Genomic DNA, 137,728 nt, shown 5'->3' with positions numbered 1-137,728 from the left:
TAGAAATGCATCTGAATACATTTCTTATAAATACCAGTTTCATATAGATACCTATCTAGACATTTGGATGGCTTATATCAATGTACACATTTAAATTGAGATAGATGTATTGATGGTTATTGTGAACTGATGGGGTTTCTTTCTTTCTTTCACCTTTTCTTTTCCTGTTTTTCTTTCTTTCTTTGTCCATGAAAAGGAATTCATTAAAACCCAGTTTGTATTTTCTGGCTGATAATTAGCTTTTCATATATTCTGGGCAAATTTCTTATGTATGTTATTCTGCTCTCAGTGCATTCTCTCATCTTTAAATTATGTATGGCAGAATATTAATGGTCCATTAAAGCGTCTTTTTTAAAAGAAGAGTTTCTTTATCAGTGCTTTAGGATGCTGGGATGACTGCTTGTATTTCAAACATGTCACAGAACTACTGTGTAGTAAATGGTTTGATCAAGCTTTAAGCTGTCAAGCAATTGCTACGGCTGTTGCATTCAAACCTCTGTGTCGTAATGGTTGCTCATCACAGCTGTATATAAAACTTTTTTTCCCACTACCAGTAGAGAAAACAAATCCTAAGCATTTGGAGGTACCAGGTATAATGCCTAGTAGAATCAATCAACAGGGACCTTAATAAATTAATTAAACCAGTAGGCCAGCTGTGCTGCCTTCTGAATAATAATGCGAATAGTTCATTTCATTTATTGTTATGTGCCTTGGTGCAATATTCTTCATTACTGTTTGCATGAGTCATCTAGCTGAGCAGAACATTTGGTTCCTTAAAATCATCTCCCCTGCCTCCACATTTTGAAAGCTGAGACATAAAATTATATGGAAACAGCATGGACAAGTGCAACCTGCATGCCTGGGAAGAAACACGCAGAGGAACTTGATGTGAGTCCATACTACAGATGCTTGGGTTTGATTTAGTTAGTAGAGAAAGATGGAAATTTCATGACACCTGAGTGCTTTAGGGAAGGTCACATATTGGGTCTAGAGGTCAAATGCCTGGGGACCTTATCAGGTCCCAAATGAAACCTGTGCCACCCCACACATACTCCACTTCTGTTCAACAATCTTCAGGACTAGGAAATGATGCCCTTAGCAGGGGCAAAAGGACTAACCTACCAATGAATGCCACCAGCTTCTCCGCCAGTCCATTTAGATTTAGCAGTTCACAGTCACCAAGGAGACTGGAGAAATGTGTAACTAACTATTTTTGCAACATTTGCAACCCGGGATAAAGAGGGTGGAATTGGTGGCAGTGATCAGTGACAAATTAGATGAATTAGATGAGAGGGGTGTTTTGGTTGCTTTGGCATGTGAGCCCATTTTGGAGGTTAAGCTATGGCATATGGGAGGTTTGGGTGGCATGGAACAGTGTGGTGCAGGGCTGGGAGAGGAGTGCTAATCTCTGCAGTTGTGTTGTTGCTGGTGAAAAGATTGGCAGGCAAGATGTGAGAGGGTGCTACAGTGGGACTGTTGGCCACCACTTGTTCTGCTACTGACCACCTTTCCCATCAAAAATGGCTAGTTTGGGGTGTGGCCACTTTTGTTATATTCTCTGATCTCTTCTCTCCTCTGGCTGAGAGGAAGATTCAAAGGGGGAGGAGACATCACTCAGGAAGCCATTGCCCCCCATTCCAGGACCTTACAGAGCAGAGGACATGGTTTTACCTGACTTTTCAGACTCAGCAAACATCTTCCCAATGCAGTCATCACTGGCCCCACACTTTAGGAGGCAGCAGCTGCAAAATCAGACAATGGTCCTTTAAGAAACAACCTTGCACTCTTCAACGAGTTGTCTAAACCCAGGTCCTCCTGACCAGCTGGCCTTCATAAAGTCTCAGCATGCCACTGAGACAACAGTTCTCATTGGGTCAGTTCCAGCCACTACCTGTCATATTAATCTGCCCAAGGCTGTGCCTGCATAGCCTATCTTGACTCTTATCTATTGAACTTGACTTTGCCCTATCAAATACAACTCTGCTCTTCTGGAGGTGATGCTGCCCTTCTTGGAAGTGGCAGGGCTTCAACCCAGCCTCCTTTGTGAGCAGGGATGGGGGAGAAATTTGATTCAATCTGCATTTAAAGCTGAATCTATCAAATCTATTTCTAAAACAATATGAAAACTGAAACTCAGCCATCCTTTGACATTCACAGTTATCCAAATTTTGCAATGCAGTTCTCCTATGAAACATTGTTTACAAAAATGCAAATATTAGGGGGAAATGTGCATAAAAATGAATATATTAGTAAAAATAACACATACTAATGCATTATATCAGGAGAAATTGCTTGCTAAAATGTGTACATTAGCCAAAACTGCAAACAAAAATGTGTTTGTTGGGAGAAATTTGCTCTAAAATGTTGCAGAATTTTCATGAGGATTGTGTTTTTTGAAAAATTCCAAGTTGCTGCAGATATGTAGAGAACTGAATTTAAGATGGGGAAACGAGAAACTGAGAGAACCAAACTAATAGATCCTTCCATCCCTAGTTGTGAGTCTCAAGCCAAGATAGGCCAGAACATCTTGATGCCTATTGGGTGGAGAGCCAGCAGAGCTTGTTCTTTCTGCTTTTGAGTATAGTGAGCAACTGTATACATTTATACAGAACAAGGCTATTAGTGGCTACTAGTCATGGTGGCTGTTATCCATATAGTACCTCATGTTTCAGAGAACATGTTGCTGGAGAACAACAGCAAGAGATGGCTATTGTCCTCATATCGGGCATTTATTTATTTAGTATTACATGTATATCCCACCAAAGAACTCAAGGTGGCATACAAACAGGGTTCTCCTCCTCCCAATTTTGCCCTCACAACAACCCTGTGAGGTAGGTTAGACTGAGAAACAGTGACTGGCCCAAGGTCACCCAGTAAGCTTCATGACTTAGCAGGGGTTTGAACCCTGGTCTTCCAGGTCCTAGTCTGGCATCCCAATCACTACACCACACTGGCTTTCATAAGCATCTGGTTGGCCACTGTGGGGAACTGAATGCTTTGGTATGATCCAACAAGACTCTTCTAATGTTAACTGAAAGCAAATATACTTTCTAAACATATCCAGCACTGTTCTCTTGTATATGTGAACCACAGAGCTTGGAATCACAGAATCTGCCTTTAAATTGCACCCTTAATTTTCAAAGTAATCAGCTCCTCAGCATCTCCAGTAAATTTGAGCTGCCCCCCTCCCTTAAAGTTATTATCTAGATACTGAAATCAACTAGAAATGTACAAAATGATTATTTTGAATTTCTTATCCAATGTTAGTACAGACTTACTGAACTGTTTTTCTGAACATCTGTTGGCTGTTTCACTTGTTCTTCAGTCTCACTTCTTTTAATAAGCTTCCTCAGCCTTCAGAATAAAAGCTTGATGCTTGCAGGGTTTTGTGGATCTCCATGCAACACTGTGGGAAAGCCACTAAGAGGAACATGTATGTGTATGTTTGACCCAGATTGAATACTGCTCCAAGTCAGTCTAAGAGATCCTTAGAGGAGGAAGTGACTTCAGTCTTCAGAATGTCCTAGGATATCATGTTCAAGTTTAGTATATGTTGATCTTTGCTATTATAGATCCATGTTCTTTAGCATTACAACAGTAATACAGTTGTCACTCCTGCTTTCCCTAGCCATGGAAAGTTGAGGGCAATTTTCACAGGTTCCATTTATTTTACAAGAGCAAGAGAGAACCGGAGCCTTATGGCATCTTAGCAACAATCTGCTTGTTTATGGTAATGCAGAAGCAGAAACTCAGGAAGGTGGTGCTTGATTCACAGCAGCATGAGTCCAGGTTGCTGTTTGTTTCACCTGGAAACCTCTTACTCACTGCCAGCTCCCAGCTGCTCCTTTCTCCTTTCCTTGCCTCCCTGCAACTCGGGGCTGGTAAGGGATGTCCCCAGTGGTGGCTGGTGGCTCCATATCAGTGGGGGTCACTTTGCAACTTGGACAGCTCCTTGGAAGCTCAGACTAAAACCTTTGAGCAGATTCCAGTGCCCCAGTGTGGCCTGGCAGGATTTCCAAAGGCCAGCTAGAAAGGCCTGAAGGGCTGCATTTGGCTCCTGGACCTGAGATTTCCTATCCCTGGTTTAGCTAAAAAGCAGTGTATAATGGTGGGAATGTAAACAAGTGCAACTGTTCTGGGCCTGCATCGTGGAAGAGATTATAAAGATAACTGGCCAAAACCTCAACTTTCTTTACCCCAGAATTGGACTGTTAAATCTATTTCTGAGAGATAATCTAGAGGTTCTGTACAAGAAATGAATAAGCTCCATGCTGATAGCAACTAGAACAGTAATAGCCCACTTTGGGAAAGAACTAAAGGGACTGACAGTGGATTGCTGGTATAAAAAACGATGGGAAATTGCCCTATTAGAGAAACTTACAACTAAACTACGCATGTCTAAAGGAAAGAAGAACAAGGACAATTTCACGGCAGACTGGTGGCCATTTATTTCTTTTACAGCAGGAGGCGGCACGAATTGTCAAGTCCCAAAGCCCGTTAAGGAGTTATAGATTGCCTAAACATTTTTAAAATTTTATTACACTGTCATGAGAATCTAGTGAAAGGATGTTCCAGGGAGAGACGGAGGGTGCCTTTATTTTTATAGATTTGATGTTGTTTCTTTTTTGTTAATAATGTTATGTGAAAAGTTAATAATACCAATAAAAAAGCAGTGTATACCCTTTCAATAATCAAGCCAACCAAACCAAAAGGAAAGACATTGAAAATAATCGCAATTGTCTTAAAAGCCTTAAAAGATGAAATCCCACATGGATAGTTAAACACATGTAGCAAGCCTGTAGTGGAATTTTTATAATGATAAGATGATTTTCCTCCTACTAATACATTTACTTTTGAAAAGGGACTATTACACAGAGGCAAATTTGAAAGGAGAGAACACCTACACAACATGAAGTGCATTTTGTTGGCTACATTCCTGAAAACAGAATAATACCATGGTGAAATCTGGACTTATTCACTATAATTAGATAAGCTGCTTTTTCAGGCAGCCCCTGTGTCTGCAGGGCTCCAAGTAGAAATACATTTGGTTTCTAAGGCGAAAAGCAGCCTCTGTAAAAGAACCAGGTTTTCTTGACACTCCTAGGCATCTCTGCAGTTGCACACAGTTCCCTTTCACAATTTGTCTTCTTGCAAATTATTTGGTGGTATAATTGCTATGGGGCATCTAGCACCAAGCAAACCAGGCTTTAATGTCATGGGTTTGCATCCTTAAGTAGTGATGCTAAAAAGATAAATTCACAGATTGTATTATCAGATAAAACAGACTTTATTACTGCCAATAGTGCTGCCAGGGCAGGACTTTGGGACATGTCCAGGGCCCACTTAGCTGAATTATCAGGAAGACCCCCAAATGCAGCAGCAGGGCAGGGTTCCCACATTTTGAAGTTAAGTATTACACATTACCATCTAAGACTGGAACCCCTGTAAGACCATCAAGTTCAGAGTCTAAGTGTGTCCATGACTCTATGCCATACGTTTCAAGCACATTTCTCATCCACACCCAAAGAATCCTGGGAACTGTAGTTTGTTACAGTCCTGGGAATTGTAGCACTGTGAGATATAAACTACAGTTCCCAGTGTTCTTTGGGACAGAGTTTTAAATATATGGTGTGTATGCAGCATGAAATTACTTAACTATTCCACTGCTCTTTAAGTGGCCTTCTTTGTTTTGTGTTGTTGTGGTTGTTATGTGCCTCCAAGTCTACTACGACTTATGGCGACCCTATGAATCAGTGACCTCCAAGAGCATCTGTCATGAACCACCCTGTTCAGATCTTATTCAGGTCTGTGGCTTCCTTTATGGAATCAATCCATCTCTTGTTTGGCTTTCCTCTTTTTCTACTTCCTTCTGTTTTTCCAAGCATTATTATCTTTTCTAATGAATCATGTCTTCTCATGATGTGTCCAAAGTATGATAACCTCAGTTTCATCATTTTAGCCTCTAGTGATAGTTCTGGTTTAATTTGTTCTAACACCCAATTATTTGTCTTTTTTGCAGTCCATGGTATACGCAAAGCTCTTCTCCAATACCACATTGCAAATGAGTTGATTTTTCTCTTATCCGTTTTTTTCACTGTCCAACTTTCACATCCATACATAGAGATCGGAAATACCATGGTCTGAATGATCCTGACTTTAGTGTTCAGTGATACATCTTTACATTTGAGGACCTTTTCTAGTTCTCTCACAGCTGCCCTCCCCAGTCCTAGCCTTCTTCTGATTTCTTGACTATTGTCTCCATTTTGGTTAATGATTGTGCCAAGGTATTGATAATCCTTGACAAGTTCAATGTCATTGTCAACTGTAAAGTTGCATAAATCTTCTGTTGTAATTACTTTAGTCTTTTTGACGTTCAGCTGTAGTCCTGCTTTAACTTTCATCAGCATTTGTTTCAAATCATGACTGGTTTCTGCTAGTAGTATGGAATCGTCTGCATATCTTAAATTATTTATATTTCTCCCTCCAATTTTCACACCTCCTTCATCTTGGTCCAGTCCTGCTTTCCATATGATACGTTCTGCGTACAGATTAAATAAATAGGGTGATAAAATATACCCCTGTCTCACACCCTTTCCGATTGGGAACCAATCAGTTTCTCCATATTCTGTCTTTACAGTAGCCTCTTGTGCAGAGTATAGGTTGCGCATCAGGACAATCAGATGCCTGGCACCCCCATTTCTTTTAAAGCATTCCATAGTTTTTCATGATCTACACAAAGGCTTTGCTGTAATCTATAAAGCACAGGGTGATTTTCTTCTGAAATTCCTTGCTCCATTCCATTATCCAACGTATGTTTGCGATATAATCTCTGGTACCTCTTCCCTTTCTAAATCCACCTTGGACGTCTGGCATTTCTCGCTCCATATATGGTAAGAGCCTTTGTTGTAGAATCTTGAGCATTACTTTACTTGCATGGGATATTAAGGCAATAGTTCGATAATTACTGCATTCCCTGGGATCCCCTTTCTTTGGAATTGGGATGTATATGGAACACTTCCAGTCTGTGGGCCATTGTTTAGTTTTCCATATTTCTTGACAGATTTTACTCAAAATTTGGACTGATTCAGTCTCAGTAGCTTGTAGCAACTCTATTGGTATGCCATCTATTCCTGGTGATTTGTTTCTTCCAAGTATTTTAAGAGCAGCTTTCACCTCGCATTCTAAAATTCCTGGTTCTTCATCATATGGTTCCTCCGTGAATGAATCCGTCATCCTGGCATTTCTTTGATAGAGTTCTTCATTGTATTGCTTCCATCTTCCTTTTATTTCATCTCGGTCAGTCAGTGTGTTCCCCTGTTGATTATTCAACATCCCTACTCTTGCGTTGTAGCTCCTAATTGCTCTTGCTATATCACTTCTCACTATTAAAGCAACCCCATTTCTTCTTAATTTCTCATTTCCTGCATAAAATTTTTTGTAGTTGCCTGACTGGAAATGTTCCATTCCTGTCCATTTTAGTTCGCTCACACCAAGTATTGTAATGTTCATGCGTTCCATTTCTTGCTTGACAAGTTCTAACTTTCCCTGGTTCATGCTTCTCACATTCCATGTTTCTATTGTGTGAGTCGTACAACTCCGGACTCTCCTTTTGCATCTATGCACATCAGCCTCTGGGCTTCCTTTCGGCTTTGACCCAGCTGCGTCATTAGTCACAGCGCTACTCGTACTCGTCCTTTGTTCTTCCCCAGTAGCTCGGTGAGTGCCTTCTGACCTGAAGGTCTCATCTTCCAGCACTATCTCGTGTCGCATTTTGGATACTCTGTTCATAGGGTTTTCATGGTAAGAGGTATTCAGAGGTGGTTTACCATTGCCTTCCTCTGAATTTGGATGCATCTTAGTCTGGTGTTTCAGCTTTGACCATTCTGCCTTGGGTGCCCCTTCTAGGAGTCTAGCCTCTTGGTCTAGACTCCTGATGGCATTGCTCTCAGCTTCTTCAACACACTCAAACCCCCTCACCACGTTAAGGTGTGCATCCGAAGAGGAGGTTGTTTTGTGTAGCTACGGTATAATGCCAATTTTAGCATTACAGCAGAGAAGATAGTCTTTGTCTGTCTCTTTTACTTTCCATGCTTATTATTCTTAAAGCTGGGGGATGGGGTGGGGAGATTGTGAACAATGGCCAAAAAGGCCATGTAAGAAGTACTGTAGTCCTATGGCATTTCTATGCAAAGCCCAAATGTATGCAAGATATGAGAAGAGTGACTCATTCACAACAGCAGTCCTAGCTGATTACACTATCTAGCTATGTTAATGTTACTTTAATGCTTGTAGTGGGGGGGGAATCCAAATCCAAATGGAATAGATCAAATTTGCTGATGAATTCTAGTTCCAATGTGAGTTAAAATGAAAGCATTCTGCCCTGGCCAGGTCAATTTATTCTCCAAAGCCATTAGTTAATTAGCCAGTTTAGCAACCCAGGTTGAATTTTACTTGGTTTCAGACCTCTTTCAGATCAAGAAAGGAGCCCTAAGGATGGATGACCCTATTTCTACAACAAACATATATTGGCAGACCTTATTGTCAGTCATTTTAATTTAAGAGACAAAATAACCATGAGGTTACAATATTTTCTGGTTGCCGTTTAAATGGTGACCAGCAGAGATGTAGTCCAGGGTCTCAGGGGGTCAGACTCTTTACTTTTTTGGAAGCAGGGTCCCAGTAGGGTCCCTATGTCTAGTATCCTATGAGCCAATCAGCATGTTAGCCACCAAGAAGAATCTTCTAACTTGCTTCCTTGTCCTTTCCTGCTGATTGGAGTCAATCAGAGTGAAAGGAGGTGAATCAGCCATGGAGAAGACTCTTTTCAAAAACTAACAATCTCCTCTTTTGTGCTGATTGGCTCCAATGGACATCTGTCATTGTGGGGGAAGGCATTAAAGGGATCTCATTCTCAATCCAGCAGCCAAATAAAAAAGGGGGGAGGGTGTGGCTGTGACCATCATGAAGGGACCTTGCACTTCTGAATTTGCCACTACATTACTGGCGACCAGTGACTCTACAGGTAAACATTTTGCAGAAATAATTCCCTTAGTTGGAAATGCCTCTTTCCTGTGTTTATACAACAATCAGCACTGTTCAGTTCCATGCTCAAATGTGGACTTTGGGAGTTAACATAATATAAATATTTACTGAGGTCCCCATTCTGCATCAGTTAGGCAGATTGTTATCCCTTTAAGTTTGGACTATGCTAAAATTCAAAGGAAGAAGTGAGCATTATATGCAGGGTCACATCCTGGCACTCTGATGTTGAAACTCCCTGGCCTTTTTCAGACAAATCATCCATTGATACAGTGAGATCATTTGCCTGAGCAAGTTTTATGTAGCACATACAGAAGAAGCTGCTCTTAGTCCTGCAAAACTAATGCATTTGGTTTCTGAATTGGGCATATTTACAGATCATATTACTATTTTTTTTATCTGTAACGCTAGGTCCAGAGTCTGTATAGCAAGCATTGACCAGTCTTTGCTGCATTCCACTTCCATGAATTTTGCATTTGCCCTAAAATCTATACAGCATTCTCTAATACTCCATGTGTAGCAATCTATATCTGCCATTAGGCACAAACTTTGCCCTCCATTCATGAATTGGTACATTCCAGAAAAGCTTTTAGACCATTCTGTTCTCCAGTTAGAGGGTTGTTACATAACCATTTTGGAGATGGTAAACTCATTGCAGAGTGCCATTTCCATCTAATATTCACTTCATGAAGTGATCTGCTGAGTATCCCAGCATACGTTGACATCACACCTCGACACATCTTTTACATGGCATGTTGGAATTTCACCACAATGGAGCAGTAAGATAATCACCTTTCCATATCAAATTGGTGGAGGAAAAATCTACAGGTGCTTAGTTCACCCCACAGGAAGAGGTGTGACATTCAGCCCTAAATTGTTCCAATAGGTGTCAGATTTCAATGGGAATTGGTCAAAATTCTGTTATGCTGTGTGATTATATTGGGGGGGGAACACTGGGGGATTTCCTTGAAGCAATGCTGAATCACAGTTTGGACAAAGTAAAGATAGTGGGGCAGAATTGATAGCTAATTTTTCCTCAATGGCTGAGAAATAGTGGATACTCTCTTGAGCGTCTTGAATGGGAGATGCTATAGAAAGCTGACTTATCACACGCACGCACATAGTTTAGTGTGGGGACCCACCATTAATATCTATAAGAGGCCGGGCCTGGCAACCAAGAGGTCTTCTGTATCTTTAAAAGTTGTGCAGGGGGAAGGGAGAATTCCACCTTGTGGTTTTTCTCATTACAGGGTTGCAAGAACACCTGCACTTGGCTGACTTTCTCTTCTCCTAAAGATACAGGATCAGTCTCAGGCCATGAACCTGGCAACCCTAATTAGCAGCCACCAGAGGCAGGGCCAGTTCTAAAGGGCGACCAGGTGGGGCACTGGCCCAACGGCCCCTGGAGCTACACGGGGGCCCTCAGACGCCCTTCCGCTCCCCTTCCGTGATCTGCTGTCCCCCCATGTCCCCCAATTACCTGTCTGCTGTCTTTTACTGTTGCCCTTAACAAAGATGGTGGGTGCTGTTTCCCTAAGGTACTGAAGCCCCTGCTGCCATCTTAGTTGATGGCAGAGATGCGCGCGTGTAGCATGCACATGTGCCATCAACAAAGATGGTGGCGGAGGCTTCATCCCCTTAGGGAAACCGTGGCCGCCATCTTCGTTAAGGACAATGGTAAAAGACAGCAGACAGGTAGGTGGGGGGCGTGGGGGGCTGCGTGCGTGCATACACACACACACACATATGCCGGGACCCAGGGCAAGCTGATGCCCAAGGGCCCCGGCATTCCTGGAGCTGGCCCTGACCAGAGGCAGGGACTTTTTTGTGGTGGTCTTGGTCTTATATCTGTAGAAATCCATCCCTAGGGGCATAACATTTGACCCCTTCAATGTTGGCTTTTAAACAGGCTTTACAAGCAGCTCAGAATAAATAGGGTTTTAATTAAGATATTGAATGGTCTTGCTGGGGGATGGGGGAGTTAGAGTAGTGTATGACAACCTTGAAGTGTAGTCCAGTATTTGTTGTATAGCATGTTTTTTTTAAAATAATTTTTATTCAAATTTTTCAAAAGACAAACAAAACAAAGTCAAAAAACATAACAATACAACAACAACAACAAAATAAAAATAAAAATAAAATAGTTGACTTCCGATTTGTCGCAGATCAGCTATAAGTATATAATATACATCAAACCTGTCCCTTAATGTATACATAAAGGATCACTTTTCTCCATAGGCTGTCTTAGTTAATCGTCAAATCCCAATATCATTTTATTTTGATCTTTCAACAAAAAGTCTAAGAGAGGCTTCCATTCCTTAAGAAATGTATCTGTCGATTTTTCTCTAAGTAGACATGTCAATTTATCCATTTCTACTAAGTCCATTAATTTCAATAGCCATTCTTCCGTTGTTGGTGTTGATTCCATTTTCCACTTTTGTGCATATAATAATCTTGCTGCCGTAATCATATATAATATTATTCTTCCATATTTCTTTTCTATTTGTTTATCCATAAAACCCAATAAAAAAAATTCTGGTTTTGACTGAATATTTATCTTTAGAATTTTTTGCATCTTCCTACCTATCTGTGCCCAAAATGATTTTGCCTTTTTACACAGCCACCACATATGATAAAATGATCCTTCTTGTTGTTTACATTTCCAACAAACATTAGAAACATTACTATACATTTTTGACAACTTTTCTGGAGTCATGTACCAACGGTACATCATTTTATAGAAATTTTCTTTAAGATTATAGCATAGTGTAAATCTCAAGCCTTTTTTCCACATATTTTCCCATTGATCCATTTGTATGTTATAACCAAAAAATTTTGCCCACTTTACCATACACTCTTTTACTTGGTCTTCCTCCATATCCATTTTCCTCCATATCCATTTTCAGTAAGAGTTGTATAGCATGTTGATTGTTTAGGGAAATATAGTGCAGACAGGTGAACTTGATTGTACCAGCAGTGCAATGAATTAAGGGCTGGAAAGGGGGAAGGGAGGCAGGAAAAGAACTGAGGGTTTCAGTGGTGGGTAGAAAGATGTCTGGATGCTAGAGTCTACTCTATGAGAAACAATGGAAATGCAGACATGGAATACAAGTTTCTCAGAGGCCAGGCCTACCTAGGCCTCACTGTTATTCAGTAATCAGATCTATCTCTGATGTTAGTTACGCTTGTTTGTTTGTTTATTTGGAGTATGTACTTTGCCCCTCCCCCCAAAATTCCTGTTGACACTCATAACCAGCACTTTAAATTGGTCTCAGAAACAGTGCAATGCATATAAAATTAGTGTAATGTAGTTCCAGCTATTTCTCATTGTTTCCTCCATGGATAGAAAGTCTTCCTTTAAATTCAATGTTTAAATTCAGTGTGACTAATTTTAGAAGCCATGTTCATGTCTGCTGTTTGAACGTGGATGAAGAATATGATCAGTAAAAAGGGCATCATAAATTAATGCACTACAGACCTCTCTGACATTTATATGAAACAGAAAAAACTAAAGTCTGAACTTTCATAAACTTAGTTTACACTATCAGTGAACTTCTGAATGCCGTACGGATTAACTGTGATTAAAAACAACAATAACAGTAGATTTGTCCAACAAATGCTTCAAACATGAAATAAAACATTAAAATTACTCTGGAATAGTTTTTCTGGGAACAAATATCAATTTAATTTCACTTCTGTGTACAATCAGTGACCCTTACAATAGCATAGCCAGTGTGATCTGGAATAGTTCCAGTGTTGAGGATTATGTACTAATGGAACTGCATCAGGTTTCAAAGTTACATTTAGCGTTCATGAACTGGGATTGGGTGTCCTGGCTCCTCACTGAATCTCATTTCAACAAACTGTGACAGTTATTAAAGCCTTGGGCATGCCTGCTTTGGCTCCTGCCTGAGGTATGTCAAATGTATATGCTATCCAGCATAGGTGCACCTGTCAAAAGTAGTCAAAATCCAACATAGTTTATAGTATTTTGGTAATACCAAGCAAATAGATGAGTTTCAAATTCCAGTCTGATTTTTGTTTGTTTGTTTGCATTCACTTTTTAACCTTTATTTTCTCCCAAGCTGGTTATTTTTAAGGTTACATAAGATTCCACTGAGTTTGCCCTGCACATGTCACAGTTGTACTTGTGCAAGGATGAAATAGGGAAATTGGACCTAGGAGAAATAAGGGAATGCCATAATGCTGCTATATCAGTGTAACACCTGACAACAGCTGATAGCAGCTTACAAGATCAGCAAATACTGAGTATTCCTCAGTGTAATACAATCCCTTTGGGATTCTCATACACTGTTTCTCATATACCCTAGTTGGACTGACTCAAGCCAGATTCCATTGGATCCCTTTGTTCAGATTTCCAGAGCTTTTGCTATCCTTTCAACATCAATCTTAACATGTAGGTACTAAAATAAAGTGTGGCTGGATAGACAACTCCTATGAATGAAATAGTAAGCTGCACCTTACAGGAGGAGATAAGAGAGGTACAAATCTGGCAATATCCTTGGGTTGACTCTTATGTCAACTTTTGGTAAGCTACTCTCTTTCAACCTCTCCCATATTAATATATTAACTTACTTAACAGGTTTATTATAAAAATAATCAACACAAGGCCAACCTTCTGGAAATTTCTACAAAACAATGTTTGTGAAGTTTTTTAAAATACTGTATAAATGCTAACTATTATTAATATAGCTTATTATATATCAGCTATATAAATATATAGCTTATAGCTATATAGAATATATATTCCTCCTGATGGGAGGAAGGGAGGGATATAATAAATAAATAATAATATTTAATTTTACTATTAATAATTATTTTGCTGCTGTTTTATTGGTTTTTAATGAGTTATTGAATAGCTTTTATTGTAACTTTTTAATTTGATGTTGTGCTTAAAATTCTCTAAATTGCTCAGAGGCTCCTTATATGGCAAGCGACAAACAACAAACAAAATATGACAAAATGAACTGTTTGCATCCTCCTGTCATGCCTGAAAATCTGACCTGGAGGGTTAGTGGATCCTCTGGAACAGTGTGGGTGTGGCGAACTGCAAGGAAACAGAGTAATTGGCAAAAAATAGCTTCCCTCCACCTTTCCTCTGGTAGGAGCCTCTCTTGGATCTCAGTTCTTCATGAATGAAAGGAGTCTTTCCCCTCATGAAAGGGCAAATTTAGATTAAACCAACAGCAACAATTAATAGTGTGTGCCATACAATAATGAAAGGCCAGGATCCCATTACAGGTCAGCATTTTTATCTCTCTGTCATCATAGTGGCTTCCTCCTAGAAAAGGCAAGTAGGAGAAACAAAGGGCAGCACTGGTGCTTTGGGCAATAACATGTCTGCTTGAACCTTGTTAACTAAGAAGCAAATACACTAGACTAGATTTATCAAATGGAAGCAAAGAATCCTGTGGGATTGAAACTAATGATCCACAGGCTTCCTCCCAGCTTTATGATTTTGTAACAACAGCCATGCACAGTGATAATACCATGAAAAGTTTCTCCTGAGGACATTTACAACAAATTATAAATTCCTAGATGGCTTTCTGCTGTATATCTACATCAGTTACCAAGAGTGTCAAGCCTTGATACCAGAAAGAAGAGACACTAGTTCTTTACACTATACACCTTCAGAGTAACTGGCAAGAAGAGGGACCTACAATCATTTGTATCAAGAAACTAGCAGATAACCCACTGTATTAGAAGTCAGGTGAAGCACAGGTTGGAATAGCATGCTATTCACTTTCTGGGGCTTCTCCAGACTGAACACCATGTGAAAACTTGATCTCTAGCTGCTCTGCTGAATTCCCGAAGCTCCTGCTTCAGGGATAGGGAACCTGTGTCCCTCCAGATGTTGCTGAGCTCCAACTCTCATCAGCCCCATCTAACATGGCCAATGACAATGGAGTTGGAGTCCCACAATATCTGGAAGGACACAGGTTTCTCATCCCTTTGCTACATTCTCTCTAAGGCTGCCTTAGTGTGTTTTTTAAACTGACTCTGCTCCTGTGCCTTCAAGACTTGCCCGGCATGCATTATTTAAGCAGATGAAGCTTTCCCCATTGCCATATCTCCATGCCAGGTAAAGGTTTGCCTGATAGTTTTTGTATGTCAGGCTGCTGTTAATGGTACAGAAGCAAGGTCAGTTAAAAAAACTACCATGTGCCAAGATGTACTGGGGTCTGAATCTGAAATAGCTTTCCCCAACAAATAGAAAAATAGATGACATCAATAATAAATTCTAGTTCAGATCTTTAAAAACATATATAGTGTGTGCATACATCACACTGTCAGACTATTTTTTTGCACTTGCCTGTTATTTGTTGTTAATAAGTCTGAACTTTAAAAGGGATGTGAATTAATAGACACATGTTTCCTGTTTACAAATAACATGCAATTGCAACGTGCTTTGGGGTCCATCTGGATGAAAAGTATCTATGTGTTCCAGTACAGGAAACCAAAGCAGTGCACACGATGCAGGAAAAAAGAGGGACAGGTATTGGAGAATTACAGTTTAAGGGGAAGTTCATTAATTGCTCAGGTATGAATCAGAAATATGCATCTTCCTTTTTCTGTTCATCTGGTACAAGAGTCTTGCTGATGAGGTTTGATTTCTTCATTTTGTCTTGTTCATGCAGCCAGACTTGCAGCAATCCTTTCATAATACACTAGTGATTTCCAGTGACAGCAGCACTGATTCTCACTGGACTGGATCCAGAAACCAAGCTTAAGCAACTCCATGTGGCAGCATGTTGATCATCCAAGTATTTAGGGTGTCTGAGATATTTAAAAGTATATATGGGTGTGGGTTTTTTCATGTTCATTTGCTGCAAATCCTCTGGCAGAGCTCAACCTTATATGCACTTTCAGGACAAGGCTCTAAAGCCTGTATGGGCATTAGACTGGCCTTTCAATGACATCTAAGTTTTACTTCAATTTGTGAAGGTCTGATATGACCATAATCAGATATGACCAGATACTGTATGTTCCCCAGCAATTCCAATCATCGCTTCATGGCCTTGTACATTAGGAGTAAAGCGCAATGTTACTTCTTATTAATGCATTTATATTTGAATAAAACCTTGGTTATCACCAACATGGTGCCCATGGGCGCAACTGCAGAGGCCTTCCCTGGCACACACAGGGTCTCCTGCCTCTTTGCCCACTGAAATGAGGCTGAAAAGAAGCCTTCTATTAATATAATAGCTTGTAGTGTGTGTGTGTGTAGTGCCCATGACAGTTTCTCCAATTAAGTGGACTTTTACTACTTCTTGAGTGCTTCTATTGACATATTTTGACAGTCCTGAAGAACTGAGCTATGGTTGTCCAAATATTTTAATTTTTATTGCTTTTATTTTGGTACTGTCATTAACAGGCAAACCATGTGCTTCAGTTACAAACCTTTTATTGTCTCAGTTGAAAAGAGGCACTGAGACTCCCATTCTAAAAATATATGCCAAATCCCATCGTTGTGATTATTCAACATTAATAGGGTTCAGCAGTGCCATCAGGACAGGACCTTGGTGCAGGAGTTAAAAGCAACATAGCAGAATGATCAGGAGTGCCCCAGAACACACCAGAGCTGACTTGCAATGTTTTGAAATATAGCACACATTGCCATCTAAAGGTGATGTGGGGTGGGGGATAAGCCTGGGGATTGTGGATACACTTTGGTTTGACTCACATTACCAAATTCTCACTTCCTCAAACAATACGCAAACTGAAACACATCTACATTCAAAATTCACATTTCTGTGAACTTTATGATGCAGTCCTTTGATCAAACTGCATATATTAGGTGAAATGTGACTAAAATGCAGATATTAGTGGACATTAACATACAAAAATATATTACCTGGGGGAGGAGATTGCTTTCCAAAATGTGTATATTTGGCAAAATTGCATTAAAAATGTGTGCATTAGGAGAAATTCACAATAAAATGCTGATGACCTTTCATGAGACTTTAAACTAACATTCGCAAACTGATGCAGAAATGTGACTAACTGAACTTGAGATCGAAAAAATGAGAAATTGAGAGAAACCAAAATTGACAGATTCATCCATCCCTGCATAAGAGCATTACATCTAGCGAGAGTCTAAAATTATCGAACTCCCCCACTGAAAGGCTTAAAAACATTGAGAACATCAAAAGAGCCCTGCTGAGTCAGACCAAAGACCTATTTAGTCCAGCCTCATGTTTCTCCCAGTGGCCAAACAGATGGTCTGGGAAGCCCAGAAACAGGACAAGAGGGAAATGGCCTTTTCCAGTGCTTGTTCCCCAGCAACTTATATTCAGGAGATTTTTTAGAGGGGGGGCAACAGGAGATAGCTATGCTTGTTCGTACAAGGTTTTATGGCATATCAGGATTCTGATATTTCTTATAATTGCTTTTGGGAGTTGATGTGGGTTGTTTTGCTTATTTCATTAGCATTTTGTCATGCCATTTAATTCTTGTTAGCTGCTTCGGAGGTTTATCCCACACACCATTTCAAAAAAACAAAAATGGCAGGATATAAATTTTTAAAGAAGTTCAGTCTCTTTTTGTCATTTTAAATGCATTCACCATTGTACTGTTCCAAGTTCTTTCTTAGTACTCAAGATAGGAAAGCTTCACAAAAGGAATATGAGTCATTTTTCTCCTTTGCCATATAATAAGCTGCCTTTTCTTTGCTAACTCCTTTAGACCTTCTAGTATTTAGAATGCTTTCAAAGACACAAAAGCAATTTGCTGGGCACAATAAGTGGGAGTACTGACAAATGCTTTAATTGTCTTTGTCTGGGTGTGATTTTTCTCATAGTGCCCTGCCTGGAATCTGTACCAGTTGATCTTCCTGTAATTTGCAAGGCCATTGTGGCCAAGGTCAAAAATCTTTTAAGAGGCTGTAGTTGCTTAGGTTGGGTCTTGAAGCTGGACTTCCACTGAGCAAGTGTAAATTAGGGGAAAGTGTGGCAGACTCTTCTTCTCACGCCAAATGTTACAAGCCTGCTTTTTTGCTTTTTAAATGTATTTATTTAAAACATTTTTATCTTGGTCTTCAGCCAAAAGCAGGCTCGCAGAGTAGTTTCCAAATGTCAGTGCTCAGTGATAAGACAGTCCCTGCCCTCAGGCTTACAATCTAAAAGGCACAATGCCAAAGGAAAAGGGGTTGGGAGGGGGAGGGAAACCTTTTGCACCATTTCTTAGTTTCAGAATTCTTGGACTGACTAGCTAGAATCGGTAGATTTCAAGGAGAGGAGGAGTCAACAGTTGCCTGCCTTTTAGAAGAACTGATGGAGAAGTCCTGCAAGTCCCATCTCTCTGTGATTACAGCTGAGGGAGGAGCCTGATGGAGTGGTCTCTTTCAGCAGAACTGATTGAATATATGGGATTCTGTTGCTAAAATGCAGAGCTTGGAAAAGTTACTTTTTTTGAACTACAACTCCCATCAGCCCAATCCAGTGGCCATGCTGGCTGGGGCTGATAGGAGTTGTAGTTCAAAAAAGTAACTTTTCCAAGCTCCGCTAAAATGACATGGAGAAACTCTGGAAATCCAGAAGAGGACCTGCTTCAAGGCTTGAAGTCTTCCTACACACACTACTTTCCTCCAATCTCCACTTGTGGACAACAAGAGGTATGGAAGGAAGCTCTGATTCTATAAATTGAAGGGAGAAAGGAGAGAAAGGGCTATATTGCGTCCCATGTTCTGGTTGAGGTGATTTAGGGTTTAGTCAAATATTTGTTGACTCACTTGAGGACCTCTGCTGGCCGTATGTGAGCATTTGGTCCTAGCCATTTAGCTTGACATTTCTTATCTACTTCTTCTTCTTGTTCTTTAATACTGCCTGACTGGCTTGTAGCCACACTCCTATAGGGTTGGAGCTTCTTGCCCTGAGTGGGTTAACTCCTTTCTTCCTGGTCTATACATATACTAGGGTAAAGTGTGCATTAAAATGCATATATTAGTGAAAATACATTATATTATGGGGAATTCGTTTGCAAAAATATTAGGCAAAATTTCATAGATAATGTGCCTATTAGGAGAAATTCACATTAAAATGCTGATTAATTTTCATAACTAAATGGCTAATGTGATTCCGTTATGGCTAATAACTATTGATAGATCTGCGCTCTGTGAATCTGGTTAATCTAAGGTTGCAATCCTAACCATGTCTAAACTGATTTCCGTGGGGCTTAGTCCCAGATAAGTGGGGTTAGGATTGCAGCCTAAGCCACCACCATATATTGTGACAGTGAATTCCATAACTTATGGTATGGGTTGCCAACCTTTTTTAACCCTGGGCAAATTTTATATACCAGAGAAACTGCCATGGCCACTCTACCACACTGCATCAAGCACACATTGCAACCTAGTCTTGTTTCAAGCCTAATTTCAGCAGGGGTGGGGTGGGGAGGAGATGCTGCAGGCACCAGGGTATGTATCCATGGGTGCCACCCTGGAATCTCCTGATTATCACCTTGAAGGCACATAACAACAGCAAAATGAAGAAATAGCTTATCTATCCTGACCTTAAAGCCAATTAATTTCAATGGATTACTCAGAGTTCTAGTATGGAGTGAGTGAAACATTTCCTCTGTCTGGGCTCCTTTTGGGAGAAAGGGTGAGATGTACATTTAAATAATAATTTCTACTTTCTCCACACCATTCACAGTTTTATAAGCATCTACTATATCCCCCGCAGTCTGTTGGCTTGTGTGCGTTGTTGTGTGAAACAGCATACATTACGTTGGAGTTAAGTTGAGCAAGAAAACGTCTTCAGAGCATGTTAAGAGTCTTTATTAAGACATTAAGGCCAGAGGCTTAAGAGTAAATACATGTAGAGATTCTTCAGTCACCCCCCCTTCTGGGACATCTCTCTCCATAGATGAACACAAAAGACACAGCCTCTCAGCTCAGAGGCATAATTCAGAAGAACAAAACACATAGACTCTGTTACAACTTTCCCAGCTGTTATCAGATGGCTACCATAGCAACGACCCTGGCAGTCCGTTCCCAGACAGAGCATAGACATAACTCCCCCTTAACCACAGTTACGTCTTCACACTTGCAGGCTTCATGGAAAACTACTAGAGACAGTAATGCCTACTAGTCACCAGCCCAACAGCCTCCCTTTTTTCCATTAAGACTGCAAAATACACATGAAATACATCTCCATAATACATAGTCATACAGTCATACATTTCTACAATACCTCTTGCAATACATTTCAGTACATTGCATTTTCAGTTCAGTTCAAAAGTATATCTCAGTACATAGCAGTACATTTCAGAACCTCTCTGTACATTTAGCTAAAACGTTGTTCAATCAAACTTTGGTTCAACACATGTCAAATAAAGTGTCTCAGGATCCATGTCTACAACTTTATTCATTCCAGGACTTGTTATTAATCCCACAGTAAATCTGTCAGGCGGTATGCCTAAATTCGCTCTCGTGGAGCGTCTTAAAGGAACCAGAGCCTCGGCTCTCTCTGCCCCCCCATTTGTGCTTGTACTTGGCACAACCTGCGCAGGAGCTTCCATTTCCTCAGCTTTTCGTTTCTTTGATCTGCGTTTTCCAGAAATGAGCTCATTCAAAGCATCTCTGAGAGGTATTTGTGTACCTTCCACTTTAATGTCAACATCTGGCTGAAATTTCTGTGATGGTGTTCGTGTTTGTGTTTGTGTGTCATTTGTTCCTGTAAGAAGGACTGTCTCCCTTTGATCCCAAGCTTTTCTGAGACTTTAATGCTTCTGCTCAGAATTAACTGCTGTGTTTGACTTCCGGGAAGGGTGACTTAGCCTGTGCCTGCTTTTGAGACGGGCTCCTGCCTCAAAAGAAGCTTATTCAGATATATCAGTCAGATTTTTTCTTTTTTTGACTGATTAAACTTCTCCCGGGTAGGGAGAAACGAAGAGATTAACCTCAAAGCCTATTTTTGTTGGGACGACCAGATCTCATTAATTTATGGGACGAGGTCCAGCCGACGAAGGTGGGACGGATTTTTAACAACAAGCTCTATCTGGAAAAGCGAACGTTCATCTTATCTTCTAAGAGAGAACGCACTAACAGGCAAGCACCCTTCTTTCTATATTTTTCTTTTACTTGACTTAAATTGTTGCTGTTTAAAAGAGATTTGCCAGATTGATCGGTTTTTGACATCTCACTGGGGAGCCATAACTTCTCTCTGCTACTCACTAATTAATAGCTTATCTCTGTTTTTGTTGCAAAAAGCTGTCCTGGATTTGCATTCTAAAGATATACACAGAAGAGGGATTTCTATTCCAGATTTTTATTTTGAAGAATATTATATTGTCTGAGACTACTCTCTTTTTGGTCTATTTTATTTTGACGAATCTGTTTTCTGACGACCGCCATTAATTGCTTCGATCCTGGGAACTGCATTTTGTTTACTTAAACATGGAGAGATAAGGCTGTCTGCTCTGTTTATACTGTGATGTCACCAAGTTTGGAGTATTAACCCAATTGTTGCTGAAATAAGAAGTGGTTTTCCTATATTTTTCTTTTAAAATGGCAATTAAGAAAGTGGCTGAGAAGCTGGAAATAACTATGTTTCAGAAAATAATGGATGAGATTGAGATAACGAAACAAAACCTGCGACAGGGTTGTAAGGAGCTGAAAATTGAATTGAGTAAAATGAAGCAGGAGATTAAAGATATAGGGGTCCCTGTGAGAGAGGTGACCCTGGAAGGGGTCCCTGTGAGAGAGGAGACCCCGGAGATTGGAACAAACGTGGAACAGGAAAAAGATTTGGAGTCTATGGACTTTAGAAATAAAATTTATTGTTTGGAGACACAGGAGATTAAAGACATAGGGGTCCTTGTGAGAGAGGAGACCCTGGAGACTGGAACAGGGGTCCCTGTGAGAGAGGAGACCCTGGAGACTGGAACAGGGGTCCCTGTGAGAGAGGAGATCCCGGAGATTGGAACAAACGTGGAACAGGAACAAGATTTGGAGTCTATGGACTTTAGAAATAAAATCTATTGTTTGGAACTCAATGTTATCTCTGAAGAAATTAATGAAGATTCTAGAGATAAAGTTATCAATGGCATGGATAATCTTCTGGACTGGAATGATGTGATGGAGCCCAATATAGAGAAAATCTATGGAATTAACTGCAGCCATGTGACAATGGAAAAACTTTCAAGAGATGACCCAGTGTATTTTGAAAAAAAGAACAGAGATATGATTTTACAGCAGTATTTCAGCAACCTATTCAGAATGGATGGCAAGAAAATATTTGGGATAGAGGTAATTCCCATCAGACTCTTACTATATGACTATGGCTTTGACAGCAAGATTATTATGGAATACTGATAATGGAAGATTGGATACTGAAATTACTGGACTTAACAAGACTACTGAAGATGGAAGATGGAAAATGGAACTAATAGGGATAATAGAACAATGGCTACTGAAATTACTGAACCTAACAGATTCTGATGTGATGGATTAATTGAAATGTTTATTTTGACTATGGTTATGACAACAAGATTATCATAATTAGTAATGAGATGGATTAATCGATATGCTTATCTGGAAAAAAAAATTGATAGATATATTTCTTAAAGAATTGAAACCTCTCTTTGACTTTTTGTGGAAAGAATAAAGTAATGTTTATGAGATTTGATGATTAAGTAAGATAACTACTGGAGGAAAGTGATTTTATAATATGACTTAAGAGACAGGATTGTTATATATTATAGACTTATAACTGATTTGATCTTTGACAAATGGGAAGTCAATATTTTACTCTTTATTTTTTATTTTTGTTTTTTTTTTTTCTTTTTTTCTTTTTGTTTAACTATTTTTGATTTTGTTTTTTGTCTTTGAATGTTTTATGATTTTGTCTTGTATGTTTTATGAAAATCTGAATAAAAATTATTGAAAAAAAAAAAAGAATTAACTGCTGTGTTTCTGGACACCAAACTCTGAAATATGCATTCTGAAATCCCAAAACAAAACCTTGCTGTGCTCTGGGCGCAAACTTGCCCCTCCTTTTTCCCTGTGGAATGTGGATCCAGCACCTTGCCCCGAATTTTTGAATGTGTTGTATTCTAGGCTTTCTGCCAGTAAGTTTCTCATAAGGAGACATTCCAATAGCACTATGTAACACCCTGTTGTGAATGTAATTCGCATAAAGAATTGCCTCTGCCCAGAAAGAATTCCCTAAACTGCAATCCAGTAGCATGGCTCTCATTGCTTCCCCAAGCACCCTATTTTTTCTCTCAGCAGTTCCATTGGAAAATGGGCTGTGTGGAGCAGTGAAATTCTGGTTTATTCCCTTACTCTCCAGAAAGTCACTCAATGCTTTACTCGTAAATTCCCCACCTTGGTCCGAGCGTATAGCCCCTACCGTGACCAAGTGTTGAGTTTCGATTCTCTTAATGAACAGTTTCAGCTTCTGCTCAGCTTCACTTTTATGCTTTAACAGAAAAACATGACAAAATCTTGAAAAATCATCTACCAGTACCATGTAGAATTTCACACCTCCTCGTGAAGCATTTATTGGCCCTGCTAAATGTACTAGCTGGTAGGGAGCTGTTGTGGTTCTCTCAGCCTCCTGGTTTATTGGTGCAATAGTCATTTTAGCTTGATTACAAGAATCGCAATCCATTAACTGCCCACAAGCTTTTAAACGCATGTCTTCACTGTGCAAAGGGGTTTTCCTTATTGTATCAAGGTTTGCATGCCCCAGCCTTTGATGCCATTCATGGACGCAGCCCTGATGTACCTGTGCCTCAGCGTTTAACACAGCACACCCTGCTTGACTGCTCTTTATTACAAACTGTGAATCATCATTAAGGCTCCCCTGCATGCACACTTCATCTCCCCTCATTATAAAACATTGGTCTTGGTGGAACAAAACTGAATAATTACAACTCACCAGTTTGCCCACTGATAAAATATTATGAGCCAAGTCCGGAACGAACAAACAGCCTGTCATAATGCCAAGTTTGTCAAATTTAACCAGACCACGTGCTTTTACGGATTTCCGTGATCCATCAGCAAGCAAAACAAAGTCTTGCTCATCTGTAGACGTGTAAAACAGACTCCTGTCTTTAATTAGTATATGGCTTGCTCCGCTGTCGAGCAACCAGTTCACAGGTCGTAAATCTTGAGAGTTCTGTTTACAAACAAAGTTCACACTGCCCTGCTTCAAGCCTCTGTCCCTGGAGTTTCGCTTGACTGGACAATCGCGCTGGAGATGTCGACGATCTCCGCAAACAAAACAAGCCTTCAGCCTCTGTTGCTGCTCCTGTTTATTATCCTTCGGCACGGCATGTTTCACCTCTTGCTTCCTGACAGCTTCCACTGGCTGGGCTCTCTGCGCCTCCTGCCTCCGCTGCCATTCCTGGGACAAATCCTGCAACGTGCCCCACATCTTTTTAGCCGACGGCTCATCTCTCACACACATCAGTTGAGAATCCGATAGAGCCAAGATTATAAATGCCTGCGCCCTCTGGTCTCGACGCTTCCAGGCCGCGGTCAATACCGCCGGGGTTTTTTCCTCAATCACGTCCCATAAATCCTCTGTTATCAGCAAAGCCCTCATCCTCGGCTTCCAGCTGGCAAAATTCTTCTCATTAAGTCGTTCCATCGGCAAGCCTCCCCCAGACAGGTTTACAGCCATGTTGCTCACCTCCGTCTGGTTCAATCAATCAAGCTGCCCTCTCTGGAACTCCGTCTGCCGTTCAGACCAGCAACTTACTCCTGTGTAATGCGCTGTGGAGCGTAACCATCCTCTGCTACCACTGTTGGCTTGTGTGCGTTGTTGTGTGAAACAGCATACATTGCGTTGGAGTTAAGTTGAGCAAGAAAACGTCTTCAGAGCATGTTAAGAGTCTTTATTAAGACATTAAGGCCAGAGGCTTAAGAGTAAATACATGTAGAGATTCTTCAGTCACCCCCCCTTCTGGGACATCTCTCTCCATAGATGAACACAAAAGACACAGCCTCTCAGCTCAGAGGCATAATTCAGAAGAACAAAACACATAGACTCTGTTACAACTTTCCCAGCTGTTATCAGATGGCTACCATAGCAACGACCCTGGCAGTCCGTTCCCAGACAGAGCATAGACATAACTCCCCCTTAACCACAGTTACGTCTTCACACTTGCAGGCTTCATGGAAAACTACTAGAGACAGTAATGCCTACTGGTCACCAGCCCAACACAGTCATCATTCCCCTAAACTAAAAGGTTCCTCTCCTTTTCCTTTCCTTTCCTGTCTTTGCTTTCCACACAGGAAAAATGCCAGCTCCTAGATAATTTTAATTGTACTTTTCTGCCCTTTTCAAGCTCTGAGGAATCCATTCTGAGATGGGGCAACGTATACTGTACACACCATATATTATTATTTTTATTTATTTATTTAGTAACTTAGGGTTGTACTCAGCTAAGTCCTACTCAGAGCGGAACCATGAAAATTAATGAACCTAAGTTAGTCATGTCTGTTAACAGTCTACTCTGAGTAGGATTAGCACAAAATACCACCCTATATTCTGCTTTCATCATAATAACATCATACAATCCAATATAAAATGAGTCCAGCTCCCCCAAATCAAATATCACCACCAAAACAGTATCAAGCATGGAGGTATTGGCACTAAAATAACAAAACCAAATATGGCCACAACATAGATTTATATTTTGATGTTTTGATGTTTGTCATTGTATTTTCTAACTGCTTTCATAATAATCCCCAACACTAAGCTTAACTCTTTTTTTAGTGCTCCTGCTGAGTTGATGTCTTCCAGATTGTAGTCCACAGAATCACAAGATCTCTATCCTGTTGGGGTACCAGTTCCAGGGTCACACCCACACCATATATTTAGAGCACACAGCTCTCCCAAAAGAATCCTTGGAATTGTTGTTTATTTAAGGTGCTGGGAATTATAGCTATGTGAGGGGTAAACTACCATTCCCAGGATTCTTTGGGGAAGCCATGTGCTTTACAAACATGTTGTGAATGTGACCCAACTTTGGAGTGGGGCAGGAGGACACCTTCAGTGAGTTGTCTCCTCTCAATGTGGGCCCCTGTTCTTCAGTGGTCTCACATCCTCACAGTCATGGTAGTTACTTTTTGCTCTTGACCATCCTCCTCATGGTTGCTACCATCTGCTCATAAGCAAGACAGGGAGCTAGTGAGCAAGCAAGCAGTGGCAGCTGCTGGAGGTTCTTCTTTTCACTACTAGTGCTTGCTTGCTCACCTACTCTGGGCTCAATGAGGGAGGGAGGTCCAAGGGGTCCCATGCTGATGGACCTTGGCTGGGTCATGGTGTCCAGTCATGCTGAATCCTGATGCTGGCCCTGATTCCTATCTTGTTTGCATGACCTGATACAACAGCAGGCAGGACTTCTGGAGGAACCACTGCACTAAGTCTCTTTTAAAGTTGCATAGAACAAGACATTCTGGACAAGAAACTCTGATCAATTGAAATAAATAAAGGTACACAACACTGGCTCTCTTTCACCTCTGGTTGGTCTCTATGTCTTATACAGCTTTCAGAGCTTGTCTTTTGGTTGCTATATTAGGGGACTGGAGTAGCCACATGCAAAAAAGGACACGGCTTGTGCACCTTTAAATAGTCATATAGAATTAGGGTTGCCAGGTCCATGGCCTGAGACTGATCCTGTATCTTTAGGAGAAGAGAAAGTCAGCCAAGTGCAGGTGTTCTTGCAACTCTGTAATGGGAAAAACCACAAGGTGGAATTCTCCCTCCCCCCTCCACAACTTTTAAAGATACAGAAGACCTCTTGGAGGCTGGGCCTGGGAATTTCTTCTCAGTGATGTTTGGTGAGCCTGGCCATTTCTTTAAAAACTGCCTAGTTCCTAGGTCTGAGCCAAGCAGAGTGACAAGAGAGGGGAAAGGGCTTTAGCTCAGTGGTAGAGCATCTGCTTTGGCTGCAGAAGGTCCCAGGTTCAGTCCCCGGCATGTTCAGGTAGGACTGGGAATGTCCCGTTTGAAACCCTGGAGAGCTGCTGCCAGTCAGTGTAGACAATAGTGAGCTTGGTGAACCAATGGTCTGACTCAGTATAAGGCAGCCTACTATGCTTCCTGTCTTTCTAGGACTGTCTCCTAGTCATTTGTTCTTAATGCCCAGGGTTAAATGCCTCCAAACTGTTCAGTCTCAATTCAGTGGAGTTCATTGTGCCATTTAAGTTGTCATTTACTCTAAGGAAAGTCATGTTATTTTCAATATGTAGACAAACAGTGTGCACTAGATACTGACTTCAGTTAAGGCTATATAATTTAGTTTCAGTTGGCATCACATATGCCTTAGATAAAATACTGGTGTGCTTTTTCTTCCCATTTTTAACCCATTTAGATAATTTTACTATGTGGGTGTTAAAAATGTCTAAAAGCTAAAACACTTTACTTATGCTGAACATAATGCAGCGTTGAGAAAGTTTTTGAAAGTGAAGAGTTGGACTTCAGGCAGAAATATTCTCATGAATATAGATATACATATATACATGTAATGTTTTACAAGGTCTTTTATTAAAAACATTTGGTAAACAACACTAAATTATCATGTCTGTGATAAGAACTAAGAAGAGTTACAGAAATGGTAGGTAGTATTTTATTGATTTATTTCTATTTATTTATAAAAGTATTTATATACCACCAATTCATACAATATAATATGGCAGTGTACAACAATATCTACAATAAAATATAAAACACCATAAAACTGGTTAAAAAATGAGCATTAAAATGACTGGCTGATCAAAACATTTAACTAGCTACATAGGTCTGTGTACATAAAAAGGTCCAAGAGACTCATGAAAATGAAAATGAGAGTGCCTGCTGTATCTTTGTTGGAAGAGCATTCCACAGCATAGAACCAGTGATACTAATTGCCTGACTTCTAGTGGAAGCCAGTTTTGCATCAAAAAGGGGGACAACTAGCAGTGCTCCTCCAGATGATTTCAGTATATCTCAGCTCAATGATACAAGAGCTCAGACAGTCCTTAAACTATCCTGGATCTAGGGATGGGGGAGAAATTAGATTCAGTTCACATTTAAAGCCAAATTTATCAAATATGTGCTTTCTGAAACAATATGAGAACCAAAACACAGCCATCCTTCAAAATTCACACTTATCTGAATTTTGCACCAATGCAAACATTCTCCAACCAATGTTCACAAAAATGCATAGATCATGGTAAGGTGTGCATAAAAATGAATATATTGGTGAAAAATAGCATAGACATGCATTATATTAGGAGAAAGTGCTTACAAAAATGTGCACATTACTCAAAGCTGCATACCAAACTATGTTTATTAGGAGAAATTTGCACTAAAATGCTGAAATTTTCATGAGGATTTAAAAAAAATGCAAATTGCTGAAGAAATACGGAGAGCCGAATTTAAGACTGGAAAAATGAGAAACTGAGGGAATTGAAATGGACAGATCCTTCCATCCCTACTTGCAACTTTCTGTTATTTATCTGCTCCATATTAACAACGGGCTGGGTGAGCTAGCACAAAGATCCTCCTCTTTGTAAGTATAGCTTTCTTTAGCTGCACGGATCATGCAAATTAGAGTAATAACACTGCTGCGAGTGCAGTTTCTGTGTAGACAGGCAATATCTTATCCTTCAAGAAGTATATTAGCCAAACAAGTACAAGTGGGGGGGTGTCTCCCAAAATAGAACTCTGTGGAGTGTTTTCCTCCCCATAACACAAAAGAAATTTCCATAGCAAGTAAAGAGTCACACTATTCACATATAGAACATAGGAATCTGCCTTATATCATAGCACACTATTTGTATAAGGAGCTCAGTTTTGCCTGTTCTGACAGGCAGCAATGCTCCAGGGTTTCCAGCAGAGGTTTTTCACATAATCTACTATTTGATCAAAGCTGGAGATGCCAGGGATTGAACTCAGGGCTTTCTACCTCCATGGCATTATGATCTACTACTTAGCTTCAGTATTTCTTGATGGAATGAGCCAGTTCAGAATTTGAGCCCAGATTGCCTTGAACCCAAGCAAGAATCATGCCCTTAGTCCAGAAGTGTGGAACCTGTGACTTTCCAGGGCACACCTCCACCTTAGGCAACACCTTCTTTTCCCATGCCACATCCATCAATAGCCCTGCCCCAGCCCCTCTTCAAGTGCTTTCGATTGGCTAGAATGTGTTCCTGAAATGAGATAATGCCTCTTGCTTGCCTGGATGGAGAGGTGTGTCTGTAGAAACCTCTGACTTTTGCACAGCTGAAATATAGCTTGCTCTACAAAGGTAAAGTCACATTCTTTGCTCCACCCAGTCTTTTCCTCTGGTCCCAACCACCATTGCCATGTGGCCCTCAGTCTGGAAAGGTTTCCCCACCCCTGCCCTAAATCAACAAAGCCACTTGTAATCTAGTGAGATTTACAAGAATGGAACTGACTCATATCAAATAACCAACATCTTCAGGGACCATACTTGAACTGATAAATGTCTGCTACCAGCACAGCACACAAGCAGAACAGTGGTCTCTCCTACGCTGCTGGTAGATGTGATCTGCAGTCCGGGCTCTAGAATCTCAGTTGTCCATTAGTGCTAATTAAGCAAGCTCTGTCAAGCTAGAAAAAAGCATAGAGAGATGACCATCTCCTCATTTTGTACAGCCATAACAAAATTTTAACTTAGATGGTGAGCGGGATTCATCTAACATTCATTGTATCAACAAATAACTGCTATATGTGGGCATCCTGCCTGAATCTGCTTGCACCATCTTTCAAGTGGGAAATTCCTTCTGCTTCAAATGAATGTCGCATTGCTACACCATGTCTTTGAAAGTCACTGTGAATATTCAGGCAAGGCATAATTATGATGGCTAAATTTCAGAAGGCTGCAATCCAGAAAATCTCTAACCATGTACATAAGTGATTCCTCAAGGATGACAAAATTAGGGAAACAGCCCTAAAAGTGACAGACATTTTGGGTAGAAATTTCAGGAGCTCATACTGAAACACTTTCTGCCTCTCTAGTCCAGATATATGATGATGATGATGTACTGCCTTCAAGTCGATCCCAACTTATGGCGACCCTATGAATAGGATTTTCATGGTAAGCGGTATTCAGAGGGGGTTTACCATTGCCTTCCTCTGAGGCTGAGAGGCAGTGACTGGCCCAAGGTCACCCAGTGAGCTTCATGGCTGTGTGGGGGTTCGAACCCTGGTCTCCCAGGTCGTATTCCAACACCTTCACCACTACACTACACTGGCTCTCAGTCCAGATATAGCAAGATAGGCTTGCAAAAAAGCACCAGTCCTCAGGATCCCTGACCCATCATCTCCTCCTCTTGAAGAAGAGCATAAGAATCTGAGGAGCACTAAGGTGAATTTTACAGGCAGACAGAAATTGCTCCATTATAGGGCATCATACAAGGAACAGTAACTGACTATCCAGTCCAGGTGAAGAAAAATGTGATAGTTACCTTTTCAGAAGGCACTTCCAGATTGGCACTATTCTTGGTTGGGATTCAATCTCATACCAGCAAATGCAGTTTGCACAATTAAGGGCTGATCTGGAGCTCTTGCACAACAAGCCTGCTTCCATGCAAAAACCAAACTTTTTGCAATAATGAACATGACAAGAAAATGCACTGGAAAGTGTGGGATAATGATTACGTGATGTAACATTGTGCAACCTCCCTGCAAACAAATCAAAATGAATGCTCAATAAGTAGCTGACATTGTCTAACCTCTGCACAAATTTTGTGCAAACGGATCATGATGAATCATCAATAGAAGGTTCTGTGGAAGTAGGGACAAGGAAAACATGATTTGGTTTGCATTTAAAGCTGAATCTATCAAATTTCCACTTTCTGAACCAGCCATCGTTTGAAATTCACACATATAATTTTTGATGCAGTTTTCCAACCAGTGTTTATAAAAATGCATATATTAGGGGAAAGTATACATAAAAATGAATATATTAGTGAAAAATAACGATTGAGGCAGTTCTCCAACCAATGTTGGTAAACTGCATATATTAGGGGAAAGTGTGCATGAAAATGAATATATTAGTGAAAAATAACATACAAAAATGCATTCTATTATTTATTTATTTATTTATTTATTTATTACATTTATACCCCACCTTTCTTTTCATGATATTAGGAGATATTGTTTGCGAAAATGTGCTCATTAGTAAAAAATGCATAAAAATGTGTTTATTAGGAGAAATTTGCACTAAAATACTGAAGACTTTTCATGAGGATTTTTTTTAAAATCACAGATTGCTATAGAACTGAATTTAAGATTGGAAAAATGAGAAACTGAGAGAACTGAAATTGATAGATCCTTCCATCCCTATCTGGACGTGACCAAAGAGTCCCATTGACTGCTGAGCTGCATTGGCTGCTGTGGCAGTGCTGAAAGCCTGGTGGCAGTTAGTGGTGGTGCCAGGTCTGATTGCAATTCTGCATGTATTTTACCATGGCAAAGCAATGATTAGGTAGTGCTAGGAGTCTCTAGTCTGGAAGCACATCTGGAGAATTAGTTTCATGAGCCGAAGAGTAACTGGAAAAATGTTTACTAAGAATTAACTCCCTCAAGATTTAGTGTAACTTACTACAAATCAGTGAACACAGCACTGCAGCATTCAACTTATTTCTCCTCCCACCCCACAACAGAACTATCACCACCACACACTGTGTTTGAAGATGAGGGTGAATTTTAAAAGCAGTTTGTTATATGGCATGGGAGGGGGAAAGAGTTCAGTTATCCAGAGATGGCACAAAAATGGCACTGGGCCAGAATAAAGCCTGCATAAACCTAAGCAGTTTTTTCAATCTGACCACTTGGGGAAATAGTTTTCTTAATCTGCAGGAATATTACAGACATAGAATCATAGAATAGTAGAGTGGGAAGGGACCTATAAGGCTATCGAGTCCAGCCCCCTGATAATGCAGAATCCAATTTAAAGCATACCCGACAGCTGCCTCTTGAATGCATAGAAATATTTTGCATATCACCTGTTCTCCCATCTGTGGACACTCAGGCAAGAAAACATCTGCTGTGTACATATTACAAAATACATGTTATTTCTGCCATGGAAATTAATCACAATAGGAATAATATTCACATATAGTAGAAGTGAAAACAATGGCAATCACGAAAAGAAAAAATATTGTTGAAGAAATGAGTGAGGTGTTTATAGTGAATGAGTAGAGACATTTGTTTTGGGAGTATGGCAAAAAAGTCAGTAGTACCTGTTTAAGAATATCAGTGGTCAATTATACACCTGAACTTGAATCAAAGAGACAAGTTGTGTAATGATGTGTGACTTGCAGAATAATAGTGGCCATTGTAATTTTATGTATTTCAGGAATGAGGAACCTGTGACCTTCCAGACATTGTTGGAATACAACTTCCATCTTCGTTATTCACTGATGTCTTTTTCCTTTTAAAGATAAATGGGGGGTTGGGGGCTGTAGAAGCCATTGCTATTTACAGATACAAATTGTGTTGAAAAAAAGTCTGCACTTTTACACCCCTTCCATTCAAGGCACAATCCTTCTTGCATTTATGCTGGACTGAGGGGAGATGGATGTAGCAAATCTCCAGCTGAGCCAGCTGTATCCCTGCTGAACTGGGCTATGCTGGCGTAGGTCCCTCAGCCAAACTCAGCCAGGGCTCAGCTGGGTCAGTCCAGCTGAGCTGAGACCCAGACAGCTCAGGTAAGACCGGCACTAGTGTAGCTGACATAAGCTGGTATAAGGGGAATATTGTGGGTGTGTCAGGGGAAGGTGCAATGTGTGGGGACATAGGCCATGTCCAACTCATGTTTGGAGCACTCATGGGGTCCCAATCCAGACAAAAGTTACGCTGGGAAAAAGGTTGGTCCAAGAAAATAATTGCAATAGAAGCCAATGGAGAGGGCTTATTCCCTAGTAGGGGTATTTTATTTATTTATTTTTAGATTTATATCCCACCCTTTTTCCCAGTAGGAGTCCAGGGAGGCATTTGGGAGAGCAGGTTTTTATTTTCTGGTCCCTGTGAGCAGTTTCCAGCTGAGCCAGTGTTCAGCCAACCCAGAGACTCCTGAATGACAATTGGACACGGAGGAACTTTACACTAGCGTCTCCTGCTCCAGCACAACTTATTCCAGCTTCCCCTGAGTTGGATTGCTCTGTAAGACAGGAGTGGGAAACCTTTTTGGCTCTACTGTCCAGATCTTTATCATGTTCGGCCTTGCGGGCCAAATTTAACAGGTGGGTGTTGCCAGCCCTATGCTCGGCGCTTTGGGAAGCACCAATCATAAGGCTGGCAAAACCTTTCTCTCCTTCTGGGGATAGGAGTGGGGAGAAAGAAGCCTGCATTTTACAGTCTTTCTTTGGTTGGGAACAGCCAAACCAAGCAGAATTTAAACCCCACTCATCAGCTGAAAACAGGCACACATAGCCAAAGAAAGTCTGCAAAAGACAAAGAGCCTGCAAAAGGGCTTTCAACCAGCCACATGCTGCTGTTGGAACCTCTGGCTTTCAGAGGTTCAAAGAGCAGTGCTGGGCTCTCTGAAAGCCCTTTATTTTAACAAGATTCCATAAGAACATAAGAAGGGCCTCATGGATCAGGCCCATGGCCCATCTGTTCCAGCATCCTGTTCTCACAGTGGCCAACCAGCAACACAGATTTGTAGTGTGGAGGAGGCATGAGGAATAAATAGGGATGCACGTAATGATGGTGCGTATGTATTATTTATTTCTTTATTATGTACACATGTATGTGTCAAATGTAAAGGAAAGCTATTTTGACTTTTTTTTCTACTCAGTGATTTTCTGTTTCCACTAGAAGAAATATATCTGGCTGCTCATTGCGAGTCAAACACATTATTGAGTATGCTCCGTTTTATGTGTATGTGTGCTGTTGGGCCATTTGTCATCATTTGTATTAAGTGTGAATACATAAACCACACTCCGTGGCGCAGAGTGGTAAGTGGCGGTAACGCAGCCAAAGCTCTGCTCAGGGCCGGAGTTCGATTCCAACGGAAGGTGGAAGTCGAATCTCCGGTAAAAGGGGTCGAGGTCCACTCAGCCTTCCATCCATCCGTGGTCAGTAAAATGAGTACCCGGCATACGCTGGGGGGGGGGTAAAGAAAGGCCAGGGAAGGAACTGGTAATCCCACCTCATACATATGGTCTGCCTAGTAAACATCGCAAGACGTCACCCTAAGAGTCGGAAATGACTCACACTATAAGTGCTGGGACACCTTTACTTTTTTTTACATAAACATGTTCTGTGAATTTCTAATTCAGGGTTGCTAAGCTGTGGTCCTCCAAGAGTTACAGGATAACTCCCCCCATAATCCCTGACCACTGGCCATGCTGGCTAGGGCTGATGGGAACTTGAGTCCAACAATTTCTGGAGGGCCACACGTTAGCTACCCTTAATTTTCCACCAAAACCTTAGCAAGGAAATAGAGCAAGAACTGGTTCTCACATGCCAGTATTGTCTGCATATTTTTTCGGTGTGGTCCCTTCCTGTGTATAGGACCACATGGAGAAATCTCATTATGAACTGATCTGTATACTGATACAGTTTTCAGTGACTTGCAAACACTTCTAAAATCACAGGAGCACCTTTTCAAGACACTGGAAATGGCATGGAGAAAAATATTCAAATGTATGAATGTATAATAACACTTAATATAGTAAAACTTTCTCATACATGTGAACCAGCCCCAAGTGAAGCATGCCACATCTCAGACTTGGAAATACCACATAAGAACATTCACTAATAGGCAAAAAACTTTGCGGTTTAAGAATGTACCTATAGCCAACAGATATTTCTATTAAACTTTAAAAAAGAGGGAAATTGGGCAGGACCTGACCTCCTCTTTGAGATATTGTACTGCCCTACACATTTGTAAAAATGCAAACACAATTTGGGTTGGTCTTTCACAGTCCAATCCACTTGCTGTGTAGCTTGGAAGAATTTGGTAACATGCCTCTGAGCATATGGTTCTTACTGAGCGTGCCTGGGCTTATCATTGACTGTAATGCTAAATTTCTTAAATTAATTAAAAATCAGCTAGGCATTTTTTTAACTTTTAAAATTCAGAAGATGAAGGTCAGAGTATGGGGCAAAGTCAGTAATAGGATTACAGGTACTCTGTGAACATGGCTGGTTTTTAATGAATTTCAACAAATTATGAGAACTCTGACAGAAAAAATTCTAAGTGGTCTGATTTTTGTCTCTCTCTTTTTACACTTTGAACTCTCGGTTCTCTCTGTTTTGTGTATCGCCATGAAAATTTAGAGGGTTGTTAAGCAAGCATTGTGAGTTCAGAACTGTAAGTTTTGTAAGGTTCTGTTTTGAAATGAGCTTATGGGAAGCATCAGAATGGCCTGGGGGGTATTTTCAATTTAACATTGTGGAATGTGAAAAATCCACACTGGCTGTAGTATATGACCACTCTCGTTTGGTTGGATCAGAGCCTGTTGGATCAGGCCAATGGCCCATCTAGTTCAGCATCCTGTTCTCACAGTGGCCAACCATTTGCCCTTGGGAAGCCCGCAAACAGCGCCTGAGTGAAAGCACTCTCACCTCCTGCAGTTTCCAGCAACTGATATTCAGAAGCACATGGCCTCCAACCATGTAGAAAAGCATAACCATTACGTCCAGTAGCCATTGCTATCCTTATCCTTTGTATTTGTCTAATCCTCTTTTAAATCCATTCAAGGTGGTGGCCACCACTGCCTCTGATGAATCAGGAAGAGGTTGCATTGAAATCCCCTGCTAAAATAAAGGGGAAAAGGCCTTCTATTTAGAAGGGGTTTGCATAGAATCCTGTTGAACTGAGCAGGATTCTACCCCCCACTCATCAGCTGCTGAGCAGAGGTTAAATCCCACTCCCTTGGCTGCGCATGGAGGTCCCCTGCTAGCCAAATGGTCTTGTGGGCCAAATTGGACTCCCTGGCGGGTTAAGTTTGGCCCACAGGTCGGAAATTCCTACCCCTGCATTAAGAGTTCCATTTTGCCCTATTAAAAGTGTCGTTGTTCATTTGTTGGGCTTGAACAGGCTTTTTTGTAGCTTATATCCTATGTTTCCCTCAACAGAAATGAAAGATATTACCTTACCCAGAGGATGATATGCTGATACTTAAAGCAGAATAAGCACATTCCAGAAACCATAGGTATGATCAAGGTTGTTATATGAGAAGAAAACATTTAAGTGAATTGACTTTTTGCACATCAGATACAAGGCTTTTCAGGTCACCTGAACCAAGGATATGCTTAGATGTTCTTTATATCTACAAATATGTGGTTTTTGTACTCCAGGATTTCAAAGAGATTCAGCCAAGGCAACTTATGTAACTGATGTTTATGTGGCTTGTGATTAAATATAAAATCTTAAGATTAATTCTGAGCAAGGGTGAGTTTCAGGGTTTAGCAAAATATTGTTACATGCAGAGTCTGTGAGCAGTGAGAGGTTTCAGGGTCCCAGTGCATACCTTGAGTTTGGTTTCTTTGGAATGAAGGTCACTTGAGACTGATGACATTTTCTGTGATATAAGGTTTATTTACACAAGCATGAGATGGAAGGTTCATAGCGTTAGAATAAGCAAACTGCATGTTCCCTTTAAGAGATATTTGGGAAATATCCCATGTACCTGTTTACCAGTGATGTAACTCCCTAAAGGGTGGGGTTACCTGGCTTTCTCTTCCTTTTCCATTGTCTGGTAGTTTTTGCATATTCTCCATTAAGCTTGAGGTGAGAGAAGTATTTAAATGCTTCTCTTCCAAGATGACCATTATTATAGACTGAGACTCCTTTTATTTCATCTAAGCTAGAGCCTATGTTTCCTGAACATATGAAAGGTCGTGAGTAAACATTCTTTATCTTTTACTTAAGAAGATTGTGTCTGTAATTATTTGAGTCTGAGGGAAAGGGTGGACTGGTTGATTCTCACCCTGCTGCTTGTGTTTATATCTCTGCTAAGAAATAGGACCATGAAACTATTCCTATTTCACACATATTTTTAAAATACCAAACACATAGCAATAATACTCTAACAAATCCTGGTCCCCATCAGATTTCTAGGTGTGGGGGTAAGCACCAAAGCCATAGTTCTGGATTTTCCCAGATAGCAAATCAGGCTTCTCCATCTCTTTCAGTCCCGGTTCTTAGATTACTCATCTCACAGAGACATCTTGGTGACATCACCTCTAGCAAGGGAGAAAGGTTGAAGACATACCTCTTTGTGCTCATTTTCCTGAAGGATCTTCAGCTTATTTAAAATATTTATGTACTGCCTTTCATTTAAAATCACAAGGCAATATACAGTAAAATATATATATTTACAGTTCAAAGTAAAACAGCAGCTAGCTGGCCAGGGCACATATAAAATTAATAAATACAACCAACTGGTTTCTTTGGCAACTCATTGCTCAAGCTGACATAATAAAACAGATACTTAACAGACCTGGTCAGGATACTCACCTAACAAGGAAACTGGTTTGACCATTTTTGCAGTCTCCTTTTTCCAGTAGAGGCCGATGGGACACTGCCCAACAACCTCAGTCTGCTCTCAGCCAGCCGCTACCTGTCTGCCTTCTTACTTACATCCTGTCAAAGGGGAGGCATTGCTCTGGCTGCACCTGTCAGTGGTGTCACATCCACCCCATACATTTAAAGCACATTTATACCACTTTAATAGTGATGACTTTCCTCAAAGAATCCTGGAGCCGGTTGTTCACCTCACATAGAACTACAATTCCCAGCACCCTTCACAAACAACAGTTCCCAGGATTATTTGGAAGGAAGTCATGAAGTGGTATAAATTAAGGCACAACTGCAAATAATTCCAACAAGGAAAAAAGGTGGAAGCCAGCAGAAGCCAAAAAGCTTGGAGATGACTTGAAAACAGAAAAGGACACATACAGAAAGTGGAAGGAAGACAAGGCTGCAAAGGAAGAGTACAGACAGGTAGCATGGGATGGCGTCAGGAAGGCCTTTAATACACATTGAGGGAGGGTATCTAAAGATAGAAAACTGGCCTGAAGTGGGTAAAGGTGGGGATTTAACAGCATTCCCCACTCCCCCAGAGCCACACAGATGCCAACAACAAGTGCTGAGACCCAGCTGGCAATGCCAAGACCTTGCCGGAGAACAAGGCAGGCAAGAGACCGGGGAGTGCGAGGCCTGCCTAGCCTGCAGGAGCCGCCCCCCTGGCTTGAGAGGTCACTGGAGCGAGCCAGTGAGCGAAGAAAGCAAGGCGGGCAGGCAAGACAGGCTGCTTCTGTACTAACAGGCCTGGGCTCGGCCGGCGGTGCCTGGAGCCTTCTGCCCAAGGAATCCTCCGTGAGGATCATCTACCATCTGGACAACCAGCAGACGCCGTACCTGGTGAAGCTGCTCATCCTGGCCAAGCGGGTGACGCTGGGCGACTTCAAGGCGCTCCTCAACCTGCCCAACTACAAGTTATTCTTCAAGTGTATCGACATAGCAGCATAGAAATAGAATAAATAAATAATAAATAAATAAATTTGAAAATGAACTGGGGTTAGTGAGAGATACCAAAAGCAACAAAAAAAGCTTTCTTCAGGTACATCCATAGTAAAAGACAGAGAAAAGAAATGGTGGTACAGCTACTCAATGAGGATGGCAAAATGATAACAAATGACAAAGAAAAGGCAGAAGTGCTCAGTTCCTATTTTGGGTCAGTTTTCTCCTGAAAGAGGGTCTATGACCCTCCTGGCAAGCCTGAATTTGAAGGGGCAGGATTGCAGCTTGAGACTGATAGAAAAATGGTCAAGGAATACCTAATCACTTTGAACGAGTTCAAATCTCCAGGGCCTGATGAACTGCATTCTAGAGTATTGAAGGAACTGGCTGAAGAACTCTCGGACCACTGTCCACTACCTTTGCAAAATCATGAAGGATGGGTGCAGTGCTAGATGACTGGAGGATAGCTAATGTTGGCCCTATCTTAAAAAAGAGCAAAAAGGAGGAACCAGGGAACTACAGACCAGTCAGCCTGACATTGATCCCTAGGAAAATTCTGGACCAGATTATAAAGCAGTCAGTCTGTAAGCACCTTGAAAACAATGCAGTGATTACTAGAAGCCAACACAGATTTATCAAGAACAAATCCTGCCAGACTAATCTTATCTCATGTTTTGATTGGGTAACCTTTCTCACAGACTGTGGGAATGCTGTGGACATAATATATCTCGACTTCAGCAGAGCTTTTGACAAAGTGCCCCATGATATTCTGATTAGCAAGCTAGCTAAATGTGGGCTGGATGGAACAACTATCAGGTGGATCCACAGTTGGCTCCAGAATCGTACTCAAAGCGTGCTTATCAATGGTTCCTTCTCAAACTGGGTGGAAGTAACAAGTGGGGTACCACAGGGCTCGGTCCTGGGCCCAGTGCATTTCAACATTTTTATTAATGATTTGGATGAAAAGGTGCAGAATGCTTATCAAATTTGCAAATGATACAAAATTGGAATGAATAGCTAATAACCTGGAAGACAGAAACAAAATTCAGAGAGACCTTGATAGGCTGGAGCATTGGGCTGAAAACAACAAAATGAAATTCAACAGGGATAAATGCAAAGTTCTACACCTAGGAAAAAGAAACTAAATGCACAGTTATAAAATGGGGGATACTTGGCTTAGCAATATTACATGTGAGAAGGATCTTGGAATTGTTATTGATCACAAGCTGAATATGAGCCAATAGTGCAATGTGGCTGCAAAAAGGGCAAATGCTATTTTAGACTGCATTAACAGAAGTATAGTTTACAACTCACTTGAAGTATTAGTTCCCCTCTATTAGCCACTAGTTAAGCCTCATCTTGAGTACTGTGTCCAATTCTGGACGCCACACTTTGAGAAGCATGCAGACTAACTAGAACAGGTTCAGTAGATGCCAAGGATGACCAGGGGACTGGAAACAAAACCCTGTAAGGAGAGACTGAAAGAACTGGGCATGTTTAGCCTTGAGAAGACTGAGGGGAGATAAGATGGCACTCTTCAACTACTTGAAAAGTGGTCACACAGAGGAGGGCCAGGATCTCTTCTCAATCATCCCAGAGGGCAGGACATGGAATAATGGGCTCAAGATGCAGGAAGATAGATCTTGACTGAACATCAGGAAAAACCTGCTAACTGTTAGTGCGGTACGACAATGGAACCAATTACCTAGGGAGGTGGTGGGCTCTGGTTCCAGTTGATCTCCCTGCCTTCTGCCCTACAAGTCCAAAAGGGGAATTAACCACCACTATCTTTTTGCCATCTTATAGTTATAAAATCACAGGATTGGAGGGGACCCCAAAACCCCATCTAGTTTAACTCCAATCTCACTACAATATGTTGCTTTAATACGTAGAAATCCTACAGCATAATGCCGGAGCTGAACCATGCTAGAAACTAGGAATGATGTTAAACCCATAATGTACTATCTATGCTTTTTAAGGAATAATGTGTTGCTGATAGTGAGAAGGATTACTCAACACTCTTGAAAAATAAGTCCTTGTGGTAGGAAATAAAATGTCATTAAAGAACACAACCTTATATTCTTCACCTTCAGTACAATGCCGTTGAGGTAAACATGGTTGACTACTCAAATTCAATGAATTCACATAGACTGTAACTTCTGACCACAATCCTAAGCATATTTTTGGAAGAAGAGTCTGCTGAAATAAATGGAACTTGCATATGAGTAAACATAGTTAGGTTTTTAACAGAGCTTGGAAAAGTTACTTTTTTGAACTACAGCTCCCATCAGCCCCAGCCAGCGCCATGCTGGCTGGGGCTGATGGGAGTTGTAGTTCAAAAAAGTAACTTTTCCAAGCTCTGCCTTGGGGTAGCAGAGTTAAGCATGCAGAAAAATATTCCTCCCCAAAGGGCAAGTAGAACTTGACAATTCCATAGCCTAGCCCTTTTTAGAAAGAAAATTCAAAAGTGTGACCAATTTATTTTATATTATTATTTATTAGAGGTGTTAGCCACTTCTTGCCCAAAGGTCTTTAAGCAACTTACAACACTTTAAAAAACATAAACACATTATTATACTATTAACAAATTCATGCAAAACACCTACAATGTACACACATACAAAAACACAGACCTCCAACAGCTACTGACAGCTTTGGCAGTCCACTAACAACAAAACATCAACAATTAAAAGCCTGGAGGAAAAGGTACATTTTTATCTGGTGCCAAAAAGATCTCAGCGAGGGCACTAGGCATACCTTGCTGGGGACACCATTCCCCAGATGGGGAACCACAATTGAGTCACTTTTGTTGCTGAGTCATCCAAAGTGTAGTTTTCCTCCCTAGGAAATCTTTTAAGATGCACATGCCAAAAACAACTTTTTATTTGTTCATTCTAAAAGGTATCTCATGCTTTCAAAGGCCACAAGGCTCTAGTAGGAGGTCTCCAAACTCAATATTCTATCAACAGCTTATGGTTAATTTAATACAATAGGCAGAAATGAATGCACATTATTAATAAGACAGAACCATCAGTGTACATAGTGTTGACCAAGACTAAATTAAAAACACACTTTGAACTTAATATCTAAAAAAGAAATTTTCACCTTTTTAGAAATTATAATACACATTTGATTTCCTTGTACATTGGGTTTAAATTAAAGAAGCATAAATCCACCCCATAACCTCGTAGGTTCCCTCTGTCATGCTTTGAATGAGGTTGTGGGTAGCATAAGAGATATCATTTCATGGCAACACCAGCATACATATTCGCAGAATTTATTATTGAGTTCATGCCAGCTGAATTATGGATGCCGGCCAAGAGACGCTTGAGCACAGAACTCCTGGAATGTCTCCCTTGTGGTGGTTCAGAGGATGTGAGCTGCATTAGGAAATAGCACTGACACCGAGAAAGGCAGCAACTGTTACATTCCTGCATAGTTTGATTTAGTGCGGAATATTTTATAGACAGATTCAGTGGTAACCCTTTGGTTTCCAGTGCGCCACATGGGCTAAAACCCTTTCCATGAACAGGCTTAAACGTTGCTGCAGTGTTTGGAGATATGATGTTGCATATGTTCCCCACTAATTATGAGATACTTCTGTGGCTGCCAAAGATCAATCTTTCAGAAGGTTACCCTTTTCCATTCTTAAAAATGATATGGGGAAAGAACCAAATATAGAATTGGTTTTCCCTGTCCTACATATTTTTAGAAAAACATTTTGAAAGACTTGGTTTCTTAAAAGAGTGTCGTCTATATTCTCAACTGTGTGTATGTGTGTGTGTGTGCGCGCGCCTCAGCCAACATGGCTAACAGTCAGAGATGATGGGAGTTGTAGTCCAACACTATTTGGAGGAAACTAGCACAGTCCTTTTATTGATTGATTGAATGATTGATTAAATAAATAAATAAATTTATATCCTGGCCTTCCTCCCAGTAGGAGCCCAAGGCGGCAAACAAAAACACTAAATGATGTCTAAAACATCATAAAAACAGACTTTAAAATATATTAAAACAAAACATCTTAAAAACATCTTTTTTAAAAAAAGCTTTAAAAACATCTTAAAAGGCAATTCCAACACAGACGCAGACTGGGATAAGGTGTCTACTTAAAAGGCTTGTTGAAAGAGGAAGTAGGCACCGAAAAGGTAACAGAGATGGCGCCTGTCTAATACTTAAGGGGAGGGAATTCCAAAGGGTAGATGCCACTACACTAAAGGTCCGCTTCCATTGTTGTGTGGAACGAACCTCCTGAGAAGATAGTATCTGCAGAAGGCCCTCACCACACAGTAGGCACAGTTATGATGCTTTACTCATGCCCGATCAGCCTCACAGCATGTCTTTCGCCACTTGCGATCTAGCCATTGTCCAGCCTATTTCATTGTCCTTAGTTCCCTGGTGTACCAAGGTGCAAACAGGGCTCCACAATGCCAGAGAGGGCACTCAGGGGCAACTGTGTCAAGAGCCCAACATAGTCATTGTTCCACAGCATGACAAGGGCTTCAAAAGGGTCACCTGGTCTATCTACTGGGAAGTTCCCCAGGGCATTCAGGAATCCTGTGGATTTCATTAACTCTCCAGGGGCGGACCATCTTAATCTGTCCACCACCCCTGCAGGGAAGGATCAGAGCCGTAAGTCTAAACTTCACCAGGAACTGGTTTGACCATGACAATGGGGTGACCATCCTTCCCCATCTCCAGAACACTCCTTCCTCTTTCTGGATGCAAAAACCAAGTCGAGGGTGTGTGCTGCCCTATGCGTTGGGCCAGTGACAACTTGAGACAGCCCCATGGTCGTCATGGAGGCCATGAAGTCCTGAGCTGGAACACTAGAGGCAGCCTCAGCAGAGACATTTAAATCACCCAAGACTATTGGTCTGGGCTTCTCCAATACTACAGCTGAGACGGCCTCTGCCAGCTCAGTCAGAGAAGCTGCTGGACAGCAGGGTGGGCGGTATACCAGCAGCAACCCTAGTTTACTATCTCCTTGGCCCAACACCAGGTGTAGGCCCCCACAGACAGCTCCAAGACAGAGTGGTTTCCTGGTGACAGAGATGGAAGTTCTGTAGATCACAGAGCAATCCCTCCCATGTCCCTGCAGCCTGTGCTGGTGTTGCACTGAGTATCCAGGTGGGCAAAGCTGGGTCAGACCAACTCCTCCCAGCTCACCCAGCCAGGTCTTGGTAATGTACACCAGATCGACACCTTCATCCATGTTCAAATGCATGAGTGTGGTCTTATTGTATACCAATCTGGCATTAAACAACAGCACACGCAGGCCAGTGGGCAAGCAGATGAGCAATGAGAAACCTGTCCATGGGAGGAGTGGCAGTGAGGAACAAGGCGTAGATAGCCTTGCCCTCATCTTCTATGGTAATTCATCACCTACCCATGGCTATATCTCCCCCTACCTATGATCACTAAGATTGGGGTGGAATCACCCATGTCCCTCCCTACCAAGACTCCTCCTAAACTCCTGACATGGACACAACAAGAGTCCACCAACAAAACCTACCTGAACCAGCTATTCCAATAGGCCTCTGAGAGGATTGGGAACAGTCAGACTCACTCAATATCTTTCACACAGGGCACATCTACTCCCCCCCCATCTCACACCCAGGGAGGGCCAGCCTTCTGCCAGTTGCAGACTCACTCTGAAGGCATCTGGAGACTTTCTCCTATCATTCGGTTCACTGCACAGGCTCTCACCCTGCTCAGGAATTACACATACACCATACACCCACTCCACAACCAATCTCCTCAAGATTGGTTTAAAAAAAATAGAAGGGGGTAACACCCTCACCCTCAGGACTCCCTAAGGGCAGCCAGGCTTTATGCCCCCTGACCCAGCCAGGAGCCGATGCAAGAGGCTGCAAGATTGACTGCAGCCTCTCTCTGGAGTGAGGGTCAGGCAGGGGGTCCCAGTCTTTGCAGCACTTACCAGGGACCTCAGGTGTCTTGAGAGACAGCAACCCAGAGAAGCGAGCAAACAAGCACCCAGATACGCAAGTACTCACTCCCAGGGCAGGTCTTTTCCAGTCCCTAGTCCTGCAGCTGTTTTAACATGCAGATTATCTACCCTACAGGCAGGATGCATGGCTGGTTAGGAGGCTACTGAATATGGGTAATTCTTTTGATCATAAGCCAGGGATGAAGAACCTGTGGCCCTCCAGATGTTGGACTTCAGTTCCCATCAGTCCCAGCCAGCACAGCAAATAGTCAAGGATGAAAGGAGTTGCAGTTCCACAATAACAGGAGAGTCAAAGTTTTCCCAACCAGGGCTAGTGCCAGAGGGCAGCCAGGTTGGACCTTGCCGAGGGCCCCTGCAACCCAGAGGGGCCCTGAAGGGGCCCTCCTTAGGATGGGAGGGTGGCACTCCCATTCCATGATCCATGGCAATGTCTGGTTCTGCAACCCAACCCTGCTGTAGATTGCGGACAGGAACCTCCCGGGCACACCCGCCCAATACAGACAGCACAGGCTTCAATAAGCCTGCCTACGTGCTCCACCTACCTGTTCATCAATGTGAATGCTGTGTGCGCTGTGCGCACATGACTGCCATCATCCAAGATGGCAGCAGGAGCTCCCCTAAGGGGCTGGCACCACCCCCACCATCTTGGTTGTGGCAGGCATGTGTGCTACACGTGCACAGCATTCACACAACACAAGAGGTAGGTGAGGCACATGGGTGGGCTTATTAGCCCCGCACTGCCTGTATGGGGGGATTGGGCTAGGGCACCACAGGCCTGGGGCAGCTGGTGCCCAAAGGCCCAGTCATGCTTGGCGCTGGCACCGTTCCCATCCTTACCATAGGCTGTGAATCAGGCAGCCTGAGCCAATGGTCCATCTTTCACCTCAGCAAGCTGTTTCTCAAAAAGAAACGACGCTGCATAATTGCCCCATGGGAATCGTTGTTTAAATGGCTGAAGGCACCAGCGGGTTCCTTATTTTTCGTTGGCCTTTGTCCCACACATAAGGCCGCAGCCACTCCCGAACCCACCCTACCGTTGCCACAGGGACCTCCCAAGTAGGCTGGAGCCGCCCTTCGGCCAATGGGACGGACCGTGGCGGAGAAGCGCTGAGGTTCTTAGTGCCATTTCTTAGAGCCATTTCAGAGACCGGAGCCTCGCTGGGGCTGGGAGGCCAAGGAGGAGAGAAGCCGGGTTTACTTCCTCGCCCCTCCCCTGCAGTCGGGCTCTGGGATGGTTGTGCGTAGGTGACAGTGAAGGGGTCGGGCGGAGGCCATGGAGGAGGGCACTGAGGAGCGACCTCTGCCAAGATTGTCCCTCACCCAAGAGGCAACAAGAGCTGCGAGGTCTCTAGCAAGGGAGGGTGGAGGCTCGTGGAGAGCAGGGGCGTTTCTAGCTCGGCACCTTTCACTGCACCGCTTTGGCTTCATTAGCAGCCTGCTTATCACGGAGAGCAGGCATGGCTGCTGGTTGGTGGCAGGTCCCGCCGACGTCTTGCCCTAAGGGATGCTGTTTTCAGGCTCTCCGCAGTTCCCGCTTCTTTTTACCCCAAACACGAATCTGACTCGGGAGTTACAGCCCCTAACCCAGGGCTTATCCAAACGGAGCGGGATAATCCATGGTTTCCATATTCGGTTTGTCATCTGATAGTCCTCACTTTGCCTTTTAGTTCACTCTTTCCCAATAAAAAAAAAGCTTTTTTGCACCTGCACACGCAGCGGTAAGACCTCTACATTCTTTTTACTTTTTCCAAGCTCCGCCTCTAAAACCTCCCCCTATCAACCAATTGGTCAGCAAAAAGATTACGTATGCTCCTCTCCCGCTTTGCAACGAAGCACAATATGGCTGTAAAGGAGTTCTCGCCTGGGAAGGAAAGGCTGCTGGTCAGTTTCACCCCTGCCTTGTTTGTATTTGCGATATTATGCTTAAATGAATGTATGCTTTTCTGCCTTTATTGACATTTAAGGAGATGCACAGCTGGCAAGGAAGGTGTCACCCCCCCTCCTTCTCCCTTTCCTTCCCAGGAGAATGAAATTGACAAAACTTTCGGGAACAGGCTTGAAACTGACCAGAAACCCTTTTCTAAGTTTGTATTTGCGATATTACACTTAAATGAATATATGTTTTTCTGCCTTTATTGATATTTAAGGAGATACACATGCTGGCAATTGCACTTATTTCTCCAAAAAAGCAAGAAAGTGTCACCCCCCCTCCTTCTCCCTTTCCTTCCCATGGAGAATGAAATTGACAAAGCTTTCCAGAGCAGGCTTGAAACCGACCAGAAGCCCTTTTCTAAGTTTGTATTTGCGATATTAAAGGAATGTATGCTTTTCTGATTTGAAGCAAAACCCCCAGCAAGTACAATGAAATTGACAAAGCTTTCCGGAGGCAGGCTGAAACCGACCACACCCGCTTTCTCGCTTACTGTGCATTGCAGATCTCACCCAGAGCGGCCACCCAGTTTGTAGGCTGGCAAAAAATAAAATGCATCTGCGCAGTAGTTGCAGACCCCCCCCCAACACCCCACCATTGCGATGATTGGTTCAATTTTCCCGGGCTTATTCTTGCACATGCACAAAAATGCAGATACGTGATTGGCTGGAATGAGGAGAAGGGGCAAGGGGAAATGCCCAAGAACCGCCCATCAGCTGTAAAGTCTGCAGTATTGCATTCGAACTCCTGAAGGCACAGCAGATGATTCCCGATTTTAAACAGCAAATCGCATTTTTGCCGGTATTGCAAGGAGCGGATTTAACCCGCGAAAATGCGTAACAGCACGAGATGTAATTTGGACAACCGAAAAATAATGAACACACATAGCGGGCGTGTCACACATTTTGCAGTCGTCTGGATGAGCCCTGTGGATTGTCTCTCTTGTGCATGCTGGTTCTTCCTGTCGTGTATTCTGTTTGGTCTGTTAAATATAAGCTAAATAGTGCCTGGATAGAAATTTCCCCTTCCCCTTAGGGAACATTCAAAGTAAAATTGGGATAGTGACTTGGGTTTTAGTCCTGCGAGTCCTGCCACAGCAAGAAGTAGCTTGTCACACACATCCCGATGATGTGATTGTAGGAATTGTAGAGCGGTCTCTCGAGGATTCAGCTGGTTCGGTTTTCAAAATGCCTTACAGGGCAGTTATTGTAAACTGCCTTCAAAATTATATCTGTGGAAGTGTCACGTGATACCTATAATCTATTGTATCTTTCACGTCCAGGGCAGCTAAAGCTTCTTATTTATTTTGGTTTCTGTACTGCTGTTTTACCCAGAAGGCTCTCCAAGGTGACTTTCATGAAATAATACAATTTAATAACACCGGTGGGGGGCAGTGGCTTCCACCTCCAGTACATGGCATCCTCAGGGGAAACACATACTTCCAATTTACAGAGTAGTGTGTTAATACGAATTTGTATTGTTAACTTTATAGTTAACAGTAACCATGCTGGGCATGATCCAATATTTTTTATCAGTTGCACTCCAATGATTTCACTGATAATGTTATTTTTAAAAGCAAACATTTAACTAATGATGTTCTCTGCAGTCATCACATCACAGAGAATGCGTGACAGAAGATGGACAAGGAAGGCCAAGCTTCTGCTAGTAATATTTTACAAACAGAAAATAGCCCAATAAAAATACAAGAATAATTTGTTTTGTTTCTCTAAATTGTCTCCAGGCAAAGCTGTTTTATGCTGAAACACCACACTTGCAGCAGAATTCCACAGAGTTCAACAGGGCTTATGTTCCTGTCTGCAGCATCCAAAAATAGTACAGGGATGATGACATTGGAAGTCACAATTTTTTAAAATATAAAAAGCTTTCAAATGTATTTTAATTCAATATTATTACATGTAGATCTTAAAATACTGCAGAAATCTCAAGGGATTAATAGTTAATTTATTCATAACATTACACATCAGTAATGAAGTTCAAGCACTGTGATAAATGCACTTTGCATTTAGAGACCAATACCGTATAAAATTAAAGAGTATAAAGAAATTTCTTACTGTGCCTTACTGAGAAAAAAAGATAGCCAACGGTTTATAACTTTGGAAACATACATTAATAGTTGGTATAACAAACACATTATGAGACAGAAAAAACTAAGTGCCTTAGTTCCATATAATTAATTAGTTGAACAATAATTGTGCATATGTAGTACAAGTACTTGTGATGTGAAATCTCAGAGAAGTAATAAACCTGTGTAATCCTGCTAAGATTAGATTAAGTGGTTTGATACATAGGATAGGACAATTTATTTTTCCTCTTTAAAATACATCCATGGCTGGCTAGTGTAGATTTAATAGACATCTAGTGGGCATGGAGAAAATGCATTGTCTTGCTCTAATATCTTAATCTGGATTATGGTCATGAGCTCATTAGAGTTCAGGACTAATATAATATAAAAACATATGGGGGTTGATATTAGTCTTCCATCTGTGATACTGGGTCCTGAGGGATTCCTGGTACAAATTGCAGCAATTATAATAGAAAGCTTTTTAAATTTATTTTGTCTGAATGCTAGCTGGCATTAACTTGTGCCACGGGATTATTCAGGGTCCCTGTTTTGTCTTGATTGCTATTTAAGGCCCAGGTTAAAGACATTTTCCCCATCATTAATTTATTTATTAATAAAATTATCTATCACTTTTTTTTGTCCCTCAAAGGGCCACCAAGACAGTTTACAATAATAAAAATACCTTACAAAAATTGAACAAAGCCAGATAATAAATAGTAGGCAAGAATTTAAAATGGTCCAAGAACTTGGTGGAATATAAACACTGTAACCACTTCCTAAAAATTACCAGTGAGGGGGGCAACTGGGTCTCTCTTAGGATGGAGTTCCAGAGTCAGGGTGCCATAATCAAGAAAACCCTGTCCTACATTCCAGCAAGCCATACCTTTACCAGTGGCGGTACACAGAGGAATGCCTCTGTTAATGAATGCAGTAGGTGGGCACATACATGTGAGAGGAGGCAATTCTTCAAATATCCAGGTCTCAAACCAATGCAGGCTTTGTAGATAATAGCCACTACCTTAAATTGAGGCTGGAAGCCAGTTCAGGTTAAGCAAAACCAGAGTAGGAAATATGAGGATGGGAAGCAATTAGAAGAGCGGATTGGGAGAAGGCATGCTTAATCCACCCTCTGCCTATGATTCTTCCCTGCAAATGCCTCCAGATTCCTTGGGCTGCTAAAAAGCATGGTTAGAAGGCACATGCTATAGCCACATTGCTGAAGGTAAGCAGGTTTAGACCTGGTGAGTGCCTGGATGGGAGACCACACTGGAAGATCATGTACAGTACTTCTCCTTACGTTTCATGATGGAAGAAAGATGGGATAAAATACACTAAATAAATAATTTAGGTGTGGGGAAACAAATCTGAAAACTACTTAGAAGGCATTTATATCAGAAGAAGGGAAAAGTATTAAATGTCTCTTCCTACGGATTCTACTCTGGAAATGAATGCCTACCCTTTCCATTAGCATTACGGGGTAAACTGCATGTCTGGAATCTACCAAGGCAAATTTCCATAAATCTGTCCGCAGAGCGGTGTGCTGAACTGTGGCCACTCAATTCTTGGTTATCATGTGATGCAGATTGGTGTACATGTGCGAGCATATTATATCAATAGAAGTATTCAGAAACGGTCTACGTCAGCTCAAGCTGGGTAACATATGCAAGTCATTTGATATTTTTATGAAGTAGGCTTTAAGATTCTAGTACTGAATGCAAACATGCTGTTATGTTGGGAGTACCATAAGCAATATTTACCCTTGCATATCTAATGGTGCAACTGTTCTGATGGAAAGCACAAGCATATATCAGTTTTTGTAGTTGTCATTAGTGACATATATCTGGAAAGATTTAGACATCGTGAATGGAAGTATAAGTGGCTGTTCCAGTACCATCTCTCTTCTTACCTCTCTTTCTGGAAGCCTTACTGAAAGACAACAGTGATGAAAGATAACAAGCATTGCTGTTGTGTCAGGGAGTGTTACTCATCCATTTGAGAATACTGTATATTTTTACTGCATAATGCCTTGCTGTTCCAGCTATCTAATTGTTGTTTTGGAGCTTTTCAAATTAAATCATGTTGTTGTTGTTTCTCCAAACTTTATTACAGTAAGAGAAGAGTTCTAAAAAATTAAATAAACTTATTTCCCTTCCTCTCAGTGAAGAGTTTGAAACTAGGAATATGAGTGATAATTCTAAATATTATTAAAATATGCATTTAAAATAACACTTGATATGCACTGTATATTTCTGAATATGGGGCAAGGAGGATTATGCACTGAACACACATGCTAGTATCTTTCTATAATATTCAGTTTTAAGTGGCGATATTGCTTCTGAGTGTTTAACAAAGCAAATTTGACACAAAGTGCATGGCCCCATTACATTCAGTTGGACTTACCTTTTCAGTTGAGACTTTAATCCTGTATCTGTACTGAAATTGTCTTTTATTTGTATTTGTTAAATTGCTTTGAAATACAGCAAGTTATTCATAAATGGAATTAAATAAATAATTAATGCTAAAGTGTGTAGAAGATCATAGCCTAAGACTGTAATCTTATACACACCTTCCTCAGAGTAGGAATACTGAAATTTATAGCACAGTGTCTCCCATACCATATTGTACCACATACACACTAGTTTTATTGTAAATACAGGAGAATATGTGGGAATGAATAATTACTTCTGAATAAACATGCATGTGATCATGCTGTATTAACATGGGTCTAAGCATATCTTACTTGGGACTGGCAAAAGGAAGCCTGTTTAGGATCAGGTATAAAATAGATATCAACAATAAAATAAAACAATAAGGGAGAAGAGTATGTTATTGGCTAAGAGGATCTGAGATAGCAATTGGTAAATGATGCTCATACATTTAGACCTGGAGAGAGGGCTGTTGTACAACAGTTTATGAAATATGAGAAGTCTGAAAAGCAGGCGGGGAAAGAGAAGAGTCCTGGTCTGGTTGTTTTGTTTCTGTTTTTGCAAAAATTGATGCTTTCATTGTTTTAGACAGATCTGTTGCATAGAAACTGTGTTTTGTGGAGAACTATATACCAATGTAGCATGCTATATTTCCTAACTTATGTTTAAGACAGATGTTTACTTAAATTTTTGCCCTAACTTAACTGAAAATGCTTTAAGGCACTGTCAGTTTAAATTATGCAGAAAGAGGCCTCAACAAAGTGGTTGCTGTGATCAAAGAGCAAGCTGTGAGGGCTACTATGTAGCACAGAGTTATTTGTACTTAAGCAATTGACTTCATTGTTGGATTGTGTGCAGTGAAATGTAAAGGCCATTTGATTTCATTAAGGACTATTTTGAGTACCATATGCTTATTGAAATGTTTTTAATATTCTCTGTATCAAATATGCCAAATATTTAAATTATTGTAAAATATAAGCAAAAGGAGGGTATTAAGGAGCAGTGGGGATTTGTGGAAATGCATAGGGGAAATCTGAAGGGGATTTGGTTTTTGAATTGTGCTTCCTCCAAGCCCAGTTCTCCTACTCCAAGAAATCCTTGCAGTGGCATAGGGGCAGCCCATTTCACTCACAGAAGAATTCTTTGAGTGGAGTTAGTCTTGGAGGGTGCACATCCACGTTTGCTGCCACAAGGAATCCTGTTGCTCTGATGGTTCTAGGGAACAATAGGAGCCAAGGGAGACTGGTGCTTTATTCTGGGAATCCTTCCCAGCCCCTTCAGAGTTGTCCTAACCACTGGCTCACTGGGTTGGCAAAAGGGAAGTGAGCCCTCTAATCCCAGGGTTTTGGCCTTGCACCATGCCCTCTGTTGCTATCATGCAACATTGTTAGGACTAGAAGGCAGTTTTTAGGGAAAGCAATGGTTCCAACTTCTCAACATTTTTCTGCAACAGTAGTCTATAATGGATGGATATCCATAGCAAGCCTTCAGAACTCTCTTCTTATAAGACCTTAATAGCCATGAATATATATTGATTACAAGTCCACTACTTATTTGCTTGCCTAACTCTAAGTTCCACTAAATCATCTATGGGCTTTCACTGAAAATAATTGTCTCAGAGGTATTCACCCAGGTTATAAAGTTTTCATAGCCTATATTGTACATCTCTTGGTATACATGTTGTTACTAGTAGATGTTCTATCACATAGTTAGATCTTCCAGTAAATCAGATATGAATTAACCCATGCTCCTGGTCCTTTTTTAAAACCTTATTGTACATTATAGCTTTGGCTCACATCACCCAGAACATTAATTGATTTTCTTGTGCAAAGACTGAAATAATTATTGTGTTATTCAGTGTTATATTTATAAGAATAAATATATAGGCAGATCCAACGCACAACAAAATGCACTTGGGTCTTACTGCTTTCAGTGGGTCTGGTACGTTCATAACTTTGTTGAAGTGTTGCCGTTATTATACTGCAGATTGATAAAGTTCGGGCAATCTAATTAGTCTAATTATTATTTATTCTTGACTTGGATATTGTTGTGCCATACTAGATATTTCACTTTTCTAACTCTAGCCTTAAAAACTGAAACAGCTATACAGCCCTAGCTTTCACTGTTCATATGATGCGGAAATTGCTGCAGTAAATAGTATGATGCCAGCAGTTGCTGGTAGGTCATGCTTAATTCATGGCACGATTCAAAATAGTGGTGAATATAAATGTTGTTTTTAGAAATAATTTAATATTATAGAAACAATTTTTAGGAGCTTGATGTGCTGTTCTCAAGTCCTACAGAACTACTATGATTTAATATTGGATTATTTTTTTATTTTAAAAACCAAATTGTATCCACCTTGTTTGCAACCTAAATGGAAGGACGTAATGGTAATAGTGGCAGTGGGGTGAGGGTAGAAGAGGGTTAAGTTGCTGCTGAAGGCAGAAGTACTAGAAGATGAGCTGGCTGAGATTTTGTTGAAAATATAGGTTTTGACTCCTGGCAAAGTTATACTGATCACAGATCTAGGGCTAGTTTTACTAGAAAATCAGTGTTGGACAGTTAGTTGGACAGTAGATTCTAATTCCTGATCAGTTTTTCTAGACTTGAGTTCTCATCTGTGTGACCTTTTTAAAAATTATTTTTTAGAAGGGCTTCAGTCTTAAAATATTTTGGGCTGGCACTCCACAAATGAAAATACTTAAATGTTACACTTATGCTCATAAAGTACAATAATTTTCCCCACTCTGAATGTTATATTCACAGACATCTCTTTGCTTCTGCTTCAGCTCCAGCCATATCCATGGGAATTCTTACTTTAATGAGTTTAATGAGGTATAACGCCGCTGTAAAACCTGTATCATCTTATTCTCTGTGTTTGAATAAATTCATACATTGCTGCCATCATGTTGAGTCTCCATGCCCGACAGTGACCAATCATCATACTGTATGGGTCTGAACTCATGACTTTTCCAGATAATTTGTTTATTCAGCATCCATCCTGATTTGTTTGCACAAAGCTTACACAGAGGCTAAACTATGTCTGGTCTTTTATTGAGCATGTGTTCAGATTTGTTTACGGGGAGGTTATAAGACAACATGTATTCATCTTGATTTGCTTGCTTGGTGTTTAAATGTGTTCCCATCAATCATTTGTTCATGCTACACTTTTAAGTGTATTTCCCTGTCACTTTCCTAACTGCAAAAAGTCTGTTTTCTTTAAATGGTTTTGTTGCACCAAAGCGACAAAAGTGCTTTAATCCACTTTAATTGCACATACCTAAATTTCCATTGTGCTTCAATCCCTCCCACAAAATACTGTAAATCCATAATGGTGATTGCAACAATTCAGGTAAAAGTGGTCCTAAGTGTTCAGGAGAGAAATCACTTGACACAAGTAGATCATTTTCAGCAGCATCCCTGTAGCATGAAAAATGTGTGTACCACTCATTAGACTTCAGCTCTGAGTCACATAATTAGAGCTGGTGAAGATCCAGGTACTTTATCACTAAGACTCCTAAATATAGGATGCTGAATGTTAGACATTTCAAGCAAAACCTAAAGGGAAGCTTCTTTAGTGTATACCATTTATACAAATATAGACAAAAGCTGTGTTCAGTTATGACTGCTGCCATCTTTACAGTGATAGATGTTGCAAGAGATTAAATAAATCAAAATGACATTTGTGCAAAGGGATCGCCCACTTAAATCAATTTGATTTCTGTCATAATGCCCAGTCCATAAACAGTTCAAATTGACAAGAATAAACAGCTGAAAACTATAGCTGGTATATACAGACATACGCTGCTGAGATATAATGGACTTAAAAATACTGGTTTATTTATTTATCATGTTTCATAGTACTTATTATGTTCCACTGAGTTCCTCCTTCATACCACAAGCTTGCAAATAAGATTAAAAATGAGCCATTTTAAAATGAATGCTTGTGTGTGAGGCTATGGCAAAACATTTTAATTAATTTTGCATTAGTCTTGCAGTCAAAGCAATGAAACAAGTGGAAACTCATTCCATTTTTATAAGAATACAGACTCAGTGACTCATCCTCTTTTCAGGCAGCCATTTTACTCCAATTATGTTGTTGTCAGTGTTGTTCTTGATTTGCTCCTACTTTGAAGGTGACATCAGTTAAGTATAGTGGTTGTCCCTTTCCATAAGGATAGCTTTATTTGCCAGTAGCAAATTATAACATTGACACTGTGCCAAAACATGTTCCATCACATTATATGTTATCCATGGTAACAACTTCCAAATAATTGTGTTGGTCTGTTGCAGCAAAAACAAGAAAGAGTCTTGTGACATCTTAAAGATTAACTGATTTATTGTGGCATAAGTAGAAGGCATCTGATTAAGTGGACACTAGCTGCTACAAGACTTTCTTACTAAATGTTATATTTGCCTGGCTGCACATACTATTAACATTCATTCAAGTCATCAACATCAATATATATAACCCGTGGTTGATTTAAAATGTTTTTAGACCACTTTCCAATAAGTAGTTAGCAAACAATAAATTACTAAAAAGGACTAAAATAAACACCTAAATATTTTTAAGCCACACGTAAAATCATCCAAATGTCTGCTGAAAAAGACATTGAGTTTTACACTCAGTCCCCACTCAAGATTTGGAATGGGCAAGAAATTTAGTTCGCATTTCAAGCTGAATCTATCAAATTTGCACTTTCCAAGATAACATGAAAACCAACACAAAGCCATCCTTCAAAATTCACACTTACTTGAATTTTTGTGATGCAGTTTGGCAACCAATGTTTACAAAAATGCATATATTGCTGAAAATGTGCATAAAAATGAATACATGAATGAAAACAACCTGCAAAAAGCTTTATATGATGAGAAATGGTTTGTAAAAATGTGTACATAAGTAAAAACTGCCTACAAAAATATGTTAAGAAATTCACACTAAAATGCTGAAGAATTTTTGTGAAGATCTTTTAAAAATCACAAATTGCTGCAGAAATGTGAAGAACTGAATTTAAGGTTGGAAAATGAGAAACTGAGAGAACCAAAATGGAGAGGTGTTTCCATCCCTACTCAAGATAGGGCTAGCTCCAGGTTTGAGGGCCCCTAATCTGTTGGTGAACTTATCTAGAGACAGCCAATATCCACAGTGCTCTGAGTAGTGCCAGGGGGATGGGTGTAGCCTCCATCTTAATTTCCTACAATGTCCCTGATGTAGGACCAGCTGCCCAGCATTGCTTGGAGTGCCAGGCCAGAAAAATATAGCTTGAGATGGGTCTGTCAGGTATCAGCTGTTAGGCTTTGCTAGGACCCTGGCAATTGCTCAAGGATGCCAAGGGCTGAAACTCTGGTTTAAGATGTACATTTCCTAACATCTTCAGGTGGAAGGCTTCATAGTTTAGGAGCACTGATACTTTACATCTGGCCCTGCTCCCAGCTACAACAATTCTCACCTCCTGCAGTGATGGAACTTGAAGCAGACCCAGCAGGCTCACCCTTAACTGTTGGGTGGGCTTATTGGATAATTTTTAATTGCTTCTGTAAAGGATTACTGCTAACTAAATGCTATGATTAAATGCTTATTAATAGGATAATGTAGTAGTTACCAATCCAAAGATAGTAGTATTGCTTATTCTTCTCTCTGATGGCAAGGCATATCTTGCTTTTACAGTGTCTGTACAAAATAGTGTTGTGAGCATGGGGGTTGGGATGGATGATACCTGTGGGTCCCCTTCCCAGCCTCTGGTTTGGAATCCTATGCCTTGGGGCTGGCTCTGCTGGCCAGATGAACTTCCTTTGTTAAACAAATAGCGTGTCCAGGTAAGATAATGGGCCTATCAGTTGCCCAGCAACAGTGAATGGGCCAGGAAGACCCTTTTGTCATTGAAACTCTTCTGGAGAGCATCCCCCCTTCCTGGAGCCCAGCAGAGGCTTGTAGTTTGGGTGTGTCTAGAGCAAGGCTGGTAATTGCAGGCAGGCAGAGAGGCTGGCTCTCTGCACCATGGCATTTGGGGTGCCGCCTGCATCCCAGATGGAAAAGCTGGATATTGGACTGCTGATGCCTTGAACCCCCTCCATCTTAAGCTCAGGTTGGAATGTGTGTAAATAAACAAACCACATTTCATAAAGACACCGCAGTCTCCACTGACCTTCTTCCCCAAAGGAAACCAAACCCTGGAGGAATGCAGGGACCCCCGAAATCTCACCGCTCGGAGATTGGGGACGCACGCAACAATATTATGGATTCTAACATTTTCAAATAATGTGCTGCCTAGTTATAAATGTGATATGAGGGGAGAATCTGAGCTGCACACATAATATAGAAATTAGGACCTTGCAGGTGGCATTACTGATGCAAAGTTTTATTGTACTGATGTTTGGGACACTGTTTCCTTAGAGAGCAACATGTAATACAATCCTATTCCTTTAGGAGGGTCAAGCTGTTTTCCCTCTGATTCTTCCTTCTCTTAGCTTATAGTATAGATCACTAGGAGCTTCTCAGTCCTTAAGTCCTACAAAACATTAATTCAGAATTACCTTATGCTCACTTGCAGCCTGAAGATTTCTTCTTCTTCTTCTTCTTCTTCTTCTTCTTCTAGAAATGATCTGCCTGGAGACTGCAACTGGAAGAGAGGGTTAACTCTTCCCTTCCCAGCTATGACACCCAGGCTCCTGAAAATGCCATTAGACTTGTGGGGGGGAAGCCTCTATTGGCTCCAGTGAAAGGGTTTTTCAAGCTTAATTGCAGGAAGTGAGGATGAGACACCAGCTGGGAAACCCCATGGCTGCATCCAGCCCTTGGACTGGTAGTTCCCTTCCCTGCTGTAATGTGTGATAACTGAATTACGAGATCATGGTTAGCATTCTATAAAGAAAACAGCAAAACACTTCTTTATTTTGTCCGCAAATACAGAAGCACTCACTCTGCAGAATGCTCTTATATTTACCTTTTAAAAATACTGAAGGTATAGTTTGCAACCATAATCTGGTAAACACTTTCTGAAGCATGGGTAGGTAAGTTATAATCAATACCTTTGCAAATATGATCACTTTATAGTTGTAACACCATTGTTAGAAAACAGCATTTTCTATCATTGTTAGGTCTGAGTTGGCAGCATCAAAACTAAATATCAGAATTAGAAGACTCTAATAAAACAGACTGCAATGTTATATTCTACTTCCTACATATCCTGATTTGAACTATCAATAAGACTAACATCCATTATTTCCAGGAATAGCTTGAAATATGCTTTTGAATGAATACATTCTATTCTTCAAAAGCAGAAATAGCCAATGTGGTACCCTCTGAATGTTGTTGGAATCTAGCTTCCATCAGCCCCAGCTAGCATGGCCAATGATCAGTTTGATAGAGTTGTAGTCCAACAACATCTGGAGGGCACCATGTCAACTGTCATTGCCTTAAAGTGATCAATTTATCCCATGTTAGTATATCATAGAGTTTTTAAAGTTTTATCTTGCCAGGGGGAGGAACTACCAAGTGAGTAGTTCATCATGGAGTTCCCGGTGGTTCCAGCTGAGGTGACACTACTTTCCCCATAGCCATGCCAGGAGGTGTTATGAACCATCTTGAACGAAAAGACTCTCCAGTATGGGATTCCAGAGGGATCAGTTCTGTCCCCCATGCTGTTCAACATCTACGTGAAACTGTTGGGTGCGGTCATCCGGAGCTTTGGAGGGCATTGCCATCAGTATGCTGATGACACGCAGCTCTGTTTCTCCTTTTCATATTCTTCAGGTGAGGCTTTCAATGTGCTGAACCGGTGCCTGGCTGTGACAATGGACTGGATGACGGCTAATAAACTGAGGCTCAATCCAGACAAGACTGAGATGCTGCTAGTGGGTGGTTCTTCTGACTGGATGGTGGATGTCCAACCTGTCCTGGATGGGGTTGCACTCCCCCTGAAGGAGCAGGTTCGTAGCTTGGGGGTTCTCTTAGAACCATCTCTGTCACTTGAGGCTCAGGTAGCCTCGGTGGCACGGAGTGCCTTCTACCAACTTCGGTTGGTGGCCCAGCCAGGGATAACCTGGCTTCAGTTGTCCATGCTCTGGTAACCTCCAGGCTAGATTACTGCAATGCGCTCTATGTGGGGTTGCCTTTGAAAACGGTTCAGAAACTGCAGCTTGTGCAAAATGCAGCGGCCAGATTGGTAACAGGGACCAGTTGGTTCAAACACAAAACCTATTCTGGCCCGCTTGCATTGGCTGCCTGTATGTTTCCGAGCTCGATTCAAGGTGCTGGTTTTAACCTATAAAGCCTTACATGGCTTAGGACCACAATACCTGATGGACTGTTCCGGGTGCCTACTCCAAGGGAAGCTGGGAGTCTGGCAAAAAGGGGGAGGGCGTTCTCAGTGGTGGCCTCCAAATTATGGAATGATCTTGCTGATGAGATGCACCTGGTGCCAACACTGTTATCTTTTGGGGGCCAGGTCAAGTCTTTCCTCTTCTCCCAGGCATTTTAGCATGTGTTTTTAAATTGTTTTAAATTGTTTTTTAAATTGTGTTTTTAAATTGTTTTTTGTGTTCTAAAATTAGTATATTTCTTTTTTTTTGTTTTTAATTGCTGTAAACTGCCCAGAGAGCTTCGGCTATGGGGCGGTATATAAATATAATAAATAAATAAATAAATAAATAACCTCCATTGTAGACTGTGGGAATGCTGTGGACATAATATATCTCGACTTCAGCAAAGCTTTTGACAAAGTGCCCCATGATATTCTGATTAGCAAGCTAGCTAAATGTGGGCTGGATGGAACAACTATCAGGTGGATCCACAGTTGGCTCCAGAATTGTACTCAAAGAGTGCTTATCAATGGTTCCTTCTCAAACTGGCGGAGGTAATAAGTGCGGTACCACAGGGCTCGGTCCTGGGTCCAGTGCTCTTCAACATTTTTATTAACAACTTGAATGAGGAGGTATAAAGCATGCTTATCAAATTTGCCAATGATACAAAATTGGGGGACACAGCTAATACCATGGAAGACAGAAACAAAATTCAAAGGGACCTTGATAGGTTGCAGCATTGGGCTGAAAACAACAGAATGAAATTCAACAGGGATCAATGCAAAGTTCTACACCTGGGAAAAAGAAACCAAATGCACAGTTATAAGATGGGGGATACTTGGCTCAGTAATACAACATGTGAGAAGGATCTTGGAATTGTCTTTGATCACAAGCTGAATATGAGCCAATAGTGCAATGTGGCTGCATAAAAGGCAAATGCTATATTAGGCTGTATTAACAGAAGTATAGTTTCCAAATCGTGTGAAGTATTATTTCTCCTCTATTCAGCACTGGTTAGGCCTCATCTTGAATACTGCATCCAGTCCTGTTCTCCATACTTCAAGAAGGATGCAGACAAACTGGAACAGGTTCAGAGGAGGGCAAAAAGGATGATCAGGGGACTGGAAACAAAGTCCTATGAGGAGAGAAGAGACTGAAAGAACTGGGCATGTTTAGCCTGGAGAAGAGAAGACTGAGGGGAGATATGATAGCACTCTTCAAGTACATGAAAGGTTGTCACACAGAGGAGGGCCAGGATGTCTTCTTGATCTTCCCAGAGTGCAGGACACAGAATAATGGGCTCAAGTTGCAGGAAGCCAGATTTCGACTGGACATCAGGAAAAACTTCCTGTTATAGCCATACGACAATGGAACCAATTACCTAGAGAGGTAGTCAGCTCTCCGACACTGGAGGCATTCAAGAGGCAGTTGGACAGCCATCTGTCGGGAATGCTTTGATTTGGATTCCTGCATTGAGCAGGGGGTATAGGCCACTTCCAACTCTACTATGATTCTATGATTTTGGAAGTTCAGGTCTGTGCCTTTATGGAATCAATCCATCTCTTGTTTGGCCTTCCTCTTTTTCTACTCCCTTCTGGTTTTCCAAGCATTATTGTCTTTTCTAGTGAATCCTGTCTTCTCATTATGTGTCCAAAGTATGATAACCTCAGTTTCATCATTTTAGCTTCTAGTGATAGTTCTGATTTAATTTGTTCTAACACCCAATTATTTGTCTTTTTCGCAGTCCATTGTATGCGCAAAGGTGTCCTCCAACACCACATTTCAAATGAGATGATTTTTCTCTTATCAGCTTTTTCCACTGTCCAACTTTCACATCCATATATAGAGATTGGGAATACCATGGTCTGAATGATCCTGACTTTAGTGTTCAGTGATACATGTTTGCATTTAAGGACCTTTTCTAGTTCTGTCATAGCTGCCCTCCCCAATCCTAGCCTTCTTCTGATTTCTTGAGTATTGACTATGCCAAGGTATTGATAATCCTTGACAAGTTCAATGTCCTCATTGTCAACTTTAAAGTTGCATAAATATTCTGTTGGTTGGTTGGTTGGTTGAATTTATTTATATGCCGGCTTTCTACAGCAAGGTGTGCTCAAAGCGGCTTACAACAAACATTCAAAATATGTTTCATTGGGGTAGGGGAGAGAAATCAGTTTATAAAACATAATAATTTCAAATGGGACAAAAACCAGCAATTTAACAAATATAAGATAAATCCAGTATTACAAAAGAATTAATCTAGATTTAAACACATAAGTAAAAGTTCTGTTGTCATTACTTTAGTCTTCTTGACATTCAGCTGTAGTCCTGCTTTTGTGCGTTCCTCTTTAACTTTCATCAGCATTCATTTCAAATCATTACTGGTTTCTGCTAAGAGTATGGTATCGTCTGCATATCTTAAATTATTGATATTTCTCCCTCCAATTTTCACCCGTCCATCTTGGTCCAATCCCACTTTCCGTATGATATATTCTGCGTACAGATTAAACAAATAGGGTAATAAAATACACCCGTCTCACACCCTTTCCGATGGGGAACCAATCAGTTTCTCCATATTCTGTCTTTACAGTAGCCTCTTGTCCAGAGTATAGGTTGCGCATCAGGACAATCAGATAGTGCAGATGGAGGAAAACTCCCAGTGGATACAACTATGCTTTGGTAAGTGCCACCAATAAGTTGTATACAAAAGCGGTAAGGACAGCAAAGAAGCTCTATTTTGCTGCCTCTATTAGATCATCTTTATGCCGCCCAGCGGAGCTTTTTAAAGTCGTGCGAGGGCTCTTACACTCTGGCCCCCACGATACTATGGAAACATCTGAGACCCGCTGCAACGAAATTGCTGGACACTTTCAAGATAAGATCGCATGTATCCGCAGGGACCTTGACTCTGATGTTGTGACAGATGAATCCATTGAAGTGTCCGGAGCACGGCCTTGTCCTTTTTTATTGGATGAGTTTCAGTTGGTGCAGCTCGAGGAAGTGGACAAGGTGCTTGGAATGGTTCGGACAACCACGTCTGTTCTGGATCCTTGCCCATCTTGGCTAGTGAAAGCTAGCAGGGCTGGGACCACCGGTTGGGCCAAGGAAGTGGTTAACGCCTCCTTGAGGGAGGGAGTAGTCCCTGGTAACCTCAAGGAGGCAGTAGTGAGACCTCTTTTAAAGAAACCCTCCTTGGACCCAGATAATCTGAATAACTATAGACCGGTGGCGAATGTCCCTTTTTTGGGCAAGGTTTTGGAGCGGGTGGTTGTCAGCCAACTCCAGGCACTCTTGGATGAAACCGATTATCTAGATCCGTTTCAATCCGGTTTCAGGCCCGGTTTTGGCACCGAAACAGCCTTGGTCGCCCTGTATGATGACCTTTGTCGGGAGAGGGACAGGGGGAGTGTGACTCTGTTGATTCTCCTTGATCTCTCAGCGGCGTTTGATACCATCGACCATGGTATCCTTCTGGGTAGACTCGCGGAGTTGGGTGTCGGGGGCACTGCTTGGCAGTGGTTCCGCTCCTACTTAGCGGATCGTCACCAGAAGGTAGTGCTTGGTGAACATCACTCGACACCATGGACTCTCCATTGTGGAGTCCCCCAGGGATCGGTCTTGTCCCCCATGCTTTTCAACATCTACATGCAGCCGCTGGGTGCGGTCATCAGGAGTTTTGGAGTGCGTTGCCATCAGTATGCTGATGACACGCAGCTCTATTTCTCCTTTTCATCTTCCTCAGGTGAGTCTGTTGATGTGCTGAACCGTTGCCTGACCGCGATAATGGACTGGATGAGAGCTAATAAACTGAGACTCAATCCAGACAAGACCGAGACATTGTTGGTGAACGCCTTCCCTGCTCAGATGGTGGATGCTTACCCTGTTCTGGATGGGGTTACACTCCCCCTGAAAGAACAGGTACGTAGTTTGGGGGTTCTTCTCGACTCTTCCTTGTCTCTCGAGGCCCAAGTGGCCTCGGTGGCACGGAATGCGTTTTACCATCTTCGTCTGGTAGCCCAACTACGCCCCTATCTGGACAGGGACGACCTCGCCTCCATTGTCCACGCTCTGGTAACTTCAAGATTGGATTACTGTAATGCGCTCTACGTAGGGCTGCCCTTGAAGACAGTTCGGAAGCTTCAGCTGGTGCAGAACGCAGCTGCCAGATTATTGACGAGGACCAGTCGGTCTTCGCATATAACACCTGTCCTGGCGCGTCTGCACTGGCTTCCTATTTGCTTCCGGGCGAGATTCAAGGTGCTGGTTTTGACCTATAAAGCCTTACACGGCGTGGGACCTCAATACCTTGTGGAACGCCTCTCTCGCTATGAACCCACCCGATCACTTCGTTCAGAATCTAAGGCCCTTCTCCGGGTACCAACCCATCGGGAAGCCCGGAGGGTGGTTACGAGATCTAGGGCCTTTTCTGTGGTGGCCCGAGTTGTGGAACAGTCTCCCCGAAGAGGTACGCCTGGCGCCTACACTTCCATCTTTTCGGCGCCAGGTAAAGACCTTTTTATGCTCCCAGGCATTTTAATCTTCTTAACTTTTTAAATCTTTTAATCTGTATTTTAATTTTTGTAGTATTTATTTTGTTTTTGCTGTGCTTTTCGTTGTTTGTTTGTATATGTTTTTGTATTTTTATTATGATATATTGTATTTTATTTTGTTTGTTCACCGCCCTGAGAGCTATTTCGCTAAGGGCGGTATATAAATTGAATAATAAATAAATAAAATAAAATAAATAAAAATACTGTGGCACCCCCATTTTTTCTTTCTTACCTTGTTATATATAGAAACAATGGATCAGATTAGTTTATTATATGCATCTTAATTTAATATTATAGTTAGAAAGAAGTCTGAATGAGGGAGAAATGTAGTGCTTCCAACGTCATGCTCTGTACCAGGTAAGTAACAAAATGGTAACATGTGAACTCTTCTGTACTGACAAATATATTAGGAATTGTTGAGGCATTATGCCTTGTATGTAATTGGACAGTTCAGAGAAACAGGACATATTCAGCCATGCTGCTAAAAACTGATTTGAAAGCCCAGCAGTTAGTTAATAAGTGGAATACAAAGTAGAGTATTTATTAATTTATGTATCTATTTAAAGTATTTAAGCCAAAAAAAGCCTCAGAGCAGTTATAATTTTTAAAAAAACAGAGGACAGTCACTGCCTCAGGCTTACAATCTAAAAGACATGACATAAAAAGGAAGTGGGGCGGGGGAGTAATCACGGCAACCAGCTCAAATTTGGAAACTTCTTTAAGAAGCTGCTGGTATGGAAACAGTTCGGGGAGAGAAGGAGCCCCAAAGCACAGGGATTTCAGCAAAGCTGATGAAGTGGCCGTGCTTCCTCTCTCTCCCTCTGCTGCAACCTGGTGGAATGGCCGCTGCCACTGGAAGAAGAAATAAACACATGTCTGTACCTAGTGTACGATGCACACAATAGGAACATGGAATGTGAGAAGCATGAACCAGGGAAAGTTAGAAATTGTCCAACAAGAAATGGAGCGTATCAACATTACAATACTTGGCGTGAGTGAATTAAAATGGACTGGAATGGGTCATTTTCAATCAGGCAACTACAAAATATTTTATGCAGGAAATGAGAAATCAAGAAGAAATGGGGTTGCTTTAATAGTGAGAAGTGATGTAGCAAAAACAATTAGGAGCTACAACGCAAGGTCTGAGCGAGTGATATCAATGAGATTAAATGGGAAACCTATCAACATAACCATCATCCAAGTCTATGCTCTAACATCAAACGCAGAAGAGGAATTGGAGAGATTTTACGCAGAAGTACAGGAGGAAATTGATCACACACCAAAACGAGATATGATGCTAATTATGGGGGACTGAAATGCAAAAGTAGGGAACAGAGAAGAATTAGGAATTGTGGGGAAATGGGGCTTAGGTGACAGAAATGAAGCAGGAGAATTCTGTGAAGCCAATGATTTGTTTCTTGCCAACACATTTTTTGAGCAACCAAAAAGTCGACTGTATATGTGGACATCACCAGATGGTCAATATAGGAATCAAATTGATTATATAATTGGAAACAAAAGATGGAGAAGTTCCATACTTTCTGCAAAAACAAGACCAGGAGCAGACTGCGGTACAGATCATGAACTGATCGTATTGAAAATCAGAGTAAAGCTAAAGAAGAAGAACAAAGCACTCATAATGCCAAAATACAATTTAAATAACATCCCAGAAGAATATAAAGATCAAATAAGGAACAGGTTTGAGGCTTTAAACTTCGTTGACAGAGAACCAGAAGAACTATGGACTGAAGTCAGGGACGTTATCAGGGAAGAATGCAAAAAGACAATACCTCTTGTTAAAAAGAGAGAAAGACCTCAACGGATGACTGAAGAAACTCTTCAAATGGTTCAAGAGAGAAGGAAAGCAAAAGCAAAAGGAGATAGAAACAAGGTCAGAACCCTAAATGCAACTATACAACGACTAGTACGTAGGGACAAAGAAACCTATTACAATAGTTATTGTATAGAAATGAAAAGGACAACAAAATGGAAAGAACAAGAGCCCTATTCCAAAAGATTAGAGAAATGAAAGGGAAATTTAAACCAAGAGTAGGGATGTTGAATAATCAACAGGGGAACACACTGACTGACCGAGATGAAATAAAAGGAAGATGGAAGCAATACACTGAAGAACTCTATCAAAGAGATGCCAGGATGACAGATTCATTCACGGAGGAACCATATGATGAAGAACCAGAAATTTTAGAATGTGAAGTGAAAGCTGCTCTTAAATTCTTGGAAGAAACAAATCACCAGGAATAGATGGCATACCAATAGAGTTGCTACAAGCTACTGAGGCTGAATCTGTCCAAATTTTGACAAACATTTGTGAAGAAATATGGAAAACGAAACAATGGCCCACAGACTGGAAGCGTTCAATGTATATCCCACTTCCAAAGAAAGGGGATCCCAGAGAATGCAGTAATTACTGAACTATTGCCTTAATATCCCATGCAAGTAAAGTAATGCTCAAGATTCTACAACAAAGGCTCTTACCATATATGGAGCGAGAAATGCCAGTCGTCCAAGGTGGATTTAGAAAGGGAAGAGGCACCAGAGATCATACTGCAAACATACACTGGATAATAGAACGGAGCAAGGAATTTCAGAAGAAAATCACGCTGTGCTTTATAGACTATAGCAAAGTCTTTGACTGTGTAGATCATGAAAAACTATGGAATGCTTTAAAAGAAATGGGGGTGCCACAGCATCTGATTGTCCTGATGCGCAACCTATACTCTGGACAAGAGGCTACTGTAAGGACAGAATATGGAGAAACCGATTGGTTCCCCATTGGAAAGGGTGTGAGACAGGGTTGTATTTCATCACCCTATTTGTTTAATCTGTATGCAGAACATATCATACGGAAAGCGGAACTGGACCAAGATGAAGGAGGTGTGAAAATTGGAGGGAGAAACATCAATAAAAGATATGCAGACGATACCATACTCTTAGCAGAAACCAGTAATGATTTGAAATGAATGCTGATGAAAGTTAAAGAGGAACGCACAAAAGCAGGACTACAGCTGAACGTCAAGAAGACTAAAGTAATGACAAAAGAAGAGTTATGTAACTTTACAGTTGACAATGAGGACATTGAACTTTTCAAGGATTATCAACACCTCGACACAATCATTAACCAAAATGGAGACAATAGTAAAGAAATCAGAAGAAGGCTAGGATTGGGTAGGGCAGCTGTGAGAGAACTAGAAAAGGTCCTCAAATGTAAAGATGTATCACTGAACACTAAAGTCAGGATCATTCAGACCATGGTATTTCCGATCTCTATGTATGGATGTGAAAGTTGGACAGTGAAAAAGGCGGATAAGAGAAAAATCACCTCATTTGAAATGTGGTGTTGAAGGAGAGCTTTGCGCATACCATGGACTGTGAAAAAGAGAAATAATTGAGTGTTAGAAGAAATAAAACCAGAACTGTCACCAGAAGCTAAAACGATGAAACTGAGGTTATCATACTTTGGACACATAATGAGAAGACATGATTCACTAGAAAAGACAATAATGCTGGGAAAAACAGAAGGGAGTAGAAAAAGAGGAAGGCCAAACAAGAGATGGATTGATTCCATAAAGGAAGCCACAGACCTGAACTTACAAGATCTGAACAGGGTGGTTCATGACAGATGCTCTTGGAGGTCGCTGATTCATAGGGTTTCCCATAAGTCGTAATCGACTTGAGGGCACATAACAACAACTGTACCTAGTTTGCCTACATTATCAGAAACAAGTTGCACAATATCTTTTGCTTATTCTCATTAGAAATTAAGGTATTCATAAATAAACGATAACAGCCACTCCAGAATGCTAAAATGATGCTTAGTCTCAGGATATTGTACCCTGTGCTTGTTTGTTTGCAGGGTTTATCTAACCTTCTAGTTATGGTGATTTTCTCTCAGGTCATATTGCCCATCCTTAGAATCAATATTTTTGAATGTCCTTTGTTCTACCAAAGTATTTGAATTTGATATCACTAGTAAATAACTAAGGCTTCAATTTTAACCCCATGTACCTGGGAGTAAGCTCCACTAAATTCCGTAGGGCTTACTTCTGAATAGACATGATTAGGATTGTGTGATAAATTGCTTTAATGCACATTCTCTTACTTTAGAACTCAGGCTGCAATTCATTACGTGTTTACTCAGAAGTAAGCTCCATTGGGTTCAATGGGACTTACTCCCAGGTAAATGTGTATTGGATTGCAGCCTCATTCTGTAATTTCTGAATTAAAGTTCCACAGATATTAGTATCATCCTCCGAGTATTTCACAACTCTGGTAGCAGTTTCCACAGTACGGTAAAAGACAGTATTTTATCACCAGTCTTGTGTATCAGTCTGGGTTTTGCTTTTTTAGTAATACAGAACAAGAACCTAAATTGTACCAAAGATTTCCTCTGAAGAAAATGCTTTTGATTGATCTGTATCTTTATTTAGTTCATCATAATCCTAATATAGTAAAATCTTGCTATAACACGGGTTGGGGGACAAAGGACACACCTGCATTATAGGGCTTTTGCATTATAACGAAAGCTGTGTTCTGTAAACAGTATTTTACTTGGGGACATCATCATACCAGTGGTATATCTGAATCTGTGGTTCAGTGAGCCACATTATAGCGAGGTTCTACTGTACTGATTTTATTAAAGATCTCCCGATATGAACCCACCCGTACACTACTCTGGGTGCCTACTCCAAGGGAAGCTCGGAGGGTGGCAACAAGGGAGAGGGCCTTCTCAGTGGTGGCCCCCAAATTATGGAATGATCTTTCTGACGAGGTGCGCCTGGTGCCAACACAGTTATCTTTTTGGCACCAGGTCAAGACTTTCCTCTTCTCCCAGTCATTTTAGCATGTGTTTTAAATTGTTTTTATATTGTTTTAAATTTTAAAATTGTGTTTTAAATTGTTTTTAAAATATGTGTTTTATATTGTATATTTGTTTTAATGTTTTTGATTGCTGTAAACCGCCCAGAGAGCTTCGGCTATGGGGCGGTATACAAGTGGAATAAATAAATAAATAAATAAATAAAGATCTAATACTTTTCACAGTTTGGGTTGTATCCAACTAATTTATGCTCTGTCCAGAGTCGACCCACTGAAATTCATGTACCTAAGTTATCTCAACTGTATTTTTTATGGCATTTTTGTGTGTGTTTATGCATCTCCTGGGGTGAGGTGCTTTGCCGGTATAGTGGTAGCGTAACTCCAGTCCCAGCATAATGTGAGTTGAGGATTATTCTGCAGTCACTGTAAAGGGGCTGTGCTTGTTAAGATCTTATAACACATATCTATTAGTCCCTCAGATTTTCAATTTTAACAAATCTGACATTTCCCTGTGAACCCAGTGTTTTGCTTCTGATCTTGCTAATGCATCTATTTAAATAATACATTCAAATTGCCAAGTGGAAAATATAAGCTGGACTTCATAACAGTAATCTGCCCTTTCCTCTTTTCAGATGTCATACTGAACACACAGATGTGGGGGTTTATAGCATATAGTGACATGCAGGGCAGGGCCAGCAAGCACAATCCCACCACCTCTCATACATTTGCTCCATTCACAAAAAGAATGGATGAAAGGAGCTTCTATCATCTGCATATACTGGAATTATATGGGTCTGACTATTTACAACCACTCCTGGCATTTGCATAGTCCATCTAATGGAGCATGTTAACGATCCAGTGAGAGCATAGAGTCAAGAAATAGACAACCCTACCTGTTACCCAGCATTATACATTAGAAATTATCCCCACCCCATCTTCTTTAATAATGTTTAAATATAGCCACTTTAGGCAATCAAACATCTAAAGAAACTAGAATAATTGGAATTCTAGGTCTGGTGTATCACTTTCAGCACTCTCCTTGTATTATAATTCATTAGGGTTTCGGTATGAACCTAGATACACTGACACATATATTTTAAAGTCATTTATTCCACAACTGTTTTCTCTCTTTCTCCTGGTTGGAGCATGTGGAATCTGAAGTACTGATGTGTTGTGCACCATCCCAGTCTCCGAGTGGTGAGATTTCCAGGGGTCCCTGTGCTCGTCCATGGTTTGGTTTCCTTGGGAAGAAGGTCAGCAGAGACTGTGGTGTCTTTATGAAATATGGTTTATTTATTTACACACATTCCAACCTGAGCTTAGGATGAAGGAGTTCAAGGCATAAGCAGTCCAATATCCAGCTTTTCCATCAGGGTTACAGGAGGCATCCTAAAGCTATGGTGCAGAGAGCCAGTCTCTCTGCCTGCCTCCTGCTCCCAGCCTTTTGCAGACACAACTCTAAACACAAGCCTCCCTTTGGCCCCAGGACGGGGGGGGAGGCTCTCCTGAAGAGTTTCAATGACAAAAGGGTCTTACTGGCCCATTCACCAGTTGCTGGGCACCTGAGAGACCCATTAACAAACCTGGCCACTCTATTAGCTTAACAAAAGAAACTCATCTGACCAGCAGAGGGAGTTTCTCACCCCAAGGCACAAGATTCCAAATCGGAGGCTCAAAGGGGACTCATAGAAATTATCCATTTTAACCCCCAAACTCACAACAGATGGATATTCAGAATCCTGCATAACCTTGTGCCTTTTTTAGTACTACTACTGACACTTTCGAGAGCCAGTATGGTGTAGTGGTGAAGGTGTTGGAATACGACCTGGGAGACCAGGGTTCAAATCCCCACACAGCCATGAAGCTCACTGGGTGACCTTGGGCCAGTCACTGCCTCTCAGCCTCAGAGGGAGGCAATGGTAAACCCCCTCTGAATACCGCTTATAAATTAAAACCCTAGTCATAGGGTCGCCATAAATTGGAATCGACTTGAAGGCAGTCCATTTCCATTTTTACTGTCACTTTCACTGACTTTATTTTTTGCTATTGTTTCTTGTCAGCTGTGCTTTTGGGGGCAGAATGTGTGTTGCTGTTACACATCTGGTTTCCTGACATTCCTAAATGAAGCATGAGAATAGAAGTGTTAGGTTTTAACAGGCTTACTAAAGATTCACTTGGACTTGGCTATAAACAAATTGACTTATATCTAAGTTCTATTCAAAATTGTCTCTTTGAAATTAATGAACCTAAATTGTCCTGTCTCTTCATTTTAAGGGGTATGCTCCGTGTGGTACTAACTTGGATACAACCCTTCATATCTTAAATCACAAAAATGATTGTCATTTTGCAGCTTTGTGAAATTCCTGAATTAGGGTCTGTTTCTGTTCAACTCCACGCCCCAAAGGAATGAAGTTTGTTGCTATTATATTTGTAAAAACTAAGACAAAAGGCTCCAGGTTGCTTATTATAGAGATGCTATCCTCCCCTTGATTTTTTCAGAGATGAAACATCCTATTGCATCAGGTCTATTGTATGAAATATTTAAATCCAAGTTGGTGCTATCAGCTATAGAGGAAATTTACAGCATAAGTATCTGGGTTCTTTTCTTTTTGGCGGCTAGGGGAAGGGGAATCAATGTTTTACATTCCAATGGCACATAACATTACATTGTTTTTGTTGACCATCTTTTCAAATAAACTTCCCCAATTTCCTTGTGGCCATTTGATACTAGGCTATTTTCTGCCTGCAAAAACCTGCACCGTCAAATACATTTCTTTACCAAAATATATATTTAGTTAAAAACATGTATCTTGTCTCCCCACCACACACAAATGAGGTCGTTTACAACCTAAACAACATACAGTTTGACACCTGTAACAACCCACAAAAAAGCAATGAAAGATCAAATCCTAAAACATCAAAACAAATTTCCTAGAACTATACCAATCCCCCTTTTTTGCTGTTGAAGATCAAGACTCAGCCAAAAATGCCTGTATATAAATGACATTAACAACCATAGAAGTTTAATTGCATTCCAGAGAAGGATTAGTCCATAACATCAGTGAAGGTGTAACAGTGTGATCCTAGACATGTCTACTCAGAAGTAAATTCCATTGCATTCAAGGGGGCTTCCTCCCTAATAAATGTGTTTAGGATAGCAAATGGGACATACTTCTATCTAGAGGAAAGACTTGAGCAAACACAATACTTTTCAGGCTGAATGATGATATACATTTCTCCTTAATCTCTGCCTGAATGGCACTAAGATCAATAGGTTAAGGCTTCAGTTTTATAAGCCCTAAGGAAGGAAAGTTTTATTCAACTAAATATGGCTTACTTCTGAGTAGATACGCATAGATTTGCACAGAATAGATGACAGAAAACGCTGTGCAATAACGTTTTATTTTGGGGTTCTCTGAAGAAACTCTCTCAAGGAGGCAAATCGGTTAGGAATTTCTCAACGTTATGTAAGAGGCGTTGCTTCCTTTGGGCAGGGACATTACTTCGCTTCACGTTCCACTTGGCTTTATAGTTTGCAGCATCTCGATCTATTTAGGCAGCACAAAACCTGATGCTCTCGGCCACCTATGGTCCCATAGACTAGGCGGAACTGTGGCGGACAAATGGGAGGAGGTTAGGCTAGATGGTCTTTAGACTGCCCACTAAAATTATGATTTAAGGGACGTCACCTTCGAGTGCAGGCGCTCCGTTGCCGCCTCTCCCCGTTTTTACCGCTCGGGTAAGGTGGGAAGGTTACCTCAGCGGCGGCCGAGGGGAACAGCAACCCCGCAGGGGTACGAAGGCTCTAGGACCCAGGGGGATGCGGTGCGGCCGGGTTCTCCGAGCCAGATTGCAAATTGTCCTCCGTGACTCAGTCGGCTCTGCGCAGCACACAGTAAGCGGCAGCCGCGGTGGTCGGGGCTCAGAGCAGCGAGCAGCAGGTCCGTGTGATTCGGCCAGAGCGAGGGTGCAAGGGGGGGGATCTGCGTGTGGGTGTAGAACTGGACCGGACCGACTTGGGCACCGCGCTGCATTCCCAGCTCGGGCCTAGCGTCACCGCCACCCCCGTCGCCGCTATTAACGGCGGCCGCCGCCTGTTGTCTTTGCAGAGCGCCAAGATGGAGTATGAGTGGAAACCCGACGAGCAGGGGCTCCAACAAATCCTGCAGCTGCTCAAGGAGTCGCAGTCCCCGGACACCACCACGCAGAGAGCCGTGCAACAAGTATCCTCCCAAGGGGGGGGGCGCGCGACGAGGAACTTAGGCGGGAGGGAGGAAAGGCAGGTAGGCAGGCTGGCAGGCCAGTCGGCCCAACGCCAGTGGGGGACATGGCTGGGCCCAGCAGCTGGGGACGGCTTGCCGCGCAGCCCCCGAGGCCCACCGAGAGAAAGAGAGAGAGAGACAGAGAGAGACGGCCACAGGGGCCCAGAGCAACGCTCAGCTCTGCTTTGTTGTTCCTGGGAGGGAAAGAGAAGGAATAGATTTCGCCGGGAGCGGCGCTCTTGGGGTAGTGGCGGCAACGTCGCTGGGCCGCTTCCCTAAGGTGGCCGGGTGACGAGAGAGCAGAGGCCGGGGGCGTTGTAGGCCCAGCCTCCTCCCGGCCGTGGCGCGGGCTTTGAACCGCACAGTGAGCGGCACAGGAACAGCACCCCTCCCCCAAGCTTCCCGGCCCGCACCTGTTGCGAGCCTGGCGCCAAGACCCGTTTTGCTTTTTAAAGGCTTGGCCCGCGCCCGGCAGCTCCAGTGTCGGTCACTTTTCCGGGCTGCCTTCCCTCCCCCCCTTCCTCCTTTCTCATCGCTGGGCTTGTGTCGCAGCTCTCCTTATCACCTTTTTTTGGGCTATTAATTCGTTTCCAGGGGAGCCCAATTCGGCCCTTGTTCTACCATGGACTGTTCTTTTTGATAAACTGGTAGGCTTTTATTGAGACACGTGCAGATGCAAAATCGAGCCTTTGTACTCCTGGACGCTTCTGCATATTGGGCCACACTAACGTAGGTCTGAATAATAACGTCTAGTGTAGTAAGTGAGTTTGTTGGCCTTTAGTTTAATAGGTACTGCGGCAGGTACTGTTTAAATCGCTATTGTAGATAGACCGTCAATGGTCACCTTCAAAAGAGGCGAAAAAAAATCCTACAAATCGTTAGTTATTAGCTTTGCTTTTGTTGCATTATGAAGACCTATTGTCTCTTGTGGACTCAGTAGAGAGCTGATGAATGGATTGGCTATTGGCTATCTGTATACTAGAAACACTCAAAAGTTTTAGTAAAGTATGATGATCATCAAATCAAAGGTTTCTTGTTTGCTTTTTTGGGCATGCAGTTCTTACATGTGATATTGCTAAGAGCATGGTTGTAGATGTATAGTTAACAGCATTAGGGTCCAAAGTTAAAGTAGGGCCCCGCTTTACAGCGCTTTGCTAATGTGGCGGCTTTCAGTTAGGGAAAGTCCCCGCATTAAGGCGCTTGTTCCGTTTTTATGGCGGTTTTTTCCATCGTGCACCATTTTGATGTCATTTTCGTGCGACACATCCCATTCATCAGTGGGTTTCGCTTTATGGCGATTTCCGCTTTACAGTGGGGGACTGGAACGGAACCCGCCGTATGAGCGGGGCCCTACTGTATTGTGTTTGTTTACTCTTGGAATAGAGATCAGTCTCCAATTTAAAAGGCTGAATCTAAGGGAAAACCACACATCTAGTCACAAACATAAAACACTTCATCTACAAATTAGTAGACTTGGTTGGATTTTTCTTAAAAGCAAGATGTCTTTAATTGAAAGCAACAAGCAACTGATGATTGACATTTCCAAATGTTTGTGTTTTACCCCCACTAAAGGCAAATTTTCAAGTGTCTCCTACTTTAGAATGCAGTATCACTGGGCATGGGGTAGCGAATGGCTTGGAAAAATGCAAAAATATAATTTTGTGCAAAAGGTGGTCATGGTGGGTGATTTTTGCTCACTGTTTGAGCATATCTGGAGTCCTTCCAGTACCTTAACCAGTATTTGTAAAGAACCTTAATTACTTTAAAAATTGCTTAGAAATTAATCTTCCCTTTTTCTAGTAATGTTATGTGACATATTCTCCCCAATTCCAAAAATATGATACTCTTTTACAGATAGGAGGGCAAAGCCACTACCTTTGCCATTACTGTAGCTGGAATATTTGTTCTGTTCCTCCTACTTTGGTCATTAATTGGATGTGAGGACGCCTTTGCTAGCAGCCCATAACCCGATGTAATGTACAATTTTCCTTCCTTTTTCCTGCTGAAAACAGCTGGATGTCAAAACTTCACTGGAGCTGTGTGCACCTGCTCTGATTGCTGGGTTGGTTCCTTTCTGGTTTCTAGCTCCTGATAGATGGCAAAGCCATACCTCCTTACTGTTTGCAGCATATTTTCTTGAAGCAGGTGTGTGTCATCTTTCTACTATCTTCACTCTTCTTTAGAGTGAGGCTCCTGATTTTGATACACCATCATACAATATGCTCAGTTGATGTTCTACAGTGGAAAAATAATTGTGTATGAACTCTTGCTGGAGTGCCAGATACCTGTTGCTAAGGTAGATTCATAGGGTTTTTCAATATTCTGAAAGTGATAAAGCCCTGAAAAACAGCTTTGGAGCAGTCAGACTTTAATAGAATAACATGCAAAACACTCCTTAGTGACACCACATTGTTTTCTGTTGCTTGTACACTTTTCTGACATTATTAGTAAGTGAACTGTACACATATGAGTAATATAAAATATTCATAATGCTATCCTATACGTGCCTATTAAGAAGTTCCATTTAATTCAGTGGGACTTAATCCGAAACAAGTGATTATAGGATTGTAGCCTTCTTGTTTGCAATGACATTTTATTGGCATACTTTATCAAAGTTTATCTATGCGTAAAGCTCCCAACTTTCTACTTGGTTTCAGATTCCAATCCTAGATGTTGGCGCAACCCATTTAAAACTAGCGTTGCTCTGACAATGCAAGTAGCTTTTATTGTAGTCTAAGGCTACAGTCCTATGTACACTTGCTTTCAAGAAAATCCCATCAAACCCAGTGGGGTTTACTTCTGAAAAGTTGTGCATAGGATTAAGCTGTAAAATATACAAGAATGTGTCATGTAAACAGGTAATGCTTAGTTCAAATGAATTATTTAGCCATTCCTTAAGTTTGCCACTGAAATAAGTCTCGTTGCATTACTTTAAATTACTTGTTAAATTACTTTAAAAGGCAGCAAAAATCTAGGTAAGCTGTAAAGATTAGAATTGGGCTTCTGCCGGTGTTCTGGGTGAGAGGTAGCCAATATGGTACTCTGGGTATTGTGCGCTATTAACTCGCATCAACCATGACGATTGGCCAGCTTGAGGCTGATGGGAGTTGTGATCTAAAACATCTGGTGGACATTTTTTTTTTTATTTCTTACATTTATATCCCACTTTTTATCCAAGGAGCTCAAGGTAGTGTACATTGTTCTCCCCTCCCTATTTTATCATCACAAGATAAGCTTCTCCCCCTTTTATTCTCTCAACAACCCTGTGAGGTAGGTTAGACTAGACAGTGACTGGCCCAAGGTCACCAGCTTATTGTCTGACTGGGGATTTGAACCCTGGTCTCCCACCACACTGCCTCTCAAAAATAACCAAGCTCCATTTTTTTTGCTCCATTCCTCAAACCACATTTACTTTTTATCATTTATCATTTTATCCTCACAACTCTGTGAGATAGGTTAGGCTAAAGAGGCAGTGATTGGTCCAAGGTCAAGCAGTGAGCTCCATGGCTGAGTCAGGATTTGAATCCTGGTTTCCCAAGGTCCCAGTCCAACACTAACCACTATACACACTGGCTCATTGCTTCGAATCTGTATTTCAATGTTCATAAATGGACAGGTTGCTTCCTTTCCTCACCCCCAAGATTTTCTTTGCTGGTTGGCTAAGGCTGCTGTCATAACCCCAATTATGTGGAACTAAGTCTCTTTAGATACAGTAGCACTTCTGAGAGATGTGGTTAGAATTTTTGTTTTATTATTACATTTATATTCCACCTTTCCTCCAGGGACCTCAAGGTGGCATACAAACATGCTTCTCCCCCTTTTATCCTCTCAACAACCCTGTGAGGTAGGTTAGGCTGAGAGACAGTGACTGGCCCAAAGTCACCATGGCCCAATTGGAGATTTGAATACTGGCCTCCCTTATCGTAGTTCAACACTCTTAACTGCTACACCACATTGACATCACTGCTGTAGTCTCATAGGTTGAGCCCAGCAGAGAGACTAATTTGCTGCTGGTTGCATTGTATCTGGCAAGGCCCAAGACAAGTGATGGAGATAAATGGTTGCTGTGTATGCTATCTTCTAAGCAGGGAACATGAATGGACTGTATTGCATTTGCATCCAGCAGAGAACTACAGAACAGTGCTGCATGGGTAGCTCTTAACAGCAGAAGGGGGACGTAGCCATGCATGTTTTCCACACTGTGCTGTGTAAAATTTCTAGGGTTTTTTCAATGTGATTGTTGGGAGCAGGGACAGATGCTTCTAGCTATTGACAACCAGGTGACTGGCAAATAAGAAGACTACTACATTTGTGCTTCAGTACCTTGTGTTTGTGGCCCTAATTACATTTGGTCAGTTGTTAGACATTTTTGATGTTCAGCTTTGATCTTTTTAAAAAAATTAGCCAGTCTCAACTGTGTGTTTAAACATGAGAACTTGCAGTTTTTCACAATGTAGAAGAAATGGTCTTTAACAATGCTCTACTTTAGAAACTGGAACAGCTCAATCAGTATCCAGACTTCAACAATTACCTGATATTTGTTCTTACGAAGCTAAAATCTGAAGGTGAGTCACTAGTTCTATATAATTTTTGCTAAGTACTCACAAAAAATAGAAAGAATAGGCAGGGGCTGTTCAGTGTTTGGGCTTTTTATTCACTGAGATTTTGTAGATTAAACCCACCCTGTGTTTGCTTTGTGTGATGAAAGGCAGACTAGGAATTCAGTATATGAATATAGGCCACTAAACTAGTTTATATAGAATTATTCTTTATGCTGTGGTCCCAAGAACAGTTGTTTTGAAATAAGTTCTTTTGAAATAAATGAAATGTGCCTTCAAGTAAATCTGTTTAAGATGGGGCTGCGAGTGGCAGTTTGTAGATAGAGCTTTTCAAGACTGTTCTTTTAAAAAGCAAAAGTGTTCATGTCAGTAAAACTAGCCTGACATGGCTACAATATCTTGCACAGAAGCAACTTTGTTCTAGGACAAGATTTTTTAGATAAACACCTATGAAATGATGGTGATCCTAAACTATACAGAGATTTTAACTACAAATGGAAGAAGCAGAGGACCTCTGCTTAAAAGGTGCGCAAAATCTGATTTTGCTAGCCTCCTTTATTTTGTGCTGCTTTTGTTGTTACTATGTGCATATCAGTACAGCGAATTAATTAAATATTTGTGCCGCTTCAGTAGCTTAAATCAGTATATGTTACATTAACACTGATATAGCATTATAGAGCACACTACATCCTTCCTCAATTTTTACTTTTAAATCCTGCTTTTGATGCATGGATCCCTGCTGAGGTCCTCTAAAGGCCAGATATTTGATCCATAACCATGCACTTCCTACTAAATTATAAAAGCCCCTGGATTCTAACTAAATGTGGCATTTGGATAATCAAAAAGCAGTGGTTTATTTGACAGCTGAATTTGGCCTATGTGGAGGGAGTGTATCTGTAGTTTGGGTTTTGCATTTAGCCATTCTATTTCATCTAACAGTATCCTGTTCATATCTACTTTGAAGTAAGCTTCATTGAGTTCTATGAAATTAAGTCCCAGGCAAGTATATGCAGGACTGCAACCTGTCTGGTTGTTCAGATCTTGATAATTTTCCAGCAGAAGTTTATACTAAGAGTGTTAAAGTTTTATATAACTAAAACAGAAAAGGGTACATTCTCAGGCTTGAATTCCAGCATCTAGCATGGCTCACTGAATCACCCAGCAAGGAATGAGATGCAATTAAAGTATCCTCTGCCAATACTCCCCAAAATAGAGTTAGAAAGATTCTTCTTTGGGATTGCCTGAGTAATTGACTGACTGGCTGATATATATTACACATGTATACTAAAAACCTTTTAGTAAAAATATTAATAAAATTAGTGTCTAAACTTTATTGTGGTTTATATTCCTTGATGGTACCTTAATGTAAACCCACTGCTTTATATTCTTACACAAAGATAATGAAAATTTATTTCAAATGTGTTTTAGTGCATTTTTTTTTTACAAAAACCATTTTCCTCATACATTTTTTATTTATTGGAGGGGGAAATATGGCAGTCCTGTACAATAGTTATAGTTAGAAGATGATTCACATGACAAGACTTTTTAGGATATCTTTTTCCTCAGTGTTAGCTCAGTAAACTTCGTTGCAGGCAAAGGGAAGGTCCCTGTTCTATTGCTCTGTGCAGATTTCCCATTACAAAGCGCTTTGAACACAGTGAGACGTTCTTAAGATGTTACTCTAGTACCATGGCCTCTGTTCTTTAGTGAGAGCCATGAAGTATAGAACAATTTAAATGTTATGCTTGGCATTGTGAGTATGGCTACAAGATGGTTGGTATGTACTGTAAGAAGTTGTGTTTCAAGCTAAAAGAGCATTCAGCTCATACTGTAGAAACAAGTTTTGGGTTTTTTAAAGGCTAATTTTAATGTGGCCCTGATATATTTCTGCCATATGAAATGTTAGTAGTGATTAAAGCTTCTGTAGAGTTTTACAAGTTGTTATACTAAAATATTTAAATACCTTTTTAAAAACTCTTATTATAGATGAACCTACGCGGTCGCTGAGTGGTCTCATTTTGAAGAATAATGTGAAAGCTCATTTTCACAATTTTCCTAATGGAGTAACTGATTTCATTAAAAGCGAGTGTTTAAACAATATTGGAGACTCTTCCCCATTAATCAGAGCTACTGTAGGTGAGTTGCAGGCATTTAAAAGTATTACAGTGCAGTTCTTGGCAACTTTTTCAGTGTTATGCCGAATGACTTGAAAGGTCTGGTGGGCTGTTCTAGAGTTCTTCTTAAAATATGCTTATTTTAAAAAATTGTGTTTCTATACTTGAGGGGTCCAAATATGTCAACATACTTAAATGTTTTATTGTATATTAGGTTAGTATTATTTATTACACCCATTGAGACATTCAAACACAAATTACTGTAATGTAGCATTGGTTTCCAAGTCCTTTATTCATATAATCGCATGCTTAATATTTTTTTCTTTAGATGTTGGTTTATTTTGACCAGTTATTGTGCTTCTTGTCACTATGTGTGTTAAAGTAAGTTTCATCTTCATGACTAATGGCATGAGTTGTAAAATTCAGCTGACTCTGACATATATATTTTTGACTGTAGTAACTATCAAGGCACCAGAAGAGGCATGTTATATGTTAGTTTGGGTAAGAACGTTAATTGCTTTCTGCAAGTCTTTACAATGAAAAGTTGCACAAAAAGTAAAGGTAGCTGTGTTGGCTCATAAGAAAAAAAATCCAAAAATCATACTAGGGGAGTATTTTTTATTAGGCCAACCAAAATATCACAAAATGTTTTGAGTTCTCCAGAACTGTTCAGTAGGCTAGTTAGGAAGGGGAAGAGGGAGAGGAACCTGGTTGGTGGTGTAAGTCTGCATCTCATTAATAGTCAGTAGATAGAATGTGGGAGTAGGTAGCAGACATCCAAATGAAACTATCTTAGGTAATATGTAGGTATCAGGCTACACCGAGACCTGCTGGGAAGAAGAAACGCAATGGACGATTCCTCATCTCTGCAAATACACAAACTGGCTGCTACCCAAGAGACAGTCATTGGTGTGAGGAGAATAGTGACATTGTTTTGACTTGTGGAAGAGAAGGATGGATTACAGCTTTCTCCTTGTACTTCAAGGAAGCAATTACTTTAAGATCTATAACATTTGGTGAATATATGGTTGGCTAACTTCTGAAACATTTAAATGGCTTTTTGCTGGACAGCTGAGTTCTCCACAGTTCAGTCTCTTCCACACCTCCTCTCTATGTTCATAAATAACCATGGTTATACTTCTGAAGAGTAATATTTTAAGGAAAATGTGTAGAGTGTAAGTAAAAATCCCACCTTTGTAAATATGCAAATACAGATAATTTTTTGCTGTGGAGTAGGAGAAGAAAAAACTTCATTTGGCACAGCCATATTTTGCAAATGAAAGTGTTTTCTTAGCTGATATTATAAGCTACAATATTAAAAGAAGGATTAAATGAATCAATGTTCCACCAATAGTTTTAAGATAAGCTATTTATACTAGTGCTAGTAGGCTAATCCTGTTCACCACTACTTCTGATGTAGCCATCCAGCATATTGGGTATTGTTCAGCTTGATCACAGGGGTTTTAAATCTAAAGTAAGTCTCTTACTTTCTAGTTAGCTTATATAGGAAGTCAACATTAGAATTGACCCACAACATTGGAGATGGTTCTTTTGTCTTCACTGCAAGAAAAGATTCACATCAGCCGTTTAGTTTGTACTTGTTATTTCCTGTTAATCCCCTAATTCATGTTTAATTTATTAGAATGTAAATATTTGTATAACGCTATAGGGTGGCTAAGTGTTTTCAGTCTAAAACACTAGGCTTGTTTCCATGCTTTGAAGGCATTTTGGAGACCTTTAGAGCTGTCTGATAATTGTTCCAAAGAGGAATGGCTTCGCAACGGGAAATAGCAATTCAAGAATCCGAACCTAGGAGATGGTTTGTTACAAGGCATATGCAAAGACTGGTTTGAATGTAGTCAATTTTGAAATTGAGGTTAGTTTTCTAATGCACAGCTTCTGCCTTTCTGCAGTATTATAACTTTTTACTCACCTGGCTGCTTTAGGTAAACAAGAGTGGTCCCCAAGTGGTCCCAATGCTGCCATAAATGGCTGCCAGCAGCTAGAATAGAGTTATAAGTATCATTGCCCTGTAAGTAGACAATGAAAGAGCTACATGTGTAATTGTCACTGCTGATACTACCACAGGGTAGATTTCTTCTTCCCCTGTAGTTAGTGGCCATCTACTGCCCAGTGTTAAACAATATTGTTTGGAAGGTTGATTTCATCACTTAATGTTTTTCTAGCTTTAGAAAAATGATAGGCTTGGGAGCAAAGAAATTTATTGGCTTATTGAATTAACTCTCTCTTCTTAGCTTGAAAGACCAACCCATCTTCCTTTATATTGTGCATTTATCTAAAGAGGAAAACTGCAATATTTTTCCTCCTCTTGTTTTTGATATAATTTATTTGTTACACTTGCACACTTATAAGAGAAAATTAAACAGGTTGTTAACTTTTCTCTTCCCAACAACTCCAAGGTATCTTGATAACAACCATTGCCTCAAAAGGAGAATTGCAGAATTGGCCTGAACTCTTACCAAAGCTTTGTAGCCTGCTGGATTCTGAAGACTACAATACTTGTGAGGTATGATACGTTTTTCATCTACTACTACCTCTGAATTTGGTAGAACATAAACAAATTATAAATTACATTTGAATTGCTTTATAATCTAACCATAATTACTGTTCAACATGCAGGCATCTATTATTTTTACCAGCAGTCTTCCAAAAAGTGATTTAAATTATCCTGCCCAACCAAGTACATTAGCGGTGATCTGTTGCACATAGGAAGATAGCACAATTACCAATGAAAGCAAGATGAAATATTGGGGTAATTATTATATAGCAAACATCCTGGTGTCCAAATTTGTGATACCTGATTCTCAAATATCCAAATGCTCTTTCACATGTCGTTATAATCCTACACAAACAGATTTCCTTTTGTCTAGCATCTTGAGTATTGGGGACATCAAAGAGACCAGGATAACCAAGACTGTTGTAAATGTTTGCATTTATGCTATCTCGCTTATTTATATAAGTGCTATGTGCATTGGTGGCACTATAGTAATAATAATTGTTTTAGGAGATTTGGAGAGACATTAGACAGGATGCTTGGGTGCCCAAAGTCATAGGGTTGCATTCCTTGAACGTTTTAAAAAACTTCAACTAAGTTTATATTACTTAAAAGATTAAAGATAGTAAATGCCTTTAGAGAAATACCTTGTACTTTGTTTCTTTTGCATTCGCTCATTTAAAATTAGTATTTTTAATTGGAGTAGTAAAACTGCTAATTGTGTTTATACTGTCAGGATGAACAGATAGTAAAGAGAAAACAGTGAATGTTATGTAGTGCTTTAGATTAAAATAAACAGAGCTACAACATTAATCAAGTGGACTTTGATTTAAAAAGTGGTGGTTTTTCTTGGATCCCTCCCCTATAACAGAACATGATAGTGAATAATAAGTATTTTCCTAGTGGTAGTGGGACAGTCTATAGACTGGAATTGCTTCTCCTGTTGGCAGCAGAGAAGATTCTTGAAGTGATGTCATCCTCCAGAAGGAGGAGCTCTTGCTTCCTGGGACCTGCTGTCTCAGCAGTAGAAGATAGGTCCTTGGGAGTTCTCATTAAAGGAATTTCTGATTAGTTGTTTCTCTTTTAAATTATGCTCCTTTGCAATGACTTCATTTAGGGGCTGAGGAAGGACTTCCTTTGATTCCACTTGTGAGTCTTACTGATCTCCCCCCCCCCGTTCTTCAGTAGTATTGCTATTTTCTGCCAGGAACACATATGGCCCTCCATCCACCTGAAAGCATTTATGAACCAATTCTTGTAGTCACCTCCACAAAAATGGGGTTACAATACTTTAAACGGCATTTAACCACTTAATTATATCCCCTCCCCTCTGGTCCCTACAATGGGAGATAGACTATTGATAGACTATTGATTCCCTGAAATGGAAAAGGTGGCATAGAAGTCTGCAGGTATTGTACCATGCTGTAGCAATCACAGAAGCACTGTGATAATTTTCAGTGGAGATTCTGTTCCACCATGGCAGCAATTTGAAAAGGCAACTTTCTTGTCTCAGTAGGCCTTGAAAAACTTATCTGCATGTGCCTTTCTGGCTGAGCAGTTGGCACTTCCTGAGGCTTTCATATCAAAACTGGCTTTGGCAATATTGGGTTTGACCCTTTAAACTGATGTCTGCCCTGCAGGCTCTTTAAGTACCTTTGCACCCAGGAATCATTTGCACCCAGGAATCACTGCATATTTCAGTGACATCTTAATGAGGTCCCTTGTCTTGTGAAACACAGTTTTATGATAAATACCAACAAGATTTGTATTTCATTTGGAGGTTGCACTACTTGTGGGTTCCTTTCCCCAGACAGAAGGTTGGGCACTTAATTTACCATCTGTCAAGCGTGAATGGGTGGAAAAATGGCAAATGCAATTCAGTATAAACAAGTGTAAAATTATGCATATTGGAGCAAAAAATCTTAATTTCACATATACGCTCATGGAGACTGAACTGGCGGTGACCGACCAGGAGAGAGACCTTGGGGTTGTAGTGGACAGCACGATGAATATGTCAACCCAGTGTGTGGCAGCTGTGAAAAAGGCAAATTCCATGCTAGGGATAATTAGGAAAGGTATTGAAAATAAAACAGTCGATATCATAATGCCGTTGTATAAATCTATGGTGCGGCTGCATTTGGAATACTGTGTATAGTTCTGGTCACCTCATCTCAAAAAGGATATTATAGAGTTGGAAAAGGTTCAGAAGAGGGCAACCAGAATGATCAAGGGGATGGAGTGACTCCCTTATGAGGAAAGGTTGCAGCATTTGAGTGTGTTGAAGAAGCTGAGAGCAAAGCTGTCAGGAGTCTCGACCAAGAGGCTAGACTCCTAGCAGAGGCACCCAAAGCGGAATGGTCAAAGCTGAAACACCAGACTAAGATGCATCCAAACTCAGAGGAAGGCAATGATAAACCACGTCTGAATATCTCTCACCACGGAAACCCTATGAACAGAGTATCCAAAATGCGACGCGAGATAGCGCTGGAAGATGAGACCCCCAGGTCAGAAGCCACTCACCGAGCTACTGGGGAAGAACAAAGGACAAGTATGAGTAGCGCTGTGACTAATGACGCAGCTGGGTCAAAGCCGAAAGGAAGCCCAGAGGCTGATGTACACAGATGCAAAAGGAGAGTCCGGAGTTGTACAACGCACACAATAGGAACATGGAATGTGAGAAGCATGAACCAGGGAAAGTTAGAAATTGTCAAGCAAGAAATGGAACGCATCAACATTACAATACTTGGCGTGAGTGAACGAAAATGGACGGGAATGGGACATTTCCAATCGGGCAATTACAAAATATTTTATGCAGGAAATGAGAAATTAAGAAGAAATGGGGTTGCTTTAATAGTGAGAAGTGATATAGCAAGATCAATTAGGAGCTACAACGCAAGGTCTGAGCGAGTGATATCAATGAGATTAAATGGGAAACCTATCAACATAACCATCATCCAAGTCTATGCTCCAACATCAAACGCAGAAGAAGAGGAATTGGAGAGATTTTACGCAGAAGTACAGGAGGAAATTGATCACACACCAAAACAAGATATGATGCTAATCATGGGGGACTGAAATGCAAAAGTAGGGAACAGAGAAGAATTAGGAATTGTGGGGAAATGGGGCTTAGGTGACAGAAATGAAGCAGGAGAATTCTGTGAAGCCAATGATTTGTTTCTTGCCAACACATTTTTTGAGCAACCAAAAAGATGACTGTATACGTGGACATCACCAGATGGTCAATATAGGAATCAAATTGAGTGTATAATTGGATGGAGAAGTTCCATACTTTCTTCAAAAACAAGACCAGGAGCAGACTGCGGTACAGATCATGAACTGATCGTATTGAAAATCAGAGTAAAGCTAAAGAAGAAGAACAAAGCACTCATAATGCCAAAATACAATTTAAATAACATCCCAGAAGAATATAAAGATCAAATAAGGAACAGGTTTGAGGCTTTAAACTTCGTTGACAGAGAACCAGAAGAACTATGGACTGAAGTCAGGGACGTTATCAGGGAAGAATGCAAAAAGACAATACCTCTTGTTAAAAAGAGAGAAAGACCCCAACGGATGACTGAAGAAACTCTTCAAATGGTTCAAGAGAGAAGGAAAGCAAAAGCAAAAGGAGATAGAAACAAGGTCAGAACCCTAAATGCAACAATACAACGACTAGTACGTAGGGACAAAGAAACCTATTACAATAGTTATTGTATAGAAATGAAAAGGACAACAAAATGGAAAGAACAAGAGCCCTATTCCAAAAGATTAGAGAAATGAAAGGGAAATTTAAACCAAGAGTAGGGATGTTGAATAATCAACAGGGGAACACACTGACTGACCGAGATGAAATAAAAGGAAGATGGAAGCAATACACTGAAGAACTCTATCAAAGAGATGCCAGGATGACAGATTCATTCACGGAGGAACCATATGATGAAGAACCAGAAATTTTAGAATGTGAAGTGAAAGCTGCTCTTAAATTCTTGGAAGAAACAAATCACCAGGAATAGATGGCATACCAATAGAGTTACTACAAGCTACTGAGACTGAATCAGTCCAAATTTTGATTAAAATTTGTGAAGAAATATGGAAAACTAAACAATGGCCCACAAACTGGAAGCGTTCAATGTATATCCCAATTCCAAAGAAAGGGGATCCCAGGGAATGCAGTAATTATCAAACTATGGCCTTAATATCCCATGCAAGTAAAGTAATGCTCAAGATTCTACAACAAAGGCTCTTACCATATATGGAGTGAGAAATGCCAGACGTCCAAGGTGGAGTTAGAAAGGGAAGAGGTACCAGAGATCATATTGCAAACATATGTTGGATAATGGAACGGAGCAAGGAATTTCAGAAGAAAATCACCCTGTGCTTTATAGATTACAGCAAAGCCTTTGACTGTGTAGATCATAAAAAACTATGGAACGCTTTAAAAGAAATGGGGGTGCCACAGCATCTGATTGTCCTGATGCGCAACCTATACTCTGGACAAGAGGCTACTGTAAGGACAGAATATGGAGAAACCGATTGGTTCCCAACCGGGAAGGGTGTGAGACAGGGTTGTATTTTATCACCCTGTTTATTTAATCTGTACGCAGAACATATCATACGGAAAGTGGGATTGGACCAAGATGAAGGAGGTGTGAAAATTGGAGGGAGAAATATCAATAATATAAGATATGCAGACAATACCATACTCTTAGCAGAAACCAGTAATGATTTGAAACGAATGCTGATGAAAGTTAAAGAAGAAAGCACAAAAGCAGGACTACAGCTGAACGTCAAAAAGACGAAAGTAATGACAACAGAAGATTTATGTAACTTTACAGTTGACAATGAGGACATTGAACTTGTCAAGGATTATCAATGGCACAATCATTAACCAAAATGGAGACAATAGTCAAGAAATCAGAAGAAGGCTAGGACTGTGGAGGGCAGCTGTGAGAGAACTAGAAAAGGTCCTCAAATGTAAAGATGTATCACTGAACACTAAAGTCAGGATCATTCAGACCATGGTATTTCCGATCTCTGTGTATGGATGTGAAAGTTGGACAGTGAAAAAAGCGGATATGAGAAATATCAACTCATTTGAAATGTGTGGGAGAAGAGCTTTGCGTATACCATGGACAAAAGACCAATAATTGGGTGTTAGAACAAATTAAAGCAGAACTGTCACTAGACGCTAAAATGATGAAACAGGTTGTTATACTTTGGACACATAATAAGAAGACATTAGAAAAGATAATAATGCTTGGAAAAACAGAAGGAAGTAGAAAAAGAGGAAGGCCAAACAAGAGATGGATTGATTCCATAAAGGAAGCCACAGACCTGAACTTACAAGATCTGAGCAGGGTGGTTTATGACAGATGCTCTTGGAGGTCACTGATTCATAGGGTCGCCATAAGTCGTAGCTGACTTGGAGGCACATAACAACAACAACAAGTTTAGAGAAAAGGCGGGTCAGAGGAGTCATGATAGAAGTGTATACAATTATGCATGGCGTTGAGAAAATGGATAGAGAAAAGTTTTTCTCCCTTTCTCATAATACTAGAACTTGTGGACATTCAAAGAAGCTGAATGTTGGAAGATTCAGGACAGACAAAAGGAAGTACTTCTTTACTCAGCGCATAGTTAAACTATGGAATTTGCTCCCACAAGACGCAGTAATGGCCACCAGCTTGGATGGCTTTAAAAGAAGATTAGACATATTCATGGAGGACAGGGCTATCAATGGCTACTGGCCATGATGGCTGTGCTCTGCCACCCTAGTCAGAGGTGGCATGCTTCTGAAAACCAGTTGCTGGAAGCCTCAGGAGGGGAGAGTGTTCTTGCACTGAGGTCCTGCTTGTGGGCTTCCCCCAGGCATCTGGTTGGCCACTGTGAGAACAGGATGCTGGACTAGATGGGCCACTGGCCTGATCCAGCAGGCTTTTCTTATGTTCTTATGAACACTTGGATCACATACAGTTTTACAGTTTCTGGATCGTATTGGTAGGTAGTCTGCATCTGATCAGCAGGGTAGTCAAGTAGACATGCTTCCATGTCATATCTCTTCAGAGATTCCTTCTGCTATTCCAGTGTGAAATAGTGAAGAGGAGGCATCAGTTCCTGACTTTTCCTTATGGTGTCAAGGAGAATCTTTGTTGGTGGCTGTTCTCAGGCAGCTCCTTCAAGGTCCTGATCATTACATTACCAATGCAGTTTATTCACTTGGAGCCTAATGCCAGAAGATGCTGAAAAACATCAGTCTCATCCTATTACAATTATAGTATAGAATCAAACATCAAGATGTCATTATGATACATACACATAGGACTTGAATGCCACTAAGGAGCTTTTGTCAAGAGGCAAACAAGATCCTGGGAGCAGCAGAACCAGATACTTGTTAATAGCACTGTGGCTAATAACACTTCCTTATGGATTTTACATGGAAAGGGACTCCAGACAATACACATGTGATCATTTCTTGTCTGGGTTTATGCTACATAACATAAGGGCCCTGTTGAGTCAGATGAAAGACTTACCTAGTCCAGCATCCTGTTTTGTGGAGTGGCCAACCACAAGCAAGACGTGAGGGCAAGAGTATTCTACTGTTGTTCCCCAGCAACTGATATTCAGAGGCATAGTATCTCTTCCTGGAGATAGTACACAGCCATCACGACTAATAAGTCTCTAACCTCTGCAGGGGTTGAGGATCTACTACAATGGTCCGTCACTGCAGGTTTGTGAATTGGGATAGGTTTCCAGTATCTCTTGAGGATTTTCTATCTGGTTGACTTCTGGAACACACACATATTCTGGCTTTTTGATAACTGTTACATCTAGACACCCTCTACTGTTTCCATAGTTAAAGCATCCCATGGTTTTTCAGAAGGTATTGGTGATGGAACAAGCAGGATGATGGCTAGAGCACAAAAGACAGAAGTCTTGGGCCAAATCCAGCCAAACATAGGTTAGAGCCTTTTTTAGGACTGATTCTGAGGCGGTGATTGTGGCAAAGAAATCTTACTTCATCATAATTGTGTTCATATGCTGTTGTACAGTAGAGTTTATCCAAGTAGTCAAAGGCTTATTACATTCTGGCCAAAGAAAAGATCAACCTTCATGAGTTAGGCCAGCTTTCCCCAACCTGGTACTCTCCGGATATTTTGGGCTGCAACTGCCACCAGTCTTGGGCAATATGGCCAATGATCTGGGACGATGGGAGTTGTAGTACAAAACATTTGGAAGGCATCAGGCTGGGGATAGCTGAGCTTGAGATAAAATGGAAAACATAAAATGGATTGTATCTGCTCTTTATTTGGATGTTGTAGTTGTAAAGCCAATCCTGTGTGGTTCTAAGGATTTGCCTCATCAGTTTTCTATGGATCCTTTCAGCATGTGCAATCTGAGAATGCATAGTTGCCCTTGATTTGTGAAATCTTCTAGGATGGGGTTAAAGGATTTTGTTTCGGACTAAATAATAAAAATAAAAATATCTTTAAGTGAGGGTGAGCTGTTGAGGTCCCAACAATGTTTTAAAAGGTTGCAGTGAAAATCCTCCTGTGAGTAATCTTTAAGGCTACCCAGTGTGAACAACCTTTGCCTCAAATTGTCAGATCTTTCCTCAAATCTTTCCTCTTTGGGCTATACTGTATACTTAAGCACTGTATGCTTAAGATTTTCTTGCATGAAACTGATAATGTCTAGGCTTTCCAATTTGGTTTGCTCTGTTTTTGAGACTAATACTGCCTTGGTCACCCTGGTAGATGACCTATACTGGGAAATGGTCAGGGAGAGTGCAACTTTGCAGGTTGCCGGGGATAGGGCTAGAGGGCGCTGTTCTGTGGTTGTTCCTGTCCTTCATGGAGGATACAGGTATCAGTGGTTTTGGGGGGGGCAGCTCTTCCATTACTTGGCCTTTGGCGTATGGGCTACTGTAACTTTCCATCTTGATCTCCATTCTTTTCCATTTCTGCATCAAGCCACAGGTGGACATTAGGGGCAGTTTTAGACTGGATTAGGGAGAACAAGTTGAAACTTAATCCAAATAAGAAAGAAATACTATTGGTTGGCAATTCTGTTGGTCTGAAGGTGGCAGCCTGTTTGAGGTTGTACTGTACTCTCCCTGAACTGATAGGTCAACATATTACCAGTATTCTTGGGTGGAGGTGGTTTCTTCTACCAACTCCACTTGATTTACCAGCTCCACCCCTTCCTGGACGACTCAGATTTTGCCTCAGCCATCCACACCCTAGTTACTTCTTGGTTTTACTCCTGTAATATACTTATAGTTCTGTCTTTGAAGACAATATTGAAACTTACAGTTGGCTGAGAATGTGGCTGCCGGGATTTTATATGGGGCTTGGCATTCTGATGATATGGCTTGAAGCTTGTGTTGGTTCTTACCAGTTTTTTGTTTTGGGACTCAATTCAAGGTGGTAGTCTTGACTTTCAAAGCTGTAAAAAGGGTATAAAGAACTGCCTCCTTCCATTATCTTTGTTTCTCTTTTGAAGGCCTCCTTTAGCGTTTCCCTTTTATTGGAATTATGACCATAGACCATGATGAATGTGGACATATTTGGTTGCATAACCACATCCCTAGGGATGTATGCCAAGCCCCATCACTGTCAGCTTTTAGCAAGGCAATAAATAGTATTCTAGCAAGCATTTATTTTTTCTTTTAAAATTACCTTTATGATGTGCTTGCTCTTACTCTGCTACATTCTTGCTTTTTATGTTGGTTTTATTATGTCTTATTGGTCCTATCTTACCACTTGGCAGCCACCTTGGATGTATTTTTTTTAATAGGAAGGCAGGGTGTAAATTAAAAAGCCTTTTTTGTGCTATCCTTCCTAGGTGGGTTAGAAATGCATTGGCCTTGTTTTTGAAGACCTGCACAGAGAATCCCCCTCATCTGGAAGGGGCCATTCAGGTTGGGGCCAAGACACAGAGTCTTTAATAAACCAAGTAGGGCAAGGGTCGAAAGGACACATTGCTAGCCGCATCGTCACAAGCACCTTGTCCACATCATCAGGCTGCATCAGCTGAAACCGATCCCAAGAAGTTGCAGCAGGCGTTGCACTGCACACCTCACTGGGGACTACAGTAGATGTGGATGGGGCATCAAGACTGCTACAGAGGCGAGCAACTTGCAAACAGTGCACAGTGGGACTCCGAAGGGTCTAAAACTCCATTTCCTATTGTAGTGCCTTTGCCCACAGTTGATAAGGAGAGATTTTATTCCTGCACTACTTAGCTCTGTCTGAGCAAACTCTTTCTGGGGTGGCGTTGCTGTTGCTATGTGGAGTGATCTCAGCTGACTGATTGCCCTACTTCAACTAGGAAGAACAGGAATTTCCCCTACTGGTTGATGTCCAGATGCTGGATGCTTTCCACTCCATCCATGAGGAGGCAGATTCTGTGCAAATGGAATACTTGGCTTGAGACTGAAGCAGGAAAATCTTCCTGCTTCATCCCTGGACTCTTTCTTTTGCTTCCACAGTGAACGATTAAAGGTTCCTAGTTTAGTGTGCCTGATTGGTTCTAACAGGATTTTCTCTTGCATGTGTTTTAATCTAGAGAATGCTGTCAGGTGTTTTTGGAATAGAATCTGCGCTGAGAAAGAGAATAAGGATCTGCAAAATAGTAATGTGTATGTATTTGATTTATTTGACAGGGTGCATTTGGAGCTCTTCAGAAGATTTGTGAAGATTCTGCTGAAATCTTAGATAGTGATGCATTAGATCGACCTCTCAATATCATGATCCCTAAGTTTTTACAGTTCTTCAAGCATAGCAGTCCAAAAATAAGGTAAGAAATGATGCTGCACATTCATACTTGTGTATACCACCACACACACTTCAAATACTTCAATTGGCAAGATTTTGTGGGTAGACATTTTTAACATGGATAAGTTGAATGCCACTGTCAGCCAAACATTTCTGTTTGTCTGATATTCTGCCAATTCCTGGGACCTTGAACAAATGCTTTTTGCATTTGTTGAAGTTCCTAACCATCTCTTATATCAGACACATTGCATGAAATCTCCATTCACTTCACTGGAGCTTAGCACCATTGTAAACAGTCATTCACCTGGCCTACTAGGTAGGAAAGCTTTTGTAAATGGGAAGAATCAGGTCTTTCTGCCTAAGGCAGTTGATATAACGTAACCGAGGTGGGAAGGCAGTCTAGAAGCCTTTGTGGAATTGCCTGAAAGGCAAATTAGGTGTGTTTTTACTGGAAACTAAAAAAGTTCTCCAATTGTATCCTACTAGTCTTTGGATGTAAACTATCTCTCTCTACCCCCCCCCCCCCATCTTAGTATGAAACTGCTCAATAGGCTGCATGTGAGTGAGTGAGAGAGATTTGGAAACAGCCTTTGGAGCTGCAGTCCAAAATGATTGTCTGGGCTTGCATACAGACCCAACTACAGTGTTTATGTTTAGTAACTAAATAATAGTAAATCATGAGGTGCTGTCTTAAAATTTTGTGATGCTTCGGAAACTATAGTTAGTTGTAACTGAGGCAGAATGTTTCTGATGCTCCTGAGTGTTTTCTTTGGTAATAATAGTTACTATACATATATACAATATTCATAGTACTAAAGGCTGTTTCTCTCACAAATCAGATTCAAAACTGTTTGATTCTTAGAAGTGATAGATGTATTTTCTAGTTCGATTTTTAAAAGAAAACTATGTTTTGTAGGTCCCATGCAGTTGCATGTGTCAATCAATTTATCATCAGTAGGACTCAAGCCCTTATGTTGCACATTGATGCATTTATTGAGGTAGGTGATGCTGTTTTTATTGGTTTACATCAAGGTGTAGGATCTTTAGAGAGATTAGAAATTGCTCTTACAAATACAGTAGGGCCCTGCTTTTTGGTGGTCCGCTTTTCAGCAGTCTGCTAATACGGCGGCTTTCAATTAGAGTAATTACAGTAAGGCCCCACTCATAAGGCGCTTGTTCTGCTTTTACGGCATTTTTTTGGCGTCTGGTGCCATTTTATTGATGGAGTTCCGCTTTTTGGCAGGTTTCGCTTTTTGGCGGGGGTCTGGAATGTAACCCGCTGTATGAGTGGGGCCCTACTGTAAACTGAGGTTTTCCCCCTTTTCCAAGTCTGAGCCTTTAAAACTGATTGAAAAACTGAAGTTATATTAATTCTGGAAATTGGTGACAAATGTGCCAGTCTCCCACACCATGAAAGCAGGATAAGAATGGAAGTGAAGCTGGAAAGTTTCTTACTGTATGAAACTATTGTAGAGCATAGAACCCTAAAGGGTAGCTACTTTCAATTAATGTATACACAGCAAGGGTGGGGAACCTTTTTGGCCTGGCAGGCCAGATTGTTATCTGTCCCCCCCCTAGTGGGCCACCCTTAACAGGTGGGCAGGAGAACCTTCTTGTCAAAGTCACTTGTGCAGAACTTCCCAAGTGCATGACAGCCAGCTGGTTGTTGGGTGCTTGGAAACCACAGTGCAAAGGAATACATGACTGGCACAGCTGCTGTCTGCAGGGATCGGCTTTGTGACCCTTGGTTGTACAGTCGATCCAACTGTCCCTCTACCTGCCCCACAACTGACATCACATCTCATGTCTAGTGTGTGATAAGTGGGTGTGATTTGGAGAAAACAGCCTCATATGCCAAATTGGGACAAGTGCCAGGCCAAATTTGACTTCTCGGTCACAGGTTCCCCAATCCTTAATATACAGAATGGTGAGATGATGATTACTGCAGTTCTACTTTAACAGCTCTAAAAGGAGTAGTCTTCCTTTTTTTATTCCTTCCTGCTGTGACTGCCTCTGTACTCCACTCTCCCACCATTCAGTCGGGAAACCTGAATTACTCAATTTACTACTGACTCTGGTAATGTGGGCTTCAAGCAAAAAAGAGGCAGATCTTGAATAAGAGAGCACATGCAGCAATGTGTGAGCCATTTCTTCACTACCTCCCAGCACCATCAGTCAACAGAAATGTTACACTAATTAGGAAGGAAAAATAAAGATTTACTTCTTGGCTGAACATGGGCAGGGATGGATTCCTCCTATAACAATGGTTTTGCATTTGTGTGAGGAAGTCTAGCTTACGCTTTGGGGAATGTGGCTCAGACTTTCTAGATACCAATTTGAAAGTAGCGAAAGTTATAAAAACATGTCAGTCACCTTTTCTCTTCCTTATATCAGGGCTCCCACTATAGGACCCTACTTGAAACTTTTAGATTACTTTCCGTGGTGCGGTGTCAGTATCAGATGCAAGGCTGCAGTTATTCTTAAAGAAGTGGCTTGCTTTTCTTTATCGTCATTTTTCTGGGGTGCAGTTTAAATGTTGATGGCAATAAGAACTGGATTCTAATATAAACACATGCCCTATTGGCACTTAGTTTCTATACTGCCCATCTGAAAAAACACACTGAAGGCAGTTTATAGAAATGATTTTAAACACCTGGGTAAAAAAAAAAATACAGGCATTGATAAACAGGCTGCAACAATTTTGCTTGGTACAGCAGTTGTGGCACCACAGCCTTCTTCCTATCTTTGAAAGCTACAGAGACAGTCAGACTGGCTTGGCAAGTTACATGGCTATTCTTGCTATCTCTCCAGCTCCAAAGTTGGGAGGAAGACTGGGTTGTTGGGCAACAGTACAGTAGGGCCCCACTTTTTGGCACCCCGCTTTTTGTCATTCCGCTAATATGGCAGTGCCAGCAGGGCAATCAGCTGTAGGATGGGGAGCTCCAGCTGCCGTGCTACAGCTGACCGATCAGCTGTAGCTCGAGAGCTCCCCGCGCTACCGCTGTTTGCTGTCAGCTGTAGCTCGGCGGTTGGTGCTCCCTGCGCGATCAGCTGTAGCGTGGGGAGCTCGTGCGCTACGGCTGATCACTGTCAGCTGGAGCGCGGTGGCTGGAATACAATAGGGCCTCACTTTCCTGTGGTTTTCGCTTTTCGGCGGGGGCCTGGAACTTAACCTGCCATATGAGTGGGGCCCTACTGTATGGTACATGGAGAGCCATGCAGGGCCTAACTGACAACACCTCCCCATCCCTTTCTGTACCTTCAAGCAGTGCTACTCAACTGCTTCCTTTCTAAGGGGAGGGATTGGCGCTGCTGATTAAAGGCACTTGGGGCCCTTTCAAGCAACTATGCCCATCCTGGTATGCTTCCCACATACCCTTCCTTTGGGAAAGGCTGGGGAGCTTGTCTGATAAGGAGGAGGCTGGTGACTACAATTTTGGAATTTGGCAAGGCCAGCCAAAGACTGCAGATCCTTGCTGATGAAGGGCTACAGTAGTAATTAACTGGCAACTTTAAAACCACCCCTGCAGCTATAAAAGGGGATAGAACCCCCAATAAAACACTTCTTTCATAAGCTCTGCCTCTGTCCCTAAAGACTCCTATAGAACCAAACATTTCCTGAATATACAATAGATAAAATCTAGTGATGTCTCTGTGTGAGTGGAATAGACTTCCGCTTGCACAACAAGACTTCCCTTTCTTCTATTCCTCCCTGCAGCCCCCTGCTTTTCCCAAAAAAATCTGCTTTGGGGGGTTGAGGGGGGCATAGGCGGAGGAGAGGAAGGAAAACTTTGGATGAGCAGAAGTGTGCCCACGCAACATTGGATTTCATCCAGTAGTTTTTGGCTGGAAAGACACAACGAATGTCTAGTTCCAAGTGGTGACTAGTACAGTAAAAATATGTCTCTGTTGACAAATGCTGTTCCCCTATATTGTTAAAACTTCCTTTGTCTCTATAACACAATAAAAATGTCTATGGAGTATTGAATTAAGCCTAACAATAAAACATTCCTTTCAGAACCATGGGCCCTAAAAATTTAACCCTTTAAATGAACCTTGGGTTAATTTACTTTCTTCTAAATGTTGTATGCGAGGGAATTTTATTTATTTATTTATTTATATCCCGTCCTTCATCCCAGTAGGAGCCCAGGGCAGCAATGGTAATGTGAATAGTCACATTTTAACTTGATAGACACTGGGAAACCTTTTGTTTTTCCTGTTCACAATACATTTTCTCCTTCAACAGAATCTGTTTGCATTGGCTGGTGATGAGGAGCCTGAAGTACGTAAAAATGTTTGTCGGGCTCTGGTGATGCTGCTGGAAGTTCGAATGGACCGCTTACTTCCTCACATGATTAGTATTGTTGAGGTAACTTTTTTTGTATTTTGTTTAAACACAAATGAAGACAGAACACAGATTTTTAGAGTGGAGAAGAGGGAGAATTAATAGGTAAGATTCACATAACACTATGTACACACATGCATATGTGTGTCAAATGTGAAGGAAAGCTATATTGAGTGTTTTTTCTACTCAGTGATTTTCTTTTTTGCATTAGATGAAATATGTCTGGCTGCTCATTGTAAGTCAAATACATTGTTGAGGATGTTCTGTTTTGTGTGTGTGTGCTCTTGGTCCATTTGTTGTCATCTGTATTAAGTGTGGATACATAAACATGTTCTGTGAATTTCTAATTCAGGGTCACTAAGCTGTGGCCCTCCAAGTGTTATAGGACAACTCCCCCCCATAATCCCTGACCACTGGCCATGCTGGCTAGGGCTGATGGGAACTTGAATCCAACAATTTAGGTTAGCCACCCTTAATCATCCTGCCAAAACCATAGCAAGGAGATAGAGGAAGAGCTGGTTCTCACATGCCAGTGTTGTCTACATATTTTCTCTATCCAGTCCCTTCTTGTGTATAGAACCGCATGGAGAAATCTCATTATGAACTGATCAGTATATGGACACAGTTTTCAGTAATTAGCAAACACTTCTAAAATTACAGGAGCACCTTTTCAAGACACTGGGAATGGCATGGAGAAAAATATTCAATTATGTATGAAAGTTTAATAGCACTTAATATAGTAAAATTTTCTAAGTGGTTTACTTATGACTTTCCATACATGTGAACTAGCCCCAAGTGAAGCATGCCACATATCAGACTTGGAAATACCACACTGGGTGGTTGCCAAGCAAATCAGCTTGTAAAATGATGTTATGGTACTGCATAGTTTCAGTTTTAACACAATCAATGCAGAACACACAGTGTTTACTGATTTAAATGAGGAGGCAGGAAATATGCAAATCTAGAGGCGCACTCCCCCTCCCAGCATCAGCATGGTTAGCTGTTTGTGAGCTTGAACATTAAAAAAAAAATATCCTAAAGGGGCAGTGAGCGCAAGGGGAAAAGGAATTAGCTGTGATGTTCATGCTTAGCTTGCAGTTTCATTGACCAGAATCCAAAGTGGTAATATCTGTAATCCATAGCTATAACATGATGATTAAAATAACTTTTTGTTTGTAAATGTAAATGTAAATGTAAATTTAATTTTTAGGTCGACTATCTGGCCGAAGCCACTCTAGGCGACGTACACATCAAATTTCAATAAAATACAATAAATGCAATAAAATACAATATAATCAGCAGTAACAAAAATAACAACATATGCAGTACACAGCGGGCATTCAGTATGTAATTAGCCCATCCCAGCGGTCCCAAAGGCCTGTCCAAACAGCCAAGTTTTTAAGGCTCGGCGGAAGGTATCCAGGGAAGGGGCATGCCGAAGATCAAACGGGAGGGAATTCCAGAGAGTGGGGGCCGCCACCGAAAAAGCCCTCTCTCTAGTCCCCACCAACCTAGCTGCTTTTGTTGGTGGGATTGAGAGAAGGCCCTGCGTGGCTGATCTTGTCGGGCGGCATAATTGGTGATGCTGGAGGTGCTCCTTCAGATAAACTGGGCCGAAACCATATAGGGATTTAAAGGTTAACACCAACACCTTGAATTGGGCCCGGAAAACTACTGGAAGCCAGTGTAGATTAAATAATACTGGCGTAATATGATCACGGCGACGACTGTTTGTAAGTAAACGAGCCGCTGCATTCTGTACCAGTTGAAGTTTCCGGACCGTTTTCAAGGGTAACCCCATGTAGTTGTACTACATTGCAGTAGTCTAATCGAGAGGTGACCAGGGCATGTACTACCAGTGGGAGCTGATGAACAGGGAGGTAGGGTTGCAGCCTATGTATGAGGTGTAGTTGGTACCAGGCTGCCCGGCTCACTGCCGAAATCTGAGCCTCCATGGACAGCCTGGAATCAAGAACAACCCCAAGGCTGCGGACCTGGTCCTTCAGGGGTAATTGTACCCCATTAAACCTCAGGTCAACAGGACCCAACCTTCCTCTGTCTCCCACAAGCAGCACCTCGGGCTTGTCAGGATTTAGCTTCAGCCTGTTCCTTCCCATCCATCCACTCACGGATTCCAGGCACTTGGACATGGTCTCCGCAGCCAACTCTGGTGAGGACTTAAACGAGAGATAGAGCTGAGTGTCATCCGTATATTGGTGACACCGCAGCCCAAATCTCCTGATGATGGATCCCAGCGGCTTCATATAGATGTTAAATAGCATGGGAGAGAGGATAGAACCCTGTGACACTCCACAAGTGAGAGGCTAAGGGTCTGAAACCTCATCTCCCAATGCTACCTGTTGATGCCTGTCAGAGAGAAAGGAACGGAACCACCGTAGAACAGTGCCTCCTATTCCCAGTCCTTCCAGGCGATCCAACAGGTTACCGTGGTCAACGGTATCAAAAGCCGCTGAAAGATCCAGGAGGACAAGAAAGGTGAATTCTCCCCTAATGCCCTCCTCATATCATCCACCAGAGCGACCAAGGCTGTTTCAGTTCCATGTCCAGTCCTGAAACCCGATTGGTATGGATCCAGATAATCCGTTTCATCCAAGTGTGCTGACAATTGGTTAGCCACCACTCGCTCAATGATCTTGCCCAAAAATGGCAAATTCGAAACTGGGTGAAAGTTGTTCAAAACTTGGGGATCCAAGGAGGACTTCTTTAAGATAGGCTTTATAATTGCCTCCTTGAGGGCCAGTGGCATTACACCCTCCGCTAAGGATGTGTTTACCACCGCCCTAATCCCTTCGCCCAGTTTCTCCTTGCAATTCACAAGGAGCCATGATGGGCAAGGATCAATCAGACAAGTGGTAGGCTTCACAGATAAAAGCACCTTGTCCACTTCCTCAGAAGGGAGAGGCTGAAACCGATCCCACTGGACCGGATTGCAAGTGGTCAACTCTGGTTCATTCACTGCATCCACGGCGTACGGAATCGAGCTCCTTAGGTGTTTGATTTTATCAGCAAAGTGCTTTGCCAATTTGTCACAGGAGGTCTTAGAATGCTCCAAGGGTTCCTGAGCAACTGGACCGACCAGGCTTCGGACCACTTGGAACAACCTCCTGGGACAGCACTCTGCGGATGCAATAGAGGCAGCAAAGAACTCCTTCTTTGTCGCCTTTACTGCCACCTGGTAGGCAGCTACTGCTGCTCTGACCTGTGACCGAGCACCTTTGGAGCGAGATTTCCACCACCGGCGTTCTAGTCCTAATGGGGGTGGTGGACTGCTGTTTAAAAGATTTACACATACTACAAGGAAACTAATACCTGTGCCTTTTGACTTCCTTGACATTGGGTGTAGTATATGCTACAAAGGACTCAGGACCAAGATGAAAATGTGGCTTTGGAAGCTTGCGAGTTTTGGCTGACTTTGGCTGAACAACCAATTTGTAAAGATGTATTATGTCGGCATCTTTCCAAGTAAGTTGATTCTCTCCTCCCCATATTACAGTAATAGATTCAGAATTTAGATGCATGTTGTCAATGTCGAAAACAGTTTTTAACAGATCTTGGGAACAGAGGCAAGTTTTCACTTGTCTATATCTTAATTGATTTTTTCTTTTTCTTTGGCAGTAGCATAGTTGAGAGGAATAATTGGTATATCTTGGTGGTGTTTCAGTGTGTGCAAGAAAGACAGACATTCATCCACTCAAGCAATGGCATACCTTTTTAATGCTGGAAATCTAGGCATAGCAGATGAAAGATTATATTTTAAAGTGGAATTAAAGGGGTGGGTGTACTACCTGTTTTAGAGACTCCATAGTAATGTACCTTCCTGCCCAGTGGCCCGCTAGCTAACCTTTAATCCCCAGAAGCCTCAACACGTCTCCTTATTTTGTTAGTGGAAGAGTAAATTGTATAGCTTTTAAAGCTTCATTAATCAATGTAACAGCAACATTGCATGTATTCAGCTTCAATCTGAGATTTAAAAAATGCTGTTATGGTTGTAGTTCTTGAAAACCATATTGGAACTATGTATAGGGTTAGTATTTTTGCTGTTAACTATTGCTGTTCCTGTGAGATTTTTATTTGGGAATATGAAGGATGTGGTGTAATTAAATCAGAAATAGACCATCATTGATTATCACAGCAAGAGCCGAAATGCATAAAATATTGGTGGATGGTGGAGGTCCTTGTTTTGCGGATTGGCTAAAATGAACTTTGGAATATGATGGTAAAATATACACATTTGATTTGGTTTATGAAGGTAGTGTTAAAGCTAATTCTTAGGTCTGTCACATTTTAAGAATATGTTTATTTTTATGTGTAATTAAAATGTAAAGATCGTGATGGTGTTCAATTAGAATGCCATTCAAGTCCCGGTTCACTCCCTTAACTATGATTAAATGATTGGCCATGTTCAGACATCTTGATAAACTATCATTTTAAGCTAAACTGCTTGATGTTAAATTATGATCCTTTGTTTGAATAAAATGGAAAGAAGTGGATTACTAAAAGTAAAAAAAAAAATCTGAAGTCCTCCTGGGTCATGTGGGCTGATGGGGGGGGGAGACTTGTGAGCCTGAGGGTCACTGCATCTCATGGATTATCATGACATGCACGTGCTGTGATTATATAAGTATGCACTTTTGGAAACTTGCATGAGTTTCAATGTGCATCAGATAGCACTACATACGGTTAAGTCATACAATGTCTTTATGACGTTTTATGCAGTTGAGTAAAAAAAAAAAAGTCCTAACAAAACTTTGACTTGGGTGGTTGCTGTTCAATAAACGTCTTTTCTGTATAGGTTGATACCTGTGTTAGTAAATGGCATGAAATACTCAGAGATAGATATAATTCTGCTGAAGGTAAGCACAATTTGTTTTGCCCCACTGTTGACAAAATGCTACAATCTTGTATTAGATATTTTTACAGTGTTTGTCTTTAACATGTGCAATGTATACAGCAACATATAATAAACACATTTAACACCTAGTTGTTTTGCAGACTGACTACTTTGCTTCAAATGTTCTTTGCAACACTTGTTAGTTCTTGTGCCCTGAATAGAAGACTGAGGGTGCTGTATTAAACAATTGGTTTGGGGGCTAAAATTTAAGGCAAACTGGATTTTCAAGAGTAAGATCACTTTTGAGTGAGTGTTTTTGCAAGTTTTCATTTAAATAGCGTTACTGATAAATACAGCATAGACCTCTACCTATCCAATCCCCAGAGGGTTAACTCTGCATAGAAAATATGAAAGCAAATGCATGGATATTCACTAATAGGCAAAAAAACCTTGTGGTTTTAGAACGTACCTATAACCCACAGATATTTCTATCAAAACTTTAAAAAGCAAAGAAATTCGGCAGCTATAGTGAATGCACCAGGGTAGCAGGAGACGCTGGCTATAGTATACAGCCACTCTGGGGCTGTATAATTACTTCAGAAAGAGTAATGGTAGCATGAATCTGACTATAGACTCTGCTGTTCTGGTTAACAGGGAGATGTTGAAGAAGATGAAGCTATCCCAGATAGTGAACAAGACATAAGGCCCCGGTTTCACCGTTCACGGACAGTAGCACAGCAGCATGAAGAAGATGGTATAGAAGAAGAAGAGGATGAGGAGGATGAGCTCGATGATGATGATACTATTTCTGACTGGAATTTACGTAAGCCCTTACTGTACAGTCCAAATATTGATGTGGTGAATCTACATGTCTATACTACCTTGTTTAACCTGTTCAGCTATTGTTCTGAAGTTATGGTATCTTTTTTAATTCCCTTAATTTAGTAAAAAAAAAAAGTCTTCTGAATCCTGTTCTTTGATCACATAAAATTGACCACAAGTAGAATGTTGTGAGTTTTTGCAGCTGTTGCAGTTTTAGGTGAAATGGGTAAAATATAGTGTGTGTGTGCATCCTCCCCTGGTCTGATCTGGGTCCTGATCTGATGCTTGGAATTGGGTCTCTGATCCAGGGCCAATCTGGATTCGGATTAGGAGTGGTGCGGGGGAAGGAGCTGTGTCTTTTTTCTTCCCTGACTGCATGTTTAATTAGCGTTTTAAACCCTAATTAAATATGGGGTAGGGGGAGGAGACACAGCCTTCAGTCCTGCTAGTCGCTGCTTTGTCAGGGTGTTCCTTGCAGGGAAGGCACTGGCAAAGCAGACCTTGCAGAGGATTCCTGCCTGACTTCACTGCCTTTTGACAGCCCTAGATTGCTTCAGCTGGGCTGACCCAACCTAGGGCAAACTTGGCCTGTCTCAATCCATCCGAAGCCCAAATCAAGCCAGTTTGATTCAGGATCTGGGTTTTTGCTGGATCCAGTGCAGTACCCAATTAAAATATGTTCATGATGCACAAATCTTGTTGAAATGAATAGGGGTTGTTTTGAGGGCCTGCTTCGGGAAATATGTTCACAGTTGAGCAAATAAAACTAGCCAACTTTTCAGAAAACTCTGTTGCCAAATGTCTGAGTGTTACTCAGATCTGCAACATGCATCTGCTTTTGTTGTGTCACATGTTGTGAATTGGCATCATGACTGCTGTAATGAAAACTAATTTTATCAGTTAATTTTTAGGACATTTGTAGGATATGGATTTTGTTTTTATTATTTTATAATCCTTTTGTGGCCTGGAACTAATATGAATGTAGGTTGAATTGAAGTTTTATGACTAAACTGTGTCTCAAATATATTGAATATATTTTTAGGAAAGTGTTCAGCTGCTGCCCTTGATGTCCTTGCCAATGTATTCCGTGATGAATTGCTGCCACACATTTTGCCCCTTCTAAAAGAATTGCTTTTTCATCCAGAGTGGGTGGTGAAAGAATCAGGCATCCTAGTTCTAGGAGCAATTGCTGAAGGTAAGTCAGTGCTTTCAAGGTACAGGTTTAGCCTACTTTGTTTCTTCTCCCCAGACCTTAACTTTTATTTTTATTTTTCCCCACTCCTCCGCTTAAATTCTGTCTCTCTCTCTGTGTGAGATCTACCTGTTGTGATTACAGGCTCTTTCTACTGAAGAGCTCCCCCTGCTGTTGGTTGATCTATGTGTCCTTCACCCCACCATCGCCTGTGGGCAGCAGCTACCAGTGATGCCTCTTGAAAATGTGCTGCTTTCTACAAATTCATGCATGTTATGGATGTTTCTGCTCTGTGTGTATATGGAGGACTGGTTCAACTGAGTATTGCTAATTTATTTTTACAGGTTGTATGCAGGGTATGATTCCATATCTTCCCGAGCTAATCCCTCACCTTATTCAGTGCCTTTCTGATAAAAAGGCTCTTGTGCGCTCCATTACTTGCTGGACTCTTAGCCGCTATGCACACTGGGTAGTCAGTCAACCCCCAGACACATACTTGAAGCCATTAATGACTGAGTTGCTAAAACGTATCCTTGATAGCAACAAGAGAGTACAAGAAGCTGCCTGCAGGTAGGTCAGAAAATACTGCCTGTGGTCCTCAAATAACCTAGTGAGGATACTTTTTCATTGTGTTGTAATATTCAATTTCTTCTTGAGCAGCTCTTAGCTTTAGTCTAGATAAATATCTTCCTTTGGAGGTTGTTTTAGGAGTTTCTCATCTAAATGTTCTTGCTTCTTGTGGCTGGTTTTATTTTTATTTTTTTATGGGAACAATAGTTTTGCCACTGATTATCACTTTGCATTGTTCTGACAAGCATAGAACATGAATGCTGAGCATGATCAATTAAGCAAGTTCTGTTCTAGATATTATATTAACTGCAGGCCAATTTGTACTATGTGGCCAGCCATTTTGGAAATGAGGGGTATTTTGAAAGCTGTTTGTGTTTATGGCTGCGGAGGTCTACTTTATTAAAATTCTTTATACCCTGTTCTTCATGGTTCACGCAATCCCAGAACAAGAAACAACATCAGAATACAGTAAAACAATATTTCATTTAAATACAACTTAAAAACAAACAATATACTAACAACCTGGCTATATTTATTTATTTATTTATTTATTTTATTACATTTTTAGACCGCCCTATAGCAGTAAGCTCCCAGGGCGGTGTACAGCATGATAAAACAGGTTAAAATACAAAAACACAATAAAACATAATTAAACATTTTCAATTTTAAATTCAGATTTTTAAATTTTTATATCACCCAAGTGAGGGGCACTATTTCAGTCAAATACTTGGATGAATAGCCAAATCTTTATTTCAAATTAAAGGAAGAATTTCTGGGCACCCAGAAGTATCATCTAGATTATAACCTGGTAATAGTAAGCAGGTATTTGAACATGTTAGGTTTTTAAAGTACAAGAGCAGAATACTTGTTGTAATGAGTATTTCACAAAAAATGCTGCAGTTGGCAAAAAAGCCAGCTTTTACTGCATCTTACCAGTTACTAGATTTTTTTTATCCATGGGACCTTTTTAAAAAGACAATAGTTTTGTCTAAAAGAAAGTAGCGCATTCTTTTAATTCTGCAGACTAAATTTTTGTTTTGCTTCTTAGTGCCTTTGCTACTCTAGAAGAAGAGGCTTGTACAGAACTTGTTCCTTATCTTGCTTATATACTTGATACTCTGGTCTTTGCATTTAGTAAATACCAGCATAAGAATCTGCTCATTCTTTACGATGCCATAGGAACTTTAGCAGATTCTGTAGGCCATCATCTAAACAAACCAGTAAGTATTGTTATCTTTTCATTTTGATTAAGTTCAAGAATTATATTCACTTCTCTATTAGGCCTACATTCTACAGGCTTAGTTCCTTACTTTGTGTGTTGTGAGAGGGTACATTTCAACACACTTCATTGTGCAACACCAAACAATTTGCCCCATCATCCTTGGAACACTTTTTCAAAATAAATTCCACTGGCTTGAATTTTGCTTGCATTGCGTTTGTCTGTAGTGAAATATTATGAAATCTAATATGCAATCTTCATAGTTGAAATGCTATGTTTGTAGTTGTTATTTGCCTTCAAGTCAGTTACGACTTATGGTGACCCTGTGAATCGGTGACCTTCAGTAGCATCTGTCATGAACCACCCTGTGTAGCTTAATAATATATAGCTATTTTTCTTCCTTTATTTCTGTTACTAGAACTGTTACTGGAATAAGGTAGGACAGTAATCTCTCCCTGTTATGGATTTTTTTGGGGAGTGAGTAGGAACTGAGGCTGGGCAGGAATTTCTCCAGTGGGCACCAGGACACCCCTAAGTGGGCATTGGCTTCCTCTCCTGTTGCTTAAGGCAAGAAAGAGTTAACACCCCAAAGGACTCTCACCTTAGCCCCTCCCACTGAATGTCAGTTCGTTTTCCTGCCTGGCTTGAGCAGTACTGTTTTTGCCTTGCTGTTCAGTCTGGCTGGCTTATATCATTTAGAATCCCGAAATCTTTCCCTATTGCTTCTGATCTGTTGTGTCTGAATTCCATTCTGAGTGGCTTGTGTTTGAATATTGTGGCCTTAAGCAAGTCACTAAGTTAATGGCTAAGGTGAGTTTGAAACCTAGGCTATTAGCTCTAAGCCACTACAACACACCAGTGCTCTGAACTGCACAGAGGATCCAAAATCAGAACAACTTTTAAATTAGTTAATGGCCCGAGAGGTTTTTTTTAAAACTTGCCCATTGTAAGCTGTAGCATGTAAATGGCAACCTTGCTTGATTTGGACGTCCCTTCCCTTTCCATGTCATGTGGCAAAATGCTGTTCCACCTGGAGGGGTTTTTAGAAACTGATAAGGCATATGGAACAGCTGTTCAAGAGCAAAGCCATAAATTTTACTAGGCCTAGTGCAAGCCCCATGTGGATGGCCTTTTTGCATTGTGGCTATGCCTATAGATACAGAAGTTTCTTTTGAACTGGAGGTTCCTCCTTTCTGTTGTAGTCTTACAGAAGAGACTGACATGAATCTGACTGCAGAATTACGTATGTCAGTTGCACAAGAATATGGAGTTATACAAGAATAAAGATGAGGATCTGCATCTAAATACATAGGTTGAAAATAATGCATTGTAGATAGCATCCACTGATCTATGCTTGATACACACTGATCTGATACACATGTGGAAGCCTGCTTCTGCTCACAAATACTTTCATTTGGATCAGGGCAGGTATATTTATGGAATTGGCTTTGGCCTTAGACAATACTTTTGGCTATACTTTTTTTCTTTGAGAAAAAATAGTTGTGAAAAAGATTTACCTCAGTGTGATTTATGCTTTAAGTGAGTGTGCTGTGGCCTAAATTTAAATAGCTAAGATTCTAAAGAAGAGCTGATGGAAGGTAAACGAACAGTTTCTTCAGTGGGCACCAGCGCACCCCTAAGTTGGTATTGTCTTCCTTTTTTGTTGCTTGAGGCAGGAAAGAGTTAACACTCCAAGGGACTCTCACCTTAGCCCCTCCAACGGAGTGTCAGTTCGTTTTCCTGCCTGGCTTGGGCAGTACTGTTTTCGCCTTGCTCTTCAGTCTGGCTGGTTTATATGCTTATTTAGAATCCCAAATCTCGGGATTGTGTATAGGATTGCTACCATTTGCTTTTTTTTTTTTTTTAAAGGAATCCTTCCTTTGGTTAAAGTTCTTCAGCAAACAAAATATGCCTAATTAAGTTTAGCTGTTATTTCACATTTCATTTATTATTTCTAACCCACTTTTTCTTCCCATGGAAGTGACTGACGATAAGTGCAAAGCAATCAATACAAAAATATCAACATTTAATTTAATCTAATAAATGCACAAATTTACCATAAATAAAAGGCACAAAACACAGAAGAAAGCCTGAGTCAGATTTCCTTCTTCCATGGCTTCCTGAGCCATCTTATAATAGGGGAGGCTATTTGTTACTTTCTTCCATAATCATCTGTCTCCATGAAGCATCTACTGGTCTCCCTCCCTAGCAGTTCTCAAGTTGCACTAGGACACCACCAAGTGGCTTATTATCCACCAGTGCAACACTTCTGAATCCAAGAAGAAAGTCAGCTTCTCCAGTCTGCACTTCTCCCAAGTGGGTAATGTGTTCCTCCTGTTGCTTGAGGTGATTGTTGGGCGAGATAAAATAAACTAGTGCCACTTAAGCCAGAGAGAGAGAATCCATTTCAAGCTGTCTATGATGTATATTGCTCCGGGAAGCAATTAACTGCTTCTGGTGCCATATAAATTATCTCTCAGTGTACCGGAGACTACTCCAGCAGGGAATCATCCATGCAAGGAAATACAGTACTTAGCATTCCTAACTCTAAATGTTAGGTCAGTCTCGTATCTAGTCATGATAGATGGTTCTAGCAGAGGAAGAAAATGAGAAGATAATGACCTTCAGGATGAGAAATTACGTTATTTATATCCCATATTGTGTGTGTAGCGAAAGATAGTTCAGTTTTCATTTGTAATATTACATGTGTCTAAAACTGGTTTCCAAACTTTTTCCCACTGACCACTTGAAAATTGCTGAGGATCTTGGTGGACCACTTTTCTGTGTATTGTAGCAATTGTGATACACTGTGCTAGATGCTATATGATTTTTAATTAAATTTGTATTGCTTCGTTTATTTCTTCTATATTTTTATTGTATTGCAATTTAAATTCCATAGAATTCCACAGTCTGGGAAGCCCTGATCTAAAATACTGTAACCATTGATGACTTGTGGCACAATCCTATACCTATCTATTGAGAAGTAAATCCCGTTGAGTTCAAAGGGGCTTACTCCCAGTGAGTATAGGATTGCAGCCTTAATAGATTCTTTGCCCCAAGTTTAAATCAGATTTCCCTTCTCATGACATTAAAGATACCCAGGTCCGTACAAGCTCATTTTGGATAGGGAAATTTGGGGCAGGAGTCCAAATTGAGTGCAGGTTTAGTTTAAAGCCAAAACTGTTGACATTTTGTTTATTATTTCTCATATTTCTTGCAAGGAACTCAGGACAGCACATATAGTTCTTTCTTCACTTTATCCTTGCAACATTTCTGTGATGTGGGTTAGGTTTAGAGCTAGTGACTGGCCCAAGATTACTCAGTGAGCTTCACTGCTGAGTGGGATTTGAACCTATGTCTCTCCAGTCCTGGTATGACACTCTAACCACTTTTTGGGGAGTCTAGGACTATGTCAGTTGGTAAGGTAAACTTCTTTTTGGGATTTTGCCCTACAACTGGGATGGTGCAGGATTTTTTTTTTAAATGGTGTCAGATCATAATGTTACTTTTTAATGGAATTTACAACACTTAATTGCATAATTTTCTTTCATTGTAGGAATATATTCAGATGCTTATGCCTCCATTAATCCAGAAATGGAACATGTTGAAGGATGAAGATAAAGATCTTTTCCCTTTATTAGAGGTAAGGTTCACTAATAGCATTGTAGTCTTCCTTGAGGGCAGCTTATTCTGGGAATTAAGGCTGTAGTTCTACACCCATTTACCTAGGATTAAATCCCGTTCTACTTTGTGGGACTTTTGAGTATGCATATATAGCAGGTGTAAGGAACCTTTGGCCCTTCATATGTTGCTGAACTACAACTCCTATCATCCCTGGCCATTGGCAATACTTGCTGGATTGGAATTTTAGCACAGCAATATCTGGAGGGCCAAAGGTTTCCCATGGCAGATCTATAGGATTGAGTTTATTATGATTTGTTTCGAAGTAAAAACGCATTGGATTGAGCTGTAAGAGTGGGTTTGTTGTTGAATGGGTCTTGGCATGTCCACAGCTAGGACCCTGACCTCATTGTCATACTGTTAACGTTTCTTCATTTTACAGTTCACATACTCCTTTTGTACTTCAAAAATTGACCTTTCAAAAAGAAATCTATCTGGTAAATCAAGCCGTGTCACAGATGAAAGCTCATATCAGTCAAACATCACTCATTTTCACTAGTTTTTGTACTCTATTTCAGTGCCTATCTTCGGTTGCCACTGCCTTGCAATCTGGCTTCCTTCCATACTGTGAACCTGTATACCAGCGCTGTGTAAACCTGGTACAGAAGACACTTGCACAAGCCATGGTATTTTTCTGTTATTAGAGAATGGAGTTTTACAATATTCTTTCACCAACTTAAAAAAACGTTAATAGCAAAATATATTAATTATAAGTTGCATACTTAAACCTTTTCAGCATTGTCCACCTGTGATTTTAATTACAGTTGTACAATGCTCAACCAGACCAGTATGAAGCTCCAGATAAAGACTTCATGATTGTGGCTCTTGATTTACTTAGTGGTTTAGCTGAAGGACTTGGAGGCAACATTGAACAGCTAGTGGCTCGGAGCAATATCCTGACACTAATGTACCAGTGCATGCAGGTGAGACAAATAATCCCTGCTCCCTTTTGAAATAGAAAGTTTAAAAAGGGGACACGCACTTACTTTTGCCCGTCTCTTCTAGGATAAAATGCCTGAGGTACGACAGAGTTCTTTCGCCTTGCTTGGCGATCTGACAAAGGCATGTTTTCAACATGTGAAGCCTTGCATTGGTATGTTACTTAGCATAGCACATTCTTAAAATCTTGCCAATACATGGCATGGCCATACATGTGTTTTGAGTTTTAAATCATAGTGTTCTGTAATTGAGTCATGTCCACTAAGGAGACTGGAAATGCTGTTTCCATAAGTAAAGGCAAATTTTGAGTTTCTTTTCTCCTGTCACATTTATGGGAACAGAAGAGAACATATCGCCATCAAGTTTTTCTTCACACTGGATAATTACTTGGTTGCTTTCATAACACAAAATAAATACTTCTAAATAGCTGTCTTATAGCTAACTTGTAACTAAATAGCTGGATGCAAAGCTTTTCATCCAGGATCTTGTTTTGTCTAGGTTGGGACTAGTAAGCACATGCTTGCTTTATAGCAGAAGTTCCTGTTTAAATGTCTGAGGTTGCTTTTTTCTTTAATTAAAAACTTAAGGTTCTATATGTCCTCATTCCTCTCAAATCAATAGCAGAATTCCCGTTTGCAGTGGAATTGAATTTAACCGTATGGGGCTGATCCAAGAGTTACTTATGCCTTTGATGGGTTTCTCACTAAGACCTCATGTTGCAGTGTATGTATGGAGGATAAAAAGTGACTGTTCTTCAGGAAGGGCTTTTGCTAAAATGATATTAAGCTGAACATTTGAGTGATGTTCTAGCAGTGGGAGAATTTTAACAGCATGGCTTGCTTATGTTCTTTTCAGCTGACTTCATGCCAATTTTAGGAACCAACCTAAACCCAGAGTTTATTTCTGTGTGTAACAATGCCACATGGGCAATTGGAGAAATTTCTATTCAGATGGGTAAGGTTTGCTTCTTTTAAGTTCTAGTTTGGACTTTGCATTGTGTAGATTTATTTTTGGTCTTGTTGTCAGTTGTAAATTCTTAAAAAAAATTTTTTTAAGGATTTTTATTAATCCTTAATCACATTATACATAATAATACCTAATAATAACATTCATCTGCAGAAATTATTAACAAAACCATATTCTAAACATATAAAACCTGAAAACAAAAATGAAATTAACAAACAGAAGCATTGTAATATTTTCAAATAAATAAATGTATTTACTGGGTCTAAGGACAGATACAAAGTACTTTTATCCTCACCACACTTCAGCATAGACTGGGGAAACGGGATACGTGTGAACCTCTTCATTTGTGTAGGAGATAAAGTCAAACCACATTGCTAAAAATTGATGAGTGATCTGTCCTTGGAATACTTTACATTTATGAGATTTTTTCCCCAAAAGGACTAATCTAAATTCTGAAGATTAAATGTCTTCCAAAATGTTGGTATTGTTGTCTGGGATGCAGTTAATAAATGTGTAACCAATTCTTAATTTTTTTGCTTCTCTATCCTAACCAATTAACAAGAGAGCAAAATACTAGGGGCAGGGGATATATATATATTTAGTGAGTTGTTTAAAGTTATAAACTCTGGCATTCAGTTGTGCTTATATGCTCATTATGAAAGTATATATTCCAGTCTTTAATGAACTGCTTTATGTGTTCGTTCTTTCTAGGTATAGAGATGCAGCCTTATATTCCTATGGTCTTGCACCAGCTTGTAGAAATCATTAACAGACCCAACACACCAAAGACTTTGTTAGAAAACACAGGTACCCTACAACTGTACTCTTTGCAGTGAATGAAGTTATGCAAATCTGCGTGTACGCCAGTTTATTCAGAGAGTTGTAGGAAAGCTGCACCATTGTTAAAGCAACAGCAACTCTGTTTGGATGGTTTTACAAATTTCAGCTTTGCACATAGGTGTTTGATTAAACAGATTCTAATTTTTATTAAATTTAAGAGTGATGTAAAAATTAGAGTCTTAGTTTAATTACTAAAATGTGTTTAAACATGTACTTAAAGGTAACAGAATTTAACATCCTTTTATATACAAACAAATTGTAATTGTGTTCTGTGCACATAGCTAATTTTCAGGCGCCTCATAACTTAACTAGCAAGAGGATGAAAGCAAACTGATAATTTTGTCCAACCTTCACAGCCTTTTGTGGGCAATTTAAATGAAATCAAACTGATTGACTGGCTGAATATTATATATCTTGCTAACTTATTATGATTAAATAGTCTATTTAATAAATCATGCTCTTAAAAGGAGGCCTGTTAATAATTGCACATTGAAGGAGACTTTAAAATGGAGTTTGAGGCTTGTCCTGTGCTGGTAGAAAGCATGTTCTGTGTTTTTTTTTTTGAAAAATGCTAAATGTTATCTCTAACTATTGCTGTCGCTTTGTAATCTGATACCAGTGATACAAAACTTATGAATGCAGGTTTATAATAACAGTCTGAAGTGAAAACGAATGGTTAGCAGAATTTCAGTCTAGACATAGATAGTTTTGCCACTGACTTCAGGGGTGTGGGTTGGGAGTCAAATTGTATTCTCTACATGTTTGTTAAATACCTAGCAATGAATACAAAGATAACAGTATATTTATGATGAACTGTTTATATAGTGAACCGGAAGATATACTATAAGGTAATTTGGCACATTATAGGTATTGCACTATTCACAATGAGTTTGCAAAGACATATGTCTAGTGGAACAATTATTTTAAATCAGAGAAAGCTGACAGAAATGGAGAGCGCAACCTATACCTTTCCTTTCTAGTCTCTGGTACATTACCTGTAGTGCTGGCTTTTTATACAATGTAGAAGTTAAGAGACATCAGATCCCTCTCTATTACGTTTAAATAATAGTTGTAAATATGCAAAAGTTTGATACTACAGATAAATGTTGAATGTCTTGTACTTTAGGTTTGTTGTGGGATATTCTGCTGTATAGTGTAGGATAATATTTGAAATCTCTGTATAGCATAAATAGTTCTAGCAAATACAGCACCTTTTAACATTATGGTGCCTTTCCTACTTGGCTTTTTGTGATGAACAATGAATTAAGAAATAAACTCCATAAGAATATTTGCCAAAAGACAGGCTTTGTGTCTAAATTTCATCCTGTATTCTTAACTAGTACATAATTTTCATTAACTTTTTATAGTAAGAATTGTAATGGGAATTTAATGGGTTTGGGTCCATAAACAAAAAACAAAAACTAGTGTTGAAAGGGACCTCAAAGGTCATCTAGGCAAAATTCCTGCTGATGCGGGCAGTCCACTACTACAACATTCCTGATTGGTGGTATGATAGGAATTATTAATATAAACATTTGATTTATGTATAGCACAATAAATAATTAGGAACCAAAGCTGAGTATTTACTTTTAGCTATGTAAGTTGTAATTACATTTTATAATACTGGTATATCCTACACCAAATCTCATAGTGAAAAGAGCATCATCTGCTTTATTGCATGTTTTCATGAGATTGTTCACAAATGCCTGTTCTGGAGTGTTGCATAATGTCTTTTAAGCATAGGCTTCTCTGCTTCATATGAATCTGCTGGATTTTAGTATTCATGTAGTTTGCTTCAAATAATGCTGAAACATACCCACACTCTCCTTTTTCTGAAAAATTACTCTTGTGAGTTGAGAGAACACCATTTTAAGCCACACTTGGCCACTGTCTAAGCAGCCTCTTCACATGAAAGGCAAATGCCTGTCAGATTAGATTTAGGCTCACATGGAACAGATCCCCTTCATATTTATGCCAGGTCTTTTGACTTCTGAAAGAGATTAATTCTAACAATTATTGAAACATTAGATAATAAAATACAAAGCTTCCTTACCTTTTTATGAAAAACGATGTAGATGTCTTCCAGTGTCTTGCTGAATTTAAAAAAAAATCCTTTGAGCATTATGAAATAGAATTTTAATCTTTTCTTTTTAGTCTGGAAACTACTGTAAATTTTAAAGTTTGTAATTGTTTGATGTTAAAGTTAATATTTATCATTTAAAATTTAATTACAAATACTGTTAATACAAGGAAGCATAGTACATAAGGCTTTTTACCCTGGGAAATGGGATAGTAATCTGTTAAATAAATAATAGTACATAGTTTTGATGGATGACTTGTATACCTTTGAATAGGTAGCTTTGTCTCAGATTGAACCAAGATATTTAAACTGAACATTTGGATTTTAAACTGTGATTTTGGTGTTCTCTCATTCACTTAATTCCTTTTTCCTTTATACCCTTCCCTCCTCTAGATAGTATGCCACATGTTGCTGCCCCTTATTTTTAGGGGTGGTAATGAACAGCACTGGTGAAATCTTATGTTTATTATCATACACAGGTTCTGTTGGTTTCTGTTTCTGAGTTATTTGTTGTTTTTTCTTTATTTTTCTCCTTCCCCCCCTCATTTGCTCATGTCTTGGTTGGCGTTTGGTGGTGTATAACCGTGATTGCGTTACCTTAGCAATAACAATTGGTCGTCTTGGTTACGTTTGTCCTCAAGAGGTGGCCCCCATGCTACAGCAGTTTATAAGACCCTGGTGTGTATTATTCAATCTTTTTTTTATTCATTTTTCTTCACTTTCTTCTTTCTTCCTTCCTTCCTTCCTTTCCTTTCTATTTCACTTCTAGATATACTTTTCAGTTGGTTACAAAAATCACTTCTTAATCATTGCCAACCATGTGACTAATCTTGTCCTATCAGGTTTGTGAGTTTTTTTAGCAGTACCGTCATGTATATATTTCATGTTGTGGCTAACAACTAATTAATGCATGGGATAAGATTGTCACATGCTTGATGTGTTAAAGCTTGATTATTAAAAGCATTTTAAAATCCACCAGAGTGATGATGTGCATGCAAATAGCGTAAAACGTTAAAACACCGCATTACATTATTTCAAACTCATTTGCGATTTGACTTGCTGTCTGAAATACATGTTTATAAATTTGTACCAAATAGCTTGCTTGCTGCTGTAACAAGTGAAAGATGTTCTGATATAAGTGTTTGATAGACTTGATACTATGGCAGTATGTACTGCTTTTAGAAATGGAAGCTTTAAATGATTATATATAAAATTGATAGGGGTATTTAATGGAATGCAGGTCGCCCTCAATATCCGTTGTGCACTACAAGAAAGTATTTGAAATTTTCTGATATGACATCTATAAAACGTATGGGTTTCAAATCAGGTGAAAGTATAGAAAAGGGGGGAATATATATATTATGTCAGAAACATGAAGTATGTGCTGCATATTCCTGAGCTTCACTGTGACACTTATTCCATCAAATACAGTACCAGCCAAAATTGGAAGCAGAGATTACTCTAACAATTTGCTCTTTGTTTTATTAGGTGCACCTCTCTCCGAAACATAAGGGATAATGAAGAAAAAGATTCAGCATTCCGTGGAATTTGTACCATGATTACTGTCAATCCTAGTGGAGTAGTCCAAGTAAGTCTTGCATTGGTCTTGATAAGCTTGGTTCAAAGAACACCTCTTCCCTTCTACTGCAAATAGATTTAGAAAAAAAAATTAGGCCATACTCTGGCAAAAGTAGTATAGGGACAGTGCTGGGAGACAGAACCCGTTATATTAAAAAAGTGGGTTTCAGAAATTCGTGAGGCCTTTGACAGATGTGTATGGTCTGGAATTTGATTCTCTGCCCCACATTACGTCTTATTTCAATACTGGAGAATATTTAAATATTGGGAATCAAGCACGGGAGCTAAGGGTTAGACCTTACCTTTCATCAGGGCCTAGATCCATATGTCCCTATCCCGACTGCAGCTGCTTTTTAAGAAACAATGGTGGGAACAGTGGAGGTTCCAATTGTGAAACCCCCACTTAACATCTAGTTTGGCCACACTGGAGAATATAAGTGCTAAACACATTTATTACATATATGTTATTTTAATTTCAATGGAATTTACTTCCAGATCAAGTGCTACAAAGAGCAACTGTGCATGCTTCTCACAGGACACCATTGTAACTTTCTGAACTAACTGCATCATGCTGACCCAAGACCCTGCATATGATCCAGTATGCATATGGATCTCTTGGAGTTTTTGTGTGTAGAGTCCAACCATTAATTTGAATGAAGGGAGCAAATTGCTTATGCAAATAGTATACACTAGTTCTTGAAATCATTTCGGATATTCCATATATAAAGGATACAGGAGAGGGATTTTGATATAGAAGCAAAAGGCTTCAGAAATGTTATTGCATGAAATGTTTGATAGCGAAACTGAAATGTAGGCCTAGTATTTTAATAAATTGACATTGCTGTGCAAAAGTCTGTTCATTTATAATTGGCCATGTCTAATTTGCTAATTTTGTAAATATTTACAGGACTTTATATTTTTTTGTGATGCCGTTGCATCATGGATCAGCCCAAAAGATGATCTCCGAGACATGTTCTGTAAGGTAATAAGTTATTTCACAGTTTTGCTTCATGGGGCTGTATTATTAGAAAATGTGAAATAAGAGTATTCTTAACCTTCATGTAGACTTGTGGGGTACTTTTCAACCCAAGGTGCAGTTCCCATTGTGTTGTTTACCTATCGATTACTGTTACCCACAGGGATGTTCTTCTAGGACATTGTCACAAATTGTAATCTCTACAACACCCCCAAATTTCAGCCAGTTACCACTTCCTTTGGGAAACAGAAAACCATCTGAGGTGAAAATGTACCCCAGCAAAAAGCCCTGGGGGCACATTTCTACCTTTTATTGTGTGCTTTACACATGAGTAGGCCTACAGGGCTATGACATTGTCACAAACTGTTGCCCATATAGTCCCAAATTTCAGACAGTTACCACTTACTGTTTTCCTTTTGGATACAAAAAGCCACTGGGGTCCAAAAATACCCCAGTTTACTCAGTATGCATGGAGAAGGGGCCAATGTATGCTGCTCAGAAAAATGTTACCTCCTCTGCATAAGTGCTTTTTGGCTCAAGGTGCTTTGGTAGTGTCTTGCCCACTTGTGGTAATGGGGGGGAAGTCTCGGGGGATACAAAGTGACTCCATCCCTCGATTGGAAATCTCATTGGGGTCCAAATATACCCCAGAGTCAGGCAGTGTGATGTTTTTGCCAGGTCTGCATGGGGGCTAAAGTGGTCCAAAAACAATTTTAGTATGCATAGGTGTTCTAAAAAATTGCCCTACGGAATTTCTAGCTGGGTATTCATAATTAGTGGTGAATTCACTATGATTTCCAACAGTCAAAGTCAAGCTGCTTGATGTCTCCTTCCAGAGACTAAGAATTGTGTATGTGATATACACATAGGTGCAGGCGTGCACATGCGCGCACACACACTCTCACTCTTCAATTACTGTCCCTCTTCATTTCTTTCTATTTAAAACAGCAGGAGGATAGTATGTGAGTGCCAGGAGAGATTAATATACTCATGAATCTAAGGTTTGTTGATAGAAGAGAGATAGCAAGTCACAGATAAACTTTGAACTTGCTTTTTAAAAACTAGTTGAATTTGAGTGAGCTACACATAGTTCTGGTATGTGACTCTTTCACATTGACAATAGTTATCTGCTGTTTGCTATCCAGTTTTTCTGCTGCCAGATTTTCATTGTTCTAGGCTTGGGATTTAGTTGGTCTTTGAAGAAAACATTTAACTTTCTGCTCACCTTCAGATCCTTCATGGATTTAAAAATCAAGTTGGAGATGAAAATTGGAGGCGTTTCTCTGACCAGTTTCCTGTTCCCTTAAAAGAGCGCCTTGCAGCTTACTATGGAGTTTAACCTCATGTATTCAAGCTGCAGTACTATAATTAGGGGTAAGTATAATTGACTATCAAAACTCCCTCCCTTTTCCTGCAGTCTAGGCACTAATTCCAAGCAGATTTCACTCTTTTCCAATCCATGAATTGTTCTGCGTTGTGTATGTTGATTAGTACATAAGTTAGCGTGTTAACCTTCCCTCTCAAATAATCATATTTTTCCACCTATTTGGCAAGGACCAATGGGGCAGACTCACTAGTGGGGATTCTTTATTACTTTTCATGGAAACATGGCCATGGCCATTTTGGACTTTTGTGTGGTAGCCAAGCAGTTTGCATCTTAAATTACTTAGATTTGATTGTTAATTGACAAAATGGGATTTCTAATGTATGCCTTAAGTGAAACCATAGTTAAGTCACCTTAGTCTTCCTGTACAAAGCCCCAGTAGCTCTTGCAAATGAACCTTGCTCTCTGCTCCATTACCAATAAGGAGCAGAGTTAAGGCTTTTGTGCTTATGACACTGATCGCATTCACACAGTCAAATCCTGGCTTAATATCAGCCCCTTTGCTTCCACTTCGGTTGGCTTCCAACTCTTGTTTAAAAGTCATTAACCATAGTTCCCAGTTCACTTTGTCTCACCTGCCCAAAAGAGTAGACTCCATGTTTTGACTGCAACAGCTGTAGCATTGTTAGGAACGTTATCTTGATTCAGCTGAGCTGAGCTCCTTTTCTGTCCAGGTTTTTGTCAGCTTTGCATTTTTATTTGCTTATGAAACCTCCTGTATCCTTGCACACATACCTTATGGTAAAGCAGCCTTCTTATAAGGGCAAGAATTTTGGGAGAAGACTGCTGGCCGCTAATGGACATTAGCTTTTCTCCTGCATGTTCTCTTTATTTATTTATTTATTGCACTTGTGTGCCGTCCCATAGCCGAAGCTCTCTGGGCGGTTTACAGCAATCAAAAACATTAAAACAAGTATACAATTTAAAACACATATTTTAAAAACAATTTAAAACACATATTTTAAAAACAATTTAAAACACAATTTTAAAATTTAAAACAATATAAAAACACTTTGAAACACATGCTAAAATGCCTGGGAGAAGAGGAAAGTCTTTAGAGGTACTAATGGTACTTCCTACAAAATCCCACCTTGTGGAAGAGACACCTTCTTGGAGAACTTGGGATGAAGAACAAGGTGTTTGCTGGCAGTGCAGGGACACTTGCTAAAGAAATTCATTTGCTTGTCACAGGCAGGCAGATGAATTTCTGGAATCTGCACATACAACCATTGATAATAAGAGGACAGTGTGTCCATATCATATAGAATCTGTTGTCTGTTGACAGGGGCTTAGAGGGAAAGAGATCTGATGTATGATACTTTAATAATAGTTATGGCTTTATAACTATCCCAGTACAAGTATTGTCAACTGCTTGTAGCTTTCAGTGAACTATCACAGTAGAAACTCCTGAATGTGGAGTAATTTAAGCTACATAGCCATCATTGTCTGGAAAATAATCTACTTTTCTCTGCTGAGATTTCTTTAGCTTTGAAAGTTGGTTCACCTGGCTTTGGAGTGGAAGGAGAAGAGAACCATATTTGAGAACTGCTGGTTATATTTTGTTTGTTTAAGGCATTTATATACCACTTTTCCATAGGAGGTATGCCATCACTGCAGGTAGTGACTCCACCTATCGTCTGAAGGCAAGAATGTTTCTGAAGTCAAGACTAGGGGCGTCAGGCCCCTCCCACTCTCCAGTTCATTCTTGCCTTCATACCGAACAAGTTTGAAATTCTTGCTAGCGTAGCTTCTGATAAGTTTTCTCTGTGTTTGTGTGATGGGTGGGAGGTTTGTGTGTGTACTCCTGTACCTTCCTTTTCCCCTCTCCTATCTCAACTGTTTTGGCTATACATAATTTGTTCTGGGGAATTTCGTTGGGGGGGTTCTCCCTTGCCCTCGTTTTTTCCCCCGTCACCAGCCTAACGGCTCTTAGGGAGACCGCGGCTGCGGCTCCCTTTTCCCTCAGGCGGCGGATGTAGTTTCTACTCAGGAGCTTGTGGCTGCAGCTTCCTGGTCCGCTCCGCCGCATATTTCGTGCCTTTTTTGGCTGGCACTTACAAGGAGCCTGCGGCTGCGGCTCCTTTTGTCTTTGGTTACTGCCGCGGCAACTTTTTGAGGCGGCCCCAGAGCCTAGGCTCCGTGTCTCACAGACATTCGGGGAGACCGCGGCTGCGGCTCTCCCTCCTTTAGCAGGCGAACTACAATTAACTAGAGCTTGCGGCTGCAGCTCTCTGTCCCCGCTGCCTCTATCCTTTTTCTCCCCCCCTTGCCTCCTATTCTCGCGGCAGCTCCAGAGCCTGCGGCTGCGGCTCTGTGTCAGAGCCCCTATCTGGTGGGGTTGCTCCGCCTCCCCCGCTCGTCTGCGGCATCTTAAGCCTACCGCAACTGAGCTGCGGCTCATTCTTTCCCTCGTTTGCTGAGCCCAATCGTGCTCTCCCAGCCCAGCGGTCCCAGAGTTTTGGTTTGAGACTGTTTTGTGCTTGCTGGTGCGTTCCTGTGACCGCCATTGCTTCTTTGTCACCCCAAGCTTCTCTGATTGGCCAATTTTCTCTCCGTTTTTTGTGGCCGCCATTTTATTTGTCTCTTTCTGTCTAGTCAGTTACAGTGCCAAAAAGGGGGGTCTCAGTTACACGGGCTGTAGTTTGCAGAGCCAAGGCTTTCTGGCAGCCCCACAGCGTGATTTACATAGTTTCTCTCTGCTACTGCTGCTGCCTCTTGCGACTATTTGAATACTGCAACTGCTTGAAGCTGTTGATACTATACCAAAACTGTTTGAACTGTGCATTCTGCCCCATCCGTGGCCGTGTACAAAGACTGTCCATACTATACAAAGGCTGTTTGCTCTGTACATTCTGCCCCATCCGTGGCCGTGTACAAAGGCTGTTGGTTATATACAAAAGCTGCTGGACCTGTACAAAGCCTGTTATTGCTGCAACTGATACCTAGTGTGCAAGGTGTTGATACCCAATAAACCCTGTCTGGACTGTACATTCTGCCTCATCCGTGGCCATGTACCAAGGCTGTTGATACTATACCAGGCTGTTTGAACTGTACATTCTGCCCCATCCGTGGCCGTGTACCAAGGCTGTTGATACCACGCAAAGCTGTTTGAACTGTACATTCTGCCCCATCCGTGGCCGTGTACCAGAGCTGTTGATACTGTGCAAAGCTGTGCAAATATTACATTCTGCTCCATACTGTACCACACCTACGGATACTGTGCCAAGATATCTGGACGTGCATTCTGGTCGTGTACTAAGACTGTTCATCGTGTACATTCTGCCCCATCGTGGCAGTGTACTTAGCCATCAGCCAGTGCATTCTGCCCCAGTCGTGTGCCGTGTACTGAGCCTGTTCGGGTCTGTACATTCTGCCCCATCGTGGCAGTGTACTGATACCCATAGAAAATATAAGATGGCGGAACAGTGCATTCTGCCCCATCGTGGCAGTGTACTGCTACCCTTAATAAATATATGATGGCAGAACAGCCAGAGACAACCCAGGCAACCTTACAAAGCTGTTTGGACTGTACATTCTGCTCCATCCCATCTGTGGCCATGTACTAAGCCGGTTCATAGTGTACATTCTGCCCCATTGTGGCAGTGTACTTAGCCATCAGCCAGTGCATTCTGCCCCAGTCGTGTGCCGTGTACTGAGCCTGTTCGGGTCTGTGCATTCTGCCCCAGTCGTGTGCCGTGCACTGCTACCCTTAAAATATATGATGGCAGAACAGCCAGAGACAACCCAGGCACCCAAGCCGAAACAACAGCCAGAGGCAAACCAGACGACCAAGCCTACAACACCTAAGGCGGTCAAACATAAGCATGTTAAAGCGGTTGCCAAAACAAAACATCTTGCCAGCCACAGCACAACCAAGCGACCTCGCTATGTCTCTGCTCCAGATCCAGAGGGTTCAACCCATGCACCGTTAACTACCTTCTTTCAGTCTCCTGCTGTGTCCTCTGATGAGGAGGACTTCCCTGGCTTTTCTGAGCATCCAACGGTCACCCAACCCGGGGCTTACTCTATTTCACAACCTGTGGGGCCGTCTGCACTTCCGCCTATCCAAGAGCAATGGGCTACATCTCCGGGACTGCAGCTGTCCCAGGAGTTCATTACTCAACTTCAGGGCATGCTGTCGTTTTTCACTCAGAGACAGTCACCATCACAAGTTCCCGCTATACCTCTACACAGTGGGGACCAACTTGCTCACAGTGAGACGAACCCTTCATGTTCTCCAAATCCGTTTGACATTGCCAGGGGCAGGTTTGCTGATGACGTCTCTGGTGCGGAAGATTCCGCATTTCCGCTGCAAGACGAAGGAGACGAACATGAGCAGGATACATCCTATCGCCTCTTCGATTCCTCAGACTACCAGCCTCTTGCGCACAGAGTGTTGGAACACCCTAGGCCTTCAATCCACCCCAACTGCAGATGCTACTCCCGCTTTAAAAGGGGCCAGGGTCTTGAAATCCCCTGCTCCAGCAGAACACTATCTACCTGTGCCAGACCCCATCGCTAAACTGGCCAAGGATGAATGGTCTCACCCCTTACAAGCACGCCGTTTTAATAACATTGCGGACAGACTTTATCCTGTGGCCCTGGACTTTACTACCAAGCTGGCTGTCCCTGGCATAGACGAGCCAATTTCCAGTTTAGTTTCCAGATCTCTCTTGCCACGGGAAGGAGAATCTCATTTAAAGGATGCCACTGAGCGGAGACTGGACTTCGCCTTACGCAAGTCTCATGAGGCTACCGCCTTTTCTATGCGGGCATCTACATCAGCCTCTATTTTTACCAGGGCAGTGATGATGTGGTTGGACGACCTCATCGAGGATCCCAATCCAGACCCTGTTTCTCTGCGAAGATCGTTAATAAAATTGCGCAAAACAGCTGCTTTCGTGGCCGACGCCACCTTGGACGCGAATCAGCTAGGGGCACGCGCCATGGCGGCTCAGGTTGTGGCCCGACGGACACTCTGGCTTCGTCACTGGCAGGCTGACTCTACTGCCAGAGTTAATCTATCACGGGCACCTTATGCTGGATCTTTACTTTTTGGCGAGGAAGCACTAAAGGCAGTGCTTGTTGACCCTAAGGACACTCGAAAGCCTGTCTTGGCCACAGTCAGAAACATCGAGTGCAGGCGGTGTTCCTGTCTCCAGACCGCATAACCACCATCACAGACATCGCAAGATCCCTGATGCACAAAACATCCGCAGACGTCATGCTTCTAGCCAGGGCTCTAGGAATGTTGGTGTCCACCATTCACATTGTTCCATGGGCTCGAGCTCATACTCGTCACCTACAGTGGGCCTTACTGCCGTTCCAGCATGACATTGCCAGCTCAAACCATTGAGCAATTCCCTTGAGCCCCAAACTGCGTTTATCATTCCACTGGTGGATGAGGGTAAAACATCTCACCCAGGGCACTCTGTTCAGAGAACCCCACAGGACTGTCATCACCACAGATGCCAGTCTCCTCGGCTGGAGAGCCCACTGCAACTCTCAGTTTGTTCAAGGGGTTTGGACCACAGCACAACTGGCTCAGAGCATCAGTTGGCTGGAGCTAAAGGCGGTCCACTTTGCTCTGCTCCATTTTCAATCTCTGCTCCCCTTGGACCATGTTCTTATTCGAACCGACAACACGTGTGCAAAATCACATTTGAACAGACAAGGGGGAACAAGGTCGCGTTCCTTACAGGATCTAGCTTACCTCATCTTCGACTGGGCGGAACACAATCTACAGTCCTTGAAAGCAGAGCATCTCAGAGGTATTTGGAATGTGACAGCGGACTGGCTCAGCAGACAGCAAGTCTTTCCAGGAGAATGGAAACTTCATCCGACCGTTTTCCATCTTCTCCAGCGTCGATTCGGCCCCTTCTCAGTCGACCTGTATGCTTCCAGTCGCAATTGCCAGCTTCCCAGGTACTTCACACGATACCTGGACACAACAGCGGAAGCGGTGGATGCTCTGTCAATACTGTGGCCGGATGGCCTATTGTACGCCTTCCCTCCAATAGCACTGTTAGCCAGAACCTTGCGGAAGGCACGGCGCGAGAGAGCACTGTGATGTTCCTATATATTAGTGTATATATGGTAAGTGCTGGTTGTTTAGAGTATACATGGTAAGTAGTGAAAGAGGAGGGGGAGTGAATGGGCAATAGAATGCTTGATGATTGGCTGAGTGTTTAAAATGGCTGAATGTATAAAAGGAAGAGTGAGAGTGGAATAGGGGGGAGAAGAGAAAGAGTGGATTGCTTGGTGGGGTTTGAGAGAGTTGTTTGCCAGGAGAGCGTGAAGAAGGAGGGAGTTGGAGTTCGGATTAGTATTGAGTAAAACCATATGCTTATGTGCCTTAAGAAGAAATCTTGTTAATCTTGTTAGCTTTGTTATCTGTAATAAATACTTAATTTGGTTTACCAAAGGCCTGATCCTTGGCTGGGGTTTCACAGACCAGAAGGGAGGGTAAGGTAATGACCAAGTCTGAAGGGGAACTGTAACAAATGGTGGCAGCGGTGAAGAGAATAACAATACCAGTATTCAGAGTCTCTGGGAATACTAGTATTGGGACGTTACTGGTGGTTGCCTAGCAGGGGGATCTGTTGAGATCTGTGCTAGAGCGGGGAGAGAAATCATAAGAGAGAGCGGTCCGGACTGGTGGAGTCCCTGGTGGTGCCTAGAGACAGGCAGTAACCACGAGCAGGTAGGAACCTGACAGGGAGAGCCAGGGAAGGACGCACCACATGTGGTGTCAGTAGCGGTGGGATACGAACAACAGAGAATCCAGATACGAACCAAAGAGAGTCCCAAAGACACATGGTGACAAAGGAGACTACGTCACAGGTGTTGGCTGTAGCAGTGAGATACGAATACTAGACAATCCCTAATAGTTGTGTGGCAAACAGAAATAACAAAACAAGATTTCTTGTGAGAGTGACTGGCAAAGAGTGTGTGGCAAAGAGTGAGTGAACTCAAACACCATGGCTGAATACATAAAAATGAAAAGAGAGGAGCTGGTGGAGAAGTGCATAACATTCAATTTACCTCACGAGGGTAAAGGGGTAGATGAATTGAGGGTAGCACTTATAGGATTTGCTACTGCCCAGCAAAAACAACCTGTCAGGGAAGAGACCCCAGAAGGATATTTAAGCAATCCCGCTTACATAGAGTACTTGAGAGAGAAGTTAAGATGGGAGGCTGAGGAAAAAGACAAGCAGAGGGAGTTGGAAGCTGAGAGATTGAAGATGGAAGCTGAGAGATTGAGGATGGAAGGTGCAGAGAAGGAAAAACAGAGGGAGTTGGAAATTGAGAGAATGAGATTGGGGTTTGAGGAGAGGGAGAAGCAACGAGCATTGGATGCTGAATTACAAGTAGAAAAGTTAAAATTTGATAGAGAGAAATTTCACTCTGAGGAGACAAGGAAAGACAGAGATGGAGCAAAAATAAAAATTACTCCAAAGGACTTTGCTGTCTATGAGCCTGGTCAAGATCCTCAAATTTACCTCAGCACCTTTGAAAAAGCAGCTCAGTTGTGGGGGCTACCTGAAGATAAATACATGCAGTATTTATCAAACCTGATTAAAGGGGAATTGGCTGAGGTATACCAATATTTCCCCTCAGACAGGCCCGTCACCTATGGTGAATTCAAAGAAGCAGTGTTTAAAAGATTCAGACTGGGGCCTGATTATTTTAGAAAGCTTTTCAGAAACTGCCAGATACAGACAGGGAGGTCTTTTGTGGAACTGGGAGCAAAGTTGATGGATATATTTGGAAAGTGGATGAGTAGTGCAAAAGCTCAGTCTGTGGAGGAGGTGAAAAACCTCATGATATTGGATCAATTATACCATCAGTTACCACCAGAAATAAGGCTCCTGGTCAAAGACCGTTCCCCTACATCGGTGCAGGAGGCCGCAGAGATGGCGGATCACTTCGCCTCCAATAGAACTGGCTGGGTGGGGAAAACATCAAGAGAGTTTAAACCCAGACCATATAGTGCTGGCAGAAGGGATGTGGTACCACAGCGAGTGAGTCCTCCATTAAAATCTGAAGGGCACAGGACACCCCAGAGTGGATCTGTGTACCCTAAAAGTGAGGAGAAATTATGCTACAAATGTGGTAGACCGGGGCACCTATGTTTTCAATGTGAGGTTGCCAACCCCATTAGTAATCCTGCTCAGACAAGGGCAGTGAAAACAGAGCCCAAGGCTTTAGAAGCAGCGAAAAAGGTCAGTTTTGCCAGATAAACTGGACAGAAGTAACAGACCTGGATTCAAGTCTGAGAGAGGAAGTGAGTGTACAAGGGGCAACTTATTGGGCATTGCTTGACACTGGTGCCGCTCAGACGTTACTGAGGCCAGATTTAATAAAATCTGAAGAAATATTACCTCAGGAAACAGTGACTATCCAAGGAGTGAGGGGTCAACCAGAGAGTTTCCCTGTGGCCCTAGTGAAAATGGAATGGAGAGGCCGAAAGGGCCAATATAAAGTTGGTATTAATGACCAGCAACAAGAACCAGTAATACTGGGAAGAGATGTTATGGGGGCACAGGGGAAAATATATGTAGTGACCAGACAGCAAATTGGCAGAGAAAAAGAAGCCATATTAAGGGGGGCTGAAACAAACAGGGTAGAATCTGTTAACCAGCCTCAGGTCACCATAGCAACCACTAGCAGGCCTGCTGAAGAAGACAAACTGTATCAAGTGGTCTCTGGGGAAGAAGCAGATCAATTCAGGGAAGAGCTGCATAAAGATATAAGTCTGAAGCAGATAAAGGAACAAGCGCTGACCCAACAGATTCCTTTCACTGACAAACTGAGGAATCAAGTTGTGTGTGAGAATGGGATTTTATGTAGACTGTGGATGCCTGCTGAGAGAAAGGATGAATGTGAACCAGTGAAGCAATTGATAGTACCTAGCAAATACAGAACCAGATTGCTAGAGGTAGCCCGCGATGTCCCATGTGCAGGACATCTGGGAATAAAAAAGACCAAGAGGAGATTGGCTGCACATTATTATTGGCCAAATATCTCCAAGGATGTAAAACAAAATTGTCTATCTTGTGGAATATGCCAAAAGGTGGGAAAGAGTGGAGTAAAGACCAAGGCACCCTTAAAGCCCCTTCCTATAATTGGACAACCCTTTTATAGAGTGGGAATAGATTTGGTGGGCCCTTTTTCCAAACCCACAAGGCATGGCAAGAAATATCTATTGGTGGTGGTGGATTTTGCCACCAGGTACCCAGACGCAGAAGCACTGAGATCTGTAGAAGCCCCTGTAGTGGCAGAGGCTTTATTAAAAATCTTTATGAGGCTGGGTTTCCCTCATGAAGTGCTGACAGATCAAGGCAGTGTATTCATGGGAGAAGTGATGCAATGTATGTGGAAATGTTGTGGTCTAAAACATCTAAAGACCACTACTTACCATCCCGCCACTAATGGGCTAACTGAGAGATTCAATGGAGTTTTGAAGGGCATGATCAGAAGCTATGTTCAAGATCACCCACAAGACTGGGATGAACGGTTGGGATGCTTCTTATTTGCATACAGAGAAGTCCCTCAGGAGTCAACAGGCTTCTCACCCTTTGAACTCATGTTCACTAGAAAAGTGAGGGGACCTTTGGAACTGCTAAAAAATTCATGGGAAGGAACTCTGGGAGAGTACAAAACTTCTGTAGTAGATTTTGTATTGGAATTCCGCAATAAATTAACATCAATGATGGAAGTAGTGAAAGAGAATTTGAGTCATGCACAGGAGAAGCAAAGTTACTGGTATGACAGAACAGCCAGAGAACGTGTGTATGATGTGGGAGATATGGTTATGGCGTTCATACCCAGGAAACATGACAAATTACAGGCTAACTGGGAAGGACCATATACCATCAGAGAAAGGCTTGACACAGTGACATATGTAATCACCACAGACCAATTAAACAAAAGCAAAGTGGTTCATGTAAATATGTTAAAGCCTTACCATACCAGGGATGCAAAGGTGTTGCAAGTTACCTTATTTCCTGAGGGAAGTGGGCCTGAACTTCCAGATTTGGTACAGGAAAGCAAAGACAAAGGAGGGGTAGATCAAGTGGAATGGTCAGAGGAGAAGAAAGAGGAAGTAAAAGAGGAGATTCTGAGAGTTTTGAAAACCTATAGGAATCTCTTTAGCAACAAACCTGGCCGAACCAGTATAGTTATACATTCCATTGATACTGGAGATCATGCCCCAATCAGATCTGTTCCGTACCATGTGAATGGGAAAGTTTTGAATGAGATCAAAAAGGAGGTGGAAGAGATGCTGGAATTAGGAGTGATCAGGGAATCCATCAGTCCCTGGGCCTCAAGTATTGTCCTGGTTCTGAAAAAAGATGGAACGACAAGGTTTTGCATTGATTATCGGCTAATCAATAAAATTACTGTCCCAGATGCGTATCCTATGCCTAGGGTAGACGCTATGTTAGAGTTATTGGGGGCAGCAACCATTATCTCTACACTAGATCTCTGTAAAGGATTTTGGCAAATGGAACTAGACGAGCAATCCAGAGCCAAAACTGCCTTCAGTACACCAGATGGGTTATATGAGTTTGTGACCTTACCCATGGGACTAAGGAACTCACCAAGTTCATTTCAGAGGCTAATCAATACTGTGTTGCGAGGCATGTCAGATTTTGCAGTGGCCTATATCGATGGCGTGGCCATTTTTAGCAAGTCGGTGCCTGAGCATGTGCAACACCTGACAACAGTATTGGAGGCCTTAAGAAAAGCAGGCCTCACAATAAAAGCTAAGAAATGCCAGTTTGGACTAAAGGAAGTAATCTATTTAGGACATAAGGTGGGGAGTGGGAAAATCACCCCCTTATGGAGCAAGGTGGAGGCAATACAAGCGTGGCCGATCCCCTTAACCAAAAAACAAGTAAGGGCATTTCTGGGTGTGGCTGGATTTTATAGGAAGTTTGTGAGAAATTTTGGGGAAATAGCAACCCCCTTGTATGAATTAACAAAGAAGAAGTGTTCTGAGCGTGTGGTATGGACGGATGAATGTCAGAAGGCTTTTGATCTACTGAAGCAAACCTTGTGCCAAGGACCCATATTAATAGCACCAGACTATGAGAAACCATTCATCGTGGCTACAGATGCGTCGGACCTGGCGCTGGCAGTCGTCTTGCTGCAGGAGAGAGAAGGCACCAGACATCCAGTGGCGTACCTGAGTCGCAAGCTGACGCCGAGGGAGAAAAACTATTCGTCGGTCCAGAAGGAGTGCCTAGCGGTCGTGTGGGGACTGAACAAGTTGCGCCCATACGTGTGGGGACGAAGATTCACAGTGACTACGGATCATCGGGCCTTGTTATGGTTGCAGACTATGAAAAACCATAACACTATGCTGCAGAGGTGGTCCTGGGCCCTACAGGACTATCAAGTGGACTTCCAGTTCATAAAAGGCAAGGACAATGTACTGGCCGATGGACTTTCCAGGCAAGTGGCTGGGACTGCAGTGACGTGACCAGACAGAGGAACAAAGAAAGACATTTTCCCCATAGAGACTTTTATTTGTTAACGCGACGTATAAATCCTGGAACAGGAATAATACTCTGCCGTTGTTTAAGGGGGGGGAAATGTGATGTTCCTATATATTAGTGTATATATGGTAAGTGCTGGTTGTTTAGAGTATACATGGTAAGTAGTGAAAGAGGAGGGGGAGTGAATGGGCAATAGAATGCTTGATGATTGGCTGAGTGTTTAAAATGGCTGAATGTATAAAAGGAAGAGTGAGAGTGGAATAGGGGGGAGAAGAGAAAGAGTGGATTGCTTGGTGGGGTTTGAGAGAGTTGTTTGCCAGGAGAGAGTGAAGAAGGAGAGAGTTGGAGTTCGGATTAGTATTGAGTAAAACCATATGCTTATGTGCCTTAAGAAGAAATCTTGTTAATCTTGTTAGCTTTGTTACCTGTAATAAATACTTAATTTGGTTTACCAAAGGCCTGATCGTTGGCTGGGGTTTCACAGACCAGAAGGGAGGGTAAGGTAATGACCAAGTCTGAAGGGGAACTGTAACAAATGGTGGCAGCGGTGAAGAGAATAACAATACCAGTATTCAGAGTCTCTGGGAATACTAGTATTGGGACTACTGGTGGTTGCCTAGCAGGGGGATCTGTTGAGATCTGTGCTAGAGCGGGGAGAGAAATCATAAGAGAGAGCGGTCCGGACTGGTGGAGTCTCTGGTGGTGCCTAGAGACAGGCAGTAACCACGAGCAGGTAGGAACCTGACAGGGAGAGCCAGGGAAGGACGCCTCACAAGCACGGCTAGTGCTGATAGCACCATATTGGCCCTGTCGACCGTGGTTCTCGGATCTCCTTGCAATGTTGGTGACGGATCCTTGGCCACTACCAGTCAGGCCAGACCTCCTATCCCAGGGCCCAGTATGTCATCAGGACCCCAAGTGGCTCAACCTAACAGCGTGGCTTTTGAATGGCGACATTTGAGGTCGGCTGGACTGTCGGACGCTGTCATTGACATTATTCTAGCCTCCAGACGACCATCCACCACCCGTATATATCAACATACTTGGGTGGCTTTTTCCAGGTGGTGTCAGACTCAGCACCTCGATCCTTCACAGGCTACAGTACAACAAGTACTGCAATATCTTCATAGGGGCCTCATGATGGGACTTAGACCCAACACATTGCGTCGACACGCGTCCACTCTGTCGTCCATTCTTTCAGTGTCCTCCACTGGTGCCCCTATTGCCTCACATCCGTTCATCAAACGCTTCCTCAGAGGCACTGCTCTACGTTCACCAGCTGTAGTCCACCGTTTTCCCTCATGGAGTCTGTCAAAGGTTCTGCAGGCCTTACAACGCCCTCCGTTTGAGCCTCTCAGGACTGTGCCTTTACGTCTGCTGTCCTTCAAGGTCCTGTTCCTGATTGCGATCACTTCTGCGAGACGAGTGTCAGAACTGGGTGCATTGTCTTCTGCTTGCCATCTCTGTGTCTTTCACAAGGATTCTGTTGTGCTGAAAACTGATCCTTCCTTCCGCCCAAAGGTCAATTCAGTCTTTCATTGCAATCAGGACATTGTGCTTCCTTCGTTTTGCCCGAACCCCAGTCATCCTCTAGAGAAGGCTTGGCATTCGTTGGATGTTCGGAGGGCTCTCAAGACTTACCTGTCTAGGACCCAGGAGATTCGACGAACGGAGTCTCTGTTTGTATCCTTTCATCCGAGGTCTATGTGGCATAAAGTAACCAATTCTACTTTATCCCGTTGGTTAAGGGCATGTATTACCTTAGCATATGAGTCCCTTAAGCTGCCAGTTCCAGCTAGTTTAACAGCTCATTCTACTAGGTCAGCTGCCACATCGGCTGCTTTTGCTACTAATGCTCCTGTTGCTGATATTTGCAGGGCTGCCGTTTGGTCTACCCCACACTCGTTTATAAGGCATTATAAAATAGATCGCTATGCCTCTGCTGACGCCTCATTTGGCAGATGAGTGTTGCAACAGGTTCTTAATGAGGATTAGCATGTGGGTGGTCCCTCCCTGTATGGGCTGCTTTGGTACATCCCGCAGTGATGGCATACCTCCTATGGAAAATGTACCATTGGTCTCACTTGAAGGGTGATTTTCATAGGAGGTATCCCATCACGACCCTCCCAGTGGAGGATGCCTAGATATTTTGTTGGGAATGTTATATATGCTTGTTACGCTATTTTATTACATTTATCAGTGGAGTCAAGACTGCTATTACTGTTATCTCGCTATTTTAGAGTCAGATTATTATGAATGTTGCTATTATGTTATGTTCTTGCTGGTAGGCCTGTTGGCCTTTTTTCCTGCATTTTTAGATATTTCTCTTGGACTCGCTGCGAATGAACTGGAGAGTGGGAGGGGCCTGACGCCCCTAGTCTTGACTTCAGAAACATTCTTGCCTTCGGACGATAGGTGGAGTTACTACCCGCAGTGATGGGATACCTCCTATGAAAATCACCCTTCAGGTGAGACCAATCATTTTCAGGCGGACCTCACAAAGCAGTTTACTTTTTTTTAATATAAAAATATTTATATACCAGTATTCATTTAAAAAAATGAAGGGTGTTTGCAACATGTATAAACACAGAATAAATCATATAAAATTTAAAATCAGAAATCAATTAACTAAGTAATGCAGAAAGATATCTCAATTGCCTGCATAAGCCTGGTGACATAGCTTTTTTTTTTATCAGGCATTTAAAAATCAGAGCAGAAAGTGCCTGTTGAATCTCTAGAGCATTCCACAGGACTGGGCTGATATCACTAAAGGCTCTAATTGTAAGTTGAAGGCAAGAAAAGACAACTTCACTCTCTAAATATCTGTACTACTGTGCATTTCTTTTGGAAGTGTGCATTGGGGAAGGGTCATAGCTTAGTGGTAGAGTAACTGCTTTATATGCATAAGGTCCCATGTTCAATCTCTGGCATCTCCAGGAGGGTCAGGAATGTCCCCTGTCTGAAACCATGGAGAGCCGCTGCTGGTCAGTATAGACAATACTGATAAGGCAGCATCTTATGTTCCCAACCCTGTCACTTTGCAGTTTTTACTATATTCAAATAATTGTGTTTTTATAATAACACTCATTTAAAATGCTTGCTTTCTGACTAAATATGTGGATTATTTGCTTCTTACAGGTCCTTCAGTTTGGAAGACTGGGAGGGAGCCTCTGCACCCAGGGAAAAAATGTTACCCTTTACTAGGGGGAAGGGTAAACCAGTAGGGAATACAGTACAATCCCAAGCCTACTGGGAGGGGCGGGAGGGAGGTGTTGCCGTCACTGTATTAAGCCGATGTTAGGAAATGTTTTAACATCTGGAGCTTTTGTGGGTGGAAGTCTGTCTCCTGTTACAACTCTGCACTGGATGTGAAGAAGCGCAAAAAAACCAAATCTATTTAACAGCACATTCTGAAATATTATGGGGAACTGTACCAAAATGAAAATTACAAAATTGAACCATAGGGATATGTAAAGAGGAAATGTATTGTGTGTGAACATAATAAAGGAAACCGAAGAATAGGGATTACAGATAGTAAAAGATATCGTAATTAAGGGGTTTCTACATTGTTTCATCTTGATGGGATTCCTAGGTATTGCATGTTAATGAAGAACTAAACAAATGAAGTTAGTACAGTTAAAATAAAGCTTGCTGCCTATATTAGGAGTAAGCGCTTGCAGTGTACAAATTTAAATAACTCTGTAATAAAGGTTAACTTGAACAAAATGAAGCAACCTGCAAGATGCCAAATGAGTCACTCCTTTTCATTTTTTTGGGTGGGGGGAAGGGGCATTTCAGAAAAAAAGTGAATCTTTTTTAATTTTACATTGAAACGTCAAAGGTAGTGGATATGATTTGATGGTTGTGCTTCATTAGATTTAATTTCTAGAGTAAGGCATAATTCTAAATGTGCCATTTAAGGTTCAGGCATGCATTTTGGATCATAGTGATCGAGCGTATTTTAGTGGGAAAGTAGCATGCTTGCATCAAAGAGTGAGAGTGGTATACATTTACTTATGTTGCGCCAGTTTTGTTTTGCAGTTTACCAATTCAGGATAGCCCTGCATTTAAAATTCCTTTAAGATTCTGTGGATTTTATTTCTTATTAGGAATATAGGTATAAAATACTGTAGTTACAATTAGGCCTCAAAGTATCTTTTTAGGATCTGTTAGGAATAAGATTGATACTGTATTGTGTAACCTGCACAATGTGGAAAGCTGATATAGCTGTGCAAAGTATTGCCTCTGTGCTGTCAGTGTGATGTGCTTTCTGCATGGTTATACTAGTAATTTTTATCAAATCTAAAAATGAGTAACATGGTAAGACCTGTTTAAAGGCTACATAAGTGTTAGTTCGCACGTGAAGACAATTGTAGAAAATTGAAGACATGATTGCTACATTTCAGTGTTTATTCCCACCCAAGATACTTTTATCATTTTTCCCTCTGCAAAGCATGATCTTAAAAGATGCATAATTTAGTAGATGTAAAGCAGGGTATCTACATTGTATTGGCGCATGTTGGTGGCCCTTTGTGTCCTAGAGAGAGCACATAAGGGTGCAAGTTAAAAGCTACAGAGTGAAAGTTGGTTTGAATCCTCTTCATTTCATTTGTTTTAGCTTTTCTGTTTCCTCTCCCCCTCTACTCACTTGTATTCCTGTGAATAAATCCTTGTTAAGTTAACCCTTTACTTTTCTTTCCATGTGTATTTTCTTATGTACTGTGAATGTGAAAACCTAACTGGTACACTTGATATTGTGTTACTATAAAAATGGAAGTTGTGATTAACTTAGATTGCATAAAGAGTATCCCATGATGACAAAGGAAAATGGAGAGAAAAAAACTCTGCTGGCCAGAGGTGAAGTCACTCTTTTCCATTTTCCCTTAAGTGCTGCAAAATTAATCTGTGCAAAAATAAAAATAAAAAAATAAAAAAGCCATAACAGCCGCCTTACATTTTAGTGTCTCATCTTTGCATTGCAAAAACAAATACTGGATAATCGTTTTTGTAGGGACTGACTTTGCATGATTTGGCTCTTTTTAAGATTATTGAATGATTTAGCCATTGCACTGAAGTTCAATCTTGTGTGAATGAATTTAAAAAATCTGGCTTCAAGTTTTTGTTTAATGCATGGTAGCATGCACAATTCTTATACATTCCTTTTTTTCGCTTTGCAAATTTGAGTGGATTAAACATGCTTGAAAATGACGTTTTTAATAGATGCCCTGTATGAAAGCCTATGAAGAATGGAATTAATGCCACTATGTCATGAAATCCACTGGAACAAAACTGCATGTGGTGATCTACTTTAAAATTAACTTACTGTGTCAGTTAATACAACTCTTTTGGCTGAAAGCTATAGTTGTAACTTCTCCAATCAAATGAGTAGATAACAATTTCCAAGGAGGTAAACCTAAACATTTATTGAGGGTTTACATTAATTTCTCTGAAGACTGAGCATTAGCCCAAAATTTCTACATGGAATTCTGTAAAACAAAAAATCTTACTTGTTATAGCCCTTGTGAAGTTGAATTGTTAAGTTGCAAATTTAAAGATTAGAACGCAGTAGCCACTTAAATATATATATATATATAATTTTATTACATGTGTTAATATAGAGGGATGTGACTGTTCTACTGTGACTTAGCTGATCAGGCAGAAAAGTAACAAATAAGGAAGCAATATTATGGTTAAAATTATAATTCTTGTTAATATCTTCATGCTTCATAGCAAACCAAACCATATTCATAATGAATAAAGTATAGCATATTTGCAGAAACCAGTTGGGTTAGAATTTGAGGTAAGGAGAGTTCTGATACAACACTAGTTGTAATTCAAATATATTGCATCATGGGATATATAAAGTATCTTTTTCATGTAGTCTTGACAGTCTTGAATGTTGACTGAATGTTGATATTGGTAGAATTGTGAGTTGTCTTTGTTACATTCCAGTGTTCTCTGCCTCTTGGCATGCTACAAGCACGGCTTACTAAATCTGCTCCTTACACAGTGAATAAAGTGCTTAGTGTGCAAAACTACAGAAATAGCCGCTGCTAAGTGATGTAGATTTTCTACTTGAATATTTTTGTTGTAGGAACCTCAGGAGGTCAGTGTTTACTGTTTTTATATATGCCTTTGTTTTCATGTCCAAGGCCCCCTGCTTTTGAAGGATTCTAACAGTGAATAAAGCTGCTGATCAACCTAAGTTGGTAACAGAAAGTGTATTTTAAAACATTTTCAGTGCATCTCTTTTGCAGGTAAACTTGTCTAAATACAGTAGCACACTTTAACTATTAAGGAAAAAGTCTCAATGTTTGTTTCAGTTCTTTAAATCTAAGGGGAATGGATACATTTTGTAAGTTTTTTAGCTTGATTTATTTTCTAAATTGGTGTGTAGACATCATTTATAAGATGTAGATCCTAATGCTTTGCACCCTGATGCTTAAGTATGTTTACACTGAAGTGAGTTCTATTTTTAAGTGGGACTCACTTTCAAGTAAGTATGCTGAGGATTGCAGCCACAGAGGGTGCAGCCGTGGCAACATGCATAGAATAATGTGTTTTAAAAGATGTAGCCTATAGGATTTTTTAAAAAAACATAAGAGTAATTTTAGTTTTGTAAGAAACACTATTGATACACACTGTGATAAGAATTTTTCTTTCGCTTTATCATTATTACTTAAGCTACATAAATATTGTTTAATTTAGATTTATACTACTTGTAAGAGGATTTCCAAAGCCGAACTGTTGCTATTTGGATAAGAAATATTCATACTAGTTTTATCTCAGGTAAAATACTCTTCTATCCTTTTTGTTCAAATAGAGACTTCTGAAATGTCTTAAGTGTTCCAGTTTGTCTTTCATATGGGAACTGCCTAATGTCTTAAACTCACATATCTAAATTAACCTACTGTGGAACAGCAGTGACTTTGCTTCAATATAAGTCACCTATTTTATTCATATTGAATGTATTAACAAAGATGCATAACATTCTTCTTAAGAGAAGAATGAACCTGTGCAGAATAGCACCTGAAAATCACCATAAAGAGTGCTTTGTAATGTCTTGTACAAAGGTTATGTTCCTGGTTTTTGAAATAAATTATAATTAGGCATAAATACTTCTGATATATTTTCTTGTATAGATGCCTAGACCTTTTTAGAGTAGTATGTAGAATCAAAACAATAACACAGTCCTGAACAGTTAACCATAAGGGAGATGAGACTCTGCTGCTGTAAGCTACTGAAAACCAAGCAGTAATCTTGTAAAATATAGTTGCTGTTTGCATATGAATTTATTATGTACTGTGTACGCATTGGGCTGTCTGGGATACTTTAATTTTGAGAAGGAAAGATAAATAATCTTTACATATTAATGCAGTTCTGTTCAACACTGCGATCAATTTCAGATACTCTTCAGTTCAAAATTATGTCCATAGCCCAACTATGATCTTTCTACTTATTTGTCAGAGCAAATGGGTGTTAGGCTGCCCTGAATAAAACTTTATACAGTAATAAGGGCATACATTGTAGCTTTTCTTCACTAAGAGACTGAATTAAAAGAAATGTGTGTGCACGGCAGGGAAGCAAATGGCTATATTGTAGTAAACCTTCACTTTCTCTGTTTTGCTGGACAAATGCACTTTTTAAACAAAACAGTTACTTTGCAAATTAGTTTTAATACTCATGGTATGGTATCTCTCACTCCCCCCCCCTTTTTTAAAAGGTGGTTCATTTAAAAATGGAGGTCTCTTTTGGGTGTACAGCAAAACTACAGATCTTTAGTTAATTTTTGGGGGCGCTCTTTCCAAAAGTAAAAGCACTCTTTCTCCTCCATGTCCCCCATCTTGAAAATATAAAAACGTTCTTCTCCCAATTAACTCTTACCTGTCCTAAAATTAATTGTTAAGAGTTGGATGTACTAACAACAGTTGAAGTAGCTAGATGGCCAGATCTTTCTGTTGACAACTTAGGTTGTATGAGTTTTGCTTGAAAGCTTTAAATTGGATGTGTTTTCTGTATGTTAGAATATTCCCTTCAAACATATCCTTCTGCAACCTCTCAAACTGTATTGAGTTGATTTTTCCTGTCTGCCTCTGCTAACACAACTTCATTCTAAATAGATTATGGTTTTGATTTTTGATAAGCTGCTGAATTCTAAAGAGTTTTTGGGGCCACCAAATATTTTGGATCATGCAGAGAATATATATTGTAATGTAGTAATTTTGTATTTACATTTGTATGATGTGACAATAGATGTGGATGTTAATCACTGCTTGGCTATGTTAATAAAAATTGTTTAAATATAGATGCTGCACTCTGATTCTTAATAGAAAGAGGAGGACTTCATTCAAAAACTTTGGCTTGCTTTTAAGTGAACTACACATCTATGTAGCTTTGAATTCTTTCAAAATTAGGAAGCTTTGGGGTTTGAAATTAGTGTGAGAATTGTAAGAATGGTCATGTTAACACATTGTGCTAAAACGTTATTTTGTAAGACTTGCATGAACAAGAAAGAGCCACTGTGAGCCTTGGGATTGCATGTAATGGAGAATTTTTATATATCCACACATATAAAACAGATATTAGAAGGAATATGTTTTAGAATCACAAGGAACTAAGCAATAGGCCACAGGCCTTTTTGAGACCACAAAATCCAGTCTCATAGAGAAGCAAGTGAAGTTCAGCCTGAACCTCTTGACCCTGATTCCCTGACTTCATTTTATTTACATATATACAAGTCCTATAGGTTATATAGGTTAAGAAATATATTCAGGGAACTCTAAAAATCTTAGCATTAAATTCAGGCCTGTGAGCAAAACTTGAATAGCAGGCAATTCACCTTACTGTGAACTCCTGCGTAGGAATAGGCCTGTGCGTGACTGACAGTAATTAATGAGTTTATTGTTTAAGAGCAGTGAGCATATAATCTATATAATTTATGATTGA

At 41.0% G+C, this 137,728-nt stretch overlaps 1 protein-coding gene across 4 annotated transcripts; it reads left to right on the top strand.

The window, feature by feature from the left end:
* Positions 1 to 72,161: 72,161 nt before the first annotated feature.
* On the top strand, positions 72,162 to 137,087 carry TNPO1 (transportin 1). Of its 4 annotated transcripts, none has more exons than XM_061621148.1 (25): positions 72,165 to 72,500; positions 72,715 to 72,828; positions 77,357 to 77,432; positions 79,413 to 79,562; positions 81,961 to 82,067; positions 91,720 to 91,853; positions 92,748 to 92,829; positions 96,078 to 96,200; positions 99,541 to 99,659; positions 100,990 to 101,050; positions 101,683 to 101,851; positions 102,893 to 103,045; positions 103,387 to 103,612; positions 104,661 to 104,832; positions 108,388 to 108,474; positions 109,031 to 109,138; positions 109,277 to 109,435; positions 109,518 to 109,605; positions 110,307 to 110,405; positions 111,129 to 111,224; positions 113,940 to 114,015; positions 114,826 to 114,925; positions 115,823 to 115,897; positions 117,123 to 117,265; positions 131,921 to 137,087. In XM_061621148.1, the coding sequence occupies exons 1-24, from the start codon at positions 72,426 to 72,428 to the stop codon at positions 117,228 to 117,230; spliced, it is 2,757 nt and encodes a 918-aa protein (XP_061477132.1). In that variant the 5' UTR covers positions 72,165 to 72,425; the 3' UTR covers positions 117,231 to 117,265; positions 131,921 to 137,087. The 4 variants fall into 4 exon arrangements, 3 of the variants coding, with proteins under 3 accessions (XP_061477132.1, XP_061477141.1, XP_061477151.1); XM_061621157.1 differs by having other exon boundaries at positions 72,166 to 72,546; XM_061621167.1 differs by having other exon boundaries at positions 72,327 to 72,344.
* Positions 137,088 to 137,728: the final 641 nt, after the last annotated feature.

The sequence above is a fragment of the Rhineura floridana genome, chromosome 1, assembly GCF_030035675.1.
Source record: "Rhineura floridana isolate rRhiFlo1 chromosome 1, rRhiFlo1.hap2, whole genome shotgun sequence".
Classification (NCBI taxonomy): Eukaryota; Metazoa; Chordata; class Lepidosauria; order Squamata; family Rhineuridae; genus Rhineura; species Rhineura floridana.
This window is presented reverse-complemented; position numbering and strand designations above follow the sequence as displayed.

What these genes read in the sequence shown, in the direction of transcription:
- TNPO1 (XM_061621148.1), top strand. Translation starts at nt 72,426, where the DNA reads ATGCGGTGCGGCCGGGTTCTCCGAGCCAGATTGCAAATTGTCCTCCGT. An exon ending in CATAGCAGTCCAAAAATAAG is followed by an intron (nt 91,854 to 92,747) that starts GTAAGAAATGAT and finishes TATGTTTTGTAG; the next exon opens with GTCCCATGCAGTTGCATGTG. An exon ending in ACATGTGAAGCCTTGCATTG is followed by an intron (nt 109,606 to 110,306) that starts GTATGTTACTTA and finishes TGTTCTTTTCAG; the next exon opens with CTGACTTCATGCCAATTTTA.